Source organism: Callionymus lyra, chromosome 12, assembly GCF_982586985.1.
Source record: "Callionymus lyra chromosome 12, fCalLyr1.hap1.1, whole genome shotgun sequence".
In the NCBI taxonomy this organism is placed as follows: Eukaryota; Metazoa; Chordata; class Actinopteri; order Syngnathiformes; family Callionymidae; genus Callionymus; species Callionymus lyra.
The window spans coordinates 15,131,182-15,247,469 of NC_141829.1; the positions used below are offsets into that span (position 1 = coordinate 15,131,182).

The window sequence follows — 116,288 nt, forward strand, 5'->3', positions numbered from 1 at the left end:
CCTAAAACTGTGGAAATAATTCATAAAGAAGAATGTTTTTTTTATTAAGAATGAATTAACTCGACCCATCATCTGCACCATGGTCCCAATCTTGGATATCACGCATAAGTTTCCGTTACTAGGGTGCGTATTATAAAGAACATGGCATTAAAATATGTATCACAATACAGGTGCAATGATAAAATATATTACAATATATAGTTATACTGTAGTAACAAGAATATAATTGTATTTTTCAGAATTTACAGACCACATGACTGCTTTAGTTAGTTTTGAAACCAAAATACATCCAAACATCAGCCTTAAAAGCTGCTGGAGTCGAGTGTATCCTCTCGTCCTCAGTCACCCCCAGAATAACACAGGATTTCAATTTCCCTTTAAGCTGCAGAGGAAGGAACGACCGCTTCAGGAAGTTTAATTGCAACAAAAACGCTGAATAACTCCATGTAAATTGTAAATAATTCAATATAGAAAAAATATTATTTTAGTTGGACCATAAAAGAACTATGACAAAAAGTACATACAATTTAAAAGCAAAAAAAAACCTACTACCATTGGATACAGTATAATAAAATAAAAGTATATCGATATATCACTTTATATTATATATGGCTTTCATTAAAGTTTTTTCCAGATGTTTCGATAATGAAACACTTGCAAGTCGAAAAAACAAAGAGACTTGATCAGTTTAATTGGTCCCAATCTTGGATATCTTGCATAAGCAGAGTGTCTGTTACTAGGGGTGAGTATTATAAAGAACATGGCGATAAAATATGTATCACAATACATGTGCAATGATAAAATATATTACAATATATCGTGATGCTGTAGGAACAAGAATATATTTGTAGTATTGTCGATTACTTGACTCTGGTGTTGCAGAATTTACAGACGACATGACTCTTGACGAAGTCGTAACTACTTTAATTTGTTTTGAAACCAAAATACGTCCAAACTTCAGCTGGAGTCCACTGTATCCTCTCGTCCTCAGTCATCCCCAGAATAACACAGGATTTCATTTTCCCTTTAAACTGCAGAGGACGGAACGACCGCTGCCGGAAGTTTAATTGCAACAAAAACGCTGAATATCTGCATGTAAATTGTAAATAATTCAATATAGAAAGATAATTATTTTAGTTGGACCATAAAATAACTATGACAAAAAGTACATACAATTTAAAAGCAAAAATAACAGTGCCATTAGATACAGTATAGTAAAATTAAAGTATATCGATATGTCGCTTTATATTATATATTGCTTTCATTAAAGTTTTTTTTCAGATGTTTCCATAATGAAACACTTGCAAGTCGAAAAAACAAAGAGACTTGATCATACCAGAGAGAAAAAAAACATCCCAGCTCATAGTAAAGTTCTCGAGGGTCGCTCGACATTTTGTCATCGAGCGCCATTGAAACCACTCCAAGTCTTTGTCGAGTCACTCTTCTCTCCTTTCCTCGCCCCCTTCTTTTTTTTTTTCTTCTCCATCATCTGGACGAGTCATGCATGCAAATGAAAAAAAAAAAAACGCAGCGTGATGAAGATCTGCCCCCCCCGCCCCCCCACACACACCCCTAACACGTATGACATCATCGCACACACACTGTAACTGTGCGACTCAACCTCTGCGGCGCACACTTTTGTTAATGAGGCGCCACTTAAAAACTGTCGCTGCACCCGAACCGCACTGCAGCAGCATCATCCCTCTCCTCCATCCTCTTCACAATTTAGAAACTCTACCTCCTCCCTTGCTTTAGTCTCTCACTCCCCCCCCCATCGTTCTCCTCATTGTCTTTCGACATAATTCTTTTTTTTTTATCTGAAGAGGAGCATCCGCATGACTCACTGTGTGTGTGTGTGTTGTAGAGGATTGCGTCATCGGGGGTGTGTTGGGGCGGAAGGTGGGCCGAGCCGGCTGTCAGTCAGTGACGTGAGCGGAGCACGTGCGTCCGTCATGGCTGGGGAGGCATTTTGCAGGGGGTTGGGTTGGTTGGGGTAGGTTGGGTTGGAGGGGGGGGGGTCCTCTTTGCTGGTGGTGCTGCAGGCGAGGACAGCTCACTCGCTGTCGGGTTACCAGAGGGAATGGATGTGTGTGTGTGAGTGTGTGTTTTAGCAACACGAGCTGCCGCCGCCGCCGCCGCTGCTGCTGCTGCTGCTGCACGTGAATAATGTAGAGAGGAGTTTTTTTTTTTTGTTGGATAGCATCTACGGAGCCGGATTAATAATGCATCTCGTCCAGAACCACCACGCGTCAGTGTAGAAACCTGTGGCTGCCAAACTGTCTTGACTTTGCACGCCTGACCGTCTCTGCCGGCTTTTTTTTTTTTTTTTCCCCTGGACAACTCTAGAGGAAGATGTCTCAGTATCATTTCATCAAATGCTGTGAGTAACGACCGTCTCCAGCTCCCTCTGCAATGCACGGGCATCTCAAACTTCAATGATCCGTGCAGGAAAGTGTGGGTGTACATGTGTGTGTGTGTGTGTGTGTGTGTGTGTGTGTGTGTGTGTGTGTGCCGCAGAGAAACGCTGCAGAAGTTGACCGGTGGATGCGGCAGGTAGCAGCAGAGAGAGGAAGAAGAGATGGAGAAAAAAAAAAAAAACGAGTGTCTGGTCACATTTTGGAACAGACAGGCAGATGGAGGGACTCTCAAGGTGATGGAGAAGAGTGGTAGAATGGGAGGCTGATTGACAGATCAAGAAAGGAGGGACTCGGATGTCGTTAAAAAGAGAGTGACGCTTTAATTGGTAGAAGAAAGAAGGTGGTTTTAGATTTACAAGCCAGGTTTGAACCATGGTGTTGAATGGGCTTCGTCTTCATCTCCACCCACAACAAACCTCTATATTCCCATCAACGCTGTAGACAAATGTGGATTGGTTCCACTTTTCAAAGTGCTTTGGATCCTAAAAACGAAGAATCTTGGACGGTCTGAATCAAATGTATGTACAGAAAACTGAAAATTTGCCCTCGAAAGTCAAATACTAAAGCGGGTCATTGTGACCGTCAGGAGAAAACTTAACTGCATTTGTGATGTTGGTCAGCTCAGTGGGTTCAGAGGTTATGACTGCAGCTTCACTACAAGAAGGTTCGAATCCAAGGTGATTTTTGGAGAAAATCTGTTTCAATTGTTCCTCTTGTGAATGAATGGTGTTTTTGTACCAGATTGATTTATTAACGACTGTTATTGTCTGTAGTTTGCAAGGGGTTAAACCCTGACCCTGACCCTGACCTTTACCTTAACCCTTACTGGTTACTATCTATTTCCAGTTGAACACAAAGTTAGGAGTTACACCCTTAGACACAACTGTTCCCAGTTTCCTTGTATATTTTCCTCTAGAATTTTTTATTTCGTTTTCATTTGACCTTTGTGATCTTATCACCGAAAAGCTTAAGTGAGGCTAAAATTGTTTTATTTTTTAAATTCCAAAATGGTTTATTTAACATAGTCTTTTTGATCTTGGGTCGCAAATGGCCCCGTGGCCAGAATTGGAAAAATACTACATTCAAACTACACATTTATGGGTTTATTTTTTAATTTGCATCATTTTATTCAACTTTGGAACCATTGTTATCTCGGGATGAAGGTGATCCAAAGGCCCGAAAACAAATGTGTTTGTGGTATCCCTTGTGTCGTTTCTGGGTCACGGTGAACGACCTCCCTTTGGCTTCCATAAATGCATATGCAGAGGTGGAGGCTGTTCACCTTAAACAAAAGGCAACATAGGGGATACCACCAACGCAATAGTTATCGGACCTTCGGGTCACCTTGACCCCGAGATAACACAACTTAATGTGTAGGAAGCACATTCATACACATTAAGTGGTATCTGGGTCTTTGACTAATTTTCAATACCTTGCAGTTCCTACATTCATGGGTTTTTTTTGAACGTGTTGTATAAGTAGTTTAAATCGATTAAAGACCAAATAATGCAAGATTTAATTCAGCTTGTTAACGCCTCTTAATTGACATTAACAAGTGACATAATGTAATACATTTAAATTTGAATTATTTCATAACAATAGATGTTATAATTCCAAATTTATTTTAAATGTTTTATTTCCATACGTAAAGATGTGTCTTAGTTTGCAGCCAAAACAAAATAAAATAAATAAAAAACTTCAGTGATATAAAAATAGATTTGGAAACGAAGAAACTTGTAACATCTTGTTTTAGCCTCAAATGACCCTCGACTGCTCCGACATCTATTTTCGGTCGGTTCCGACAGAAGCAGATGTTGCGTTTCCTTCCATCCATAACGTGAACGCAACACTGTCATTAGAAAAAAAATGATTTCACTCTGCTGGCCGAGTTAATAACTGCATTTATATGAAAATGGAAATGGTGGTATTTATCGATCTGATGTGTATTGATCCGGGCTGTCGTGTGTGTCACGTTAAAAAGACACGACGAATGGATGCTCGTGGACAGTTTTTCTCTTTCGTTCAATCGCTCCTGCCTTGTGAAAGTCTGCATAAACATCAGGCGTCCATGAGACATCCGTGGCGTGCTTTATGTGTCGCCAGGAACCTTGAAGGCAGAACGACAAGAGACGAGGTGAAGGTCTATGTGTGTGGAGACCAGAGGCAACACGAGTCAAGGCAAGAACGGAGGACGAGAAACTCGCCTTTCACATCTGTCATCTGGAAAAGAATGAATGTTTTTTTTCAATATTTCTCAAGAGTGATTTATCCTGAGAAAGTCTCTCCTTGAGATTTACCAATTTTGCGCTGTATTTCAAAAGGACAAAAACGGTGTAGATCTAGGTGTTGTGGACTGGAATGCCGCAGTGCATGTGATTCCATTATGTCTGGTGCTTCATAGATGCTGCCCGGTGACCTCACTGATCCCCTGACATTTACTCCGCCGCCACGATTATCGTGAAATATATGTGCTGTGGATGTTTTCCAAGTCAGATGGATTTTGTTGTAAATTGAAATAGACTCGGACTGAGACTTCTGTGGTCTTTTTTTCTTCCACCGTTGTCGAAAATTGTCGAACTCTTCTACCACAAAAAATAATCTCGTCGTTGTTTTTAGGTGGGTTTAGTCAGTACTTTATAGCAAGGAACTGGTTTTGTTTTGAATGAGATTTTGATTAAATCTAGGGCTAGGTTTCAATTATTGATATTGGTACTAATACAGATACTAATACAGATACTAATACAGACACCTTCACTTCTATACTAGTTACTGGACGATACTCTTTTTAATACCAATTTGCAATTTGAAATTGCAAAACAAATTAAAATACAAAGAACAAATTGTTTCTAGTACAAAAGAACACCTTCTAACAAGCAAAAGACTCAATCTGTTGTTCATTTCATCAGTTTTTCTTCCCAGAAATACACACATTATCAAGTTTTGATCACGTGTGGGCACTTAAACTCGGCACCGAAAGAGGAATTTAGGGCCGAAATTTTTTCAAGAGACTTGGTCTTGGACCAAACAAAACGTATATTTCCCAACAACAAGTACGAAACTGATTGTCTTTTGTTTGTTTGTCATTGTTTTAGGCTCAATCTATACTAGTTTTCTCAGTTTTTTTCCTACAACAAATACTTCATATGTCATTCAGAATAGTACACCCTGATTTGGAGTTTCCGTTGAATTGTTAAATCGTTATTATATGTTTCTTATGTTAATTTATATATATGTTAAACAGATACACATCTACTGTCCAGCGGGACACATAAAATAACATGTGGTTTAAATAAACAGTACGTGATTCTTCATTGCTACAATTTGAAAAGCATAATCCTTTTATTACACACTTGTGATGCTGAATATCCTCCTGAGGAAGATGTAGTTTTAAAACAAACATGTTGATTCTACTAAGAGGTCCATAATGCTTCAAACTAGTTATTAATTCAAGAACAAGTACAAGTACAACCAACAACAAACCACCTCTGGATCTTAAATCATGTTTGTTTTAGTGAGAGCAGATGGTGTGCTCTGGGCAGGAAGTGTGTTTTTGTGTCGCGTGTTAAACAGAAGGGATGATAGCGAGAATGTTATTACACATTCTTGAAACACCTCCTTCGAGGTCGGGAGATGTCCCTTTTCGTTCGCCAATAAATTTGAAGCCCACGAGAGAGAGACACGGTCACCTTCCTTTATGTCTTCTTTTGTATTCTTTCTTGTGTTTCCTTTTTTTTCTTCGATGCCAACTCGGTCCTCGGAGTCAAACGAGGACGAGGAAGTAGCCAGTGATAGAATGCAGAAGCCGCCTTAGGATCAGTTTCTTCAAGTTCAAATCTCTAAATTGAGCTGTTACGCTGCAAACTTTAGCCAAAAGCATATAAGGCACATTTGCAAAAGAAAGAAGGGATTTATATAAAGCAGTGACTATTTCTTCTTCAGTTACAGTTAGACTGTTAGATGCTAGAAAATGTAAGTAAAAGCCAAATTTGATGTCATTTTTTTCTCTTATACTGACTTTCTGACGTTAAATAAATAAGAAAACAATGTTATACATGTTATTTGCATCTGCTACAAAGTAGTAAGTAGGCCGTCCGTGAGATTATTTTTATGTGCGAGTTAAATGTCCTGATCAAATCAAGTAGAATCTCGGTGATGTCGGTTTAGTTAAAGAAAATTTTGGGTCATGCAGGACTTGATTCCCGTAATACTGGATTGTACTGTAGACTAATTTATATTGACATATATACAATTGGGTCATAGATGGTTTTCTGTGCAATGAAAAGGGTATATATGGAGAATAGGATTGGGCCAATAACGGAACCTTGTGGGACACCATACCTAATCATAGTGTGCTTTGACAAGTGGGGGTTTACATGTACATAGTGATGTCTGTTTGAGTGGTACGACTTAAAATCAGCTTAAAGCAGTTTCACCTTATACTTGTTTCATTTTCTGGTCAATGTAAAATAATGTTTTTTCAACGGTATCTAAGATTCAGAAGTACTAAAATTTGTTTGAAGGCCATTAGCGGGCCATTGCTAACTTTTTGCAAGTGGTCTAGTGGCCCCTAAAAACATTAAAATTAACTTTAAATCATGAATATGAATGAAGAACTTGTGACGACTCACTCCAGAATTTTTGAGACAAGATATGCCTGTAGTTTCCTCGAAACCATGAATGAATAATGGGTTCATTTCGGCACAGGTTTAATCACAGCAGCTTTAGAGGTCTGTGCGTCATCAACTGTATATCTAATACTTTTGTTTGAAATTCTGAAAAGTAACCTTTGTGCGTCATCATCCCGATTCCTCTTCTGCCGACACCAAGTCGGCGCTGACAAATATAACTGTAATCCAAGACTAAAAAGATGAGGTTCGATGAAAAGATATGAGTCTTGGCGGTCGAACCCTGGAGATACTGGAGTCAGACGCACAAACAAGTTTTTCTGCGGCAGAAGAGATTGTGTCCTGGAATTTCTGGGTCACAGAAATCTACTGAGGCTGTGAAGCAGCACTTTTTATTTCTCCACCCCACTAATAGTAGACACAGTTATCTGATAACGTAGCGCTCGGAACTGCAGAAGCACCTTCGATGTCATAACTCTTCTCTTTGTAAAGTCTTTGCCTCGCGTCCCTGCGGCGGCGCCGCGCACATACTAATCATCCGGGCCGGCTGTAATAGGTTTAGCTGCCGCTGAGATATTTTGGCTGGCGTCCACAGACATTACCCGGTTTGCCGAGTCAGTGGAGCCGCCGCCGCTGCTGCAGATTGGAGCGACAATAAACAAAACGCTGTGATGCTTCTATAAACTTGCTCAAGGGCTCAACAGACACGGAAGATATCCGTTAGCATGGATATGTAAAACTCCAGACACAAAAGAATGAATGATGCAGGACGCGGTAACAGGTTTGTTTAAACAGGCCTGCGGCGGAATCCGTGTATACGATCCAAGTTGTTGGTTCAGCAAAAAGTTGTTGCCGACCTCTTTTCCATATAAAGATTGTATTTGACTTCAACAAAGACGCGCCGACGCAGCCGTTAACCGAACGTTTTGTGTCCCTTCGCAGGTTGTTTCCAGCTATGTAACGTATTTCGCCAGAACATGGAGATAGACCAGTGTCTGCTGGACTCTCTTCCCATTGGCCAGCGCCAGAGGGTGGTCAGGAGGATGCGCTGCGACCAGATCAGAGCCTATTACGAGAGAGAGAAGAGTCTTCAGCGCCAGCCCGGTGGAGTCAAAGTTCGGGCTCTGACCGCCCATCGCAAGAAGCAGCAGGTCAGGTTCAGCCCGGCCGACGTCTTACAGGACGCCATCATTCGCCAGGACGACAAAGAAGGTAGGAAACTTTTAGCGTATATTTGTTGATGTATGTTAGTCTCTGCTTTAATATACTTTAGGAAGTTCAAAAATGGGAAACTTTTTTTATGTTTTTGCAATTGGAACTCATTAGGATATTGGTAATTAGTGCGATATTCGGTATTGGTGTCTAGAATTGCGATCGATATTCTTTCACTTTAAAATGTAAAGTGTCTTAAAAAAAAAGTCAAACTAAACACAAACGATACAAATACAAAAAAATGTGAATACTTTCAAATGTAAAAAGATCAAAATTATCTACACGCCCTGTCTTTGCAAAGAAACTTTTGACTCAAGGCTTTCAAGTATTGCATTTATTTGCATTGTATACAGTAACATGTTCAACATTCAGAAAGTGCAAAAGCAATTCTGCCTTTACAGTCTCGGCACAAGTTTCATAAGTCACTTGCAATTTCGGTGAAATATGTGCAAAAGGCAGTTACTATCTTCGGTCGAACTCCTTTAAAAGCCATCGTTTCATACTTAATTGAGTGAAAGAGTGCAATATAATGCATACCGGCTGCGGTTAGCACTTTTTGTCACTTTGAATGTTTTCCATGCGAAGAGACAGAAGCAATCCATTAATTTATAGTGGTTTTTGAGGTTACCTTTCGCTTTCCCATCTTTACCAGAGTCTTCTGTACAGTTGTTGACTGATATATTGCATAAAGGTCCTTGTAGTGGTTCCTAAACTTCCAATGACTGCAGGGTAATGCGTCAAAAGATTCATGACCACTGGTATCTTCTACCCGTCAAACATCAGTGAGTGCCGACGCTTTTTTCCTCACATTAGTGTCCAAATGCTTTTGCTGGATGAAGATTTAAATTCCCGTCCATGTGACAGTCTGGAGATCCTTGGACGTGTTTTTGAAGGGCATTGATTTCCTTTCAGACGAACCCTCTTAGTCATTCACGCAGCTGTCCCGGGTGCATCTGTGCGGGTGCTGCTCGCAGTCTTTGCAGGTCACTGTGCTAATCTCTGTTCCCTGGCTGCCAACCGAGGTTCAGCCCGGTCCGTCGGAGCAGCTGGTGCCACAGACGGGTGTCGGTTTCCTCTCCTGCCATTAATCATGTAATCCTGAGATGATATTGTCGCAAACTTCTCTCACTTCAAGAAGTAATCTTGAGTGTGTTAAGGATAAACCGTTCAAACTATTTTACACTTTGGATATTTTAAATCTGAAGCCGAAGTCGGGTCGAACTGGGTGACTTGTAATGCAACAAGACTTGATATACTAACTTTTTCTCGTGATTAAAAAAGAGCTGAGTCAAAAGGCAAGCACTCAAATATTTTTTACTCAGAATAAGAGGCTGACTTTTACTTAGTTAACTCGTTAAGACTTTTGTAACAGTTTATTTTCATGTCTGAACAAGAAGGATCTGTCTCGCCTGCAGTTAATACAAAACTCTGCAGCGAGAATTCTGAGCCGCTCTAGTAGAAGAACTCACATTTCCCGGATCCTTAAAACTCTTCACTGGCTGCCAGTTTCTTTCAGATCTGATCCAGCCTTACACCCGAGCTCGGGGCTCTGAGGTCTGTGGATCAGAATCTACTGATGGTTTCTGAACACACTTCCGGACCAGAGGAGAAAAATCCTTCCAGACTGTTGCTCCTAAGCTTTGGAACGATCTTCCTCTCCCTCTGTGTTTGATGATCTACTGACTCCTTCAAGAAACATCTTAAGACCTTTTTATTTGTTTAGGCTTTTTCCTATTTTTTTGGGACTCCTGTGTTTGTCTCTATATTGTCTTGGCCTTTTTACAGTTTTTTAATTTGTATGTATTTTTAACTGTGTATTGCTTTTGATTGTTCAAGCGCTTTGTGACCCTGGTCTAGAAAGGCGCTTTACAAATACCTATTACTTACTTAATCTTAAACCCTATTTTTCGGACCACGAAGCACACTTAAAATCCTTTGAATCACTTAAGAAATCGACCATGAACCTCATAATCCAGTATGCGTTATGTATTAATTCTGGTTGTGGATACTTACCTCAGACCAATTTAACGTGGTACACGGTACTCGAAACTAAAACAGTTTGGTAAAATACGTGAGGCTACCTAGTATTGCTCTGCAAACTCACTATATACGTAGCTTCTATCTGTACATAATATTATGGTACATGGTATAAGGACTCTGTTAAAAGACATGTCTACAAAGAGGATTATAAACACAAGGATATCAGTGATGCAGTAGAAAAAAAATACACCTTATGTATGTCAACTCATACTCTGAAGAATATGGTAGTGAAGTAAATTCAAGTTAACTACTGATATTGTAGAGATCAAAGAAAATATAATGAGATCGAGAACTTTGGGTGGAAAAAAATAGGTTGTACAAAAGCAGTCCTAAAAGGGGGTGTCACGGGGCAGACCCAGAAACACAAGAGTAACTGTATTTTACCCGGGAGAGTACCTTGGTGTTTACCCGACAGAGGTGTCTAGCATTAGGAAAGCATTAACATTGACATTAACTGCCCTCCTGACCCGACCTTAGATAAAACGATGGATGGATGACACTAGTCAGTGCTAGTCAACATTCATCCTGGAACTTTAACTCCATTTGTAATCTGTTTTCACTTTGAGGTCAAGGCTAAACTGAGCTAACAGAATGATGAATTCAAATGGGACTATGGTGGTGACTGACCTTGGATGGGTTGAACACAACTTCAGGGTGTGTTTCACCCTTTGATAAACACTCCTGGTTGAACACATTAAAAACAGGAGCTTTCTACTACTACAAGCGTGAACAGATGTTCGTTGCTTGTACAAGTCATCTTTCGCTTGATCAAGGACGTTCTTTCTGCGAGCGATGTTTTGGTGACTCATCCTAATTTCTACAGCCTGCCGGAGAGATAATGAGAAAAGTCTTTTCTTTTTTCTTGCCAAAGCTGGCGGAAGGAAACCGAATGCGACAGAAATAAAAAAGGAAACATCTGCTGACGATGCAAAGCGTTCACACTCCGGAGAGTCTTGTGTTGTTGTTCCCGTCAGAGGATAGGATGAAGGGATACAGATACGATACAAAGGTGACTTTGTAGCAAAGGAAGAAATCAGCATCAGGTCAGAAGGAAATTGGAGTGTGGAAGGTAAAAAAAAAAGGGAAATGAATTAAACTGTTCATCTTCATTCATATGACAATTACCGTCGGAATTTCTTTCATTGTTGTAGTGCACACGTTATCTTTTTATACTGAATAGACGGTGCGTCTCTCAGTGAAGGTTTAAGAAAGAAGGGCAACTTAATTAGATCAATAGAAAAGGGGGCGTAAGGGGGGCAGAAGACGACCTTGAAAAAATATTACATTTAAACCATTTTTATTTCATGCTAAGTAAGAGGTAGTTTCATGATTTCAGCTCCTTTTATTACTTGTAAAGTTGGGCAAAAAGGGGCTTGAAAATTCAATACAAATACTGGATGAGTCCAAAGAAAAGGGGGCACAATAGCAGGCTAGAGACCCCCATGAAAATCCAAACATGTGATTCAAATATGTCATTAAAACATGTAATTTCCAATATACTGTGTACCATATTTTCAGCAAGTTCGAGGCCCATAATTCACCTGAAATGACTCCTTTATTTACTTCCCTTCTTTCTCTTTCTTTCTTTTGAAAAATCATAGATGATTTTCTGTACAATGGAAGGGTATTTCTTTTGGGTTATTTGGTTTCCTAATCTTTTTTTTTATTAGGCGGCAAACACCGGTTATTTCATCCAGTATACAATAAAACCATACATTTGACTACTTTATAGACTCGATCTGTTTGTGTCGACTCTTTATGTCGAGAACCGCCGCTAGCGTGTGCGATCATTACACCAGTGATGTTCATCTGCAGCCTCTCGTTTGCCAAACGAAGCCGCACAATGATGTAAACACGACACAACAAACTGCCGCCTACGCCCTCCTCTCCATCTCCGTTTTCTAAAAGTCACCGTGTTGACGGGGGTCATTAAAGGTGGTAACTTTAATCTGCAGGATTCATTCACACCTCTTTGTGCGTTTACAAATCCAGTCCGTCAGACGTGCGTAAAGCAGCTTGATCCTCTTTACCGGCAGAAAGATGCAATTAGTTTAATGTGGCGGATTCATTCAAATAGATGGGGAACGGTTCGCCAACTGGTTTGTTATGCTAATTGAAGGCGGATGATAGCGTTTTTGTGGAATGGGAAAAGCCTCCAGGAAGCTTTCTGACAAGATTCATGAGAGACTCCAATTGTTGTGTGGTTAACCACCGATTCACACCTAAAGCGAAGTTATTTTTGCCAAGTGGAAAATGGAACTAATGCAGGCGTCACATTTTCAAAAGCTCTTATTGCATAAATAGGATTGACTTGTGTCTGAGCCGATGTCTATTGGATCTTTCTTCTCATTCCATCCAGACAATTTAAACAAAAACATCACGTTTACTTTGGATGTCAAGAGTTCCCAATAGTTTTGTATACCTGGGCTGGACTGGTGTTCAAGGCCAATTATAGTTGGTTGGACCAGATAACTTCAAATGACCAAATAGCTACTTATATTGACAGCTTTCTGAATCAATATATCAACGACTCAATGGGCGGACATTATGACAGAGAAAGGAGCCCATTGGTTCATTTGATAATAAGTAGAGGGCTGGTCTTATCCACTGGACCTTCATATACATCGCCTTTTGTACCATGTAGTGTTAATAAAGTTGTTAACGTAACTTCACTTAAGGAAATAAAAAGGCAAAGTTAAAGCAGAATGGACAAACATACCAGTTTAAGAACTGTTTAGGTTTGAAGCCAAGGCAGCATCAACATTTTTATATCAGTATATCAGTAACGGTTAAAACATTGAAATGATTAAAAGTAATTCAGTTGAATAATGAAATGCATCATCTATTTTCATTAGTATTGCTTGTATTATATATTTGTACATCTGAAACTCCAGGCACTCCAGTTTCCTCCCATAGTCCAAAAGCAGAGGTTGATTGAAAACATTTTCAGTAGGCATGAGTGTGTGTGTGTGAATGGTTGTTTGTCTTTGTGCGACAGACTGGCTTCCTGTCCAGGGTGTCCCCTGCCTCTTTCCCAATGAAACTGGGATATACTCCAGTTTCCCCGCGACCCCCACAAGTGATAAAGCGGTAGATAATGAATAAATGAATGAATGAAACATTGATTTTCTATTATGCAAAATCAAGGTGAGTGTAATTTATTTAAGTATTAAATTGATGGAAAAGTCAGTAACAGCTTGCATAAACTCGCAGAACTGCAGTTACATTAAGGCAAAAAGAACATAATAGATTCTCGCTCTAAAATTAAAGCTAATACACACTATGTAAATATATTCAAGTCAATACCAATATTTTGAGATATATTTATGTTAAATACATGTCTTATCTGTTGCTAGCATCCTGTTATGTGTGAAATCGACAACAAAAACACAATAATTCATCTATATTCTCCAGACTTTTATTTCTACTTTGTGATTCATCATTTTACTAACTTGGAGAAGCAGTGCTTCTTCTTCTGTCCTTGATGAATCTGCTCGAAGAGAAAGTCCAGAAACACTAGCGAAAATGGAATCACTTTTGCTGCTGGTTTTGTTTCCTGGCTTAGCTCTTGCTTCACCTCATGACTAAAGACACTGGATTTGTCTCCGTTCCGTCCTCAAAATACTCAGCAAAATACCACTGCAAGATAAAGGATTTTAAATATAAACGTCATAAGCATTTTCAAGTCTGTTCTGCTGCAGAACGTGAAGCTATTGTTGCACTGTTTACATAAGAGGAGTCAGATTCAGGATTAAACCATCATCATTAAGTATTTAAAAACCCTTACACTGGGGGACTCATTTTAAATCAAAGGGGCCGGATTGTAAGGGAAGACAAAAACCAACCGACGTGGAATACACTGCTGCTTCTTCTTCCACACAGCGGAGAAGTGGTCTGGGATTACGGGCGTGTCAGACTAGTGTCAACATTTTTGACAGAATGGGGTCCAAACCCACAGAGGTGCTAAAGAAACACAAATATATTTCAAAGGGATACACTTTAAAATCTCATTCCTGCAAGGTTCAATTTAGACAAAACTTTACTTTTACGAACAATATATTGGTTACAATTCTGGTTAAAATGTGTTTAATGTATTTCACTTTGTGCTATAATGAAACAAAATAAAGTATGTAAAGACACGGTCACTGTTAATATCAACGCCCAGCGGGACAAGATGGATTTAAACACGTTTCATTACAGCGGAGACTCAGAACATCAGTCAGAAAAATAACGGAGCAGATGAGTCGTCTAGAAACAGAAAAAATAATCCAAGACCTTTTCGTTGCATTTTCCCAAGCCGTCCAGGCTCATTGCAGAAACATGGATCAGGGACGGGTCACGGGGGCTTGATTCTATGACTGCGTGATAAGGACGGCGGCGGCTGCAGGAGCGTTTGTCAGAGAGATGGATTTACAAGCTTTGTGCTCAGAAATAATGGTTTACACAAAGGTGATCTGTCTAGTGGAAGGAGAAGGTTGGCAGTAGTGCAGGGGCAACGAAGGCAGCAGAGGGAAGTATGAAACATGTGGAGATTCCAGTCATAAGTGGACTTGATTCCTTTCTGTTTGGAGGTTCTATGTTCTCCCTGTAACTGTATGTTTTTATTTTCCAGACACTCTTGTATCCTTCCAGTCCAAAACACTTTCAGTTTCAAATGGAATGTTCTGAAATGCTTCTGTCTTTATCGTCACGTTCATGTGGTGATCTAGTGACTTTGATGTTGCTAGGCTTTCGAACCGAGTATCCCAAACTTTTCGGTTGACAATAGGAATGACTTTCGCCGGTGCTTAGAAACTGGAAAAAGTACAAACTTTTGAAAGCTTTTTTGATATTAGTTTGATTTCAAATTTGTTGATTGTGTTTCTGCTGTAGATTCTGGATTTTTACAGTGATCTGATCACGATTTAGGGACAACTGTACGATGTATTGCGATATATTTGGATACTGTGGGAACAAGTATATATTTGTAGTATTGTCGAGTACTTGACTCTTGTGTTGCAGAATTTACAGAATACATGACTCTTGATGAAGTCGTAACTGATTTCATTTGTTTTGAAACCAAAATATGTCCAAACATCAGCTTTAAAAGCTACTGGAGTCGACTGTATCCTCTCGTCCTCAGTCATCGCCAGGACCTCAACGTTATTTAGCTGCTGACTACTGAATTGGTATATTATTTTATTTTATACATTCATTATTTAACAATAAAATAACTATGACAACACAGTAAATATCATCTGCAAGGCAAAATTTAAAAGAAAAAAAGTTGGTACAGTTGAATACAGTATCGTTGATACTTTAACCATATTGATATAGAGTCGAGTCAAGTAGGGGCTGATAACCATTGTATAACTCTGGCCTGGTTGATAAGAGTCTGGTTTTCATGTGTCTGCAGAGGCAAGTGAGTCGGTCTTACCTGCTGTATAATAAAAGTGTGTGCAGCACGACTTCTTAATGCTTCAGGTCACGATCTTTGCATCCTTCAGTTCTCAAATGGAAGGGAATTTGAAAAAGAGGAGAATTTGTGTGATCATAGATGTGTGACCGGTGTGTCGATGAGGCAGCTTCAGAGATGTGGATTTGTTTCACCGAGGAGGAAAAAAAAACCTTTCACTGGATCAAAGTCCAGGTATTTTAATCCTCCGAGTACCTGCATGAATGAAAATCTGATGCTCTGTTGGCGAAGAGTCGCCACATTTGTTGGAATTTGTAGCGTTCTGGCTTTAGCTGGATTTATTACCTTCATTTATACGTGGCTCATTGTTTAATCCAACTAAACCCATCCTTCATCAGGGTTACTTCCCTTCTCCATTCAAGCTCCCGCTGCTTTCCCCACATTCCTCCACTGCTCCCGGTTGCCATGGGAACTATTCCTCCCAACAACTGTTTTACAATTCCCCTTAAAAAAAAAAAATGACAGTCGATTTAGCTTCGCGCCTTCTTTTCCATCTCCCCACGCTCGCTCCGCTGATGAGGAGTCAGTGTTTGCGCCGGCTTTTTTGATATGATGGCAAACAGGATATCGCGGCACGCAATCAAACATCACACGACAGGTTGGATTCCTGAGCGAAGAATACATTACTCCTTATGCCGAGAGGCGACGCTGCTACACGGCGAAAAGGTCGATCAGAGGACAGAGGTCTGTCTGGAATAATTTAGTTTAATTTATTAGGGAAGTTATGGTGTTGTCACATTCTGAGATTTCCAACATTACTTGTCGGTAAAAGAGCTCAGAAAAAAAAAAAAAATCAATCCGGAGACTATATAGTTAGACGACACAGGGTTACTGAGTGTCCATCATCTACTAAGCTACTTTTATATTCCAAAGCTTTTAGAATAAAAGCATGGCCCTTCGTCTGACCCCGAGTTCAAGACGCTCGTCTGAAAACAACTCTAAAGGAATGTGACAAGATCGCTGACGAGACCCTTCGGCCGGACTCGGAGGAGAGCAGCTTTTTAATGGGAGGAGATATACAGATAAGAAGTGGGAGATTGGATATGGAAGTATGAGGTTGAAGGAGGAGAGAAGGAAATTGAAGAAAAATAGGGGTGGAATAGTATAAGAAAGAAGGATGAGGAAAAGGGGAATGTAAGGAGTGAAGAGGAAGTGGTGTAAGAGAAGAAGGGGTATGTGAAGAGATGGATGCGGGAAAAAAAAAGAGCAAGAAAATAAAAGAGAAGCAATAGCGGATAAAAACAAAAAACAAAGACAGATTACAGAATATGATGGAGGGGAAGAAGAAAAGGAGGACAAGGTAAAACAAATTGAGAAGAGGAAGATGAGAAGATACATGAAATAGAGGAGGAAAAAACCGAAGCTAATGGAAGGGATGAGTGGAAAAGAAAGATGAAAAGACACAAGAAAAATAGTAGGAAATAGAGTAGAGGAAGATGACAAGATATACTAAATAGAGGAGGAAGAAAGAGAAGGTAATGGAGGGAAATATGTGAAAAAGAAAAAAGATACCAGAAATAGAGAAGGAAAAAAAGAGAAGTTAATGGAGGGAAATATCTGGAAAAGAAAGATGACAAGATGCAAGAAATAGAGAAGTGGAGAAGAGGATGATGACAAGATAAAAGAAATGGAGGAGAAATAGAGAAAATAAAGATGACAAGATACAAGAAATAAAGGAGGAAAAAAGAGAAGTTCATGGAGGGAAATATGTGAAGAAGAAAGATGACGAGATACAAAAAATAGAGAAAAGGAAGATGAAAAGATACAAGAAATAGAGGAGGAAAAAAGAGAAGTTAATGGAGGGAAATATGTGGAAAAGAAAGAGGACAAGATACAAGAAAAAGAAGAGGAAAAAAGAGAAGTTATTGGAGGGAAATATGTGGAAAAGAAACATGACAAGACACAAAAAATAGAGAGTGGATGGAGGGAAATAGGTGGCAGAAAGAGAGGGAAATTAAGGATAAAAAGAAGAAAGAGATGGAAAGGACAAAGTAAAGGGTAAAAGAATGAGGTAAGAAGCAAAATACATGGAAGAAAATGTAATAAAGAGGAAGAAGAATAGGTGGTTGAAAAAGAGGTCAAAGGAAAGAAATCAAAGAGATTGCACAGAGAGAAGACGACGTGGAAGGACAAGTAAGTTGTAGAAGAAATGACAAGGAAGCGGGAATGGAGGACAAGTGCATGAAATTTTGGATGAAAATGGAAGGATGTGGTTTAGTGGAGATGAATGGAAGGTTGAAGGTTAGGGGTAGAAATATATAGAGGAAGATAGAAAGGTGAAGAAGAAGAAGTTGGTTTCAAATAAAATGAAGTTGAGGAAAGAAGGAGGGAAAAATATGGGAGGATGAATAGTGCTTTAATTTGAAATTCTACCGAGGATGTGATCATTTTATCAAGAGTGTAAAATCAAACCTTAGCATGTACATGAATAAAGCGTTGCTCCCTTAAAGAGTCCAGGCTCGGTGCTGCCCTCAGCTGGATGGGAGGATGTTCTACAGCTATAGTAGTTAATGTAGATTATAGTTTATAAGCCATTAAAAGAAAAATCTAAAGAGAGATTTGGCCTCAAAATGGCTGGATACGTTATTAAAGTCTGTGAAGGAATGTGTGGCATCTCATTAGTTTAACTTGTTATCGATCCTCGTGGCGTTTAATTTATTTCCCAGACTGTCCTATTGTCAATATGAAGTGCTTGACATTCGACCTCCCGTCAGCCGTGACGGGAAACCTAAACCTCAGTCTGGTTCTTCCGTCGACGCCTAAATGGCTGTTTGTCGTCCATCTCCACTGACTATTTATGACTCTTTACGACTCTTGTGCTTCACATCAGCCTGATGAGTCGCCTTCTTAAAGAACAGCTTCTCCGCTGATGAGCGGCGCGCTAATGTAAAGCCTGATGGACGGGGAAGTCGGGGCTTTATCTGTTCCCTCGTAAGTGCTCGGGCTTTGGACGCGCCTTAATTGGAGGTTTACAGTTCTGAGCCCTTCGAGTGTATGAATGAGACGGAAGTTAATTGTGCGCGATGACTCTACAGGCTGTTAAGCTCATTAGACTATTACGGACAAAATGAAGCACGTCCGACGGGAGTTAAGGGTGCGTGGAAATATGTGGAAATGATGCTGCAGATGCCAAAGAACATCATTTTCGTTTTCATGAGAAGAGAAATAACATTTTTTGGAGGGTATTTTTTTACCCTTTTTCTTGAATTATTGGTTTGCGTCATTTGTTCCCCAGAAGAGACGGTAGGGTATCCTGAGGTCTTGTTCACGAGTGACGGCAGGATGAGGCATTTTGTGGTGAAAAAAAGAGCTGAGCTAAAAGATAAAACTCTTTAAATACTGGGCAAGTTTGTGTTGGAAGCAACTGATTTACACTTTAAGTCAATGAGTTACACACTGTTACACTTGTTAGTTTTGGTCCCAGTGTCTTCTAGAAGAAGAAGACAATTCGGAATGAGATTCAGAGCCATTTATAGTGCCGGCGTCCTGTCCAGGGTGTCCCCTGTCTCCCGCCCAATGAAGCTGGGAAAGGTTCAGAGTCGGACTCATGGCCCAGGGGCCAAATCCGGCCCGCAAAGTAATTTTTACGTGGCCCTCCAGATGGTTCACGTTTATATGGTGACCTATAGAGATATCAGGGTTAAAGGTAAAATAGGGAACTAAGATTATTGATATCAACAATTTAAACGTAAAGTCAGAGTAAAACGGATCTTAAAGTAAAGGAATACATGGATCATTAAGATAAGGACCTCCAAGATTGACAAGTTTGCCATCAGGCACTTGCAGTCGAGAATAATTCTTTGGGCCTGTGACACAAAAACTTAGATTTTGTTTCTAAAGAATAATATGGACATAGAGACAGTGACGTCCAAAGGTTTTTTTTTGTTACCGTCTGCATTCGCCGGAAATGCCTACAATTCGACATCAGTCACAATTTTGACTTTCCACTAACTTTAGACCAGCCACCCTGAAGATTGACCGACTTTTTGGATGAGACTTTGGAGAAGTCGTTCTGTTACTGGGAACAATTGAGCACTTGGGCCTGTATTGGCGACACAAGGGCGTCAGTACAATATTTTGCAATACTGTAGGGTCACAAATGTATTTGTAGTATTCCCTGAAAAGAATCAAATTGTTTGATTGAATACACTTTTTTTGTATAAATATAAACCATTAAAGACAAACAAGAAAATATGATTTGAAAGCCAAAAAAATACATTTTCTCTTTAAAATATTCAAATCAGTGCTGTTGTATATTGTAATTATTATTATTATTAGTTTATTTAAAAGTTAACATTGAAATCTCATAAAACACATGGAGCCAGAATAAGCCAAAAGTCTAGTTTTCAACTCTAGTCCCCTGACCATGATGTAAAAGGGCATTAAACTAACATTTAAAAAAGACAATACATGTACCTTATAAAACAAACTCCATATACAAACACTAACTTTACAATTACGAAAAGAAAACATCACAACAGGCTTATCTTCTAGTGTAGGCAGTTATAGGTGCTGATAAGCCACATGTTCAATTTGTCTTAAAAAATCAATTGAGATATTTAAGTGTATCAATATTTTCTTACACCTGTGGTGTCACTACACCTTTAGAGATGTGTTGAAGAAGCTCGGCCATCTGTGTTAGACTCCTTAGAATTAAGAAACGCCATTTGTGGCTCCAACAGGAAAAACTATTAGACCACTTCTTTCTTGATTATTATGTTTTCGTCCTGCTGTTTGTGTTCATTTCATGATGTGTTTATTGGCCGTACAATGGTGTTGTATGTGCCAGTGTGTTAGTGGACTGTGATGTGTGATCACAACACACACACACACACACACACACACACACACACACACACACACACACACACACACACACACACACACACACACACACACACACACACGTGACTCTCTTAACGTTGATTAAAGCTGACGTGTCAAAGGCAGTGCGAGGACGACCAGTGTCTGGAGTTTTGTCGTCATTCATGTGCAGCAGGTGTGAGTGAATCCATGTGTTCTGTCTTTCAGTGCTGCGACTTGTGAAGGAGGGAGCAGACCCCAACAAGCATCTTCCATCTGGGGGTTCTTTGCTGCACCTGGTAAGAATCATTTCCTTCGATTACTTGTACATATTTGTAGTATTGTTTGAGTACTTGACTCTGGTGTTGCAGTATTTACAGACCACATGACTCTTGATGCTCGCCCATATTTTTACTTGGGGTTTGAATTATTTTGAGAGTAGTCTGTTCTTTTTTAGGAGTTATAGACAAAAATGTTTGTTCATTTTAATGGAGCGACAGGTGCTCAGTCATCTTCGTCTCCTTCCAAATAAAAGACAAACTTAAAAACATCTAAATACCTCCTTAATGATCATCTGTGACGTCCATCTTGTATTGAAGAGATTTTACAGACGAGCAGTATGGAGGTTTTTGGAGGTTTTTAAGTGTCTTTTTGGACAACTAAGCTTCAGTCGCTACATTAAAATGAACAAGCATTTTTGTCTATAGCTCCTAAAATGAACATATTACTCTGAGCTGACATGCGAATGAGTAGAAAATCATCACTCAAACTTTTTTTTGTGACCCCAAAATATGTCCAAACATCAGCTTTAAAAAGCTGCTTGAGTCGACTGTATCCTCTCGTACTCAGTCGTCGCCATAATGGCGCAGGATTTCATTTCTCCTTTCCTTTGCGGAGGGACGTAATGACTGCTGCCATCTAGTGGCTGAAAATGTAACTGCAACACAAAAGTGAAAAAACGCTGTGAATATATTTGCATAAATAAATATTACTTACTTACTTACTTACTATAATAATTGTAAATAAAAACAAGTTTAATAAATATTTATTTATGCATATTTTATTGAAATAAAAACCCCATAAGAACTTTGATAGAAAGCTGGAACGTAGCAATACTGTTGAATTTCAATTCGGTATCCTGAAATAAGAGCGCAATATATAAATGTATCTATATCTATCGCCCCCTAGTGGCGACCGTGTGTCTGAACCGCTGCTCTTCTTTGCAAGTGCGCCCGCCACGACAACGTCTTCGCCGCCGAGGTCCTGATCGAGCGAGGTCTGAACGTCAACCTGCAGGACGAGGATCAATGGACGGCGCTGCACGTGGCGAGCGTCTGCGACCACGCCGACATGGTGCTGCTCCTGCTTCTGGTGAGAAACGTCAACCGGAATCAACGCCGCCTTTTCGGATCGTAGCTCGCTCAAAGAAACGTCTCCGGTGCTGGGAAAGATTCCTGCGAGCATTGAAAAATGTTTGAGGGGCTGCCATCGGAAGGATCCGTCGGCCTCGAGCTGGTTTATGTTCGCTAAGTGCTTTTGGAAAAATCACGCTCGATCAATACGAGGAGTTTCCTCTCCTCCACGGATTTATATACGCCGTGAGCCGGGATTTATGACGTTGATATCGAGTGCTTATAAATAAAACACGCATCATATACAACATTCAAAAAATGGCAAATAGCTTATTTTCAATCAAAAGTTTGTTAACCTTAAATCAGATTTATGACGCAATAAAATCCAGATGAAGTGGCAACATGAAGATTTATTGAGAATATATTCCTCTATAAACAGTCTTGACTCTGTGATACTAGTTGTTTATGTCAAGAGGTTATAAATAATGCAAGATTGATTAAGATTAAGATTAATTGGTATATTTCATCATTTTTTCCCAATTAAAATGAGCAGAAAAATCCCTTAATTTGATTATATTAATTTAAATTCATGATTGTGTCAAATAAAAAGATTGATATGTAGTTTAATTAACAAGTTTATTTTTTTGAACAGTTTTAGTCATTTAGATTTAATGTAAATATTGCTGGATTATTTTGTCTTAATCCTTAAAAAAAACAAAAAAGAAACATGTCTTTATAAAGTGATGTTAGTTAACACATTAAAAAACAGCTTTTATAAGATTCAACAGACAAATAAATGTCAACTACAGGGTGTGACTGACCATAGTTTTCAGCCCGAGAACCCGAGCACAACACAAAAATAAAGGGAGGGGGGAAAAAAATTGAATCAGTAGACCAAATATTATAAAGCGGAGAGTGACATCTAGTGGCCGTTTAAAGTTAAAACACTGTATCATGATGCAACTTATGCTGTATCAGGAGGTCCTATTGATATAATTTATATTTTATATACTTTTCGTTACATGTCACTTGTTTAATTTGTGTGTATATATATTTAAAAAAAAGTCGATTCACACTAAAACCACCGCAGCTATTTCTGCACAATTACGCATACACACTGTTTCCACCTACATAAATTAGCTTCTATTGACAGATTGATGAAATGATTTGCTGTCCAAAAATACTTTTTTTTTTAAAGCTAGATTTCACAACTTACATAATCGCTTTGCTTGTTTAATTTAGCTTGTAGCTTAGTACACACACACACACACACACACACACACCTTCAGTTTAGCAACTCAAACTGTTGCAAAGGGAGTTTCTAATGAACAATAGGTGAAGTTGTACTTAAACACATGCAATAAATGAGGGATATTTCTTAATAAATACATGATCTAGCACAGACACACACCTACAGAACACCATCGTCAGCATACAATCGAAATATACATAGATGCAAATACACAAACTTGTTGTAACCAGAAACACAATGTTTTTTTCACGCACAATTGTAGTTTTCTTTGACTTTTTTCTATTTGAAAATCCGTGGATATAATCCTGACATTCCGAGAGTACGAAAACGCTTGTCTCCGAGGTTACGAACTTAATTCAAAGATGCACTGAAATGTTTTTTTTAAAACCTCTTTCTCTCACAAACGCTTCAAAAATAACTCCATCTCTCCACGTATCAGACGGGCTGTAACCTTCTTCACGGTTATCTGTACATGGCTCGTCTCCCACACACACACACACACACCTTATTCAGGCTCTTATCGAGGCGCCTCTTTTCAGTCGTCGGTGTTCGCCGAGAAAAAAAATGTATTCTCGGTCCAGTAACTTTATCTTTGATCGGCATAAGAATATATGATTGTGTTGTAATTTAAACATGTCCTGCTTTTCTTTTTTTTTCTCGCCGCTTCTCTTTGTGTTTCACGCCGAGGAGTTTCTGCTGACAGAGAACTTCTGCTCGTGAGCAAATGAAGGATTGATGGAGAACATTATCTCCAAGTGTCTGGATTAGCACAAATGTTAATTCTCTTATCGCGTGACTCCAAGTGCTTGTGAAAGCCTGTTTTTTTTTTTTTCTCGACCAGTTTGTTTCAGTTTCGGCGAGCAGATGGATTAGTCGAGAGGATGTTGATCCAACGTTTGAAAAAAAACAAAAACACACAAATAACAGTTGAACCCACGGGAGGCAAATGTCTGGTCAAGACTTTGTTTGGATTTCCGCTATGAAAGGGTTGAACAATCAAAAGAATTGTTTGGTGTTTAGATTATTTTTTACAACGTCTCTGTGTGTAAAAATGACAAAGAAAGAAACTACAGATTACGATTTTACATTGAGCTTTTGCAAATGTCAAAGAAATAATGGTAAATGTCCATTTTTGTTGATTTTCTGCTTTTTTATTTATAAATCACAAGAAAATAAAAGTGAGAAAACAATGATAAAAATACTAAATTAACAAGATCAAAATAGAGGTCAAAAACTTGAAATTATTCCATAATATCATGAAAATAAGCAGGAATTGTTGTTTAATTAAACTTTTTTTTTATTTGGTATATATATGTTTTATTAAATTAAACCATCCATCAAGGGATGATGAACTCCTAATCCTAATTAAAAAATAATAATAATGACATTTTTAATTAGATTAAAGCCATTAAGGAAAGAACGGAAATACTTTATAAGTGTTCAGTAGTAATGGTCTGATGAAGCTTCATGAAACAGTGTCATCATTTCCAGAGTCCACTAGATGGCGGTCTCTGCACTATTTTCCTTTGTTTTGAACAACTGTTCTAATGAAACATCACATCATTTTTAAACTGATGGCGCCACCTACTGACCTCTAAACAACATGACACTGTTTCATGAAGCTTCATCGACACATTACTAGTAATAAGAAATAAACACATCATACAATTTTTGGTTTACTAGGAGAAACTTGAGTTTTAAACATTTTTTAATCGAACCTCCCTCAAAGAATATGTACAGTTACAGTAGTACATTTATTTTCTCTTTTTATCTGTTTCAAAATGTTATCTCAATTACTTTTAACTGGCACTGTGTTTAAGTATCGACGAAACTTCTAAAATAAATGTTTTCTTTTTGCTTTGAAGCCCCAAAAAAAAACCCCCCACAGAGGTTACCGTTGTAGCGTTGACCTACTTCCCGTCCTGGTGACGATGAATTCAAAACGTCTGAACTCAAGTCGTTTGAAGTCAGAGATTAACCAGAAGCCACAGGCTGGCCTGAAGCACACTGGTTATTCTGCACGGTTACTAAAAGACTGAGACGAGTTTTTCATATAAATAAAATAGTTTTTGTGAATGATGAGAAGATATTTCCAAGAAATGGGTTTTGTATATTTCTGTATCTGGACATGAAAAGAGAAGACGGTGAAATGTCACGGACGAGCAAGAAAAATTCATAGCCTTTGGAAAAACAGACTTATGAGTCAAAGTGTGTCAGAATACAGTGGCAAACATACAGAAGACAAGGTTAGTTGCAGGGGATCAGAGGAGCGGACGAGGTCTAAAGCAAATAGACCCTGTAGTCTGTGCCAGTTCTTAGATACAGATATAAATCGTCTAAAATATTGAATAGAGAGTTACCGAATTTTTTTTCCCTCAAATTTTCTGATGTGTACCGAGAGGGATGTATATCAATATAATGACTATATTTGTATTTAAGACATATTTTTGTATCAGTGAACACAGAAGTGTTTTTTAGCTGGATATATTTCCTCATGAATATAAGTATATACATATTATTTTTATTATTATACATCTCTCACAGTCACTTTCTCATGCATTGACCCTTGCTTGCTGGGACAGGAGGTAGACAAAATAATAAAACAAGTTATTTATTGTTTCATCATGTAACCGTTAAAATGCTTAAAATAATATAACACTCCGAAATATACAGTTGAATGTGAGAAAAAAAAGAATATTTCTTGGAAACATGAGTTTAAATGTTGTTTATGTTTATGTTATTTTCCATCACCCTGTCATATATATTTAATTATGCTGTAGAAAGAAGCCAAATAGAGTGAAACATCATTAAATAATAAAAAATAAAATATGTATTTTTAATTTAAAATATAAAAAGTAAAAAACTATTTTTGAACCAATCAACAAGACTTTTTTTCACTCTTTAATTTAAAATAAAAATTAAAAATGTGCAACTTTTCCCTCCGTTTGATTATTTTTTTTATCTTAAGCAATTAAAAGTTATTGACCCTGAAAATGTATAATTATTTGACGTTCACACATTATAAAAATTGTTTATATAAAAAAATTAACTTTTGAATTAAGTTAAATTTAAGTTATTTATAAAACGTTTAAACATTTTCTATTCCTACTCTAAAAAGATGTGATAACCAGACGGCATTTTCCATCATAAAAAAAAAAAAAAGTCAGTTGATTTATTTGTCTCTGGTCGTCGGGCAGACGGAGGCAGATCTCCATCTCTGGGACGAGAGTCATGCATTAATCACAGCCTGATGCAGGAGCGTCGTCTGGGTCAAGAGTCAACTTCTTCAACCCCTTCGTTGTTCTGCGTGGCTTCCAGCCCACGCCGACCTATTTATACTTGTCAGCGCTTCCCGTCGAGTAGTAACGTCCACACGATTGTCATCAGGATTTCTTAGCCACCGTCAGTCCAGTAATTACATCTTTGTCACGTACAGACGGAGGGAGGCGTCGCTCCTGCTGCACTTAGTTAAGTTAGTTGTTGTTAAAAGCTCTCAATCATGTCATGAAATGGAAAAGTGGCAGCAGTTCAGACGTTTATCTAAAATGGGTTCAATTACACTGCGATGTAGAGACTAGTGTCGTCATAATCTCCATCATGATAATGACAACATTCATCAATACGTATTCGTCTTTAACTACATGATACATCACTTTAATGGTATCTAGAATATTTATGTATGTTTCATCCATTTTAATGTATCTCTATTTTCTCTTGTTTATGTACTATTCTCTCTCAATATATGTTTTATGTCTCATAGTTTATCTAGATATATATTTGATTTGGAATTTATTGTTTTGTTTTTATTTATTCATCAAAATTTATGTCCGATTAATGATTAATATATAATGAAAAATTGTTGTTTTTTAAAAAAGGTAATTTATTGTTTTGATCCGATTTCATATGATGCAGTTCAAGTCACTTACACTGTATTTGAGAAAATATATTAAGAAATGTATTTTAACTTAAGTGGATTTTCATTTTCAATTTATTTTAAATGTTCAACCACTTGTTTACTGTACATTTATCACTAGTTACTTCTGAAACACCCCTCGCATTAACCCTTGTGTTGCCTATGGGTCAAGGTGACCCAGTGGCCCAAAAACACCGGGTCACCTTGACCCTGAGACAACACAAGGCTTAAACAAAATCTGCAAAGTACTGACAATTACGTTGTTCACTTGAATTAACCAAACGTATTTAATACTAACTCAAAATTGCTTATGAGGAGCTATTCCTCTAGACAATCTCAGGGACCTGAAAGACTTTTATAATGCTTTGCCGCCCAGCCAACCAATCACAGCTGTCGATCTCTTTTGAAATAGCAGCGTAGCCGCAGAATTAAAGTACAGTATAATAGCGACCAATCAGCCGTCACTAAATAGAACAGTAGTTTAAACAAAGACAAGTAGTTTTGAGGTTCCTGACTGCAGCTCATAATAATATATGTAAACATGAAGTATAGTGTGCAAAAAAAAACACTATATCATTTTTTATTTCACATTTTTAGATTATATTTTTAAAAATATTAAAGGAACTCTACATAAATATATCAAATAAACGCAGAAATTGTTCATAGTTGTCGAGATTTTCCCTCTTTTCTTTGTGCTGAAAGTGTATCTTCGATCCCTCTCGCCGTTCATCTGTCATGGTTGCGCCCGTGAGTGACGGCGCTCTCGCCCAGTGAGTGACCTACTGGAGGATAGATGAGGACGAGTCCGTCTGTCAGCTGATCACTTCATCAAACCTGACTCTTATTGACTTCCACGGCTCGACGGCACCTCCCATGAGTGAGAACCAGAGCCCACACGCCGACACAAAAGAAGAGGTGGAGATGTCTGCTGTGTGTGTGTGTAAATATCAAATAGAGACGAAAATAGACGACTAATTTTAACATTAGAGGGAAAAACTGGGGGATGGTTTAGTGAGTGTTCAGGTATTTGTGTAGCAAGTCTTATTCAAATACCCTCATCTGAGATAATGAATTTTAATTAATTTCTTTTGTTAACACTAAACGGTCGCTCACGCTGCGAGCTTTAACATTCTTTTCCACTAATCTCAGTGTAATTGTACGTTACTGCTGACTACGAGCCAGAGATTTATCTACAATAATGATGCTAAGTCCTTCAAGAGGCATCTCAAGACCTATTTATTTGTGCAGGATTTTTCTTAACTATCTTGTGTTTGTCTCTATGTCGTCTTTGACTTTTAAAGTTACTTACATGTTTCTAAAAGTTTAGCTCTGTCTCGCCTAAAGTCAATAGAAAACTCTGCAGTGAGAAATCTGACACGCTCTAGTAGGAGGACTCACATTTCCCTGATCCTTCAAACTTTGCATTGGTTGCCAGTTATTGTCGCTTCTATTTGCTCGACGCCATATTTACATTAGCGCAGTGAGTGCTAAGAAGTGGTCTTGTTCTCTTGAGGATTCTGCCACAAAAAAAAAGATTGTTAAGTTTGCAAATCTAAGTCGGTCCTTTTGTAGTATTGCTTTTTAAGCAGTAGCTAATCTAAAATGAAGATCTAAAAGATCTAAAACAGTTAACTTTTAAAGGCCTAAAAATCAGTAATGTACTTTGCTTGCTTTGAAAATTGTTGTTGGATGTAAAAATATCTACTTTTTTCAAATAAATCTCTCAAATTACTGCTTGAACTACACTCTTTACTTCTTTTGTTATTACAAGTTTGCAGTCCAGAAATGTTCCTTTCAAATTTGTAGAAAGTTTTCTTTCTTAACTATATTCCGTAAACCTTTGTCAAATGTAAGTAACAAAGGTATCCCTTAAAAAAAAGAAGATTCTTAATAAAAACAAAGTAAAAATAAGTACATTTTTTTTCTTAAGTATATTTTTTTGGTCAAAAATATTTTTCTTATTTTGGGGTGAAAAACAAGTACTGTATCATAGTGATAAGCCTTTCTTTTTTTTATTTCTAATAAAAAACATTGTCGTTTTTTCAGTCAAATAACCAACAGAAAAAAACAATGCAACTAATTATTATATATATTATAAATAATTTAATTTCTTTTATATCTAGAAAAATAGTCCTTAATATTATTGATACTATATTTCTATCTGTTACAAATTGGTTCCTTGACGTTATGTTATAGTCCAGAAGTTATCTTTAGACAAGGCTACAAATATTTATTTATACCAAGTAGTTGACAAATCAACTTTAAACTGCCAAGTAAAATAAATCTATCTTAAAATTATTAAATCAATATTGTGCCTTTGTAAACATAAAACCTAAATTGTAAAATCCTCCTTTGTTACTGTTTAATACTGCTTGAAAATCTAAAGTAAAATTACATTAAAATACTATGTAGAAATGTATATTTAAAAAAAAAAAAAAAATAGAGTATATGCTGATGATACAAGTTTGACTCTTAAACAAGTTTTAAACTTGTTGAGATACTTATACTTGTAGAGATGGAGGGAGAACTTTGGTACACCAGGAGGGGCTCATATACAAGCCCTCCGTTGAGGTGGTCGGGGAACTAGACGGCAAATGAAATAGATCCAGAATTGTTACACAGCAATTCACTGACGGTACATCATCGAGTACAGTTCATTGCTTTTTTTATTCTTATCCATGCAGTGAATGAATGAGGAAGGTACATGGATCACCTGCGTTGCTGTGAAGCGAATTCCGTAATCTGTCCGTACTTCCCGGTAAACCCGAGCGTCCTTGTGGCTCCGGGAGCCCCCGAGGTTAACTGCCTTTCTGTTCCTCTGTCAGCTGGAAGTCCGTTCTCGCATTAACACCCTCCCTCCTCTGTTCCCCTCGCTCCCCTCGCCTCTCCGTCTGCCTCGAGTCGAGCCCATAAATCTTCTCGCCCTCGCTGCAATGGGGTCGTTAGGATTCTATTAGCTGTAAATATTCAATAAGGAACCTCTCGTAAGGATCCTCCCTGTCCCTGTTATCAGGCCCGGTCCAGCCACCCCCTCCAGACTTCTGCGCCCCCTTCTTTGCTTTAAGAGATTCACAAGTCGGCTCTTTTTTTTTTACTGCTGGAGACGATACACGCAAGTTAGTTTGGCTAAACCAACAAAAAGCCAAGACGTTAATTTGTGTTTGCTTTTGTGCTCGACTGGTAAAGCGTCGCGGCGCTCGGACGAATAATGAGCATGATGGAGTTCCTCGCGAGGAAAACAATCCATCATAACCACGTTGTGACCGACGACCGCTCGCGCAGTCATTAACGGAACATGTGGGAGGGTCTCCTGGGGTTTTTTTTTCACGTGGCGTCACAGAAGACCGAGCCCCCCCTGTCGGGTAAATACACATTCATCTTGTCACGCTCTCGGACCCTCACCGCTGATCCCAGGTTGCACTTCTGTCCCACCTTTAAAAAAAAAAAAACCACCCAGGCGGTGCTTTAATGAGATCTTTAATTCACTTTATTATCACTTAACACTGACCGGGTCCTCTTAGGTTCTCCCTCTGGAGTTTCACAGATAATTGCTCCCACTTTATCATCGAAAACCCAAGTGAAATCTTTCTTTTTTTTTCTTTACTTTTTTTAAGGCGGGGGTTAACGTGCTGCTCCAAGATGTCAACGGAAACATTCCTCTGGACTACACCTCTGAAGGGACGGAGACGAGCTACATCCTACGCAAACATTTAGAAGAAAACGGTATGTTTTTTTTTCTTTATTAATAAGAAAAACTTGTGATGATTCAGTCATGAATATTGAAATAAAGAAGATACTGTCCTGGAGATAAGTCGTAATAATATTTCTAGAGGTATTAAGAAGTGTATTTACAAGCTAGTTCCAATCCTCTAATAAGGTTTAGAAAGAAAAAAATAATAATAATAATGATGCTGTGTTTTTGATGTTTTAAATTGCGCAAAAACCTTTCAATAAACCTATGAAAAAAGAAAAATTGGGTGGAGTTCCATAGCAATTTTGAGCCACAAAGTAAAAATTCAAAACATGGTGTTCTTGGTGTTGAGTACAGTGTGTTGTGAATACCGTTTTTTTTTTTTAGATTACTGCTCTTAATGTTTATTTTAAAATGCTAATAAAGTTTGTGAATGACCATGTTTTTTCGCATTATGAGGTGCACTTGTATCCGTACACAATGATGCTCCAGAATACACTTTCACTCCATAGTATAACTTGATTACTCTATTACTCTATTGTAAGTGGTCTTCGTCTTTATCTTCCTCAAAAATTAGGCACTTAAAAAAATCCTCGTCTGTAACGTCCATCTTGTATTGAAGCCTCGACGAGAGGATTTGTTTTGGAAAACCTTTTAAAAAAAAGTCTGTATTTTAAGCTTGTTTGTAGCAGAAGTTTAAAGAACAACAAGCGATACAGACAGGAAGTACTCCGGGGAAATATCACCAGCGTCTTCAGTGTAGACGGTAGACTTTGGAAGCGCTTGCGATGTTTACCCAGAGTACTTCCTGTCTGTATCGCTTGTTGTTCTTTAAACTTCTGCTACAAACAAGCTTAAATACAGATTTGTTTTAGTTTCAACACATATTTGTGTAGAAAACTAGTGAAAATAAATTTTGGGAAGAGAAGAGACTCTAAAACTTCAGTGGACATTCAAATATCCATCTGAGATATTTTGAATGTCCGTCGTTACTGCATAATTGGCTTTAGACAAAGAAGAATTACATCCGCAAACCCCATGATGATATGTCGGGGACCATCTCTAGGAATCCTCATTTTACTAAAACAACCATTAAACAGCAGCATTTAAACATCCCTATGAAGTTTGGGTGCTTGTAGCGAGACATCTTACTGTTTAGACTATTGTCTATGTGATGTCTTGCCTAATGTTAATACAAAACTCTGCAGCGAGAATTCTAACCTGCTCAAGTAGAAGAACTTACATTCCCCTGATCCTTAAAACTCTGCATTGGCTGCCAGTTTCTTTCAGGATCAATTTTAGAATCCTGGTTCTTACTTTCAGATCTATTCATGGTCAGGCTCTTCCTTACATCAGTGATCTGATCCAGCCTTACACCCCAGCTCGGGCTCTGAGGTCTGTGGATCAGAATCTACTGATGGTTCCTGAACACGGTTCAGGACCAGAGGAGAGAAATCATTCCAGGCTGTTGCTCCTAAGCTTTGGAATGATCTTCCTCTCCTGTGTTTGATAATCTACTGACTCCTTCAAGAAACATCTTAAGACATTTTCATTTGTGCTTTTAACTGTAAATTGTTTATTGTTAAAGTCCTTCGTGACCCTGGTCTGAGAAAGGCTCTTTACAAATAATGACTTACTTACCTTGTAGTGTAAAAAAAGTGTCTTGTTCAACAACCACTATGTATATTGTGTGTTCCAGGTGTGGACGTGTCGTCCATGCACGCCATGAAGACCCAGCGAGCGACCACCATGCTCCTGGACGTTCGACAGCTCATCGCCGCGGGGGGCACCCTTAATCAAGCCAACGATGATGGGGTCACCTTGGTAAGATCGGAAGGATAACCTCGACGCATCTGCAACTCTTTGTCCATCAATACTGTGGTTAACCTTCAACCCCCTGCCCCACAGCTCCATATAGCCTGTGCCAGCGGGTACCGGGAGGTGGCGTCCGTCATACTGGAAAACGGGGCGAACCCTCATCCCGCGTGCAACCACTCCTGGACCCCGCTCCACCTGGCTGCGAAATACGGACAGGTATCTGGATTTATTCCAAAAAGTTTTGACAGAATTGATTCCACTCTGGAGGGGAAATAATGAGGGAATATTGATGCGTCTCCCCTGCAGGTCCACTGCTCTCACTGATAGACTGATGCTTCTGGGTACGTTAGCGAAAAGTAGTTCCGGGCATATTCATTCGCCGCTTTAGATTAGCTGTTAAAGCGGAAATGGGGGAGATATGTTAAAATATAAGGCGGTGAAAACCAGTTCCCCCCCCCTACAATTTTTAAATCAAGATACATGTTCCCCGGCGAACTCCATCTGGTCATCAGTTACACACTTCCCCAGTCAGACTGTGTGTAAGTGCTTCTGACTTCAGAGTGGCAGCCCCGAGGATTGGATAATCGATTAGGTTTCCCAACAGGGCTTAGCAATCAGCCCTCGTCGGTGCCAAAGCGCTTCACCGTTTGCATACCAACAACACCCGGAACAGCTCGACACTTCCTCGTAGCTCCTGCTTAAATCGGCGCCGACACTAACCGGTCATTGAGACATGATGTTATTGGGTTGTCAGGGTGTGACGGCATCAAGTCAAGTAAACTAGGACGAACACATTCGGAATCTTCCACTGCTACGTGGAATGCAGTTGTTGATCATTTTTGAAGGTTTTTTTGGTCAGATTAATTGTTTTTTATGTACTTTTTACTCAAGTGTATTCACAAGCTATTTCCATAGTATTTGACATCCTCTCAAAATGTGTAGAAAGAAAAATAATAATGATAAGGTAATGCTAGAAGTACGAACACAATTGAGTAAGATAGAAATTGAGATATTTCTGAGAATTTTCTTCAAATGCTAATAAAGTTTGTGAATTATTTAAATAAAATCGTACGCACTTTTAACTCAGATGAATATTCTTAATTCCCTAAACACTTCATAAGGCCTAATGGAGAAAAACGTTTTTTTTATAAACATTAAAATCATTTATCTAAAGCATTTTACAACAAAATTATCAAGAAAATAAAAGAAATTGTTCTGTTTAAATTTTCAGTATTTTTTTTTTAACAAAATACAATGTAGTATCTATCTTTTAAGTCTTAAACATCTTTAAAACACTTAGTGAGTTAGTACGTATATTTATAAGGTATACAAAATGCCTATACAAAAACAGAGGTAGCCTAATATTTAACCATTTCTGTTTTCTCAGGGTCAGGGTGACCGGAAGGCCCGAAAACAAATGTGTTTGTGGTATCCCTTGTGTTGTCTCTGGGTCAAAGTGATCGACCTCCCTTGCTTCCATATATACATATGCAGTGGTGGAGGTCATTCACCTTACACAAAAGGCAACACAAGGGATAACAAAAACACATTTGTTTTCGGGACTTTGGGTCACCTTGACCCTAACATAACAGTTTAATTTTTAGGTAGCTCATTCTTTAAAAAAAAAATCTTATTATGGCTAATGCAAAAAAAAACAACCCTGTAAATAATGCCTTAACTAAATACGGTAGTGTTCGTTATTGTTTGGTTGGCTGGGCGGCAAAGCAACACGGGAAATTCTCAAGTTGATTTTGGGTGACCGTAACTGAGTGTTTTGTTGAAAGGAATGGCAATGTTGTGTTGTGTCTGAAGCTTTTTTGTATGAAGGATTCATAATAAACACGACAAACCTACTTGGACTACCACGTGGAAATACATGAAAAAGAAGGATCCTGGTTTAATAAATCATCATCGGCTTATTTCGCCGACGCGACTCTGACGGACAAACTGTTGCCTGGAAACGGCGCACGGCAGCTGTAACACTAGCCGGAACATTAAACCCAGAGACCCCCTTGTGCAATGTGGCGTACATACGAGATTGACCCCTTAAGAAGATATATGACCCCCATTAACCACAGCTAATTAAGCTGCTCCCACTTGCTCGTGCGATAACGTAAACTTTGACTCGGAGGTTGAGTCACGTTTTTTTTAAGTTGGATCCCTCAGAGTATTTTTTAATAAGAGCGTTTATTTGAGATTCGTTTTTTTGATGTTTTGATGAAGACCTCTCTGTGTCAGTTTTCCGCTCCCATGAAGCGTCGAAAGTTTCCGATCCAGCTTGTGGAGTCTGGTCAGCATTAATGTGTGGAAGTGCAGCTGACGAAGACTTATGTTCTCTGAAGCAGCTGCTGTTGCACGACAGGCGACTGGACACGCTGAGTCAGCTGGTTTCTGTCCAGTAGATGGTGTTTCTATCACAGCGTGTCATGGAAAAAATATTTCGGAAAAACCAAAGGCATGCCTCACATGCATATATCCCATAATGCACAGTGTAGAGGCCTTTCTTCCCTGCCTGCACTCTCCTCTTTACCAACCTTGATCTCTGTCCATTCATCTGGATGGCTAAATACTGATAATGTATTCTCTAAAAGTATATATATATATATATATATATATATTTTTGATCTGAAACCTTGATTTCTAAAAAGTTGGTCAACGATTAGATCAATTTATACAAGAACCAGTATTTAAGAAGTTGCATGATGGACAAGAACATGAAAAATACATCTCACTCACAATAAATCAGCAGGACCTCTATAGGCATTTTTTGTAAACTTGACTACCACAAACTTTTGACATTTCGAAAGTCACAAGCTAATGAAAGGGTGCATAGATGAACTATATATGAATGAATGGAAGGAAGGAAAGAAGGATGGGTAGATGGATGGATGGACTGGAGGATGGATAGATTATTGATAGGAGGATGTATAGATTAACTATGTATCAATGAATACAAGGATGGATGGATAGATTAATGAATGTAAGGATGGATGGTTGGATGAACTATAGATGAATGAATGGAAGGATGGATGGATAGATCGATGGAAGAACTATAGATGAATGAATGGAAGGATGAATGGATGGATAAACTATGGATGAATGCTTGGAAGGATGAATGGATGGATAAACTATAGATGAGTGAATGGAAGGATGGATGGATGGAAGAACTATAGATGAATGAATGAATGGAAGGATGGATGGATGGAAGAACTATAGATTAATGAATGGAAGGATGGATGGATGAACTATATATGAATGAATGAATGGAAGGATGGATGGATGGATGGATGAACTATAGATGGATGGATGAACTATAGATGAATGAATGGAAGGATGGATGGATGGATTAACTATAGATGGATGGATGGATGGATGAACTATAGATGAATGAATGGAAGGATGGATGGATGGATGGATTAACTATAGATGAATGGATGGATGGATGGAGGTCTGGAAACAGTACATAGTAGCAGCAGTAGAAAAGAGGGGGTTGAAAGGTAATCACTTTCAAGAAAATTCAATATTTGATTTGTTGTCATGTTATTATTTTTGTTTGTATACTGTATATGGTAATTATGTTCGTCATGTGATCATGTATGTATGTCATGTGTACATTATCCATGTCATGTGACCATAATGAACCATTTGACTTTACGTTATGTGATTATTATGTTTTTCTCGTGATCTAGAATCTCTTGAATCTTGAATCTTGGGATCTTTTTTTTGCCGTTAAATGACCATTATCTTCATTATGAATCCATTATCATGTAAACATTATAGTGTCATGTGATCATTTATAAGTATAAGTTGGTATGAGGTACAAAAGTTCCTCAGTGTTTGGTAAAAAGTGAATCTAATTGGACAAAAGCAACAGAAAAATAAAAGCAAAACAAGTCTTTTTGTGTAGCGTCTCATTTAAGTCATTGTTCAAGAAGTCAAACGAGGTGATTGGAGGCTTTGAAGTCCTGAACCTTTGTCCACCGACATCTCAAAACATTAGACTCGTTCAAAATAGATGAAAATGGAAGAAACGCGGAGAAGAAGAAGAAGAAGAAGAAGCAAAACATTCCTCCCGGCCTCGGGGGGGGGGGGGGGGGGGGAGAGACTCCGACATCATTTAGATTAATGATGTGGTGTCAAGTTCCCCCTGCGTCGCCAAGACTTCTGTTCCAGCCGAGGATGGAGAAGGAGGTGATGGCGTCTGTCAGACTTGACGTGTCACTGTGCTCAAGCACACTTTTGGGAGGTTCCCGCCGTGACATGTGAGGCCCATTATTACCGAACCCCCCACAGATCATCCGACTCCAGTGTCAGATCACAGTGTGTGATATGATAATTTTTACTTCACAGAATATTTTAAAAAGAATCTTTCCTTCTGTTCCGTACGTGGTTCGCTCTTAAGCTTTGCATGAATCATGCAGTAAACGCTTTAAACTGGAGATTTCCGTGGGTTTAATTACAGTGATTACGTTTATTTTCATTGCAGACGAGCATCGTGAGCAAACTGCTGAGACACGGAGCCGATCCGACGCTGCTCAACTGCAGTCAAGACAAGCCAGCTGGTAGGATCGACCGTGTTTATTCACTTCAAAATAAATATTGCTTTTCACGTTTGGTTTGTCACACTTGCATCATTAGCTAGACGTGGATCTGGAATTATGTCTGGTGAAAAAAGTTTCTAATAAGTTTGTTAAATTCAAGAGGATCAATGATATTGGCATCAAGAATCAAAGATCGTCACTTCAGGACAACTTTAAATATTGAAAAAAGTTCTAACATCTGAATATTGCACATTAGTACCGACAGTGTACATTTTTATTCTTGGCTTCTGTCTTCACTCCATAGGTTTATAGTGTGTATTTCTACTGTACATTTTTTTTTTCATACCATTAAGCATTAACATGGTTTTACTTAAATAATGATTTCATAATTGTTGTTTCACTTTATAAACTTCATTAAAAAGAAAAAAAGATATATATATTTTCTTAAGATATTTAGGAAAATTTCATTAAAACAAGGAACAAAACGATTTTTTTTATTAAATATTTTTAAATTATTATTATGATATTATTAAAATGGTATTAATAATATTTAACTTTAAGATTTATTTTAAAGAATTTAGCTGATAAACGTTGTTACCTCATTACGATTTTTCTTTTGTTGCTTAACTCAAGAAAATATGAAGAACATTTTGGAACGTGTACATAAAATAAATTAATTAAAAAACGAAGGAAATACATGTTTCAGAAAAATGGAAAAAAAAACAAGTGAAGAGAAATTCAAAAATATCTAACAATAAAATATTGTGAATTTCCATCCAAAAACTGGTCCCTACAAAAAAAGGCTCTTAGGCAGTTAGCTCTTAGCTATCAAGTGTGTGTTGTGACAAAACAGGGAACTAACAGAAAAACATGGAAACCAATCAAACACAAAAAAATGAAAATTAAAGATAATGCAAAACCTTGACGGGGATAAAAAAAAAAAACACAAAAATGAGGAGGAGACAATCATGGTTTACAACAAAAACAATGAGGAAGAAACAAATCAAAATCACTCTCAAAAGCTTTAGCGTTGCTAATACGTCCACATTTAAGCAAAGCTTAAAAACACGAGGGCCGATATCTATTAGAACAAACAAGGAACAATGAGGTGCTAGGTCGATCTGACACCACGGACTGGAACGGAAAAGCCAAAGTAGCAGCTGCCGGGATGCTGATTGATTCCATCTGGTTCTCATTAAAGTCAAGCAAACAGAAATGTAAGTAGGAAGTACAAGAAAATGACATTTGCTACCTGGTTATCTTAAGTAATTATGTACCGATCGACGAGGTGCAGTCGAAACAGTCGTGGTGACATGAAGGGAACAGAATCTCTCTCTCTCTCTCTGGGTCGTGAACAGCCTGAAAGCATTAACTCTCCAGACGTCAGTAAATCACTGCCTCTCTCTCAGCGCTGATCAATAACTTCTTCAAGCGCCCGGAAAATGTGACAAACCCCTCGGAGTCCGAGGCAATTCCCCGTCCCTCTCACTTGTCCGGGACGATGAAAGCGAAGCGATGAGAGTCTCCGTCGTATCCCGGCGTGTCGGGGTCTGACCCTCCGTCTCCATGGCAACCCCCGTCGTAACGTTAGCTTCTCTTCCTAGATGTCGCCGCTTCAGAACCCATCGCCGAGTTGCTGCAGAAGGGCGAGGAGATGTGGCAGCAGAGACTCAAAGACCCCTCGACGCCGCTCCCCTCCGCCGACCAGCGCTACGACGGCGGCTCCCACGACCTTCACACGCCTGTCAAAAACTTGTAAGGTCGTTCGCCGCCGCCGTCGCGGCTGTCATGTGTTCATAAGCCTGTCACCGCAGGAACCCCCACGGTATTACCATCTCCAAGAGAGACAGTCTTCTGGAGAGGTGCGCCATGTTCAGGGAGGCGGGAGGAGCGTTGAACCGACAACCCAGTCTGGAGAACGTGCTGGACGGTCACTACAGCTCCGGGGCCGGCAAACTGGAACAAGTACGTCTTGTGTTATTTCAGGAAAAACGCTTCATAAATCGGCATCACAGTGATGTTGATAATGTGAGCTCACAGATATGTCCACCCTGCCTGCAATCTCTGCTTCACCTGACCTCAGAAAAGTTAAATAATTGCTGGAAATACATGGAAAACTTTTTCTTTCTCAGGTGAAACTGATGCCGCCGGCCCCGAACGATGACCTGGCGTCTCTCAGCGAGTTGACGGACAGCAGTTTACTCTACGAGATGCAGAAACGCTTCGGCAACGACCAGATTTACGTACGTTTTTATCCTGGGATTTTTCCATCATCAGCTATCTTCTAACATTCATAAATCATTCCATGTAACACTCATCCATCCATCCATCCATCCATCCATCCATCCATCCATCCATCCATCCATCCATCCATCCATCCATTCGTCAGTCATCCATTTATCTTCTAACATTCATTCATTATTCCATTTATCACTCATCCAACCATCATCCTTCCATCATCTGTTTATATATCATTCCATTCATCATCAATTCATCAGTCATCCATCCAACATAAATCCATCCATTCATCAGTCATCCATTTATCTTCTAAAATTCATTCATCATTCCATTTATCACTCATCCAACCATCATCCATCCCTCTTCCTTTATTCATCATCTGTTCATATATCATTCCATTCATCATCTATTCATCAGTCTTCCATCCAACATATACATCCATCACCCATCCATTCATCAGTCATGCAGCTATCTTCTAACATTTATAAATCATTCCATGTATCACTCATCCAACCATTATCCATCCATTCTCCATTATTCATCAGTCATTAATTCGTCAGCAATCCATTAATCCTCACTATTTCTGAAGAATTGTTGACTCTAAAGATCAACAAGGCGTGAGCAGACGTAGCATTCATCACTCATCCAACCATCATCCATCCATCTTCCATCATTGAGCATCCTTTCATATATCATACAATTCATCATCTATTCATCAGTCAACCATCCAACACCAATCCATACATTCATCTATTTTACCATCAACCATTCATCAGTCATCCATCATCCATCCAGCCGTCCGTCCATCCATCCATCTGTCCATCACTATACATAGTCCATCCATCATCCATCCATCTACTAAATAAAAAAGGAATTAAGGTTTAAATTGATATTAAAGTGTAGATTTTTTTTATTTTTATAAACATTTTATTTTAAGATTATGAATGTTAGACAAGAAATAAAAGTACTTTATGATACATAAATACAAGAGCGATTCTTAATAATTTCTAAAAAGAAATAATAGTAATGAATAGATCTAGTAATGAATAGAGCTAGAACTTGCAAAATAAAGCTTTTAGTAAGCTAAAAGAAACCCTTTGAAATGAAAATTGTTAAATAAATATAAGATAATATGTTTGACTTTTCACAGATAAAGCTTTTTAAAATGTATTTTGTGTGTCAAGACAAATGTGTGTGAAGTGTGTGAATGTATCTGAGAGCAGACATAGAGACGTGATGACGGCCAGAAAATCAATAGCGAACCATCTCAATAGTAAAATCAATTCAAGTCGTCTTCAACTCCAAATCAATCTGGCTTTTTTCTTTTATTCCATGTTCTTGAGGACTGTCGTCCACAGTGGACTGATTCCATGAAGCCTGGAACCAGATCAATGTCCTCCTCCGCGAGGAGGCGACATGAGAGATGTTACAAAAAAGCCAGGGAGGTTATCTCCGCGGGGTACGCAGATAAGGGGGCTTAAATAAAAGCATGTGACGAATAACGTAGCCAAAATGGGTTTTGAAGAGAAGATGGAGAAATGGTCGTGAGTCAGAGTCGAACCTCCTCCTGCGAGGACCGAGCTGTTAGCTATTGATCCACAAATTGATTCAAGTTCTTTTTGTTTATTTATGTGAAGGAAATATTTAGTAACTCAACCAGTCTTTAACTTCCCTTGTTTCTGGTGGTGAAGACCAAAGCAAGACTTTAGAAACCGCCTTCAAGATTCAAGTCGTTGTTTTGATAATCCAAGTTGGATTACTTTTAGATATAAAAGAGAGATTGTTGTAAACCTTATCCCTCTTGGTTCACCAATGAAAGATTTCCTGTTTTTTCAGTACAGTCTAAAGGAAAAATAAATGGAATATGAAGTGTCATACTGGCATTGTTTAATGTTTATTGACAAGAATCTGGTGATACTATACATGGCACGATACAGTCGCATTGATATGACATATTGCAATATATTGCGATATATAGTGATACTCTAGTAACAAGGATATATTTGTAGTATTGTCGAGTACTTGACTCTGTTGTTGCAGAATTTACAGACCACATGACACTTGACAAAGTCGTAACTGCTTTCATTTGTTTTGAAACCAAATTATGTCCAAACGTCAGCTTTAAAAGCTGCTGGAGTCGACTGTATCCTCTCGTCCTCAGTCATCCTCGCAGGATTTTATTGTTTGTTTTTTCTATGGGGGATTTAATGACTTCTGCCATCTAGAGGCTGTAAGTGTAAATGAAACACAAACTGTAAAAAAACTATCTCAACTGTAAATATATTTTAAAAATCGTTTTTTGTTTGGAGGTCTCCTTCCGCAAATGTATTTTCCAGCACACAGCAACACAGAAGATACATTCATGAAATAAGAACAAAGTGCAATATAAAAAAAGTGCAAAATGACAGAATCTAAATCTAAAGATAAAGAAAATGGATCAAAGAAAAATTAAAAATAAAGATTAACATGGAATAGAATCATCTTTTCACTTCACTCCTGCCCCCAAACTAAGAATTAAACAATCTAATAGAACGAGGAATGAATGAGTCTGAGTCTATTAGTGTTGCATCATGGGAAGAGCATTCGTGCTCCATTTGCTTCTCTGTTCACTGATGACAGTGTTCAGACAATGACCGTCATCAAATTATAAATAAATGTAATAAAAAAGTTTTTAATCTTTATTATTATCTTGATTATTATTTATGTTCAAGTTTGCCTGTATTTATATTTAAAAGCACATTAAATATTAATAAAAGTGAGGAGTAATCTTCACCTTTAAATGCTAAATATTCCCTGATATATACGTTTTTCGTTACCTGTGATGAGCACACCATATTTTCCTATCACAATCTAAATTATTCCTTGACTTTATATTCAAATGTTGTCGCCTGTACACGTGAAACATTATCAGTACTAATGCAAGAACATTGGGAAGTGAGTACAAAGGGATTCTTTTGTTTAAGTGCAGCATGCATTGAGAAGCAGAATAGAAGCAGGACAAAGGCAGTCGATATTCCATATGTTCCCAGCAGGGTGGTCAGAGGTGGTGCTTTGAAGCCGGCTCTGATCCGCTCAGACGGCGGAGACGATACGAAAACGTGGACCGGTGTAAACACAGGCCTCTCCGTTAACATCGATTAACAGTATATTTTTACAAGAAGTCGGAGCTGATGTTTTATTGTGAATCAAAAAAACATATCGTTTGTTCCAGTCGTTAACCTCCAGTCGAGCCCCCAGGACACGACAGGATGTTACGGGGTGTTAGCGAGGCCGGGGCTCTCCCGGAGGACCGCAGGTTAGCGGTCCTGCAGCCTCGGGGTTCTCGGGGAGAGGCGGGAGGTGGGCGGGTCAGGGTCGAGAGGTCGCGAAGTGGGAGCAGGTTATTTTTATCTAGAAGCCCCCCGGGTCTGTCGGCTGGTGTGTGGGAGTCAACGTTTGTTTGTTTTATTGGAGAAAAGAGTCATTATCGCGGTGATTTAATGGTGTTGATGGTGATGGTTCTTACTTCGATTTCATGCAAATAATGTCGATGCTATATTTCGATACTGTTGATCACTTATGTTTATTTAAAAGTTAATATATTAAACTTAATTTCATTTTTATTCCATAGTTCTGTGGTATTAGCTTGTTTTTCATGATTCCTAATTTTAAATTAAGTTGTATAAACCTTAACCAAACCAAATTATTTGTGTTTTTCTAATCATTTCTTTAAGTCACTTTGCTTGTTTATCTTGTCAATTTTTTAGATCCTTTTCTTCAAAAACCTTTTCTGATTATTTTTCTATATATTTTGTTATAGTTTAGTGGAGTTTAGTCTGATTTGTTCTTTTTTCTTTATTTAAATTTCTTTTTTTTCTGTTTTTTAACAGTTACACAAAAACTTTCAAACAAATTTTCCTAGAATTATTTATTTTTATTTTATTTTGTAATAAAATATTTTCTTTCTATTTAACTTTATATTTTCTTTTCTTTTTTTATCATCACGTATATAAAATATGTTATTTTCATTTTCCTTTTTTTTGGCAAGTGGCATGTTTCTCCTTTTCCTTTTTTTGTCTCAAGCTTTATTTTTTTTAGTGACAAAAAATGATTTATTTACATTTATTTTAAAATGTAATTCCTTATTTATTTATTTATATACAATTGTATGCTTGTTTAATCATATTGACTTAAATAAATATGTATAGTGTTAAGAGATAAATAAAAAAAAAAGCTTCTGGATACATTTGTGGATTTTTCTCTCAAATTGCTTTTTCAATTATTCAATTTCAATTTTTTTATTTAAAATGTGAAACAGAATTTTGCCGTGTAATCGTTTTTTCCTCTTACGATTGACTCTCCTCTCTTGCAGACGTACATCGGACACATCCTTTTGTTGGTGAACCCTAACAAAGTCCTCCCCATCTACTCCACTCTGGTAAGAACAAACTTCTCTTCCGTGCTCAAAATAACCTAAAACGGCTGGAGCGGCTCGTGGAAGTCAAAAATCCAGCGGATGTTTTCTGTTATAAGGATGAAATCCACCCAGCCATGAATAATTAATGCCATCTTCCTGTCAGTGATACGCAGCCGACGTCTGGGCCTCAAAGAAAGATCAGCAGGACGTTGAAATGGCTCGTATTTCAATATGTAGGTCAATTTTGGTAAAAGCTAAAAAGTCGTCTTCACCCTCGTGACGCCACTCTGGCTCCAATAGTTTGACGAGGAGATGCAAAGAAACATGTCTGCCCTCTTTTTCTCTCTTCCCCTGGACTCACTCCGGGAGTCTGCAGGAGGAGACGACATATGTCGCAGCATCTGTCATCTGCTCGACTGTCTGTCGCCTCCTCCGGTCCAGGAAGAGTTGCAGTCGTTCACGAGTCACTCTCAGGTGTCGCCTTGTTTTCCCTCACAGGTGAGTCAGCTGTACCTGAGCTCCACCGGCCGCCTGTGCTCCTCTCTACCTCCTCACATCTTCTCGTCGGTGGAACGAGCTTTTCACATGATGCTGCAGGAGAGACGACCTCAGTGTTTTATTTTAAGGTACGTCTGAGCGCCGGGTTCACTCATGTTGTTGGAGCACAGTTCAGACACGGGAAAGTGATTTAATCAACTTGTATTTTGTTCTTTTTTTTCTTCACAAATACACTATTTATTTATATATATAAAAAAACAAACAATAAATAATGAAGTAAAATAAATGAAAATATTTTAGATCTTTTTTTCAATTGTAATCTATAAACATATTTAATCTTTATTATTATTATTTTTCCAAACACACATGTTTACATTCACACATATTTATATTAAAATCATATAATAATAAAAAATGAAATAAAAAAAGGGCAAAAAAATTAATACAAATCTTAAAATAAATCTTTATTATTATTATTATTTTCATGTATGTTTATTTATAAAAAAAAACATTTACATAGTTCTCACATAACTCACATACTTCTAAAATAACAAGAATTCAATGAAAATGTTGTTTATTTATTATATATATTATATTAGAAAACATTAAAATAATAATACAATTAAAGAGCAAAGAAATATATACATATATTTATATTATTATTTTTTATCGTTTTTTCCAAACACACATGTATATATGTATTTTATTAAAAGAACATGAAATAATGATAAAATAAAAGAACAAAAATGTAGTTAAATATTTTTTTTCTTTATTAGTATTTTTTTTTCATAATAAACATGTATACTTATTTACATTAAATAATAGGAAATAATGATAAAATAAAAGTGCGAAACAATTAATAAATGTATTAAATCTTTTTTATTTTAAATCACACTGTTTTTATTTATATTGAACAAAAACATGGAACTATATTTTTTAAAAATAACAAAACTAAATATAATAATTATAATAATAAAAAAGATTAAAAACGTTGTTATTACAAACAGAGAAGTATGTATTTATTTCAGAAGAAAATATGATATATTCATAAAATAAAAGACAACAATAAAAATTGTTTTAATATTTTTATTTTTTCTTTCTTTCACTTGTATATATGAAAAAAACACAAACATTACATAACGTGAAGTAAAAAGGGGAAAAAAAACACCCAAAAAACCTTTTCAACATAATAACATGAAAATAATTTTTAAAGAAAATTAAGTTAAAAGAAAATCCCACCACAGTCACAAATCCCAAATAAAACTCTTATTTATTCTTAGTAACTTCTCCTTCTATTTTCTCCTATGGACTGACTGACTTTCCAGGGTGTCCCTTTGAATCTTGCCTGTTTAAATTTTTTTTACTATCTCCACATGAGCTCAACATTATTTCAAAGCTCATTCTTTGTCCAGAAACACAGAAGAACTTCCCGATCTCAATTTAATCTTGTTTCCGTTCTCCCGCGACATTCCTTCTGGGTTCCTCTCTCTCTCTCACTCAAATGTTCTGTCGTAGAAAGCACTCGGTGGTCAATCGCTATATTCCCCGGAGGACCGCGAGCAAACAGAACGACCTTGAAATCTAATAGAAACGGCTAAATGAAAAGCCCTCTTGACCTTATCACGGTCGGTACCAGTGATACACTCGCGGCACGCCTCGTCAAACCTGCTGACATCAGCGCGAGGTTTCTGACCTTCTCCAAGTTCTCCGGCCATCTGTTTGGGGCTGGTTCACTGAACTGTGGCAGATCCTACAAGTGTAGCATCTACCGTTTGAACCTTTTCAATTGCCGCCATTTACTTCCTTCACATAGCTACGATAGACTAGTTAGCATCAGCGTTACTGTTAGCAGGAGCTAACTAGCTTGTTAGCTCTTTTTCTTTTTCAGTAATTGAAAAAGAGATTTTCAAATGTTTTGTTTTGGTTATGAATATTGTGTGAAGAAGAAGTGTTGCACGAAGAATGTTAGAGATGGAGAGACCAGGAAAAAGAAGAAGAGTGCTATTTCGTACTAAATCGTACCAATGAGCAGTGTGTGAAAATGTAGTCTGCAATGAGAACTTCATTGGCGCACTCAAACGGCCAGAATTGAGTGTGGAGCGATGGACACTTTCCACCCTCAACGGCCACCATCTTAGTGGAGTAGATGACGCTAAAAACACTAATTTTACCAAAAAACAACACAACAACAGTAATAACAACAATTAAACACAACTTAATAACTTGTTTCAATTGGCGAAAAAGCGTTGTCAAGTGTCGACGATAGTGTTGCAACAGCTGGTTGCAATAAGTGTTAAAAAGTAGTAGAAGAAGAAGCTGTCGTAAGTGTGTAGCGACAGTGTTTGATTTGAGACAGTACTACCCTTTCCAAAGTCAGTGCACTGTCTTACAGTGAACTTTAAAGCAGTGCACGTAGATAAGTGAGTGATTTGAGACGCAGCATTGAAGTTGACCTTTGACATCCCTTAACAAACACATATTGAAGTGTACTATGAGCAGACCTTTATTATTTAAAACTTGAAGTAGTATACTTAAAGTTACTTTTGACACACTGTACTTAAAAACAGCGCATGCATGTATGTGTATACTCTAGTATACACTCTGTAGATACTTCAAGTACAGTATACTAGCCTTTTCTTTGGGCAATTGTGTTATTGTGGTGATCCAGATGTAAACTTTACAAAGGTTTATGGGGAAATAATCATTTTGGTATTTTTGTTAAATACACACTTTTGCTATGAGGTAGAAGAGCATGTGCCAGGGATACTTTATGTCGCATCCCGCGACAGGTATTTTATGTCTTTCATTTTACTAAAAATACATACCGGAAGTATATATATATCGCATTAGTCGTACAAAGATGAGTATACTTGGACGTAAACTCCTGTAAAACTAAAATGTTACAAGTTGGTCAAAAGAAGTATCGAATTAGTATATTTTGAGTACACTACAAGTATATATACCTAAGTATACTTACTATACTTACTGTGGGTATAAGTATAAATAAGTATATACTTGATTAAATTAACTTCAAGTATACTACTTTTTGCTAAGGACAAACAACGGAGAGAGAACACAAAAGCGACCAAGAAAAAGTCCTTAAAATTTGTTCTCACGATGTATATTTCTTTTCGTTTGTCATCAGCGGTGAAAGTGGTTCTGGGAAATCAGAAGCCTGCAAACACATCGTGCGACACCTGACCGCCAGATCCAACTCCAAAGAGTTCCCCTTGGAGTCCATGATGAAACACGTAAGTTTCTCACAACAACTATCTTCTTCAAACATCAATATATTACGGGTTCACTGCTGGTATTTAATGATAAACTATTTTCCAACAGTAAATGCACCAATTGTTTAAGTTTTTTTTTCATAATTAACTGAATTGTAAAATGATTTTAGTTTTTATTTTCAGATGGTATCTTACACTTTCTTCCTCTACACATATATAACCCTATATTTAATATATTTATTCAACGTGTATCCCTCCTTCATTTATACCCTCCATCCCTGTTGCTATGTTTCCAAACACTCGAGCATCAGCTCTGCAGCAGCAACACAACAGTGTTGCCTGGAGAAGAAACGCTGATGAAGTCATTCTTATTCACTTGATATCTGGGTCAGAAGCTCCAACGCTAACTGGTTGCATATGGACATCTAGCGGTGGGAAGTGGAATCGATTCGTTTTTCTTTTTTTTTAAATAAAAACGTGCCTCTTCTGTGCAGGTGAACTGCATCCTGGAAGCTTTTGGACACGCCAAGACTCAGTGGAATCACAACTCCAGTCGATTTATTAAGCTGTTGACCGTCCAGTACTGTGACAAGAAGAGGACGCTGCTGAGAGGTCAGGACAAGTATAAAATACTTAATTAAAATGTATAATACAATTATTATTTAAAAATAAAAAAATTTCCTCACTTTGATTTAAGTAGTTCAATATTGTTATTATGTTAAAAATGTAAAATCCTCAAAATATACAACGATAAGGAAGATGGGTGAGAGGTCAAGGGTCAGACTGATGATGAACAGTAGAATTTTAATAGCCAGAACATATAATGAGAATATTGTATTCATATTTTGGATGGTAATTTAAACAGAATTTTGTCTGTGTGTTTGATAGAAGAGACCCAATCAAAGTGTATTTTTAGATTCACGCTGACATTAAAAACTATTAATTTAATTAAAAACCTTGATCTATTTCAGTAGAATGCTGGCCTTGATGGCTCACTTCAAATGTAACAAAACAATTGCAAAAGCCACTAAATACATGCAAACACCACAACACTTTTGCACTTCTGTTGTGGCTTAATGCTGTTTTACAATTGTGTTGTGGTGTTTGCATTTACTGTGAGCCTTCTCAGCCACCGTATGTCATAATATAGAACCTGTTTTTTTGTAAAACGAACCTTTTAAAATACTTAAAGTTACATTTTCCCTCTTCAGAGAGTGCACTGTGACAAACTGCCACTAGGGGGAAGTAAACGCTCACATTTAAATAAAAAAGGGTAATTTAATTTCCATTATTTATCCTCGAAACACATTTTCCTTTTCTAATCTTCAACGAACTTACTTATGAACTACTCACATCCTCATTTGACAACACAACATGTATGTTCCTCATACATTTCAGAACCACGGATGAAATCTAAGTTTTCAAAATAGCAACCCTTTTCAAAGCAACAAGAAGAAAAAAACTGCAGTTAAATGAAATATTCCCAGACCTGTTGTCATGTGTTTGTCCACTGACATTTAATAAATATAAATCTGCTGATCCACATCTATAAACTTCTTTCCAGCTCGTGTGAACACGTTCATGCTGGAGAAGTCCCGTCTGGTGGACCTACCCCTCCACCAACAGAACTTCAACATCTTCTACCTGATGGCTGAAGGCCTGTCAGCGGAGGAGAAGAGTGCACTTTACCTCAACAACGTCCTGGCTCATAGGTATTTTTTGGAATTCTTTTCCTTTAATTACGCTCGTCTTTGTCATAGCGATGACCTCCATGGGACTCGATGGGTGTTGATAGCTTTATGGAACTTGCGTAAACAACAAACACTGTAGAAGTTAAGAAGAAAGCGCTTCTTTTAAGACCTTCTCAAGTCAAGATGATAATCCAGAACATTACCTAAGTTAACCATCTGTCCATTATCAACAATTCCTGGACATTTCATGAAAACACATTCTTCTGTTTTGAGATTGTTTCACAAGTATATTATTCGTAAAATTAGTGCATTTGAAGGCTTAAAAATGCTCTTGGGAAGATTGAACATTTTTGTTTCTGGTTCCCCCTACTGTTAGAACGAGGTTAATGCAACAACGTAAACTAGTTAGACCTAAAGCAAGTCCAGCCCAAACTGAAAGTGGTATAAAAAAACGTTGTTTTTGACCTGGTTTTCTTCTCATGGACGTCGCAAAAAATATTGTTAGTAATTAATCCATTTGGTAAATGAAGGCAACAGCCATCACAGACTAAGTAATAATGTGTTTTCTGTTTTTAAAATTTGATTTAGCTTTGAAATATGGAAGTTAAAACCTTATTTCCTGCCTCAGTTTTCTCTTCATGGAAGCCGCATAAAATATTGTCAGTAATTCAGCCATCTAGGAAATGAATGCAACCACCGTCACTGAATTAATAGTGTCCATTTCTTTTTAAATAATAGGTTATTTCACAGTCTCTACTTTGTTTTTAATATATTAATTAGCTTTAAAATGTGGAAGTTGAAGCGCTATTTCCTGTCTATGTTTTCTCTTCATGGAAGCCGCAAAATGATTGTCAGCAATTTAGCCATCTAGGAAATAAATGCAATCGCCGTCACTGAATTAACGGTGTCAATTTCTTATTAAATAATACAGTCTTCACTTTGTTTTAAATAGTTTAATTAGGTATGAAATGTGAAACTGGGTTGTGTAACCTCTTGGCCAGGACTCAGATCTTGATGAGACTTTCCTTGTTAAAACAAAGGTTAAATAAAAAATGAAATCAGAGATGGGTTCTGTTGGGTTGATCTGGGAGACGTACCTGGCGATCTCAGTGTCAGTGGAAACCCAGAGTGTGTCCTTTCACTCTTTCTCGGGTCACCCCACAAATCAGAGTTACAGCTTTGATTTAAGAGATGGAGGACCAAACCTGATCCAAAAGTGTCCCTGAGGCGAAATGTTTTCCCCCCACACCTGCAGTGTTCTTGACGGTTATTTGGGGGAAAAATCCACTCTGACGTATCATGCTCTTCTAATCTGATTCAGGAGCGTAAGTTTGTGTCACTGTGGAGTGTGACTCATCTCCTCTCGCGCAAACATGTTGTTCTTACATCAGCAGGTTCATCCTCTGGTCAATACTTTCCTCGGAACATCCAAAGGAAAAACTCTCCTGATCGTCATCGTGATGATTCATAATTAGAATGAACTTCAGCTTCACACACTTTCTCTTCAACCTTGACCTACATGTGTAACTGCAAACAAACAAAAAAAAAAGGCGATCAATAACCCGATCACCTCTAATCAATGAGCACTCTGACCTCTGTTCCTTCATTACAGGTATCTCCGGCGAGGACCTCCGGGGGAGAATCCTCCGGTAGCTTCAGCCTCCACTCAGAGCAGGGAGCGCCTCGCCGCCGTCAAGCAAGCCCTGCAGGCTCTCGGCTTCAACAAGCAGGTATCGATTGTTGTTGCTGTTTTTTTTTTTTTAATGCCCGTTTGCTTGAAGGTTATTCACATCAGGAGTCATTTGAAGGGTCCGCGTTGAAGAGTCGAGGGTTTGTTCTCACAGAGAGAGTCATTAAATACCATGTATGTGTGTCAGGAAATTATCTTTTTCGATATAAACAACCTTTTTAAGCTTGTTGTGCTGACGAAGTGGAAACAAACAAAAACAGATTATGGATGGATGGATGGATGGATGGATGGATGGATGGATGGATGGATGGATGGATGGATGGGAGGATGTGAGGATGGATGGATGATGGATGTGAGGATGGATGGATGGATGGATGGATGGATGGATGGATGGATGGATGGATGGATGGATGGATGGATGGATGGATGGATGGATGGATGTGAGGATGGATGGATGGATGGATGTGAGGATGGATGGATGGATGGATGGATGGATGTGAGGATGGATGGATGGATGGATGGATGGATGTGAGGATGGATGGATGATGGATGGATGGATAGATGATGGATGGATGGATGGATGTTATGATGGATGGATGGATGGATGTGAGGATGGATGGATGATGGATGGATGTTATGATGGATGGATGATGGATGGATGTTATGATGGATGGATGGATGGATGGATATGATGGATGGATGGATGGATGGATGGATGGATGGATGGATGGATGGATATGATGGATGGATGGATGGATGCATGCATGCATTGACTTTATTAATCCCTCTGGAGATCTCCTTCGGGAAATTGGGTTCCCAGTTCGGTAGTTTCATAAAAACAAGAACAAAGTGCAAACAAAAGAACAAAGTGCAAGTATAAACTTCCTATAATGATATATTTTATCAGTGTTTGTCAGTAGGAAAGATCACTCCAAAAATCTAGACTGACTGTTGTCAACGACACAAGCAAATGTTACTAAATCTTGGTGCCGTTTTGTAGTAAAAACTGGGTCAAGTTTTTTAGGTTTTTTTTACACTTCTATGGCTACTGACCGCTGCTGCTCACCTGCTGTATTAGTCCTGTGTTGTTCTTCAGTATTATCTTGACCTTTAAAGTATATATTTCATTGTGTATTGTTTTGACTGTTTAAGCGCTTTGTGACCCTGGTCTGGAAAAGCGCTCTATAAATACACGTTACTTACTTTCTAGCAAAAAACCTGAATGCTTAATTTTAGGAAAAAACACAGATGCAATTGAATCTTTAGAAGAAAATAAGATATATACCACTATGTAACTGTGGTGACCATATGTGTTGTTTTTTTTGTTTTATTAGCAATTTTTTTTTTAAAGGTATGCATACTGAATATACGAATTCCCATTGACTTTAGTCATGGAAGTTTTATTCCGGTGAATATAAAAACCAGCGCAAACGTTTGATGAACTTTCTTGACCCAATCAATCGCACAACTACCCATCATAACACACTTCTTTAGAAATTACACACTATGGTCTAATAGGGTTGTAAGAAAATATTGATACAACAAAAAATATCGCAAGCAATTTTCTTCATGATAAATGGTAGTCAACAGCACTGCCTAATTTTTGGATTTTAAATCATATATATTTTTATTATCATAGCTATTGTGTGGTTTAAGTACAATATAGTGTGTATAGTAATATAATTTTTCTATTTATTTAAAATGAAAACGCAAAATTCAGGGCATTCATTTTTGTCCTGCCGCTAGAATCGTTACATCGTCCACAGCTGAAGGGACAATGAAATCCAACAAAGATCCCTCCGATGACTGGGCATGAGAGGATACGGTCAACTCTGGCATCTTTTAAAGCTGATGTTTGGACTATATTTTGGTTTCGAAACAAATCAAAAGCAGATACAACTTCGTCAAGAGTCATGTGGTCTGTAAATTCTGCAACACCAGAGACAAGTACTCGGACAATACTACAAATATATTCTTGTTACTACATTTTCACAACATGTCGTTTTTTCCCCTGTATTGTGATACGTATGGTGTCGCCAGACAACACACACCCTCATGGACGACCATCCTACTTCTGACACCATTACTTTTGACTATGACCAGATAGAATGAGAATCAACACATACATACAATACTTTTATTGTGTTTTTTTAATCAGATAAATCAGGTATAGGAAGAGAAATGTTGCCGATCCGTGGATGTGTAAGTATCAGGTTCTATTCTTAGACTCCCAGTCAGCATCCGAGTGTTCGTCATCCAACCTTTTAATCCCGCGGCAGTCGATACACCCGAGACCCTCGCACAGACCACGACCACTACAGCATCAGTATCACTGACTCCCGGCGTCTAACGGGGTCCCGTCTGAGGGGACAATGAATCGGGTAACTGGTGCCAGATAAGGCGGACCACCCATTGGTCTCTGTCGCCGCTCGCGTCAGGGATGATTCCCAGTTAACACCAAGAGGTCAATCGTCATTAACGCTTGTTATCTTCCGCCTCTTCTCCCCTGGTTCCACTTTCACTTTAAGTGCCGAGGGATGGATTGTGTGTCATCTTTGGGAAGGACGTTAGAGATCAGGTGGTCCTGAAGCCAGATGTCTTTTTGAAGACGTCTGTTGTGTAATGTTGTGTTTGTTTCTCTCCGAGAACTGCTCGTTTTGATGAGATACTGTTGTGAGGATCATCGATTAAGAAGCTTTAATTGAAACAATTGTAAATAAATCAAACAATAGTTAGATGCGAAATTGATGCTAGTTATTGAAAGTCTACGAATTTTGAAAATTATTTGTTTTAATTTTGCAATCAAATACCCAAAAAATATCTTTTTTGAAGAGGTTTTATTAAATTATATAATAAGAAAAAACACATTTAACCTTAAAATATACAAATAAGCTTTAATTTATGGTGGAAAAGTTGGTGTCAAAGAATAAATAGAACATAAAATTAGATGCGAAATTGATGCTAGACATCGAAAATGTTTCTATTGAGTTATTTATTACAAAACAAACAAATTAAATGTTACAATATACAATGAAGCTTCACATAATTGTAGAAAATATGGTTTAAAAAATAAATGTAACAAGAATTTAAAACTGAAATTGAAAGTCTACAAAAAAAAAGAAGAAGTATATATATATATATATATATATATATATATATACGTATATATATTGGAAAATATTTTTTTGAATTAAAATATCTAAAATTGATTTAATGTTTTTCTATTGCATTATTTAATTAAAAAACAAACACATTTCAACCTTAGAATATACAAAGAAACTTCAATTAATTGCGTTAAAAAAATGAAAAATGAATGAAAATGAATATAACAAGAATTAGATGCAAAATTGATATTGAAAGTCTACAAGAAGAAGAAAAAAGGATTTTGTAAATGCATATCTTCATTTAAATATATAGAATGGATTTATTTTCTTTTTTTTGTATTCGATTATTGAATTAAAAATAAATAAATTCAACCTTAAATTATACAAATTATTAACTGGGAAAAACAAAACAAACAAATCAAAAATTGCATCTATATTTTGTCATGTATTTTTTTCAATTTAAAAATAAGATATTAATTTAAAAATACATTTTATTCTATTTACAAAAATAGGTAACAAATGCCCTAAAAACATGATCTTGTTTTAATTTTGTGTGTTTTTTTCTCCATGAATCACCTTTAAACCTTCAATTCAAGATGAAACCTAAACTAAAATAAATACAAACAAAAAAAGTACTGCACCTTAATCTACCCTTAACTTGGTATAACGTTCCATATCATCACAAACAGTACTTGTGTATTTATCGTCAACGTAAGGGAAGATGAGAAGAAAGGGGGGAAAACCTCTTCCAGGAATTTAAGGTTTAATAGTGATGCATGTGCAAATAAAAAAAAAAAAAAGAACCCGGTATTGATAGTGGTATCAATAAAATCCCAACCACCCGGACTGCCACAGACAGAGTAATGCTTTTGTTTATCGCACATACATCCGCTCCTATTTCCTGCCACACACACACACACACACACACACACACACACACACACACACACATACCTACACACACACACACACACTGAATGTCAAATTCAAACATCCCCCTCTCACAGATTCAGAGCAGCGGGTAATGGGGTATTCCATTAGGCGTCCTTTACTCAAGGGCGAAGAGGAAGGTACGGATGTTGCATGAACTGTAAACAAGAGAGCCCCCAAAAGTAGCCGTTTTTAATAATCCAAATACATGCTACGCCTTCAAACATTCATCTCTTAGGATCAAGTTTCTGCTTTTAAGCTGCTCTCAAAAACTGGTTTGAATCGACCTATTTTTACTACGAAAACTTTAAAAAAAAAAGGCCAAAAATTAACATTGTGGAAAATAATGTCGGAATACTTAAGTATGATACCAGACGGACCATGTGAACGCAAATAATTGTTGCCCATATGTGTAAAATTTTGTTTTTCAAAGACCCCCAAAAAAGGTAGAAATCGACCCTTTTTTATCTAGGAAAAGATGTAAAAAAGGCCAAAAATAAACGTTGTGGAAAATGGAAAATAATGACGGAAAACTTAAGTATGATATCAGACGGACCATGTGAACGCAAATAAACTTTTCCCAAATGTGTAAAATGTTGTTTTTTGAGGTTTAAAAAAATGGTTAAAATCAACCTACTTTTAACACGAAAACTTGTGAAAACAGCCTAAAATCAATGTCTCTGAAAATGGGAAATAATGTCGGAAAACTAAAGTATGATGTCCGAAGGACCATGTAAACGCAAATAATTGTTGCCCAAATGTGTAAAATATTGTTTTTTGTAGTCTCAAATAATGGTTAAAATCAACTTATTTTTACTATAAAAACTTTTAAAAACGGCCAAATATCAACGTCTCTGAAAATGGAAAATAATGTCGGAAAACTTAAGTACAATATCAGACGGACCATGTGAGCGCAATTAATTGTTGCCCAAATGTGTAAAATATTGTTTTCTTTAGTCTCAAATAATGGTTAAAATCAACTTATTTTTACTAGTTTAAAAACGTAAAAATCGACCTTATTTTCGTCGTAATCAACGTGTCTGAAAATGGGAAATAATGTCGGAAAAATAAAGTTTGATATCCGAAAGGACCATTTGAACACAAATACATATTGCCCTAAGTGTAAAATGTTATTTTCTGAAGGCTCAAAAAAGGTAGAACTCAACCTATTTTTACTACGAAAATTTGTAGAAAAGGCCAAAAATCAACGTCCCTGAAAATGGAAAATAAGTTCAGAATACTAAAGTATGAAATCCGAGGGACCATGTGAACGCAAATAATTGTTGCTCAAATGTGTAAAATATTGTTTTCTGTAGTCTCAAATAATGGTTAAAATCAACTTATTTTTACTACGAAAACAAAAAAAAGGACAAAAATCAACATCTCTGAAAATGTCGGAAAACTTAAGTATGATATCAGACGGAGAATGTGAACGCAAAAAAAACCGTTCTCAAATGTGTAAAATGTTGTTTTTTGAAGGCTCAAAAAATGGTTTAAATCAACCTTATTTTTACCAAAAATCTACGTCTGTGAAAAGGGGAAATATCTCTTCAAAATACAGCAGTTGTTGACGTGTGAAGACAAGTTCTATAAAGCGGAGGAAGTGTTGACTCTCACAAATAGCGTCACAAGAACTTAAGAAGGAGTCTTGAGTGCTTGAAGGCGTAGAGAGACATTATAGGAGGTATAGAGCGACACAAAGGAGTCGACTCGTGGCTAAAAGGTGCTGGAAAGTGCAAAGATGAAGGTTAGATGTTGGAAACTATTCTTTCACGATGAATGAGGGTCGGAATGCAAGTAAAGTACTGCTGTTGATGCCCAAGTGAAAAAAAAAAACGAATGCAGGAGTTTGTGTTGCTTTTTCAATGGAGTTAGTTTGAGGATTTATTTCAGGTTTTTACACTAATAAAAACAAAATTTTGCGTATTACTAGTGATGGGGTTGACAAGGCTTCATGAGGCAGCTTTTGCTGTATCATGATACAGTTTGAACGACCACTAAATGTCACTCTCTCATAAAAATATTTGGCTCTGATCTACTAATTCAATAAAATCTGGCACCATGTTCAAACGTAGAGTGCCATCTAGTGGCCTTTTGAAAATGAAGACACTGTATCATGATGCAGGATATGCTGTATCATGAGGCCTCATCATTACTTATTACTTATTATTGTCTCATTTGTTTTCCCGCAAAATGGTATTGCGTTAAAATGGAGGCGTTTCTTGACTTTTCCTGAATCCTACTTATACTTGCTGTGTGATTGAGCTCGTAGATGTTGTACGTGAGGTTGACTAAAGTTTGTTATTAAATAGAAAAGTAAATGTAGGGCACGAATATGAGCTGAAACAATTACATTTGGTTGAGTAATTCAAATCAGTGTCATCAGAAGATTAAATGAAAAAATACCATTGTTGAATTGTTGAAAACATACAGGAAAAAAACTTTTTTTTTAAATTTAATACGTTGTTTATTTATTCATTTTTTGAGGCCCTCAGGAGACTATCCCAGCTTCTCCGGGTGAATGCCCTGAACAGCTCGCTACCATAAACAATTTAATTCATTTAATTGTTTTTATATGAATGATTTTCGTTTAACACATAGATTCTGATATTCTAAATATTCTATTTCAAAAATAAATTTTCTATGTTAAATCATTTTGAATTTGTAGCCTTTTGAATTCAATATAAATATTTTGGTATAGTATTGCCACCGGATAATATTTAAAGTTCATGAATATTTATTTTCTATAAATTAAAATACATAAATTTTTTTTTTTTGAAAATTCAATAAAAAAAAAACATTAACAAAATACAAATTATTGGATTTAATTATTAAGAAATAATAATGTATTGTGTTGTCTCTGGGTCCAGTGGATACCACGCACTTGTTTTCGGGCCCTAGGGATAACACAAGGGATACCTCAAACACATTTGTTTTGCAGTCTCTGGGTCACCTTTACCCCCCCCCCCCGACTTGACCAAACTTCATTCAAAAATATAGTTTTTCAGCATTTAAAATGCTGAATTCGACCATCAACAAAATAGAAATCAAGTTTTCAATCTTTTTTCCTTCCGCTCGTCTTCCAGGAAGTGGAGTCCATGTTCACGCTGCTCTCCGCCGTCCTCCACGTCGGCGACTTGTCCTTCACCGCGGACGCCGAGACGTCCTCGCCGTCCGACCTGCAGCTGCTGGACAGAGGTCAGTCGCTTGTTACATGACCAGGTTACTTTGCCGCCCTCCATGTTTGAGTCGCACCTCCTTAAAAAAGTCTGAAAAGGTAACCATGGCGTCAACACACACACACACACACACTCACACACACACACACACACACACATACACACACATGTGGTCTGACTCTATTATCATGCAACATGTGACCCCTGCCTGTCATGAGGCGGTAAACAAGTGACACGAGTGACAAGAATAGGATGTTGTCATCGAGCTGTGATGTCAGCAGGGGGAGACAGGGAGTCACATGTTCTCAGAACACTGACTAATACAGCTGATCAATTAAAGTGACGTCACTTCCAGGCACTGAGCCTCCACCTGCGTCTGACATCATCTTAAAGACTTGTTGTTGTTGTTTTTTTTAAATTTCCATTTCTTCTGGTTCTTCAGTGGCCGCGTTGCTGCAGGTGTCGTCCAAAGATCTGAGCGCCGCCCTCACCTCTGACGTCCAGTACTTCAAAGGTACTCAAAGTATTACTTACTTACTTACTCACTTGGCTTTTAACGTCTCTGACCTGTCGTCAGGTGATGTCATCACTCGTCGCCACAGCGTGGAGATGTCCCAGCAGCACAGGGACCAGCTGGCCAAGGCCGTCTACAGCCGACTCTTCAGCTTCCTGGTCAACAGCATCAACGATCAGCTGCAGGGACAGGAGGAGAGCCTCAGGTGTGTGTTGATGCGTGAACACTAGACAGTTGCTTCAATGGAAAATACACTTTTAAACACAAAAAAAAGGTTGTTTTAATCAAAAATACAGTTTTAATCACAAAAAGGTTGTTTTAATCACAAAAAGTTGCTTCTATCAAAACTACAGTTATAATCACATAAGTAGTTTCTTCAATAATACACAACTTTAAAATACAAAAAAAAAGTAGTTTCAAACAAAAATAACATAATAGGTAAAAAGATTCTTCAACCAAAAAAAATTTGACCAAAAGAAAAGCTTTTTTTCTTAGTTGAAAGGGTTTTTTATTTTTATTCAAATCCTCTTTAGTCATCATTTTGAGGGAAAAAAACGCATTAAAATGTTTCCTTTCATCCAAACTATATTTTCAATAAAAAGAAGTTTCTTTAATTATAAAAATAAGTTCACACAAAGCAAGTTTATTTAATAAAAAAAAAACTAAAAAAAATCGTTGCTTTAATAGAAAAAGTATTTTCACTTAAAGCAAGTTTATTTAATAAAAAAAAAATTCAAAAGGTGGCTTTAATTTTAAAAAGTATTTTCACTGAAAGCAGGTTTGTTTAATAAAAAAAGAAAAAATTCAAAAGGTGGCTTTAATTTAAAAAAGTATTTTCACTTAAAGCAAGTTTATTCAACAACAAAAAATACTTAAAAAGGTTGCTTTAATTTAAAAGGTATTTTCACTGAAAGCAGGTTTCTTTAATATAAAAAAGTTGCTTTAATTAAAAAATAAAATTCACTTAAAGCAAGTTTCTTTAATAAAATTAAAAATATATATTGAATCAAACATATTAGTTAAAAAATTATCGTCATTGATACAGTTTTCCGTTATTATTCAATCCAAAATATCCAAAATATTTTCACTCTTATTTGAAGCCATTTTTTTTAGATTGAAACCATCTTATCTTATACTTACTCTTTATTTTTATTTGAGCGTCTTATGTTAAGCAGCTATTATTGAATAATAAAGGAACAAATTCACAATATTTTATTAAAATTCTCCATGTTCTGTTTTCAAATGACTTAAATGAAAATTGTTATTTCTACAATGACATTAAATCACATGTCTGCTAATTTACAACATTGACATTTTGTTCCGTTTAATTATATATTTGGCATATTTTGAAAGGGTTTCATGGAATCACTTGAAGCACTAAAGTAATAAAGTTAATTCAACGTTTTTTTTCATCTGATAAGAATCTCACAAACATGGAAAGGTCACCCAGCATTTACACAGACAGGAAGTTGTAAGTATTTACAACAGGGTCAACCGTGGGACATTTTTTATGGTCGTAAATGAAAACCGGGGCCTGAGGCTCGAGACATCTGTGACAACAACAATGTAATGTTGACTTCAAGCTACATGTGTTTAAGGCTGAACTGTTGAAGGCGTTGAAGAATAATCTGACGTGAAGGTTGGTGTGAAGGCCTCGCGTTTACACACAAACACACAACGGAGGATCAGGTGTTATTGAAGCTGTAAAGTCTTATCTCCGAGAATACAACCACGTTTTTTTTTTTATCTCCTGTTTGTACTCGTCCTTTGTCTACACTTCACTCAGGATGTCGTAAAAAAAAAAATGTCCAAACTGTGTGTCATAAATAACAAAAACTCCTGTCTTGTCCACAGTGACCCCGCCTTGGAGATCGCAGTCCTGGACATATTCGGGTTCGAGGAATTTCATAAGAACGAATACGAGCAGGTGAGAGTTCAGGGGTCGTTCTTTTCCCTCCAACCACGCTCGTCGTAAATGTTTTTCCAAACATCATTTTCATCCGGTCGATAACACGCTGGAGGTTGTTCCGATGCACTCGCAGCTTTGAAATTTTTTTTTTTTTTCCTGTTGTTCTCAGACGACCTTGTGGGTCACACAATGTTGCCCTTTGTTCTCCGCTGTTTACAACAATTCCCTTTATGTAAGCGTGACTTGATCACTCCGGCGAGAGAGGGAGCCTCTGTTTTTCAGAATGAGTCGCCCACACTCATTCAGAAGAAACAACACCCGCGTCATAATCCCATTGCAAAATACTCATTTAGGTCTGTATTCCAACGTGTTCTGGTTGTGTAATAGAAAGAAAAAAAACGTCTTACATGAAGAGAAAATCTTCCTATTACATGAACATTTAATAAAATACTTCTCCAACTCATGAATGAACACAGTTAATAATTAATTAATAGGATATTTAGTACGTCAGCTGAGGTTAAAGGTCAGACTTCAAAGAAATGTTTTATTTGTGTAGGAAACACAAGGATTCCTTATGAAAAGGGACTTTTTTTTTGAAACACAGAAACAATGTAAGCAGTTATAAATCAGAACAAACAAGGTTAAAACAGAATTAAGAGTCTCTTGTGGTTTCCTCACGCTAAAGAATTCGAAAAGAATTTCCACACTGATCATCACAAGTCGGCTTGTGGGAAAAATGCACAAATAAATCAAATCGCATTCTGTATTTGGCTCATTGTCAACCAACGAACGAAGAATCTGAACTCTTGTGTTTCCGTGTGAATATATGCCACAGTGACGCATGTGATAGTGAAGATAGATATTTCAATCTCTTACTAACACACGGACACATCTTAGTGAGTTGCAATCGGTGGTTCAGCCGTCCAAATCGAGGCTGTCAAAACAATCGTACAAGTGTTCAAAATGACGAATGCTCCTCCCCAGATGCAACACTAATAGACTCAGGGACTCTAGTAGAAGCCAGTTTGGCCGTGTTGAGGTCAGAAACATATGAAAGTATATCAGGTTTCATGTTCATGTTTCAAGTGTTCCTTAGTAAACTTTTTTTTTATAAAATTGAATTCAATATTTTTTATATTGCAAAGTTTAATTCGTTTTTTGTGTTGTTTTTTTTTTTAAAACATTTTTACACATTGAGTTTGATATTTTATTTACAATATTCCGAAAAAATACATTTTCCTAATTCCATTTTTTTTTTTTAATTTGTAGACTTTTAAATCAATCTATTTAAAAATATTGTATTATAGCGCCAACAGACATTAGCAAAAGAGCACCGAGCTACTTGATCGAACTTTAAGCCAATCACGTGATGCCCAGGCGATCATGTGACGACATAGAAGCTCCGAAGTTTGTGTGAAATTCAAAAGTTAGAGTGAATGGCTCAGTGTTCGATTGTATACGTCTGGTAATAAAGCACTATTACCCCAACATTTATTTATATTGAATTTAAAATGCTACAAATGAAAAACTATTGAATTCAGACAATGTATTTATTGTATTATGGGAATTAGAATGTTAAACTCTATGTGTAAAAATGTTTTTGATGATTTTAGAAAATATTCAAAGTCTTTAATTATGTTATTGAAGAAAGAAAATTCAACCTGAAACTATAGATACTATTGAGTTGAGTCTAAAAAAAACAAAAACTTCATTTAAATAAAAAAAACAATCGAGTTTTGACTGTAAAATGATACTTGTCATGGTTAAATGAAGAGTTTCTAAGTATATATTAGTCTGCGATGATATAAGTCAGATAAATAACAAGTAAAACATGACAAAAGTCTATTAAAAATAAACAACAACTGCGACTGAATGCGAGTCGATTCAAGAAGATTTCTGCACAAAGGTCGTTGAGATTCTGACTCGAGCGTCTCGTCAGTGGCTTGTTTTTTTTGTTCACTCTCGTCTTCGCTTCCTCTTTGTTGACACTGTCACTCAACTGTCGAGCGCGTCACTCCGCAGATGCACATCACTTCACCGCGCTGCACTTGATTTATGGACGTGTGCCTTGTTATATGCAAAGTGTATACTTAGTCACACACCTAGAGCTCACCTGTTACGGGCCGTAAATCCGTCGAGTGCTCATCAAGCATGAGCCGCTAATAGACTTCTCCGTTGTCGGAGCTTCTGTGCGTTCGTATGTATATCACTTACATCCATGACGACAAGAAGAACATCTCCTTTTTTCACGACGTAAATCTTTTCCCCCGCGGACACCTTCTTGATGCTTTTTTTTTCGTACGTCGTGTAAATGCTGAACGAGACATTTTTTTTGAATGATGGTGTAAAAGGATTGATGGAGGGGAAGAGTGTTTTTTTTAACTCCTAACTTGCCTTTGAACCATTTTGAAGAAAACGGAACAATCTAAATGTCAGAGTCAAGGTCGTTTGACTAACAAAGACTATTCAAGCTACTGTTAACTGCACACGAAAAATGTCTCGACACGTTTGTTGGAGATTTACAGTCAGAAATTTGGACTTCTAATACTGAAATACTGTGTTTTTTCAAGCATTAGATAGATAGATACTTTATTCATCTCCTTAGAGAAATTCACGGTTCAGCAGCTCCAGAATATGTTACAAAGAGATAGAACACAGAGGCATGCAAGTTATGTACAGTCTAAAATATACTGAAACATATGTAAAAAAAGGGGGAAAAAAAACAAAAAAACTAAATAGAATAAAATAAAATTTTGTTTTGTTTGTTTTTTTTTCCCTTTTTTTTTACATATGTTTCAGCATATGTTTCAATGGCATTAATTGTTATTATTATGTTTTTTTTATTTTTAATAATTTAATTTCCTATTTTTTTATTTTCAAAGGTTGAATTTGTTTTAACTGGATCATTGAGTTGAATAAAAGACTGAGTTTATAAATAATAAATAATAAATAATAAATAATAAATAATAAATAATAAATAATAAATAATAAATAATAAATAATAAATAATAAATAATAATTGAATTAAGAATTCGAAAATAATTACACATTGAGTTTGATATTCTAATTCCAGTAATTAAAAAATAAATGAAATGTAAATGTGTCTTTTTAAAAAAAAAATACAATTGCTTTCTAAATTGCTTCCGAAAAAATTAATATACCAGTTTACTATTATCTTGTCGCCCTATCATACTATTAGAAGGCTACAGGTATAAAACAAAAAAAATCTTATTATTTTAGTTTAAATCTCAAAACGCTGTGTGTTGAATGATTCTTGGAAAATTTTCTAATTGAAAATGAATTATCAGAAAAGAACATGCAACAAATTCGCCCTTTTATTATACAGATCGTTGAATTTATTTATTACCATGAGCCGCCCCCCCCCCCAAAAAAAACCACCAACAACATTTTTATAAAAAATTCAACAATTGAAATATTCAACCATTCAATATTCTGATAACACTGATATACTTCAATAATATCTCTAATTGTTTAGTGATACACCCATTCACATGGTAACTGATGGGAGTAGGCCGCAACGCAGCATCCCAGCTCCCCATTATAACCAAATTAATATTATTTTTTTTTATATTTACTATTATTTTTGTTTCCCTTAATTGGGTCAAGGAATATTTTAAATTGTATTATCATTATCATTGTTTACTTCATGACAGTTTAATTGGATTTAATTCCAGGGCCGGCGTCGACTCCGCCTACTCTACCTCATACAACCTCATAAACGAAAGAGCCTCGGCGACTAGACAAACAAGTTCACCACAACCATGTTTACACCAACGACAAGCGTAAAAAAAACAAAAAAAAAACCTCACACGCTGACACATCCGCGCTCACTTCACACGCGCCACATGATCACGGTCATTAGAGCTTGTTAATAAGTGTTTGTGTGTAACGTCGGGAGGCGACGAGGGCGTGTGTTGTACCTGCTCAGCACTTTGCTAATGAGCTCAACTCAATCAACCACCTGCTGGGACCTCGGCTGGAAGCAGACGTGCCGAGCGTGAAGACAAAAGGAGGAACGAACGCTAATTGATGCGAAGAACGAGAGGCTGAGTTGGAGTTCAGCGCTCTGTCACTTTGACAGTGACTCCTACGTTGTTGTTTTGATAGCGTAGTACACACTCGAATACTCGCAGTTGACTTCAACACATCCTCGTGCGTCCAGAAATATCGCTGTGACGATAAAAAGTTGTTCTTTCGGTGCTTTTGAACAAGTTTCAATCAAAGTTTTAGCGGAAATTGGATAAACAATAGTGATGGATTGACACTGTATCATGATACAGTGTTTTAATTTTTAAAGGCCACTAGATTTTTCTCTTACTGTGAAAAATGATGCCACGGTTCATTGAGTTCGTAGTTTAGAGTCAAAGATTATAAAACAACGAACACTATCTAGTGACCTTTAAAAAAAAAATAAAAGTCAATGTTTCAAGATACACTACAACACGGTTTCATGAGGCATCATCAACCAATACTAATAAACAACATTTTAAAACTAATTTAAGAACCATTTTTTTAATCAATGGGCCATTTTGCCAAATTTAACCTGTATTTATAGGCTGATAAATGACCAAAGTTTGTGGAAAAGAACAAGAAAAACTTAAATTATTAATAATATTTCAAGATACATGTATTTATGTGAAACCGTGAGGTGTAGTAGTGGTAGTCTGGAGTGCAGGACTATACTAATACTTTCTGTTTAGAAAACAAAGAAAGTATTTCTGGCTAATAACTATTATTTTATTTATTTTTTACTCTGTGTGTGTCTTTTTTTTTAGATTGTTAATACAGTTCATTGTATTAATAGGTTGATGAGGCCTTGTGATACAGCATCACTTGTATCATGATACAGTGTCTTAACTTTGATACACTACTAGATGTCACTCTCTGTTTTATAACCTTGTACAATCTACTAAACCTGGCATAATTTTTCCATCTAGTGGCTTTTAAAAGTGTATCACGATACAGCATCAGCTGCCTCATGAAGCACCATGAACCCATCTGTAGTACATGGGGGTTTCTTTCTGAAAATTCAAATCAAAAACTGTTTCAAAGTTTGGTAGCTCCTAGTGATGAGTTGATGAGGCTTCATGACGCAGCTGACGCTGTATCGTGATACACTTTGAAAGGCCACTAGATGGCACTCTCAGCCATTGAACTAGTAGTATAAATATTATTAAACAGACAGAGTTACAGAATGAAGACACTGTATCGTGATACCTCAACTGTATCATGAGTACTCATCAACCCATCACTTCGAGCTGCTATAGAAGTCTTTTGCTGCCTTTGTATCATCAATGAAACCGTCGTAACATTTCAGTAACTCGAGAAAATGTTGAGATATTGCGGAAAAAAGGTACAAAAAAATATTGTGTGTCATGGTCCAAGTTCGAGGACACAGGATCCCCAATTTAGCTCCACTTTAATAGTTTGAAAATAAAAAATAAAAAAAATATTCTATAATATATCTATAATTTTTTTTTATACCAAATTAGTTGGGTCACCTAAATATATGAGATATTATTAATGAATTAATTCTGTTAATATTGTTTTTGTAACTGGTTGATATATCCCCTAAAAGTCCAGCGAATATCCCATCATGCACTTCACATTCATCACTATTGGCTTGATTTTTTTTTCTCCTCGTCTGCATCTTGAGTCCAAGTATGTGTTTCTGTGTTGGTTCCAGTTGTGCGTGAACATGACCACGGAGCGACTTCGGCAATTTGTATCCGAGGTGCTGTTCCAGCAGGAGCAGGCCGAGTGCCTGCAGGAGGGCATCGCCATGGAGACCCCCGCGTCCCCCGGCAACCCGCCGGCGGCACTGGACTTCTTCCTGATGGTATTGTTGACGACCGACCCAGTAATCTAACCATTTTGTTACGTAACATTAACCCGCCTCGGTTCTTGTCTTGATATGTTTGAGGGCGACTCACCTCAGTGTCACGTTAGACAGGAAGGTGTTCCGGTTCGAATCAATATCACACCTGAGGTGACACCCGATCCATCTTAGTGTTATGCTTTGAGTTTGATTGTCAGGTAATGATGCGAGCAACAATAGAGATGCATGTTTACTCTGAGGGAGGCGGTGTCAAGGTCAAGGTCAAGAGGCAGAAAAACGTAGTGAAAGAACCCATGATGTCTTAACTTCGCCCCCGGGGTGGTGGTGGGGGGGGGTCAGCCTGAAATATTTATGACCCCTGTCAAACGCTTTGCAAAAAAAAAAAAAATGACAATGTTTGTTTTGTGACCCTCCCTCAGAAGCCTCACGGTCTGCTGAGCATGTTGGATGAAGAGAGCCAGAGCCTCCGGTCGGCGGAGCAGAGCCTCTGCAAGAGGCTGTCGTCTCAGTTCGACTCCGGCCCGAGCCTCGGCTTCTCCTTCACCACCAAGGACGGCAACGGGAACCCTCCGCCCAAGGACCAGGGCCCGACCTTCACCGTCAGCCACTACACTGGACAGGTATGTTTCCTCGCGTCCAGGAGATTCTGTCGGAAAGAAACTAGGAAAAACTTAACTCAAAATACTAGTCCCAAAATGTACTGCATCAGTCGAGAATCTTAACTCAAAATACTATTCCCAAAATGCACTGCATCAGTCGAACATCTTTACTCAAAATACTAGTGCTAAAACGCGCTGAATCAGTCAAGAAACTTAACTCATAATACTAGTCTCGAAATGCACTGCATCAGACGAACAACTTAACTCATAGTACTAGATCCTAAATGCACTGAATCAGTCGAAAAACTTTACTCAAAATACTATCTCCGAAATACACTGCATCAGTCGAACAACTTAATTCATAATACTAGTCTCGAAATGCACTGCATCAGACAAAAAACTTAACTCATAATACTATTCTTGAAATGCACTGCATCAGTCGAAAAACTTAACTCATAATACTAGAACCAAAATGCACTGCATCAGTCGAACAACTTAACTCAACATACTAGTCTCGAAATGCACTGCTTCAGTCAAAAAACGTAACTCAAAATGTACTGCATCAGTCAAAGCTTGAACCGTAGGTGAATTTAGAATTGAGATACTTGGGTTAAATCTGAAAATTCATTTAAAAATAATATTTTTGGTATAAACTTGAACCAAAAATATTAATTATACCAAAAATAGTTAAATAATACAACAAAATAAAAGTATAATAAAAATAAAATAATAAAAAGTACATTAATTAGGAAGAAAACATCCAAAAATGATGACAACTAACTTGTTTTTTATTGTTTGGCTATTAATCATTCAAGATCCATAGTACATTACTCTCAATTGATCTTGACCGAAAACTTTTCCATTGACCCTAACGCGTAATCTAAAAGTATCAGATAAAAAGACGATTAATATTCATAATTACCTAATTAAGTATTGAATATATTCCATCAACTTCTACATCACGCACATTATTATTATTCATATAAAACAACCGTCTTTCATATCTTGATACCTTATTAAACTTCATTGTCTTTGGAAAACTATTTGAAAAGGTTGACAATGAACCCTTTTCCTGTGACTCACTTCAGGTTTAACTTCCTTCAAAAGGAAAGGTCAATATATATCTCTGGAGATGGTTAATTAAAAAAAATCCTTTATTTTCAATGGCGACTGAAAACAGTAGCGCGGCTTAACTTTCCTTTGAGTTTATTGAATTACGATGGGATATGACGGATGGTTGGACAAAGAGTTGTTGAACAAAAGCGAGAGCGCTTTGAAATGACTTTATAAAAAAAGAATTAAGAAGAAGTTTTCTGAAGGATTTCCAGCCTTCGATGAGGTTACGTAGCTATAAACCTTCTTCTGGTTGGTATTAAATACAGATTCAAGTTTAGGGATCAATCCCGTGAGGGAAAGAATCGCATCCAATTGAAAATTTTGCACTTAAAATGAAATATTTTAAGTCCACAACGCTTGCTATTGAAGGTCCAAACGACCTTTGTCAATTAAATGCATCTAAAAATGGTAAACTTTGATTAATTTGAGGGAAATATGGTTTATATTTTGTTTTCTTACTTACTATCTGACAATGAAATGATTTTTGTTCGACCTACCTTAGCGTTTGTTCATTAGCTAATTGTAGCTAGTACTGGTTCACTGCAGATTTTCTAATATTAATATTAAGAGCTGCAAAGATGTTTTCAATCCAACTCCAAAACTAAGCTTTCTGGTCTTAATTCAACTGAACTGAACTAATAGATAAATACTAGAATAGAAATAAAAGTAAAAGAATAAGGCTACAGCAAACTTGCGCTAGCTAGCATCAGATAGTAAACACAGTGCTAGCTCAAACTTCACCGTCATATTGCTGGACGTTACTTCATACACATAAATCTTTTAAACGTTTTTGTATTTCTACCCTGTAAGAACTAAACTCTATTAAAATGTTTACCTCATATTATAACTTATAATTATATTTTTTGTTCACATATTTTCTCTTAATTCAATTGTATATTCACTTGACAAATTCAGAAAAGGATCATCTTTTTTAGATACCACTACAAGATAAAGCATGATTGCTTGTTTATACTAAATAAATATTCCTTTGGGGTAAAATTGGTGATGCTACAGTAATAGAACAGTGATGCTACAGTGATGCTAAATAGTAATAGTCCAGATGCAACGCTAATAGACTCAGGGACTGTGTGGAGTGAAAAGATTATTCTATTCCATGTTACTCTTTGTATCCTGTGTTGTATCCTGCACTTTATTTTTATTGCACTGTTTTATGAATCTATCGTCTGTGTTGCTGTGAGCTGGAAAAACAATTTCCCGAAAGAGATCTCCAGAGGGATCAATAAATTGTATCTATTTATCTATCTAGATTTTACAATAAATATCAAAATTCAATTAACTATTAATAAGGTACAATGTATTCTTGCAAGGGCAGAGGTTTGCTTATTTTAGAACCGATTTTCTTTAACAAGACTTATAACACGGGATATATTCGAAGATTAAAGTTAAAAAATACAATTTAAAAATCATCTCTATTCTAGTGTTTTTTCCTGTTTTTACAAATAAACTACCTTTAAAAGTTTTTTTCAGGTTATTTGAAGTAATTCAGGTCTCATTTTTACATTTTCCTGGACTTGCTAGGACAATTGTGACTCATATTAAATCCAATTACAGAGTTTTACTTGAAAGGAGATCTAAATACTTGTGTACTAATACGGGAATCTTGAAAATATGTATTTTGTCGCTTGTAAAAGTAGATTAACAACTGCTAGCTTGCGTCTTAATAAGTTGTTGTCGTTTGATTAAAAATGTCTTTTGTTCGTCAGATTTCCTACGACCTAAGCGGGTCGATCGCCCGGAACAAGGACTCCCTTCCTCAGACCCTCTTGTTTACCATGAAGTGTAAGTCCTCGAAACCGTAACAACAAGCATGTGTCTCGTCACGACGTCCAATCGGGTGAATCACAAAGACGCTCCCTTGTCTACGCGCTCAAACCCGCCCTTTGTCTCGCGCCTTTTTTGCATTTTGTGCGTTTCATCGTGGCGCACAGCGGCGTCTCTGTGTACATATTGTGATGCGCCGCTGCCAGATGTAGGGGCGCCGCGGTGTGTGTCGGACACAGCCGGTCGTTGTGCGACTCGCCAGGCAAGCTGTGCGTCCAGCGGCCTAATTGCTGTAATTTCCATGATGAGGCTAATCTTCTAACGGCTAGACCTTCATTCACACTTGGCTGTTGTCCCTCACACACCGACCGGGCCGACGGCGATTCACACTGACGCACGGTGTAAACAATGTGTTGCCCCTGCCTGGTAGCAATTAAAAAAAAAAAAAAACAGCAATAATGTCAAATGAAAGTACATTTATCTATCGCCAGAACTCCCAGTGGTGCCCATGGAATTAGCGTCTTCTGATTTTAATGCAGCAGATGCAAATATTTTTTATCTAAATCCAGGAAAGCACATATGTGTTGCAACCGATCTACCATGAAATTGAACTCCATAGAAATAGATTGAGGTGTCGTCCCGGATAAAGAAGCCGTGGCAGACGTTTTTTTTTTTTAATGTTTCATGGCTGCTAGAAATGTTTGAAATAACCTTTATGGTTGTTCCTTCAATAGCTTCCTCTGTTCTAGCGCTGACTTCACGGCTCTGTCTGGCTGCTCTGTTGAGTCTGGGAAAAGTGTAGTTTTGGCAAAGTGGCCTGCATGACCGAAAGCTGAAGGCACTAATCTGGCCTTGTGTGTTCCACCCAGTTAACTGAACAAGCATTTAAAAAGTGACTAAAGTGACTCATAATGTCTTGATCTGAGTCACTGGCCCGAGAGGTCTGCGCTGCAAAAACTTGTCCTGAGTCGAAGTAGAAAGAATTCTTGAGTGTTTTAACTATTGAAAACTATGTATTACTTCCTATTAGATTCAATTAACTATTAATAAGATACAATGTATTCAAAGAAAAAGGTTTAATTATTTATTATATTGTAAATACCAGTTTTTAAGTTGATTAATAAAGCTTTATCCAAACCAAAAGTGGTATTTTAAGACTGACTTCGTTTCAAGATAACTTGTCAAAGGAAATTATTTTATGTTTTATTTTATATTTATCTGGGGCCTTACGTACTAAGGGGTTTTACGCACAAAAAACATGCTTTGCCACCTTTTACTTTGGCTCATTTAAATATGATTTGCATATGTAAAAGAGGGCGTGGAAAGGGACGAACCAGTCTGCGATTAATTCTATGTCGATTGGGATGTTCGAAGGAAAAGTGCCTAAATTCACATATTCATACAGTACATCCGAAAGATTTTGTGCAGAGCCATCTTCTGGATATCAGTTTCCAGACATATTTAGTAGAAGATCTACGAACTTCTTAGTGCATGAAGCCCCAGATGTTTTAACTTAAATCTAAACAAGGTTAAAAAAAAAGGCGTTTTAATACATTGAAACTTACTTTTAGTATAAGTTGAACAAAAAAAATACATTTCTGAATATTAAAATGGTTATTCCTAAAACAAAAAATAACAAACAAATATCTTCTTTTGACTATAGAAACATAAAAAATCCCCCAAAAAACTTGATTGTAATTTATTTTAATGGACAGATTATTCTACTTATGTTGAAAATCATCCTTTTAACCTGCATAACTTGGTAGAACTATATGCAGCCAAGAGAGAAAACGAGAAAGTTAGGAGAGCGAACAAGAGAGTGCAGGCCAGGTGGACCTACTTCAGTGTAGTAGTAAGGTAGATCCAGAGACGGAACAAGTGCCAAAGATGGATTGTATTTAGTCAACCAAACGCTCACGTGTGACTTGGCATTGATTTCTCGTCAGCTCTTGATACCGGTGAGGACGATGACTGTTCTTTTGAGTGAAATCGGATGCGTGTAATGACCGCACTTAAAAAATCCAACCCTGACACGCATACTTATTGACAACCTATTATGTTGTCGATGTTCAGCGAAAGGCGATGTACTGTTCCGATCCTTGTCACTGTACGCAATTAAAGCTTCGACGGGATCAAGAGATCTTCCAGGGTAATTGTTTCGGATCCTAAGAAAATTATCATTAGTGCGTCGTTAAGTCTTTAATTCATTCAAAGGTAATTGTTTTTTTTGCGCCTCCAGGACTCGCCGTCCAGAACACATGTGCTCCTGCTCCTCCTCCATTGTTGTCCTGTGCTGTGTCTCAAATCGCATACTACTCTTAGTATACTAGAAGTTAGTATGCATCAGTTTAGTGTACGTACTAACTAGTACGCAAATTCTCCACAGACAGTATGTCTCAAATCAAACACTGCTGCTACACACTAACCGGAAATCACATGACAGCTTCTTCTTCTTCTTCTATTTAACGATGTTTCAACCAGCTGTTTGAACGCTATCGCCACCTGCTGGCAGCACGTTTTGCAAGTTTGGAAAAAGATATAAAGAAACAATATGAGAATCTAAATAATCAAGAGATATTTAAGCTGGTATCAGCAGCGAAGACGTGTTTATCCTCTTACTGCTGCTGAAAATGCACCTGTAAGTATATGTATATATATGCATTTATATATGATGTAACTTCCGTTTAAAACGTCACTAAGATGGCGGCTGTTTAGTGTGTTTAGTGTCCATCGAACCATGCTCAGTTTTGTGGGTGTGTTAGTACGCCAATTTAGTGTGCATGGCGCACTTAATTTCGCATACTAAGAATTGAGACGCACTAACGCACTAAAAATACTTACTTTTAGTACGCTAGTATGCGATTTGAGACACAGCCCTGGACTACATGTACCATGTTTACCAAACTTCACATTCTTTCATTTTTTCCCTCCTCTCTACTCCAATCTGCTCACTTCTTTTAACACTTTTGTTTTGTGCCCGACAGCAAGTGAGAACGTTTTACTGCAGCAGCTCTTCCAGTCCAAGCTGACTCAGACTGGGTCGCTGGTGCCAGCTCAGGCCCACCGGCTCAGACTCCGGGGGCCTAAAGCCGCCTCGCTCATCCACAAGATGTCGTCGGCCTCCTCTGTCGGCGCCGGCGCTCGACCCGATCAGCAGAGGAGGTACCACGACCTCACCAAGGTACGCCCCGGAGATGTTCATCGATGCCATAGAAAGGGCTGATATGGAGATGTGTTTAATGGCACTTTAAGTCAAAATATATCACACTTTTTTGTTCTACGGGTACGTGTAGCCACCAATGTAACCTCCCAACTGCTTAATGACATCGGGTTGGAGACGGCTCTTTCATTCATTTCTATCAAAAAAATTGAAGTAAAGAGTGGGTGGGCACACTATTGAGTTATACCGGTACAGATGGCTACCCATGTGACCATCCAAATGATTTAAGGCAATTGGTTGGAGACGGTTGTTTCATTCATTTCCATCTTGTTACAAAATTAAAGGATAGATAGGGGGAATCAACTTTTGTTTCTACGGGTTACGTGTAGCCACCCATGTGACCATCATACTGCTTCTACAGCACTGTGTTCTAGACCGTACTTTCATTCATTTCAATCAATTAATAAAAATGTAAACAGTTAAGGTATAGATAAGGTAGTTAAATAAGGAAGTGGGGCACTTTTGTTTTCTACAGGTCGAGCCATGTGACCTCCCAACTGCTTATCGGATTGGGTTGGAGACGGATCTTTCATTCATTTCGATCCTGTTAGGAGATGTATTAAATTAAAGTTAAGAGTCGGGGGCACACTTTTTGAGTTCTACCAGTACAGGTGGCTACCCATGTGACCGCCCAACTCCTTTACTTCATTGGGTGGGAGACGGTTGTTTCATTCATTTCTATATTGTTACAAACTTTCCAAAATTAAAGGATAGATAGGGGGCATACACTTTTGTTTTCTACAAGTTACGTGTAGCCACCCATGTGACCACCAGACTGCTCTACAGCACTGTGTTGGAGACGGCTCTTTCATTCATTTCAATCAATTAATAAAAATGTATACAGTTAAGGTATATATTCGGGGGGGGGGCACACTTTGGTTTTCTACGGGTCTATGTCGACCCATGTGACCACCCAACTGCTTTTTGGGTTGGAGACGGCTCTTTCATTCATTTGTATCTTTTTATAAAAATTTAAAAGATTGAAGTATAGAATTGGGGAAGTGCATACACTTTTGTGAATTTTCTACATTTGTGACCACCTGCTTTACTCCTGTGGTTCGAAGACGGTTTAATTTATTTTTATGCTTTTTGTAAAAATATCTGAAAAAATTCAATGTATCGATTGGGACGTACACACTTTTGTGCCATATGCGTACATGTGACCATCTGACTGCTTTATGGCATTTGGTAGGAGACGGTTGTTGCATTCATTTCCATCATGGCTGAAATACAGCAACTATTTTTTTAAGCTACCATTAAAAAAAGAAAAGGAAACCTTTAGATTGGCAGCAGGACTGAAGACCCTATTGTTTTTTAACATTGGTTTTCAATGGGGTTTTGCTTGCTTTAAGATTTTCCAATTGAAAAATGCCACATACAGCCCTCTGACCACACTTTTCACCGCTCTTTAGCATCTTGGAGGAAAGATGGAATTCATGAAAAAAGCTTTAGGAAAATCTGGTCCAACTAACTAAATCAAATGTTCTAATATCCCATGTCGGATCTTAGTTTTCTGAAGGAAACTATAAATCAACTACTCTATTGCTGAGAATAAATCAAAGCATTATACAAAATTTTCCCACGGTGAGTGACCATCTAAAAAAAAAGTCCGGGCCAGGCCACTAACTGCTGTGCCAATCATCGGGAAAACTCTGATTGTATTTCGGGCAAAAACAACAGTGTGATTTAGGCCTTTTCCACCACATGCTAAAAATAAACCTCTGGGAATTGTATTTGTTTGCATGTCCCAGTACAGTCGCTGCCCCGGCAAAAACACGTGGACTCTGGATGGAACTTGATTACGTGTGGACGACATAAAAAATGTAAATGTAAAAAATCTGCAAAGATGCACGATTAGAAAAATGGAAGAAACTCAATAGCGTGTTGATGTTTGTTTAACATTTGCTGGTTGTGTAACCTTCCGAGAGAGGGGTCTGTCCTTCATTAGCCTTGGAGAGACTTGCATAAGAGCTTTTACCTGTTACAGAAGTGGTTCAGATTACTGCTCGCTCAGCATGTGAACTACTCGTGTGTTTCTGAGCTGCAGAAGATCCAGAGTCAGAAAAGCAAGAGTTTTATTGGCGTGTTGTCAAATGGTTGAAGATTTTTAGTACATTTTTAGACTCTTAGTTATCATTTTTCAATAGGTAATCAATATGCTTTAGATCAGGAATTATTTTAATGATACTTTTGAATATTCAAAGACTGTTTTGGACAATATGACCATTTGTTCTGCAGATATTTAAGTATATCTTTTCATGGGACAACACTGACAAAATGACACTTTGACACAATGGAAAGTAGATCATGTTAAGTTTATATTACATGTCCAGTGAAGCTTTGGTAAAATACATGGCCAGGAGGGTTAAAGCAGTTCTTGAAAATAATGGCAGCCACAAAAATTATTGAGATGTCAGGAACTTTCACCAGGGGGTGTAGTTACTTTTGTTGCAAGGGGTTTGGCTATTAATGGCTATATTTTGAGTTATTTTGAGGGGAAAATAAATTGAAAACTGTTATATAAGTTACTCGGAGACTACTTTTCATTGTGTAGTTTCTTCAGTGTTAAGATATACTTGAATATCTGCAGAAATGTGAGGGGTGTACTCACTTTTGTGATACACTTTATATACTGTAGCTGGTAACAGGAACTTGTCTGAGAAAAAGTTTAAAAAGAAAATGACCTTACTTGTCAATAATAGGACGCTAAATGTAGAAATAAGCTTTGATTCTACTTTATTTATATATTATCGTTATATTTCCCACCGACTTTCACATATTTTCTCAGTGGGTCACAATAACAACATGACATGGGGTTGTGGTTCGTGGTTTACTTTAAATTATGCATCTAAGGCTCTTGTTTAACGCTTTAAAAGACAAGCCAGAGCTTGATGTGAACTATTGTAGTAGAAAAAGTGTCTTTACATGTTGACCCCGTTGTTTTTAAAGTAGTGTTTTATTATTTTGTTCACCTGATTAAACCTTGGTAAAGTATCTGGCGGTCAAAAGGTTGTAGATTAAATTCCTTCTTGAGGCAAATCTAGATTTAGACTTAGATTTAGACTTAAATTTAGACTTAGAGAATTAGATTAATTATTGTTTTTAGTCTGCATTATGACCCATGTTTAGGAGGATTCCTCTCCGGGTACTCCTGTTACCTCCCACAGCCTTAACATACAAATGATATATAAATACGTTTTCTTGTTGTTTTTTTGTATTTTTATTTCATTTTCAAACTGTAACGAATGAACTGATATTCTGTGAATCACATCCTTTCTCCCACATTAACATTCTTTTATTCAATCTCACCATAAATGAACAAGTACGTTTGTGTTTTTTTTTATGCAGAAAAAAAAAAGAAGTAAAATCAGTATCAATTTATTTCTAATTGCTTTCTCTGACAAACTTTGAAGCATTTCCGCCACCTTTTCATTTTTCTTTGCTGCGGTTGCCATTTTCATTCTTTTTTTTCCTTTTCCCTGAACTGATCTTTATCTAACAAATAGAATCTGTTATGAAACTGTTCGGCTATGATTAGATAAAGCTGATTGCAGCTCTTGGTGATGCAGGCGACACAAATGGAATGTGCCACCAGTCAAGGTTGTTGTCCGGTTGGAGAAAAAAATGTGTGTATTTGGAGAATGTAGATGTACGGAATTTTGCAATTTTTCTTTGGAGTTAACCATTTATATTGAACCGGGAAACACAACCGTGTAACATGAATCTTTAAAATGATCGCTACATTCTATTTGTCGACAGATTTTAAAGAAGAAAGGTTCGAGTTCCTTCCTCCAACGCCTGGAGCGATGTGGCCCCGTCACCGTTTCCATCCAGCTGAGGGTAAGTCGTGGCTTAGATCCTGTCAGAAGAAATAATAATAATAAAAAAAAATCTTAAAGGAATTCTACGAATTGTCATTTTTGGGCTATGTAACCATCAATTTTCTTTTCAAATGTATTCTTAGAAATCCCAGTGTGACCAGGTCCTGGTGGTAGAGAAGAGCTACGTCGCTAAATTATTGAAAACATGATAAACAAGTGTCATAATGCACATTCCGTCTGAGCATATAAGGGTGACTGTGGCGGTCCGAGTGGTGGGTTTTGTGGTCGTCGACTCCCTCGGGGTGGGGGTGGAAGCCAGCAGAGAAAGAGAGAAAATAGGGGGGGTGGGGTGGGGGGTTGAAGAATGATGCTGTTGCAAGCCAAGTATGGAACGTGCCACACGAATGGATGAATGAACAATGGACGACTGCTGTTTGCAACTGTGCACATTTAACAGAAGGAAAAGATGGATTTTTTTTCAAGTTGAAAGTTAAATTTTTATTTTTTTTCTAGACAACCACGAATACGAGGAATGTTTACACATCTTTTGCTGGTGAAATGAAATGGCAGATACAGCAATTATTACTATATCTTAATCCTGTCATGTCTTTTAAAAAAGAGTCGCTACGGTAGCCCTATAGTTCAAAACACATTTGTAAAGTAACACAATTCCTGAAAAGGCCTTCTTGATTATATTAGATTTCCTCCAAACCTCTGTCTTTTAAACAAGCTTTTTGTATTTCATTTTTTTATTCACTTAATAATAATAATGATGATAAAAAATTATTTATATATCACTTTTTAAACCATAGTTTCAAAGTGTGTTACATTAGTTTATGTCTGGGTAATTTTATACTTTAACCCCTGTCTTATCTCAGGGTCAAGGTGACCCGAATTCCCCCAAAACTGTTTCTTGTATCCCTTGGGTTGTCTCTGGGTAAAGGTGAACAACCTCTGTTTTCGGTGTCTCTGGAAATGTGTTACATTTTTTTTCTGGAGTTGTGTTCAGTGTTTATGGAATCGTACTCAGTATTTCTGGAATTGTGTTCATTATGTAGAGGGTTCGGTTCAGTGTTTATTGGATTAGGTTCTGTGTTTCTGGGAATAGTTTTCTAATATTATTTGGAAGTTGAGGTAGAGTTTTTGGAATCGTGATTAGTCTTCACAGAATTGTGTTCAATTTATTTGGGGGAGTTGAGTTCAGCGTCTTTGGAAAGGTTTTCAGCGTTTCCGGAATTGTTTTCAATGTTTTGGGTGTTAAGTTCAGTGTTTTCAATTTCATTTTTTGTTAATTTTTTCTGGAATTGTGTTCAATGTTTCTCTAAGCTTTGTTCAGCATTCCGGGGATTGTGCTCAGTTTTCTTTGGGAATAGATTTTTAGTGTTTCTGGGTAATGGGTCCGTGGAATTTTGCCATCAAACTTGCAAGAACAATATTTTTAACCAGCACTTCATGTGACAACACATAGACTCACACAATTATCTTGAGACTATTTTATATCAATTGTTCAAATTGTAGCCTTGAATTACAGAAGCTTAATATCATAACTGTTTAAAGATGGGAGTGAATCCTGATTGGCCACTGTAAGGTCTGTCGTTGTGTCGCTGAGTTTGTTTGGCTCTCGTCCGAAGGCCACTGGGTTCGTTCTTGGCTCGGCTCGGCACCGTCGCGTTCGATTGTCCTTTGGATCAGGGCCTTTGTCTCAGACTCGCTTTCACCCTGAAGTCCTTTTCAATCGGTGTCTGTAAACACAGCCGCCAATTACTCGGCATCACAATTGTCTGGGTGAATATTTGTTATCGTGGATGCCTCCGCGCCGACTTTAACCTCAGGCTGGAGTGAAATCAAGTAATGGACTCAGAAGCAGCCTCGTCCATATTTATGTGCAATAAAGCAAAAAAAAAACCACCTACGGGTCGCTTTCACATCCAGCCAAACCGATCTGTATTTCCCTGAAAACAAAAGGGATGAGTCGCCTGTGACCGTCTATTCTTTTTTTTTTTTTCATTTCCCAGAACACGCTGTCAGAGATGATCAGCAAGCTGCAGGCCTGCACGCCCCACTTCGTGGAGTGTGTGCGCCCCAACACCAGCGGTCAGCCCGACTCCTTCGACAGCGTCCATGTGTCGGCCCAACTCCGGCACATCGGGGTGCTGGAGATGGTGCGAATGATCCGCTATGGATATCCAGTGCGGCTGACGTTCCAGGGCTTCCTCAACAGGTCAGTACAAGATTTTCCACTCGAAGCCTTTTTTTTACGTTCACACCATTGATCCACAATATTATCTACTGGTCGTGATACTAGCTTTGTGCTGATATTGAGTAGAAATGTGTTTTTCCATGTACTGCTAATGGTACTAAGCTTTTAAATGAAAAAGATAGTTGTTGATTCTGGTCAATAGTTTGTCAACTTTATCTTTAAGAATTAATTTAGTTTTTCTTGTTAATCGGCAGTTTTTCAAAATTCCAGTTTTCAAAATGTAAACCCCCAAAATATATATTTTTAAAAATAACCTGTGTATGTCATGATGCTTTATTAGTAGCTACCGTGCTCAGCTTCAAAAATTCCACATTTAATTAGTTGCCATAATTATTGTTTATATCGTAAGACATTTCCTTGTTCTTCCTTCCTTTACATTTGTGGCTGGTTCTACCAGTTTCCTTAATTACGACAGCAGGTTTGTCCCAATCACTTAGCGCAAGAGTAATGTTGTTAGAAAATAAACATATGGCGATAAATCACAATTTATTTTCTTCCTGATACTGTATGGCTTTCAAGAAACTATGAAATCCCGCAAGATGACTGAGAACGAGAGGATACAGTCGATTCCAGCAGCTCTTAAAGCTGATGTTTGTTATAAAATGAATGAAAGTAGTTACGACTTTGTCATGTGGTCTGTAAATTCTGCAACACCAGAGTCAAGTACTCGGCAATACTACAAATATATCCTTGTTCCTACAGTATCACAATATATCGTATCGTTGTCACTGTATCGTCACATTCTTGCCTCTAGGCAAGAGACCTAAAAGAGACTATACCAACGTTTGCTACACATTTTCCGGTAATTTAAAGTGAACAATGAAATGTTTGGACTTTGGGAGGAAACCAGAGTTCCACAATATTTTTAGGAATAATTCCTCTGCCTCATTGGATAGCCCACGAAAAACACAAAAGCTAAAAAAAGAAAAAAACGACTGTCTTCTTGTCTCTCCGACTCCAATGAAGTAAATCTCTTAAATGATGCAATGATCTCACAGCAGCAGGTCACGCTGTCCCGTCCAGCTTAACATCATCTACTGTCTGCCAGAACCAGAACCAGGACATCTCCTGTACGGATCACACGCTCCCGCGCTAACGTTGACAAGTCACGGTGGCCCCCGTAGAGTTACAGCGGCACAAATCGACCTCGAGAAGCCGCTCTGGACTTTGATTTGAGAGTCCGTTGCAGCTAATGAACGCTCGTATCGCTTTCATGTCAGCTTGACACACGGTATCACATAGAAAAGTTCCCCCGTCGTTTGAATGATCGTCCTCGCACCTTCTCTTTTCTCATTTAAACACTTTCGTCTTTCAAATAGTGAGGAAATCACAGCTTTGCTCCGTCAATTCTGTACTTTTTCCTGATAAAAGATCTCTTTGTTCCCTCTTCCTCTTATTCCTAACATATGTCGCTGTTTCCATGTGGGGGACAAAGTGATGAGAAAGAACTTTTTCTGGCAAAAGAGAGGAAAGCTGATCTTAATGACCCCCCCAAAATTTCCATTAGGCTCCTTTGAATGAAGCTTTTAATCCTCCGTGTTTCTACCTGAGCTCTTTATTAGATCCCTGTTTTTGATTTAATGTGATTGTAGATCCTCTTAAGTTCTTGACGTGGAGTTTAAGGAAGTTTCTGTTCGGGCAGATGGAATATTTAGGGTTTGCTATTAGATTTCCTCAGGGGCCACGTTATATACTGTGACTGTTTTGAAGGGCCATCGAGCCAAAAGAGAAGAGCGAAGGGCCAAAGTATTATGGAAAAACAATTTAAAGAACAAAGCAAAAGTAAGAAAATCAAAAAATTCTAACCTCAATCTGCTCATAAAATATTTATGAACTGATATTAAACGAAAAAAAGTTCAATATGATCTTAATATTTAATCAAAATATTAGAGAGGAAGCAAATATTCACAAATAAACAAAAGAAATAAAAGGAAGAAAACCTAAACCAAGAATTTAAGATAGTTTCATATAGAGTTTATATACAATAATAAACAAAATACAATTGTTAACTGTTCTACTCTTACCTCATTAGGACCATGTAAAGTCAATCCTTCTCAGATGGTCTCTGGCAGGTTTGGAATTTGACTTAACGCTTGTTACTTAAACAAAGAATAGACATCAGATCTGGTTCAAAGTCACACACTTGAAATAAGGCCATCTCTAATCCTCACATATTTTTCTCAGAAGAAAAAAAAACATACAATCACTGAGATAATAAATTAATATGCTTCATCTAAGGACTTTCCCAACAGTCTCATTCTATTTTGCACTTTCATCTGTAAACCATGTCAAACGAAGACTGTACCGAGGCTTACTAAGGTCTTGGTCTTACCGGGGTCTTACTGGGGTATTGGTCTTGCTGGGGTCTTGGTCTTGCCAGGGTCTTGGTCTAACTGGGTCTTGGTCTTATCGGGGTCTTACCAGGGTCTGGGTCTTACCAGGGTCTGGGTCTTACCGGGGTCTGGGTCTTACCGGGGTCTTGGTCTTACCAGAGTCTACGTCTTAATGGAGTCTTGGTCTTACCAGGGGTCTAGGTTTACTTAGGTCTTGGTCTTACCAGCGTCATGGTCTTACCGTGGATCTTGGCCCTACTTGGGTCTAGGTATTAATAGGGTCTTGGTCTTGCCGGGGTCTTGGTCTTACCTGGGGTCTAGGTATTACTTAGGTCTTAGTCTTACCAGAGTCTTGCTCTTACCGGGTCTTGGTCTTACCGGGGGTCTAGGTCTTACTTAGGTCTTGGTCTTACCGGGGGTCTTGGTCTTACCGGGGGTCTTGTTCTTACCGGGGGTCTTGTTCTTACCGGGGGTCTTGGTCTTACCGGGGGTCTTGGTCTTACCGGGGGTCTTGGTCTTGGTCTTATCGGGGTCTTGGTCTTACTGGGGTTTTTCCGGGGTCTTGGTCTTGAGTGAAACATGCATTCTTGGTAAGGGACCTATGGTTCAGCAACTCAATGCGAAATTCTAAATCCTTTTAACGGCAGACAAACATTTAAATAAATGACAGCAAGAGAATCAAAAATATCAACGTTTTCCTAGCGTCTACTCTAAGCAACATATTATGGTTAAAAGTCAATAAGTCCGTTTCCAAGTGTATTCTGTCTCTGAAATGAAATGGATGATGTTTGCATCACGTTGTAGCCTTCGCTCGTCGGGATCTCACATGTATCTCCAGTAATGCAATTGCTTATGAATGTATTATGAGGTAAATGTAAGAGCAGATTTATCTCTCAACCTATAATGCGGGTGACAACCCGGTCTCCTTGTATGCATCAGGAATGTGGATTTATGTAGAATTTAAGATGAACGTGAAGGATTAAATCAGAATATATATCACGGTGGATTCAACACACAAACGTGAAGCTTCTTGCTGCTTTGTGTTACCACTGCTATCATGTCTGAGCTGCAGCTTCTTGCATTCAGTTTGAAATTGGAAAAAATGTACTTGTCGATGCCTTAAAAAAAAGCTCTATTGTGTGTGTAAGAGTATGATCGGCAAATATGAGCCGTTGTCAAAGGGAAGGGTGGGATTAAATCTCTTGAAATTGGGGGTGGTCGGAAGATGGGTGGCTATCACAGGGAGCAGCTGGTGAAGCCCTTTCTTGTGAGGACACTTTCAGAAAAGAGTGTTTCCTGTCATTGTTTGCTGTTTATGTTTAACATTTTATGATTAAGTTAATATAAAAATAATGTAATATAAGTGCCGGCAAACCGCTGAAATCACTGGTAATGAAGATCGGCAAGAAGATTAACCTTCAGCCTAGTTTAGAAATCTGATAAAATGAAATTTGTCAAGACAAGTTGGGGTTACTGGGAAAGATGACCCACCGTGACCTGCTTCTGGGTTAGTGGACGATTTAGTGGTGTCTGCCCGTCATCTTCCCTCAGACGTGTTGTTTTGCCGGTTCTCGAACGTGACCTTTGGTGTGTGTTCCACTTTAACCTTTACCTCCACAGCCATGCTCGATTAGATTTAATCCCGACGAGGATCCGGGTAATTCCTATACTTCAACAAATGCCCCGCTAGGACCACGATTGCCCTTTCCCCCCCCCCGCCCCCTCTTCAATCTATTTAAAAATCCTTATTTAATTTGCCATCATCGAGAGAAGACTTCTATCATTACTTCAAATGTCAGTGTGGAGTTTAGTTGTTGATATTTGACCCTGTGTTAATGGATCTTCACAGGAAGAATCCTTACATTTGAAAATGTACTTCTTTTTTTTGATAATGAATGATTTTCTTTATTTATAGTTCTTAACAAACAGAACTGTTGAGGTAAAAAACAAGCATTAAGTTTTGATAACAAAATACTTAAACCACTTTACATGTTTTTATTTTTCTTTCACTTCACTCATGTATTTTCAAATATAATAGATACGATTCATATCAAGATACAGGTACAACAATACTATATATTGCGATATATATATCGTGATACTGTAGTAACAAGGATATATTTGTAGTATTGTTGAGTACTTGACTCTGGAGTTGCAGAATTTACAGACCACATGACTCTTGATGCTTTCATTTGTTTTGAAACCAAAATATGTTCAATCCTCAGCTTTAAAAGCTGCTAGAGTCGAATGTATCCTCTCGTCCTCAGTCACCTCAAAGGATTTCATTGTTTCTTTAGCTGCGGAGGCACAATGACTGCTCAGGCTTTAATTGCAACACAAACATTTACAAAAGTATTGAACATTACCTGGTGACTTGTTTACAAACACTTTCATGACTCTGCGTCGACTGAGCCGACACGTCGTGGGCGGGATTACGTCATCACAGGGTGGGATTTACGACACACGTCACATCATGGAGGACGCCTATGGAGTAATATTACTGCCACTGCTTTGACCGAGTGTGTCTTGGATGTTTCACACTCAAAATCAAGTTGCTGTGCGCTCAACCAGTCATACACCTGTTTTCAACATGGGGTTACAACATTTTAAATGTTAATTTCAAATAAAAAATGAATTATTTTACTTTAAATACACTTTATTGAACTGTAAACCCTGAAAGAACTATGGTTAAAAAATATATATACGTATGATTTGAAAGGCAAAGCAACAGTACTGTTGAATATCGATACAGTATTGTAAAAAATTAGCTATATATCGCTGCATCAATATTTTCAAATACCCCTAGTAAATATTCAACACAAAAATACATATAATGGAACTAGTCATAATACTAGGATAGGAGGTACTAGTGGTTAGATTCATGAATTGAATAAACACAGTGAGGTCAGAGTTTCCAATCCTTATCATCACATCAAGAGCGTCCAAATGAACACACGCGTCCGTATCTGTTTATCTTCCCAATGGTCGATCCTCGACTAATCACGAACCAACCCCGGGGCCATAAATCATCCATTCATCTCGCCGTATTCTTGGAAAAAAACACACAAACAAACACACAAGCGCTCGGGGGGTGAACATGCCGGCGGCCTCGCGGAGTCACGGAGGCCGTCGACGGCGAATTACGTTAGCGGGACCCGGCGAGCGGAGATTTATGGGGAAATCTATTTTACTGGAGATTTTATTTGTCTTTTATGGTACCCCGTGTTTTTGGGGGCGGATTTATTTCCTGGCAGCATCTGAGGTCAAATCCAGTCGCCCCCTGTTTGTTTCTTTAAAGTGAGTGTGTGAGGTGTTCTTTAATGTTTTTTAAAGGTAGTCATGGCATAAGAGAGGTTGGATTTGTGTTTGGATTTAGTTACGTTTTTTGTTGAATCCGGGGAAGTTCTACTACATGAGCTGCAAGGTGTGAGTTTTAAAAGCGTTTTAACGAGGATCACCATTAGCACTTAAACGTGTGTTAATAGCAGCATTAAAGTGTAAAAGACTGAGCCATTGAGCCAAGACTAGAATGGTGAGTCCGACTCCTGTCCCAGTAGTGCCGACACTCACCGGACTTCTGAGGACGATCAACCTCAGATAGGGTTAAATGCTAATGGTCTCCTGACTGTCATTGGTGTTTGGCTTTATTTTTTTTCACGTTAAGACCAATGAGCTTGAACTACACTTCAGCTAAACGCTGCCTTCCAGAGAGAGCGAGAGAGCGTTTCCATCCCGTCTTTAACTGCCTTTGTGTCGCTCAATAACGACCGACCCTGTCCTCGTAGAGACAAGTGGAACTGCTTTGTATCTTTCCATTCAAAGTCTTACCAAAGGGCCTATTTCACTCCTCTGACTCCGCGTGAAGCCCTCGCAGGTCTTGTAAAAGCAAGGGACCGTCGATAGTTTTCATATCCTCATAGGAGAGGTCACGAGTTTACACAGTTCTTTTGTGTTTTATGGGCCCTGCGGGGCGGTGTGTGTTGTCTGCTAGGACTGGTATTTCCATACAGAGAGAGGGTGAGCGAGAGTTCAGACCGACTCCTCTCCTGCAAATCAAGCACATTCCACTTCCACTACTCGCTCACTTACTCGCTATTGACAACACAAGTGGTTTATGTTTGCAGCCATCTGCTGTTTTTTTTATTTTTTATACGTCTGGTAATAAATGTGACATCATAGGCCGAAGGCTTATTAATGCGAACGGGATCAGATGGAGGATTCAAAAAACGGGATCTGCTCTGGGGCAGGTGGGCTCAGCTGGCTTGCGACGGGGAATGTGATCCAAGAGTTGTAACGTTGATCAATTCCAAATATAGTCAATCTGGATTTTGCTCCGAGACGTGGCGTTGGAGGATATATCACCCTCGACACAAACATTAATACGGGTCTGGATTTATTCCGTGTTTTGTTCTGTTTGAACTTGACCGTATGAGTGAAGGTCAAAGCTGTTTCAGGCTTTTATACTCCATCTTTCTAGACTACTAAGTCAGCAGAGAACTGGCCTTGAAAGGTACATGTAGTGTTTACTCTTGGTCATAGTTCCAAGTATTGGCTCTTGTATATCTGTCTCCAGATTACTTTTTTCAATTATCAGGTCTTCTATTAGATCCTTAAATGTATTATCGTATTATTCCAAATTCTTACTTGGAATGGAAGATGAGAAACAAAACGTTTTCCTAGTAACTCCAAACAGTCCAGTTGACTCGATTTTGAACCTCTTGGATAACCTTGACCCTGATGAATGAGAACCTGTAGCTGAAGTTCAGTTCCCGGTGTTGAATTATAACAGATTAGAATGCAGTCAACTGTTGGTTATGATCAAGATCACCATCTAAATCTAAGATTTCTTGTAAAGACAGGGGCACAGACTTGTTTATTTACATCTTTTGTCTTTACAATTTAAGATAATATATCCCTTAAAACCTTCCTCAGTGGGGAAATTTGAATTGTAACAGCAGAAAGTTGAAAAAAAAAGTTAGACATGCATACACATATTTAAAAATAAATAAATAAATAACAAAAACAATAATACAATAAATAAATAAAAAATGACAATAATAAATTAAATAATTATGAATACAACAACAATAATAATAATAATAATAAAAGTGCAAAAACCGAGTTTTAAACACTAATTAAAAGATAGTTAACTGTCCTCTTGCTATTGAACGGATTAAACTGATTTCTATTTTGTTGTGTAATGTTTTGTGGATGTTGCGTTGTGATAATTAATGTTTTTTTTTAATAATGCACGCAATCAGCATTTTTTACCTTTTTTTTCCTATTTTTTTTTTTTTAATGACAAATCTCTTCAATATTAATTATATTATCGAACCCGTAAAAACAATAGCATACAATCATGATCTTTATTTCCTTTTCTTGGGCCTTGATCTAGATACTTTGGATTCCTTATTGACTTGTATGGCTTTAAATGTGCAGTGTCTATGCCATATTTAGGAAACTGGAGCCTAGCTACATGGTGATGTGGTGGTTAAAGCAATAGTTCACCCAAAATTCAAAATGTCAGTGCAGAGTTTTGTGGTTTTTATTTGCGTGTTAATGGATTCTTCACAGACATTTTGTAAAATGTAAAAAAGAGCGCATACATCTTGCCATATTTATGTTTGCCACAGTGACAAACATTACAGTGGGGATGGATAATTGATGATTTTTAAAAATCTAGTTATCGTTTTTTGTGTTTAAATAAAATAAATAGATTTTTGACAACAAAATACTTAAGCAGTTTATGCTTTTTTTTCTTTCCCTTCACTTTAAAATATTTGAACAGAATTAAATATTTACCCTTTTTTATTTTTTTCATCAATATATATTTTTCCCGTTATTAACTGAATTATATTTACTGACTTTTACTCAAGTTTGTGAAATGTGAAATGATCTCCTTGGCAGAGGTATGCACAGTCTTTCACACTTTCTAGTTTCTCCAAATTGTTGGTGTTCAAGCTAAAGAGCGCAGGAATGATTACACCTTATGGTTCACATCTGTCCTCAGTCGTGAATTCTATATCGTCGCTCTCCCAACCCCGACGAACCCAGACACAAACAAACCTCTGTCCTCGGCCCGTTCGTTGCCAAGGGTAACGCCAAAAAAAAGCACAGATGCTGTTGTGCCGTTCCGCCGAATAACCCCCCCCCCCTGCGACCTTTCAACCCATTGTTTGTTTGTTTTTTGAAATCAAGAAGTCTTGAGCAATACTTGTGCCTCGCAGATATAAGGACCTGGTGGTGCCCATCCTGGGGGAGGAGGAGAAGAAGAAGAAGAAGAAGTTCTCGCCGGAGGAGAAGTGTCGCGCCGTCCTGCTGCACACCAAACTCCAGGGCTGGCAGGTGTGTGCGCAACCCCGTCTGCATCCATAACAAAAGATTTTGCCCGACGACTTAATCCCTGACCCCGGGTTTTGAAAGATCTCTTGGAATCTTTGACAACTTGTTCCAGCTGTCCTGCCTCATCATCATTCTTCTCTCACACACACACACACACACACCCCCGCCCGTCATGTCTGCCAGACTGCTGTTGTGTCTGAGTGCGTGACCTCTGGGGTCACGCCGGCTCCCGCCTCGCACATGCACACACACTCCCCTCCTCTATGTCCGACACACTGATGAAAGCCACACTCCACACACACACATATTCTTCTTGCAACATGTGTTGGAATGAATAGTGTGTGAACGCATGTGTGTGTGTGTGTGTGTTTCCCCCTCGTTGTGCACCTGGCCCCCCGAGTTAACCCCGTTTGGCCCCCCGGAAAAAAAGAAATCTAAAGGAAGTGATCACAGTGTCAACATGCAAATCCACTCCCCGCCCACTCAGTATCGCTACACAACGAGTCAAACCCTCAGAGTTGGTCGAAGGCCCGGCGATGGCAAAAGTGTTGACGTTGTGTTGTTGTCGCCGTGTGTAGATCGGCACCAGTAAGGTGTTCCTCAGGTACTGGCAGGCCGACCAACTCAACGACCGCTGCTACCAGCACCACAGGAAGATCATCACCTGTCAGAAAGGTAACTTAAATAATACTTTTAAAAACAAAGGATTCAAGTGTTTTTTTTTTCCGTCTCCAGTTGTGCGAGGCTGGTTGGCACGGCGACGGGTCCGCCGCAAACTGTCGTCTCAGCAGAAAGACGAGTCCAGCGTGCAGCGCTTCCTCCAAGGGACGGAGGACATGGGCCTGCGGACCTACGACCAGCTGGTGATCCAGAACGCGTCCGACATAGCCCGGGAGAGCGATCGCCTGCGTTGCCACGGCAACTGCCTTCTCAATACTACGAGCAGCAACAGTCCACCACTGGGGGAGAGGCCGGAGCCGGTGGGCAAGGAGGAGGAGCATCCGCCCAGAAGGTAACGTTGCAATAGAGACACGCGATTGGCCGACGTGGTCTTTTATTTCGGGGGTCACAAACTTGCTGGCTCTTAGTGGCCTTTAAGTTGATATTTTGCATAAGTTAGTAAAGACAGAATATTTAAGAGCATTACATCAAAAGTAACTATTTTACAGCTTTGATTATGCAGTTAAGATGGAAAATATTTCTAAAATAACAATTTAATTTGACAAAAATGGCTAAAATTCACAGTGCTATAAAAATATTAACAAAAACAATAATACAATAAATGAAAAATAATAGTAACACTTTAATAATACTACACAAAAATCCTTAAAATATAAAAAAAATATCAAACTAAGTACAGAATTTAATTTGTAAAAGCCATGCAGGAAAAAATAGCTGAAATCCTGTGACCCAGTCTCCAAAATAATTGACCTATTGTGGCCCCCGAACCCAAGAATGAATTTCACTAACAATATTTATTTGGGTAAAAGCAATAGAGGATTCTGAAAAATCTTCTGGATCCACAAATAATTGTAACGCTTCTTGTTTTACTTGGTAAAGTTGGAGCTGACCGCACGATGTACTTGATGTACTCAAGGTACTATGACGATATTGCCGCCTCTCTTCGGTCACATTTCTATCCAAGTTATCATATTATAATGGTAGAATAAATGTAATGCAATTAGATCAGCCCCTCTTAAGAGCTTGTATTTAGTTCTCTATGTGTCATCCCACAAGAGCAACACCCAGGTTTAAAAAGTGAAGCCATATGAGAATTTAAAAAAGCTGCAGTTCATCAAGTGTCCACATGAGGCTAGCTGCCGAAAGACAGAAGTCACCTTCACACCCAACCAAAATAAAACAGCATTAAAAAACATTTGAATGGCTTGACTCATAAACACATTAACTTCGACAAACAAAGTACCACACTGCTTTATAGTACACTTTAAGAAAGTGCTCCTACTTGCGTAAAATTTCGACAGGGTAGTACTGTCTCAAATCCAACACTGCTGCTACACACTCACCGGAAATGACTCGACAGCTTCTTCTTCTACTACTTTTTTAACATTGATTGAGTGCGCCAATTGGGCACACATATTGCGCAGTGTGAACGCACTTGTGTACCCAAAATATGTAGTGTTTGAATTGGGACACACCCTTGGACTATTTTACAAAAATTGTGCAAAAAGTTCAACCTCTCCCGCATTCAAACGTATTTACTTTATTAATATAATTATTTTTTCTTCACCCACAATAAAACTTTTGTAAGACGGAACAGTTGAACCTCACAAACAAGATTTTAAGACTAAATTGAGACTAAAGTTTTTGTAAAGTTTGGTTTTGCAAACCCTGCCTTGGGTCCTCCTGGTGTTTCATTATCTAGTGTCCTTTATGCTTCACAATGTCGGCAAAGTTTTAAGCAGCCACTGGAAAGACAGGAGACCAGAACTTTGTTGCCATATACAACAGTTTATTTTTCATTAAACTATGGAAAAATTAAAAAATAAAAAAATAAATCAATTTAAATTTAATTGAGTGAAAAACAAATCGATTTTTAATTAAATTGACCTTGTTTTCTAGTCGAAGTGAACCCACTGATCACATGAGTCCAAAGATGTGTATCTGTGGCTGAATATGTAAAATAATAATTCTTTGTAAATCGATTAATAAATTGTCTTCGTGTCCCCCGGCATGTGAACGCAGGTCTCTGCTGCTTCAACCGGTTAGTTTAACAAGATTGTCTTTATCTGATCCTGTTAGCATTACGTTGAAGCCGTGGAACGTTATCGTCATCTCTGCCGCATCTTCTCCTCGTATCACGCGATACATCACGACACAACAGAACGTGGAAGAACCAAAGCAACTGTTGCAGTGACGAAGTTTGTGAGGCGACACTGCAAGAATTAAAAAGATGGAAAAGTATAAACACAGTAGAGCAGAATCATTAGATTAAAAACATTTGCTCAATTTGAGAAAACAGATTTAATTGTGTATTTAATTAAATATCCAGGTCAATTTAAAACCATTCCCGGATATCAGAAGATTCAGAAGGTTTTCTGAGAATAAACTTAATTGGAATTGTAATGAAAATTGGAGAATTATAAGTAGTTTTTGGAATTAGATTTCTTCCTGGATTGTTGCAAAAGCTTATTTTCTTGGATGAATTTCATGTGATTTGTTCCACCTGGAATAATTAATATTTAACTTGATTTAACTCCATTGAGTTTACAGGGAACACAATCTCAAATCTTAAATATAACAGAGTTGAGCTTCTTCCATAACTCTAAACACATGGAAGAGTTCACATCGTTACAAATATATAAGATTGATTCAAAGTGAATCGTATTTATTCTGCGGGTAAATTCACAATGCTTGGGCGAATACAACGGTTTCATCGATTTTTCTTGTTTTTTTTCCGAGGCAAACTAACGCTGATCATTTCCTCGGGCACTGACGCAGGCACACAAAAGTTATACACAAAAACGATAGTTGCCGTTTAAAGCGATGATATAGACACACAAGTTAAACATCTAATCCTCGTTTCTTCAGATTCTACCAAATACACTAAATAAGAGATAAATCATTATATAATTAACACTTGTGTTATCTCAGGGTCAAGTTGACCCTAAGGCCAGAAAACCAACTTGATTGTGGAGGTCGTTCACCTCAACCCAAAGACAACACAAGGGATACCACAAGCACATTTGTTTTCAGGTCACCTCAACCCCAAGATGACACAAATAATAATGTATATCATGCAGTGAAGTAGGTATAGCCAGAAAATTACACTTAAATCAGTGTTTATTTGATAGTAGTTAAATACTAGTAGTAGAAAATACCTGTTGAAACATGTTTACTTTTACATTTCTAATACAATTAAGGATTATTGTGGACATTGTAGTTTGGAAGCAACACTTCTATTTGAGCACCTTGATTAAAGTATTTCACAGCAGGTGCTACTTGCTGAGATCTTCACTATTTATAAAATGGAATTATGGCTATTTATGTTTACTAGACAGTCAACTTTATAAAATTATAGAGACAAATTGAATACATTTGAATGCTTTGTCTGAACATACAAACTGTGTTCATTTTTTACTGTTTTAATTTTTTTATTTTGGTCCATTGAAAACTACTATTGAGGAAGTATTGCATACATGCCTGATATTTTAAATCAAAAATGATGCTAGTGAGGTAAAAATGATGACTAGACTTAGACTAATACATTCTTAAACCCTACCTAACTGTATCAGTGATCACATACCAAAGACAATCCTTTTAAAATGATACATTTCCATTTTTAATCACATGGTATCGTGAACAAGAGTGATTTGTGTTGCATCGTAACGTCATTGTGTATTCAGTGTAATCGCGATCATAGCGTGTTGAAGTGTATTGAAGTGGTGGAGATATATGTCCCTGACAAGTATACATTATGATTAATTATGGACAGTATATTCAAAGATATAGTGACAAATATTTCATCTAAACCCAAGGTCTCTGAATCACATCCAAATATCTATAATGTATTGTTTTCTAGTTTCATAATGCAGTGCAACCGTTAACAAGAGCTAAAATATTAACCTCATTTGTTAAAGCCAGCAATCCCGAAATTCAATTAATGCATCTTCTGTTTGGTTTAGGAGCCTTTTTTTGTGTGTGTGTTTTGTTCTTTAGATCTAATTGAGTTTGTAGGTTCTTATCTCCAATGTATGTACAGAGAAAACAGCCAGAGATAATTCAATGTAATCCAAACAGCACGTGAAAGGGTTTTGTACTCGTAGTACTGAGCAAGTAGCCTCCGGCACCGGCCAGTGACGCAGGCTTGGTTAACATCAGCGTAAATCAAAAACATTTCCATTGATGTTTGGCATTCAAAATGTTGATAAAAAAGGTGCTTGCAGCTACAGCAGTGAATTCACTGAGAGGGGGTGAGACAATGTGCATTGTTTTCATGCGTGATTTGTGAGTAATTGGAGTGAGAAAGCTACATTTAAATTATTCAATCATTTTTTTCTTCATTTTCTTTATTAAAAGTGTTTTTTTATCACATAATTAAGACCAAATACTCATAACATGACCTAAACACAAAAAAAGATTACTTCAATTAAAGAATACGGTTTAAAAAATATGTTTTTTGATTAACAAAAGTGTTTTTAATAAAATTATTATTGAAAGAATGTTCAATTTAACCTGAGCGACGTCATTGGTCGAAAGTTTTAACCTGAGCGACGTCATTGGTCAAAAGGAAATTAATCATCTTTTTAATTCATGTCGTTTGGAGAATGAACAAGTAAGGTTTATTAAAGTAATTGTTTATTTATTTCTAAAATTAAGATGCATTTATTTTGTTAAAAAAGAAAATAAGCCACTTGTATATAATTGGAGTAGTAAAAGTTGGATCACTCTTCATAGGGTGTGAGGCAGGGGGACACCCTGGAAAGTATGGCAGTCCGTCACACCAAAAAAAGCAATTAAATTAAATTAATTGTGTTCTTCTTCTGTGGGAGGAAACCAGAGTCACCAATATATTGCAACAACTTGGAAAAACTCCACACAAACTGGTGTGAGAAGCTTGGCCATCCAGTAGAGACTCAGAGCAGCAAGAAGCTAGAAGACACGCTTTTAAATAAACATTTTAATTGGATATAATTCATCCACAGTGTTTAACCGATCGAGATCCCTGCGTCCTCCATGTGTCCTTCCCTCAGTAACATACGCCGCGAGGATCATAGACTAATCTGCATACACTAAAGGCGGCGCAGACAAAAGATGCATTGTTGTTTTTTTTTGTACTCTTTAAACAACATGCCATCACATCTACACGTCCTCCCGAGTGAATATCCGCTCATTTAATTCCTCGTCTGCCGCTTCCCTCCCCCCCCCCCCTTTACATATGTATGTAAATCCTGGCCCGATGGATCCGTGTGTGCAGATGGCTCCAGATTATCAGGGGAAATATAAACTGGAGATGATCAAATTCCTCCGAGGAGATCGGATTTGAAGTCTTATCTCTTCGCTCTTTAGCCTCAAATTGGCCTCTTTAGTTGACACTCGTGACGCGAGAGTGTGTGGAAAAAAAACCTTTAATCTGGACTTGAACCGAGGACTCTTTCCTGTCTTTTGTTGCAGATCGGTGGAGAAAACCGGGAAAGTCCACGATGTCAACGGAGGCTGTCGGGTCATCCGGCATTTCCGATCCAGCTCGGTGCCCACGCCGCTGGCGATGGAGAGCCTGACCCACTGCTCGGGGAGCCCGCCCCTCAAGCCGGCCCCGCACCAAGTGGCCGGCGACGGGGTCGGTCTGGCCTCCCCTCGGAAGCAACCCCCTCCGAAACCGAAGAGGGACCCCAACACGCGCCTGAGCGCGTCCTATGAAGTCGTCAGCGCCGGGTTGGTGATGACGGCCAAAGAGATCCCCACGCCGGAGGGCAACGGCTCACCAGCTGGAAGTCCTCCAAAGTCCCAGCTGTCTCCGACGGATCCTTCAGGTAAACCCGAGTGGACTTGGAGTCCTTTTGAAAACACTTTATTACTATCATTGGTTTGCAAAAAAGGTTCCTATAAAACAAAAACCAAAAAAAATCATGCATTTGATTTCCCGGCTTGCAAAAAATGTTTTTTTTAAAAGAACAGTGGTTTTCAAGATGGGGACCAGAAAGGGAGGTATGGGGGGGCTGATGTGATGATATACTAGACGATTCCACAACGGGAAATCGCGAGAGTGGGCTGTGCGTTTTGATCCGTGACGAAAACCCTATAAGAAGCTACAAAAGAATCAAATCCCATGTTGATTAATTGGACTTTTATCTACATGTTAAAGTTTGAATGGTTCTTCTACGTGAATGTATGCCAGAGCAGGAGCCGTTTGAAAAAACGTTAATGATGAACTGATGACTTTTTTGACCTCGTCCTATTCATTCCTTATGGGAAATGTATCGCAGTTTTTCAAGACTTATGCACAGCCCACTATGTACACCTTTAACCCTGCTATAGGGGCCCACTATTTCATCAAATAAAACGTAAAATAATAATTAAAAATATATAATTTACGGTGTCATATTCTGAGTCAACTTAGCTGTTTGACAGGTAACCAAGTAGCTTTTAAACAGGAAATGGACCGTTTTTTATTTACAAGGCAGAGACCAAAGAAGTGGATAAACAGTCGTTATGTGGAAAATTTTGTTCCTAAAAAGATCTCAAGGTCATCTATAATAAACAAATATGAGGCTGAAAACATCAAGTATGGCCACTTAAACGGAAAAAAAGCCACAATTATGTCAAATTCCTAACAAGAAATTAGTTTAAAGTTACCAAAACAATGATCACAAAATATTGATTTTCATTTCTATTTGAAAAACATGTTCCCTGTTAAAAAGACAGTCATTAGTGATGTGTTGATAAAGCCTCATGATACAGTATCAGTTGTATCATGATACAGTATCAGTTGTATCATGATACAGTATCAGTTGTATCATGATGAAGTATCAGTTGTATCAGGATACAGTATCAGTTGTATCAGGATACAGTATCAGTTGTATCATGATACAGTATCAGTTGTATCATGATACAGTGTCTTCATTTATAAAGGCCACTAGATGTCACTCTCTGCTTTATAATCTTTGGCTCTGATCTACTGTTTCAATAAAACCTGGTGTCATTTTCACAGTGAGCGCCATCTAGTGGCCTTTCAAACGGTATCATGATACAGCATCAACTGCCTTCATGAAGCCTCATCAACACATCAGTACTAACGTAATGTTCTGATATCATTCCTTATCTTCCCCCAGGGTCTTCCAAGCCCCGCCCCCACAGCGACGACTACACCACCATGAGGAAGGTCCCGCCTCCGAAACCCAAACGCAGTCCGAACACGAAGCTCTCAGGGTCCTACGAGGAGATCAACGCCGTGGCGCCGCTCCTCCACCAGCTCCGCCCCGCCGATGTCAAGCTGGCGCTGCTCTCCCGGTTTGGGGGTTTGCTCCAAAGGGCAGCTTCCATCGACGCCCCGCAAGGCGTCGCCCTGAGCCTGTACCCCGGCCAGGATGAGGAGGACATCTACATCGAGATGGTGGGGTCCCAGCACCGATCGCAGAGTCTCAAGGAGCCACCGGAGAGCCCGGAACACGCTGAAGCGGTGTACGAGGAGATGACCTTTTTCCCTCCCGAAGACGGAGCGCCGCCTCCTGCCATCCCCGGTAAAGCAGCCAAGAAGGCAGGCCTCTCTTTGGGTCTGGCCATCGGGTCAAAAGCTCCTCCGAGCGGTGACCACAAAAAGTCCGGGATGGTTTGTTCTGTCTCCGACGCTCCCTCTCAGATCCCGACCAATAGTGGTCTGAAGAACCAACAGACGAAGGAAGGAAGTTGTGACATTCCCGCTCCGTTTCCCAACCTTCTGCCTCATCGGCCTCCACTCCTGGTGTTCCCGCCGTCGCCCGTGACCTGCTCCCCGGCTTCAGACGAGTCCCCTCTCACCCCGCTGGAGGTCAAGAAACTGCCGGTCTTCGAGACCAACCTGAATTTCGCGGCGGGTCCGGACAGCCCGCTATCGCCCCAGTACTCCCGCCAGAGGGCCGACTCCTCCCCCAGCCTCTCCATCCTCCTGCCGGAGAAGAAGTCCACGCCACCGCTGACCCCGCCGCCGCCTCCTCTCCCGGCGCCCAACAACGGTCCGCCTCCCCCCTACAGACCCCCGTCCCACTTCCCGTTCCCGCCCGAGGCCAACCTGTTCGGGCTGACCCGGGCGGCCTCGGTCAGCAGCTCCGACTGCGGCAAACTTTCGTCGGCGCCGAGGGTCGGGGCGGAGCCCGCCGGGAAGCCGCCGCCGTACTCCCCGGCGAAGATGCCACGCCCGGAGCCTCGGCGGGCGCACTCCTGCTCCTCCTCGCCGCTGCTCTTCAACCCGGCCAACGGCCGAGCGCTGACCAGCCCCATGGAAGAACTCAACACCCTGTTCAGCTCTGGACGCAGCCTGCTGAGGAAGTCCGGACGCAGGATGAGGGACGGAGGTTGGTCTAATGTTGGATATATATTTCATGGTATTGATAGATTGAAAAACCTCGACATGGTTCTGCACAACGTCCCACGTGGATGTCTCGTGCACGGCTGCGCACGTATCCATCATGTTCGGTATTGCGGTGGTGATGAGTTCATGATCGGTCTGGGCCGGCCCCCCGTCCTCTGATTTATAGCGCTCCGCCCCGGCGTTCCCGGGGAACAGATCTGTAGGTAATAATCAGGTCCGTGTGTTCGAGTGTTCCACACGCGTGTTGGATGGGAATGATGCGCCCCGATCCCATAAATCTACCCCCCCCTCCCACCCCCACCCCCTGCCGCTTCCATGTTAGCTAATGAGCTAGCAGCGTTAGCGGCGCTAAAGAGCACGCTGAGCTATGGTGCGGGGTGGACACGCTCATGGAACGCTGATGCACTGGTTGACCTTTGTGAAAGGAGGACGCGTCCATTCATCACCCATGGAATAGAACTCGGGGAGAGTCTTCGGGTTAATACTTCCGAAAAGCGAGAGGATTGCGAGTCTTTTTATTAAAACGCGTTTTGCCCGCACGAGGGTCAGAAATATGAAGCCGATGAAAACCGGAGATTGCGGCTCGAAATGAGCTTAAAGTTGGGCTTAAAGTTGACACTTCATTCCCCCGCCCGATCTCTCGCCAGATCGGCCGATGTCGGGTTTAGATTTAAGGACTTTGTAGAAAGTGCGTCGCTCCTCGTCGTTTCTTTTTTTCCAGCATGTGTTTCCTGAGAGAGGATTAGTTGTGGCCGCGTTAATAATCCATGAGCAGGAGAATGATGAGGTGGAGTATCAAATATTTAACAGCTCGCTCGTGTTGTGGTGAAGACAACAAGGCTGATGGTGCATGAGGAGCAAGAACGCTATTTATATTTAATATAAAATCATCTCAATCTGATTTATATGTTGTTGTTTTTTTGTTTAATTAATATATTTAAAATCTATCTTTAGTGTTTGGATAGTCATCGGATCTTGTGTTAAAAGAAATGAAAAAATGATTTACTATATAATTAATATTTTTCTTTTTGTACCTTTTTTCCCTTTACTTAGCTTAGAGATCACAAAATATGGGTTTGAATACTGTGTAATATTTGATTCAAATCGTCTTTTATTTATTATAATTAAAATATTTACTTCATTCCGAATATTAATTATTTTACTTTAATTGTTCTAGAATTATACTCAATGTCATCCTATGGATCTGTTTGATATAAATATGTTTTTATTCTAGATTGTAATTATTATGATTGTTATTATTATTATCATTGTTATCATTTTAATAGTTGTATAATATGATCATTTTATATTTACATTTAGGATCAAATAGATGATTTATTAATGATATATATCAGTATAATTATCTAAATCTGAATTTAATTGTTTTAAGTTTTATTAAAAATGAAGAGAGAAAATAAAGCCAAAAAAAAAACAATAAGCATTTACATTTTTCTGTTGCCCCCATTTATCTGACCTTTTTCTCTTTCCTGAGCAAAGGTTTTATATTTGCATTAAGGATTAAATAGATGTATTGAGTAATTATATATATATATATATATATATATATATATATATATATATATATATATATATACAGTATATATATATACAGTATATATATATATATATATAATGTAATAAATAATCTATTTAACAAGGATTAAAAAGATTATTTATTACATAATTGTGTGTGTATATATAATGTAATAAATAATCTATTAAAATAATGATTAAATAGAAATAATCTATTAAATCCTTATTTAAATAGATTATTTATTACATATTTTATATCCTAATCTATAACTGATTTCTTTTTTTTTTTATTCCATTAATATATTTAAAATGTAAAAAAGAACTTCAACATCAAAGTTGGTTTCACTACTGACTACTTCATCATCTTTAAATCATTTACTCAATATTTACTATTTTTGTTATTAAAATCTGTACTTGGAATGTTGTTCCTTTATAATTAACCTTTATTTCTCTTGAATTTTTGTTTATATTTCACTTTATTTTTATATAAAATTAATACATTTTTATTCCCAATTCTAATTATTATAAATATCACCATCGCCGGTGTAATAATAGATATTATTACATGATTATTTTCACATAATTCTATTGAGATTTAGAATTAAAAAGAAGTATTTATTTTCTCAATCGCTGACATTTGACCCATATATAAGTAAGTAAGTAATTTTTATTTATATAGCGCTTTTCCAGACCAGGGTCACAAAGCGCTTAAACAATCAAAACAATATTCAATAAAGTAAATACTTTAAAGGTCAAGATAAAACTGATAACACAACAGGAGTTCCAGAAAATCAACATAACATTTACACCTGATTTTATTATTAAAGAACAAAAAAAAAACATCTTTATGTATATAGTAAAAATCCCATTAATATGTAATTATAATTGGATTAAGTCTTCGACACATGATCTGTTGACGTGTGCGTGTATCCCGTGACGCACTATTGTGTCATGCTTCTATAACCGGACCTGAGGGGTCAGAGGTCAGAGCGCGGGGACTCCTTATAAGCGACGGTATGAGAACAAGTGCACGCGCTGACGCAAACGTTTCCTGCTGACGTCTTGCGCCGCCACTCTTTTGTCGGCACCTGGAGCGTCGAGCGAGGGAAACGCTCCGGCCTCATGGAAAGTATGCGTCTGGTCACCAGGGTTCACAACCTCGCTGTTATTTCGAGTGGCCACGGTCGGTCAGATCTGAGGTTCAAGGGGGGAGCTTAACGGGATGCTCCACTTCCGTTGGCGCTCAGCTGTTAAATGAATGACTGTGATGCTATGTGGTGGGCGTGTCGGGGGGGTTGGGGGGGGGCCGGTACTGTTGCTATCCCAGACGTCGCTGTAGAAGAGCAGCTGATTCCTTCCTTCATCCTCCGGGAATGAGCGAACCGCAGGAACGCCGAGGGAAGTGGGCAGGTGGTCTTGCTGGGCTTCAAGGAATCAGTCACAAGACACCCCCCCCCCACCCACCCCAACCACCCCCCTGACTCAACAGCATTAGGCGACGCTTCATTTGATGTCGTGCTACGAAAACGAGTCGCCCACAAACGGTGCTAGCTTAAGACCGACCGCTCGGGTTATGAGATCACACAATAGAGGAAGAAATCCTGTGCTTCGAGTGTCATGGGGGTCTTTGAGGGAGATCCAAAAACGCATCCAGATCCTCGTCATCCAGGAGAGACTCGGGGTAGAATAGAGGTGGGGGGTCAAATGGATATTGCGATATATTGCTGTTGCAGCTATTTGTTGCAATAAATAATCCATATACTTACGATATCTTATTATAAAACACTTTATGCATTTACTCCGTCGTCACGGTCAGTATTTAATGTCTCCGGTCCTGTTTATTATGGGGTGCTACTGCTGTAAAATGGGGTAACTAAAGTATGCAGAAATAATAGTAGGTGATATGAGCCGAAAAACAACTACCTGTTAATTTCTGCTCTAGAATCTATTAAACAATCGTTCTTACTTTGTTAAAGTTCAACTAATGTGTTGATTTAAGTTTGTCTTAAATAGATTGTGAACCTCTATTGTGTCACCAGTCTGTGTGTTTGTACAAAACTATCTTTTCATTGAAATATTTACATTAGAAAATGATCTTAAGCCCCGCCCACTTAAATCAATTTTTGAAGATGAAATCTTGTTTACAGTAACCACACCCACTCTGTGGTTAATGTTCAAACATCTGGGTTTGTCACCGTGCGTCATCAATCCCAGAAGTCTCGTTGTATAAACAAAGCGGGTGTGATAACAGCTGGCTGGAGGAGGAGTTAAGATCATTATTACGTCATAATGGACTCCGCTCTCTTAACCTCTCGTTCGCCGAGATAAGACGGGGTCATGATGAGAGACTTTGCTGCATCTTATAGAGGAAGACTTTAACATTTGAAACATGAGAGTCAGTCAGGAGAGTTTGAGTTTGACATTAGTTGCCCTTTAAGAACTAGGTTACAGGGCGTCAAGTTTACATAACAAGTTACTACCCACTTATTTACATCAAACATTTTATGTCAGGCACTTAGATGTGTTCAGCTTTATTTCCATTCACTCTACTTTTTAAACATTAATATACCTTGATGATCATAACTCTGGCCATTATGAATTTCATGTTAAAATATGGCCTAAATTGAATTCAATCTTTACGTTTATTTTGTTTAGTTATTGTTGATCTCAGAGTTTACATAAAACACTTCTATTGAATGTTCAATATCATAGATGTTGAAAGTTAACATGTTATTAGCGTTCGTGCTCCATTTATTTGTACATTTAGAAAAGTTTTGTAATAGATACGACAATATATTGTGTACCTTTATATTATCATCAAATAACGTCACGGTATCGAACCACGTGTGACCCGTATCGTCCTTAGAGTACAACAACAACACGCCTGGTTAGTGTCCAGTTAATGCTAACACCTTTTGGACAAGGAGGAGGAGGCCCTGGGACAGACCCACGACTCTAAATACAAGAATTTTCCTCTAGAAATGGATCTTGTTTCCTCTGTAAAGCCTGATTCATGAAGCAGGCGTACGATCATGTGGGTCGACGGTTTTTCAACACGGGACAACAGCTGATGAATTCCCGCTCGCACATGCGAACCCAGACTGTTACTCATGCGATGTCAAGACCATGTGAGTCATGAGAGGCAGCAGCCGGGGCTGAGCGAGGTCACATTTTTTAAAAACCCATTTTTTTAACAATACAAATGTTTTGTCTTTGTGATCCAGGGTTCAACTCCAACATCAACGCGCAGGGCGACTGTGGGTCGGCGCCGACGTCGCCCTCTCTGCAACTTCAGGACAAAAACGCCAACAACCATTCCCTGCACTCGTCGAGCGCCGCGCACGTGGAGAACGGCAACCAGATCTCCAACGGTAGCTGCTCTTTGTTTTCTGACCAGTTATCTCGGGACGAAGTGCGACCCGGGGGCCACGTGCGGCCCTTTGACTGTATTTATGTGGCCCTCGTGAGGTCAAGGATGTAGAAACTAACAATTTGATTTGATGTTTGTTTATTTTATTCATTACTAGTCACTGAATATGACTTTAAGGTTTTGTTTTAGCATTTTTTTCCTACACTTTCGTCTTTTTTGTAAGTATTAAGTGACCATAAAATAATATTTGGTGGAAAGTACGTATATATCATGTTAACAATATTTAGCTTTAGTTAATTCTTTAAATTATCACTTAATTTTTTGTAAGAAAATCCAATTTTTTGTGAAACAAAGTGTGTTTTAAGGTAATTCTTTGCTTTATGTTGTGAAGAAACTAAATACAGTTGAGCTTTTTATATTGTTATGGCAATAAGGGTAAGTGTCGTTAAATTTATAATTATATTATATTATATTATATAAACGTGCAAGAAAAGATGTGTTTAGAAAATATAACTCAAAAACATTGGCATTAAATCACATGTAATTGTGATGAAATTTGCATTAACTTTAATAAAATGCAATAGAAAACTTTATTAAAAAAAAGGGAGTTAGCTTTTTATATTGTTATGACAATTGGAGGATATATGGTTAAATTAAATGACTCTATAATAATATTAAAGTATAGTAAAGGGTAAGAAAATGTATTTTAGTCACATTTTTTAAAATGTTTAAATATTGTCATTTATTTACATGTAATCGTCGGATTGAAATTCAGCTTAAGAAACCATTTATAAAACAATATAAAAAACGATTTATCTTTTTTTACTTTGAACTACCTGCTCCAAGAGCCACTTAATAGAACCTGAGGAAATGTATCTTCTCTCCACTGATCTGGTCTGTGATGGTCTTTCCAGGGTCTCTGGAGGATGAGAGTCACAGCAAGCCAAACACGTCTACCTCTCTGCACAGACACCTGGACAGTCATCACACTCAGGTAAACACAAGGAAGAAGAAGAAGAAGAACTGGCTCTAATGTCTGATGTTTAGTTTGTGGTTTGTTGACACTTTCAGCAGGAAAAGTGACTCCGACTAAACAACGTGTAACACTCCTGACATACGAGCGTCCTCCGAGTGTTCGGTTACAGGATTGAATTTAAAGTCTCGGCCACAGACGTACACAAAAACCCTCACACACACACACACACACACACACACAGGAGACACACACACTCATTTATCACCATTGATAGCCATCTGATGAGCACGTGAAAGAACCTTTTGTGAGCTGAGATGTGGAGTCGCACACGTTTATTTACATTCTGGTGACGGACGTAGCGACTCGTGACAAATGAACGACTGCTGTGTTCATTTATTTTATACTACGTTTGATAAATAATGCAAACGATTTAGTGGGTTTTTTTGGATTTAGAATGAAAGAAAATGTTTGATTTAAATGACTCAAAATTCTCAAATATAGATTAAAAATGATAAGTCAAAATCTTCATTAATAGTGAAACAAAGTGTATTTTTTGTTTAATATTATGAAGAAACCAAATGTTACTTTTATATAAAGCAGCGTTAATATAACATAATAACATAATTGATACAATGGTACTTAAGTATATTAACAGGTAAGGAAGTTTAGAAACATATATATGAATACATTGGCATTAAATCATGTGTTATTGTCGTAATAAAATTGGCATTAACTTGAAAAAAAAACTAAACATTATCAAAATAATATACACAATAATTTCGCTTTTTTCATTGTTTTAACAAATAGAGTGAATATAGTGAAATAAAATAATGATATGATAATAGTACAGTAAGTGTAAATTGTTTTTAAATATACATTTTAAATTATATATTTTGAAATGTTGGCATTACATTTCATATGCACTTTTAAATTATAGAAAACATTCTTTTATATTTTGAGGACAATTAGAGTAGGTATGATTCATTCTAATGCACTGTATAATGATAATAATAATAACTAATAATAATAGTTTAGTGCATTATAGTAACAGTTTTTAAACATTGTCATTAAATTACATAGAAGTTTGGTTATGAAAGAAAGAAAATGTATATTTATATGTACATTTGTTTATATTTATATTATTATATTATTGTTGTTTATATATATATATATATATATATATATATATATATATATATATATATATATATATACAGTATATATAAATAAATTGAGTGTGTTCTAAGATTACAGATTGCTTTATAAAAACGTTATAATACAATATAAAACTTTATAAAACAACAGAAAAAATAATTTGGGATTTTTTTCATGACAATTACAATAAGTACCGTTAAAATGAATATATAATAATGATAATATAAATAATAATAATGATCATAATAAAGTATAATATAGCAGGCAAGGAAAGATATTTTTTAAAAAATAACTAATAATAATTTGGCATTAAATCACATATAATTACATATAAATGCAAAGCACATTTTATAACTGATATTTATTGTTAAAAATCAAAAGATGCAAAAACAATTGAGAAATTTCTGAGAAATATTTCGCTGAACAGTTCAAATGAATTTTTTTCAATGATACATTTTGATTAAATTAACATGTTAAGCGGAAAAAAATCTGGTTCTGGTTTTGCAACGTTAACTCCGTTTCTTGATTTCACGACCTTGTAAAGCCTCGCAGTGACGTCACCAACAACTGTTCCATGTTCCTGGCAAGTTACTCACGCAATTAAAACCCCTGATCTCATTCGTCCTCCATAAAAAACACCTCTTGGCCGAGGTGTTCACTTTCGCTGGTACATTCTGAGGAAGGCACAGAGTGAACATCTCCACCATGACTCTCGGTCCTCCTCGTCATTCCTGCAGGGAAGTGTCGGGAGACGACGTTCCCACTTTTACAAGCGTTGATCTCCCTGTTTGAGGATGAATGTGTGAACGTGTCGGAACGTTTCCTTCTTTACCGTCGTGACTAATCTCATGGTTTTTCTTGATGTTTCTCTTAACCCTTTTCTCTCTCTCTTTACTTTTTTTTCCACTTCCTGCTTCAACCCTCAGAGGGGTCATCTCAACTTTTCTCCTTTCGGAGCAGGGGCCGCTCTCTAAAGTAGAGAGGGCAGTGGTGAGTGGACGCTGTCGTCGAACAGTCGTTTTCTACTCTGCGCTTGAATCATCATGAAGAAGCATCTTCGTTTTTCATATCCACCATCAAGAGATATGTCGCAAATCATCATGGAATTCAATTAATTGTATAGTAAATGGTTAAACTATAGATGATGGATGGATTTGAATTGAAATATCAAACTCTTTGTGTTAAACATAAATCGTTAATTTTGAAAATATTTAATTGATTTAAAATTCAATTCAAAAAATTAAATAAATCTATACAAATTATTGAATTCAATTATTATTTTTAATATATAGAAAAGACAGTTAGTAAGTAATTTTTATTTGTATATCGTTTTTCCAGACCAGGGTCACAAATGGTTTGAACAATCAAAACAATATTCTATAAAGTGTATACTTTAAAGGGCTCTGAACACTTTCATTAGTGAACAGAGAAGCAGATGAAGTGCAAGAATGCTCCTCCCATGATGCAACACTAATAGACTCAGGGACTCATTCATTCCTTGTGCTTTTAAAATGTATAACTCTGAGTTCTGGGGTAGGAGCCCAGTGAAAGGATGATGCTATTCCATTCTATGTTATTCTTTGTATCCTTTTTCCTTTGTATCCTTTTCTTTGTATAATTTCCTTTGATCTATGTTCCTTTCATTTGCGCTTTGTTCTTGTCCTTGCTTTTATAAAACTATTTTCTGCTGTGTACTGGAAACCCAATTTCCCAAAAGAGATCTCCAGAGGAATTAATAGTCCATCTAATCTATCTGTTTGCACTCTGTTATATCTTTTGCACTTTGCTCTTTTTATTGCACTTTGTTCTTGTTCTTTCTTTTATGAAACTTGCTTTACCTTCTATTGTCTGCTGTGTACTGGAATACCCAAAGTGCAAAGAGATGACAAAGTGCAAATATAAAGGCGCTTCACAGATAATAATTACTTATGTACTTAGATATACTTCCATAGATTCAGACCCACCATCCTAACGTGTCTTTGTGTCCTTGAATGCAGCACAACATTGTCAAATCCACTTAGAAGTCTGACGCTATCCAACTTCACTCTGGATTGATCCACCTTTAATGATGTCGTAGTTCCTTGCACAAGTCTTTGACCCAGATCGCTCCCAATCTCCAGCCCAGTGTCCCGACATTCCTGCCATTAAGCTATGAGAGATTAATGCTAAATCACTTATAAAAGCGTGTCTCGGGAACGCGAGAACATGGTTCCAGAGTCTGGTATTTTTTTTTTTTCAATCACTTGAGTTTAAAGTAGTGTCGCAGCATCCGCGTGGTCCTGAACCCGCTGCTGATGAAGATGATGATGATGATGATGATGGTCGCCGAAGAGCGGAGATGCATTTAATGTGTCCGATCACTGACGGATGTGTCTCGGAGTCGGCCGCTATATCATGATCTCACTTTACGGAATCACTTTGAATTAGAAGGCCGACCTGGGGGCATGTGGTAACTTTTAAGGTGAAGATACTTATTAATGTTAACAGATACAAAGAAACCTTTTGCATCTAATTCAATGCAACTATAATGCTAATATTTTTGTACATTTTGTAAAAGTGCTAATAAATAGCAGCGTTAGCAAAATCTATTTTACTAAAAACAGTTTACAACCGTATCGCTAGTGATTATGGCTTTACCTTTGATAGCATTGCTAACAACATTACCAGCAACCAAAGCATGAGCATGTTACTGTTTCAACAATGATAGTTTTAGCAAAATAAAAAAGATACCGCACATGAAATTATGAAAACGATTTTTTGCGGCGAACTTTTGTATCTAATTCAATTAGATACTATAATGCTAATCTTTGTGTACATTTTGCATGACACAAATGCTAACAAACAGCAGCGTTAGCAAAATCTATTTTACTGAAAACAGTGCTAGTAACCGTAGCGCTACCAATAATACCGCTGATGGCATTGCTTACAATATTAGCATTTTATACAACATTTTATTGTATTAACTGTAAATTTTGTTTGTTTGGGATTTTTTTTCCGTCTCCGTTCAGTCTTACCTCTCACACTAATTTGAGAAAACATTGAGACAATGTAAATATCGGGGTTTTTTTATGAAACGTTTATTTCTCATAGATTTTTTTCATTTTTTTTACATCATCACTTCAATTTCTTAGTCAACATTCCGGAGTACGTGATAAACAGTACATCAGTACAGTGTTAGCAACAACAAATCTAGCATTAAAATGTTAGCAACATAGCTTAAACAACAATAAATTAACTTGGCATCAACATTGTCAACAACAGCATTAGTGACAGAATTATTAGTAACAACTGCAGCTTCAAAAAATCCTTAACAATAACCTCTCGACTAAAACTAACACTGTTACGTCTTGATATCACGCTGTCGCAATCTCTTGTCGAAGCTATTTTTGTGCATATTTGTGCGAATTTGACCAGATTTTTAACAAAACACACTGCAGTGTTCTTTGAGTAATAAGGCTTCCCGAGCATTGAATTAAACAAGCAAACAAATTTGACTTGTCAGACATCTCTGAGCAATTTCTCCTCTAAGATAGTCCTGTGTGTCTGGCAACGACGTGGCGGAAGAACGTTGTGTTCCCACTTGTGTGCTGTTCTTGGGAGCTGGCGTTCTTGCCAGGGGCTCGTAGCGCCGAGAACACTGTGGCCAGAGAGTGTCGAGGATTATCAATTGGGTCGTTGGGTTCTGTGCCCTCTGTCGAGGTGTGTGTAGGTTTGTGGAGGTATGTGGAGTGTGTGGTGACGGTTTGGGATTGTCATCCCGCTGTAGTATAGAGCAGAAGAATAAGAACTAATATCAGTTTAAACCTTAATTTATTTGTTTAAAATGCGTGTCAGAATAATGCATGACCTCAGCAAACGACCTTTAGACTGTTTTTATTAGTTAGTTATGAAGCGGAAGTGATATGATAAATATTTGTCATATAACAATTTCCCTAATTCAATTACTACTTAGTTTCCTCTTTTTACTTTTATTATATACCATTTGTGTACTGTTATTTTTCAATACGTTTTAACAATAATTAAACTTCTACATAATTGTTCTTTCTCATGTTAACTAAGTTGACCTAGTTTTATTAAATGAATCAAACTATTGGAATAAAAATTTGTGTTGCATACGTATTATATATTACAATAACATGTGTGTTTATATTGTTCAATATAAATGTAAAGGTCAATTAAATCTCTTTCATTAATTTACAGATGAAGAATATAGTATTGAAACCTTTGGTTGTAATTAAATGTTACTGACTCCTTTAAGAAACATCTTAAGACGTTTTTATTTGTTCAGGCTTTTCCTTGATTTTCTGGAACTCCTGTTGTTATCAGTTTTATCTTGATCTTTAAAGTATATACTTTATTGAATATTGTTTTGATTGTTTAAGCGCTTTGTGACCCTGGTCTGGAAAAGCGCTATACAAATAAAAATTACTTACTTACTTACTAGCATTGTAGAGTATTGGCCATCTCTTATTATTCTATACGATTTTAATAACAACGAATTAAACTTTAACTGGAAATATTGAGTACTCTGTGGCTAGGTTAATGGAACGGGAACATTTCCGACGACGTGACTTTTCAACACTGGGCAGGCGACTGGTTGAATCAGCAGTTTGGCAGGTGTTATGGAGCCAGCAGCGAGGGTAAACAGCATTAGTTAGACAAAATATGAGTCACACAAGCTTAAGATAAACATTTTTTTATAAGAGTTTAAACTGCTCCAGCTGAAATAACACTTTGTCCCCGTGTGTTGGGATGATTGCGATGTGCCACCGAGTAAATACCCGGCAGGGTTTTTAACATTTTCAGACGTGTCTTAGCCCTGCTACTGTCAGAGTTAAGGTTGAATAAACACAAATAACTTCAATGTCTCGCCTCGGGCTTGAGAATGCTGATGCCCTTCTGTGATAACTGAAAAACCAAAATTAACGTCATATGTGGCATAAATCCAACTAACTAGGTCTTTGTCTTAACCCGTTTCATTTATTTTTCTGTGGAACAAAAATCTGATCCGTTTTGCCGGAAGAGATTCAGTAAATTCGCTAGAACTACATTAGCAACAGCACTGCAAGAAACAAAAGCTTAACGAGCAAACATGGTAGCAACAACAAGCCATGGCGATGATTGTGCTAGCTACGACTGTGACAAAGTAGCTCTAGCAACTAAAGCATTAGCTACAACTGCGTCAAAACTGCGCTAGTAACTTGAGCTTCAGCAACAACTGCGTCAAAACTGCAGTAGCAAATATAGCATCAGCAACAACTGTATCAAAACTGCACTCGCAACTATAGCATCAGCTAAAACTGCCACAAAACCACGCTAGCAATTGTAGCATCATGAACAACTGCGGCAAAACCTCACTAGCACTTAATAGCATTAGCAACAACTGCGTAAAAACCACACTAGCAACTATAGCATCAGCAACAACTGCCGTAAAACCACAATAGCAACTATAGTATAAGCTAAAACTGCCACAAGACCACGCTAGCAATTATAGCATCAGCAACAACGGCGGCAAAACCTCACTAGCACATAATCGCATTAGCAATAACTGCGTCAAAACCACACTTGCAACTATAGTATCAGCAAAAACTGCGGCAAAACCTCGCTTGCAATTATAGCATCAGCAACAACTGCGCTAAAACCACACTAGCAACTATAGTATCAGCAAAAACATGGAGAATACCAAACTACCAACTATAGCTTTAGCAACAACTGCGGCAAAACCACGCTTGCAACCATACTATCAGCAACAACATCGAGAAAACCAAACCACCAACTATAACTTTAGCAACAACTGCGGCAAAACCACACTAGCACGTATCGCATTAGCAACAACTGCAGCAAAATCACACTAGCAACTATAGTATCATCAACAACATCAGGAAAACCAAACTACCAACTATAGCTTTAGCAACAACTGCGGCAAAACCACGCTAGCACTTATTGTATTAGCAACAACTGCGGCAAAACCACGCTAGCAACTATAGTATCAGCAACAACATCGGGAAAACCAAACTACCAACTATAGCTTTAGCAACAACTGTGTAAAAACCACAAGAGCAACTGTAGTATCAGCAAAAACTGCGGCAAAACCCCGCTAGCAATTATAGCATCAGCAAAAACTGCGGTAAAACCACACTAGCAACTATAGTTTCAGCTAAAACTGCCGCAAAACCACGATAGCAATTATAGCATCAGCAAAAATTGCGGTAAAACCACACTAGTAACTATAGTATCCGCTAAAACTGCCACAAAACCACGCTAGCAATTATAGCATCATGAACAACTATGGCAAAACCTAACTAGCGCTTAATCGCATTAGCAACAACGCCTGCAAAACCAAACCAGCAACTATAGTATCAGCAAAAACTGAGGCAAAACCTCGCTAGCAACTTTAGCATCAGCAACAACTGCGGTAAAACCACACTAGAAACTATAGTATAAGCTAAAACTGCCACAAGACCACGCTAGCAATTATAGCATCAGCAACAACGGCGGCAAAACCTCACTAGCACATAATCGCATTAGCAATAACTGCGTCAAAACCACACTTGCAACTATAGTATCAGCAAAAACTGCGGCAAAACCTCGCTTGCAATTATAGCATCAGCAACAACTGCGCTAAAACCACACTAGCAACTATAGTATCAGCAAAAACATGGAGAATACCAAACTACCAACTATAGCTTTAGCAACAACTGCGGCAAAACCACGCTTGCAACCATACTATCAGCAACAACATCGAGAAAACCAAACCACCAACTATAACTTTAGCAACAACTGCGGCAAAACCACACTAGCACGTATCGCATTAGCAACAACTGCAGCAAAATCACACTAGCAACTATAGTATCATCAACAACATCAGGAAAACCAAACTACCAACTATAGCTTTAGCAACAACTGCGGCAAAACCACGCTAGCACTTATTGTATTAGCAACAACTGCGGCAAAACCACGCTAGCAACTATAGTATCAGCAACAACATCGGGAAAACCAAACTACCAACTATAGCTTTAGCAACAACTGTGTAAAAACCACAAGAGCAACTGTAGTATCAGCAAAAACTGCGGCAAAACCCCGCTAGCAATTATAGCATCAGCAAAAACTGCGGTAAAACCACACTAGCAACTATAGTTTCAGCTAAAACTGCCGCAAAACCACGATAGCAATTATAGCATCAGCAAAAACTGCGGTAAAACCACACTAGTAACTATAGTATCCGCTAAAACTGCCACAAAACCACGCTAGCAATTATAGCATCATGAACAACTATGGCAAAACCTCACTAGCGCTTAATCGCATTAGCAACAACGCCTGCAAAACCAAACCAGCAACTATAGTATCAGCAAAAACTGAGGCAAAACCTCGCTAGCAACTTTAGCATCAGCAACAACTGCGGTAAAACCACACTAGAAACTATAGTATAAGCTAAAACTGCCACAAGACCACGCTAGCAATTATAGCATCAGCAACAACGGCGGCAAAACCTCACTAGCACATAATCGCATTAGCAATAACTGCGTCAAAACCACACTTGCAACTATAGTATCAGCAAAAACTGCGGCAAAACCTCGCTTGCAATTATAGCATCAGCAACAACTGCGCTAAAACCACACTAGCAACTATAGTATCAGCAAAAACATGGAGAATACCAAACTACCAACTATAGCTTTAGCAACAACTGCGGCAAAACCACGCTTGCAACCATACTATCAGCAACAACATCGAGAAAACCAAACCACCAACTATAACTTTAGCAACAACTGCGGCAAAACCACACTAGCACGTATCGCATTAGCAACAACTGCAGCAAAATCACACTAGCAACTATAGTATCATCAACAACATCAGGAAAACCAAACTACCAACTATAGCTTTAGCAACAACTGCGGCAAAACCACGCTAGCACTTATTGTATTAGCAACAACTGCGGCAAAACCACGCTAGCAACTATAGTATCAGCAACAACATCGGGAAAACCAAACTACCAACTATAGCTTTAGCAACAACTGTGTAAAAACAACAAGAGCAACTATAGTATCAGCAAAAACTGCGGCAAAACCCCGCTAGCAATTATAGCATCAGCAAAAACTGCGGTAAAACCACATTAGCAACTATAGTTTCAGCTAAAACTGCCGCAAAACCACGCTAGCAATTATAGCATCAGCAAAAACTGCGGCAAAACCTCACCAGCAACTATAGCATCAGCAAAAACTGCGGTAAAACCACACTAGTAACTATAGTATCCGCTAAAACTGCCACAAAACCACGCTAGCAATTATAGCATCATGAACAACTATGGCAAAACCTAACTAGCGCTTAATCGCATTAGCAACAACGCCTGCAAAACCAAACTAGCAACTATAGTATCAGCAAAAACTGAAGCAAAACCTCACTAGCAACTATAGCATCAGCAACAACTGCGGCAAAACCACACTAGAAACTATAGTATAAGCTAAAACTGCCACAAGACCACGCTAGCAATTATAGCATCAGCAACAACGGCGGCAAAACCTCACTAGCACATAATCGCATTAGCAACAACTGCGTCAAAACCACACTTGCAACTATAGTATCAGCAAAAACTGCGGCAAAACCTCGCTTGCAATTATAGCATCAGCAACAACTGCGCTAAAACCACACTAGCAACTATAGTATCAGCTAAAACTGCCGCAAAACCACGCTAGCAATTATATCATTATGTACAACTGAGGAAAAACCTCACTAGCAACTATAGCATCAGCAAAAACTGCGGTAAAACCACACTAGCAACTATAGTATCAGCTAATACCGCCACAAAACCACGCTAGCAATTATAGCATCAGCAACAACTGCGGCAAAACCTCACTAGCACATAATCGCATTAGCAACAACTGCGTCAAAACCACACTAGCAACAATAGCATCAGCAAAAACTGCGGCAAAACCACACTAGCAACTATAGTATCAGCAAAAACATGGAGAATACCAAACTACCAACTATAGCTTTAGCAACAACTGCGGCAAAACCACGCTTGCAACCATACTATCAGCAACAACATCAGGAAAACCAAACTACCAACTATAACTTTAGCAACAACTGCGGCAAAACCACACTAGCACTTATCGCATTAGCATCAACTGAGGCAAAACCACACTAGCACTTATCGCATTAGCATCAACTGCGGCAAAACCACACTAGCAACTATAGTATCAGCAACAACATCGGGAAAACCAAACTACCAACTATAGCTTTAGCAACAACTGTTGCAAAACCACGCTAGCAACTATAGCATCAGCAACCACTGTGGAAAAAACAAGCTAGCAACTATAACATCAGCAACAACTGTACCAAATAATCCACAAAAGGTTTAGCAACCTCACCTTAAATATTGCAGCAATTTAACAAATAGAGTTTAGGCGACACAAGCTTTAGCAAAGACAGCCTCCAACTTCCCAATCGAAGCAGCCCTGAAAACACTTGGCCTTTCTTGGCTAAGAAATGTGTCGATGTGTTCAAGGAAATTGTTAATAAAAGGGGTGGGACAATAAAAGAGGTACAAATTAAATAGAGATTGCAGTCAAACTCCTGGTCGCTCGCTGACAGTAACTGATGGATTACTGACAGATCTGTCAATTCTGGTCATCAATACCGTATGTGTGATGTACATCAGTGTTCTCTTCCTGGAGGAGGACAATTGGAATTCCAGTCAGATTGATTCTCACCATCACAGAGATGACTGATGACCGGCAGCGAGATGATGGCCGCTGTCATTCTCTCCATCGAGGTGATGCATGTCAGGCCCTCAGACGTGCTATGGAAATAAGCAGCTGCTCACGCTGTCACGTCTGCGCCGGGATTTCCCGTTTCGACGTTCTCACGAGGCGTCCCGGCACCGCGTCCGCATTCATCTCGTCGTCTCGCTCGCGATTCGCGAGGAAAGTGTCGCACTTAAGAGTCGACGTCGCTCAGTGATCGGCGCTGTTTCCATGCCATAGATCAGTGGAAGTATTCTCTGATGTGGTGGTCATGTGACGCCGACATTCTCTTTCATTTCATCTGGTTTCACCGTCACTCGTTCATACTACGTCTTTAAAACTCATCAATATTGTTTATGGATGATTTTCATTGTGAAAACTGGATGTTTAATTGTTGGCTTCATATGGAAGTATATCAATGCTGTCAGAAAATAATATGGATGAATCTAACCTTGAAAATATTGAAATTTAAAAATTGATTTCCACCAAAAATGTCCAAGATTGAATTTGTTGAATACTTGAATCCACTCATTTCTATATTGAGAGATTTTTATTTATTTATTTAATTGTAAAAAATAATTAAAAATCAATTACTTTTGTTTACACCTAGAATTTCATCATTGTCGTCCAATAATTGAACAAGAAACAATATTTTTAAACTATAGTGTTTTTAATTTGTAGCCTTTTTAATTCAATATAAAAATGTAAGCACCAATAAACAAACGTAATTTTCTAAATTTAATAGATTCGAATTACTAGTGTTGTTCAATGTTTTCATATTTTATCAACATTTCCATTTTATAAACCTTTTCTTTTTTATTTGGTAACCTTTTAAATTGAACAGAAAAAAATATTGGCACAATTATACCGACATTTTTATATATTGAATTTTAAAGGTTACGAATTTAAAACAACTGAATTTAGTTAATGTATTCTGGAAGTATTGGAATTCAATTTCTATGGGTACTTTTTTTTAATAACTTTGAAAAATATCCTAAAACAAACGCAACAAATTCAATCTTTCAATAAATAAATACTTTAAGTAAGAACAAATTCTACATTTGAATATATAAATTATTTAATAAAATTATATATATATTCTGACAGCACTGTTTTACTTGAATGTAATGTTTTATGTGAATTGTTTTCAATAGATTTCTTGTTGTTGATATAATTTAATTAATAATTCTTAAAGAAATAACTCAATCACTTCCTTCTCCGTTGTGGCCTCAGATGCCTCCCAGGCGTCACCAGTCGATCGGGGACAAGGCCGCCACGATGGGGGATCTTCTGCGGTGGAGGCGGGTGCAGTGCGAGGGGCCGGGGACCTGGAAGCGGCGTCCTGCTCAGACCCTTCCCCCCGCTCTGCTGCGGACCAGACGGAAAGCGTCGCCATGAACCGATGGTTCGACAGAGACATTCATCTCAACCAAACTTTATTTATTCTCCAGTGGACCAAGTGACCTCAGAACCCAGAGGGAGGGGGGGAGGGAAGGAGGGATGTATTTATTCATGGCGCTTCTGAATTAATCGTGTCGGATTAATGCGAGTATCTGAGACGATATATTAACATGAGGAAGGTTTACTGTGGATGGAAGACATTTCTTATTTTAATAGTTCAAAAATTACATTGATATTTATGTTTTAATATTTATGTTTACTTTACTAACAGAGAGAATCACTGTTTTCTAATATATTTTTTCATTATTTAATTATCTTTTTTATACTTTTTAAACACATTGAATGTTTTTTTCAACATTTCTTACTTTCCTTAAATACAAAAAAAAGAGCCATAAAATAATGAATTTTACATTGAAATAAGTGACTTTTAAACTAAGAAATGAGTCACCGCCACTATTTTCACGGACACTTTATCGACAAGGTTGAATGGACGCAGGTTATTGGACTAAACAAAAAAAAAACATGGTGCTGAAAACACCCGACGTGCTCTTTGTGTGCGTGAGTCTCTATCAAGGTTCCCACTACGATGCCTTGGGGCGCCCCAGCTCCAGTATTACACGCTCGTCCGTGTTCAGGTACTCTCGTTCAGGCTCCTTAAAGGCCACAGAAGCCCAGGATCTACAGTACGTACCCAGGGGTCCCCGGGTGACCTCAGTAACAAACAGACAACAACAACAAAAAAAAAATCCCATGGTGCACGCTGTTACCACCTGCCTTGAAGGAAAACACACGCTAACCTTTACGATCGCTTTGGTCTGAGGATCCCCCGACGGATATAAAGTTCATGTTGTCATCCTGCAACTCTGTGCCAAAGCTTCAATACAGACGAGAAGACGCTATCAGATGAAAAAAGAAAAAGATGAGGTCAGTGTTTGTTCAGATGACGACCCCCTCGTGTCCCGAACTGACCCTCAAACTCTTGGACCTGCTTCCGTCCCAGTGGGATCGAAAAAAAAATACTGGTGTCTCCTGTCGATCTTGTGCTCGACTCACACTTGAACCATGAGGGATGATATTCATGTCATCAAGCGTTTAATATAGACAAAGAGAGAGTCCGTCGCTTCCTCATTAGCCTTGACCTATTTAGGTATCAATGCTAGCTCGTCACATGCTACTAGTTACTGCTAATCGCGTTATGACGGAGAAAAAATGGTGAGGGTCGGGAAGAAATGTATTTCTTCCTCGTAATTTGAGTTC

The 116,288-nt window shown here is 38.0% G+C and overlaps 1 protein-coding gene across 2 annotated transcripts; it reads left to right on the forward strand.

Annotated features, from left to right (window-relative positions):
- The first annotated feature begins 1,914 nt into the window (after nucleotides 1-1,914).
- Nucleotides 1,915-115,104, forward strand: myo16 (myosin XVI). Of its 2 annotated transcripts, XM_087803434.1 has the most exons (35): nucleotides 1,915-2,380; nucleotides 7,985-8,254; nucleotides 20,781-20,851; nucleotides 21,780-21,923; nucleotides 30,684-30,792; nucleotides 32,460-32,584; nucleotides 32,669-32,794; nucleotides 37,065-37,140; nucleotides 38,724-38,874; nucleotides 38,934-39,084; nucleotides 39,252-39,362; nucleotides 43,709-43,774; nucleotides 44,252-44,379; nucleotides 47,397-47,502; nucleotides 47,976-48,093; nucleotides 49,046-49,193; nucleotides 50,785-50,902; nucleotides 57,983-58,094; nucleotides 58,518-58,589; nucleotides 58,653-58,794; nucleotides 60,444-60,516; nucleotides 66,206-66,358; nucleotides 66,778-66,978; nucleotides 69,798-69,873; nucleotides 72,840-73,036; nucleotides 76,835-76,915; nucleotides 78,912-79,117; nucleotides 87,717-87,834; nucleotides 88,410-88,506; nucleotides 88,567-88,843; nucleotides 93,964-94,322; nucleotides 95,622-96,839; nucleotides 101,614-101,760; nucleotides 102,674-102,753; nucleotides 114,864-115,104. In XM_087803434.1, the coding sequence occupies exons 1-35, from the start codon at nucleotides 2,353-2,355 to the stop codon at nucleotides 115,026-115,028; spliced, it is 5,820 nt and encodes a 1,939-aa protein (XP_087659560.1). In that variant the 5' UTR covers nucleotides 1,915-2,352; the 3' UTR covers nucleotides 115,029-115,104. The 2 variants fall into 2 exon arrangements, with proteins under 2 accessions (XP_087659560.1, XP_087659559.1); XM_087803433.1 differs by lacking the exons at nucleotides 1,915-2,380; nucleotides 7,985-8,254; nucleotides 20,781-20,851; nucleotides 21,780-21,923; nucleotides 30,684-30,792 and adding an exon at nucleotides 104,817-104,880 and having other exon boundaries at nucleotides 32,508-32,584; nucleotides 114,864-114,945.
- Nucleotides 115,105-116,288: the final 1,184 nt, after the last annotated feature.

What these genes read in the sequence shown, in the direction of transcription:
- myo16 (XM_087803434.1), top strand. Translation starts at nt 2,353, where the DNA reads ATGTCTCAGTATCATTTCATCAAATGCT. An exon ending in TGGAGTCCATGATGAAACAC is followed by an intron (nt 47,503 to 47,975) that starts GTAAGTTTCTCA and finishes TCTTCTGTGCAG; the next exon opens with GTGAACTGCATCCTGGAAGC. An exon ending in CACTGGACTTCTTCCTGATG is followed by an intron (nt 66,359 to 66,777) that starts GTATTGTTGACG and finishes ACCCTCCCTCAG; the next exon opens with AAGCCTCACGGTCTGCTGAG.